This window comes from Hyla sarda, chromosome 2 (assembly GCF_029499605.1).
Source record: "Hyla sarda isolate aHylSar1 chromosome 2, aHylSar1.hap1, whole genome shotgun sequence".
In the NCBI taxonomy this organism is placed as follows: domain Eukaryota; kingdom Metazoa; phylum Chordata; class Amphibia; order Anura; family Hylidae; genus Hyla; species Hyla sarda.
The window spans coordinates 498715630-498859808 of record NC_079190.1 but is presented as its reverse complement, the minus strand read 5'-3'; the positions used below and the strand labels follow the sequence as shown (position 1 = coordinate 498859808).

The 144179-nt window shown below is 47.5% G+C and overlaps 1 protein-coding gene and 1 pseudogene across 5 annotated transcripts; one reads left to right on the top strand and one right to left on the bottom strand.

The window, feature by feature from the left end:
* Nucleotides 1-57867: 57867 nt before the first annotated feature.
* On the top strand, nt 57868-115957 carry LOC130358107 (uncharacterized). Of its 5 annotated transcripts, none has more exons than XM_056560926.1 (10): nt 57868-57997; nt 81096-81434; nt 85211-85402; nt 93039-93245; nt 97318-97347; nt 101360-101389; nt 102097-102205; nt 103691-103766; nt 107289-107408; nt 115035-115957. In XM_056560926.1, the coding sequence occupies exons 1-10, from the start codon at nt 57925-57927 to the stop codon at nt 115173-115175; spliced, it is 1317 nt and encodes a 438-aa protein (XP_056416901.1). In that variant the 5' UTR covers nt 57868-57924; the 3' UTR covers nt 115176-115957. The 5 variants fall into 5 exon arrangements, with proteins under 5 accessions (XP_056416901.1, XP_056416899.1, XP_056416903.1 ...); XM_056560924.1 differs by having other exon boundaries at nt 103688-103766; XM_056560928.1 differs by lacking the exon at nt 107289-107408.
* LOC130359940 (U2 spliceosomal RNA) lies at nt 99113-99228 on the bottom strand (annotated as a pseudogene).
* Nucleotides 115958-144179: the final 28222 nt, after the last annotated feature.

Sequence of the window (144179 nt, the reverse complement as noted above, 5' to 3'; positions counted from 1 at the left end):
TCCCAGCATGGGGAAGAGTGTGCTCCATGTTGGGAATAGTAGTACCCGCAGTTAAGGACAGATCACAGCATTAATCACTCCTGACACCCGCTGCGATCATCCTTCATCCCTAAGATGTGGAGCAAATTTCTACTGCGCTCGCATCTCTGCTCTGTACTCTGGCCGGCCACTCACCATTCATATTTCCCACTGAGAGCAGTGATTGGCTGCCACCATCCAGCCAATCCCCACTCTGGGCGGAAAATATGAATGAGTGATGTGAATTTCTATTCATATCACTGGCCGGCCCTGAGTATAGTGCAGAAATTTGAACGCTGTATAGAGCCACTCCGCATCTCTGCTATATTATGGACGATCGTATCGGGTGTCAGGAGTGACACCCAGGGCAATCTGTCTATTAGTACAGGAACTACTACTCCCATCATGGAACAGTGTGTTCCATGCTGGGAGTAGTAGTACTACCTAAAAATATTTAAAAAATATATATAAAAGAGTATAGTTTGTTTGTTTTTTGGTACCCAACAAATGTAAAAAAAAAAACATCAAAGGGTCCAAAAATGCTAATTCCACTCAAAGGCAAAAACGGCAGAAAAAAAACACCAAACACAGGAAAATACTGTGGTGTTTTTTCTAGTGTTTTTTTCTTGCATTTTTTGGGGCCAAGTAGAAACTTAGCCTCAGGCTGGAATTTGATTCAGGTTTTTCACACAAAATGCCCCATAAAAACGCCCATTCTGCCACACAGCGTTTTTTCAGTGAAAAAACGCTGCGGCCAGATGTTAGCTGCAAGTCAGTAGCAAATTAAAAAATGCCATATCCACTTGGCGTTTTTCAGTTTGGCATTTTTTAAATCCTTTTGACGTTTTTCAGCTTTTATTGGCTCCTTGGTAGTTTTTCAAAAACGACCTCTTGTTGAGACTTTAGCGCTTTTTTGGGGGAAAATCTTGGCGTCTTCCTTCCATAGGAAAACGCCATGTGGGTTTTAACTTTGGCATTTTTGCAGGCGGTTTTTTGTAGGGTACCTTTAAAAAAAAAATACAATAGTGATGGCAATTGTATTTAATGAAATTTATATTTTTTTTAATAACGACATTTTTATTCATTTTTAAAGAGGGATCAATTTGTGTTGGCGGGAGGGAACTAAAAATGTAGCTGACAATAATAAATATGTAGAATGGGGCCATTTAAATATAAAAATATTTGTTTTATTAATTTTGTTAAACTTTTTATTAGTAATGTATTTTAATAATGTGTTTAATAAAGTGTGTGTGTTTTAACTTTTTCACTTTTTTTATTTAATTTTTTTTATTTTTTAGGTAGTACTACTACTCCCAGCTTGGAAAAGACTGTTCCATGATGAGAGTAGTATTACATGTACTAATAGACAGATCGCCCTGAGTGTCACTTCAGACACCCAATGCGATCATCCTATCTATTGCAGAGATGGAGCGACTTTTTCCTGCCCTCCGCATCTCTGCTCCGTACTCTGGCTGGCAAGTGATGTGAATAGAAAATATGAATAAGTGATGTGAATTCTATTCACATAACTGGCCGGCCGGAGTATAATGCAGAGATGAGAGCGCATCTCTGCAATAAATAGGACGATCGTATCGGGTGTCAGGAGTGACACCTGCTGTGATCTGACCTTAGCAGTTCACATTTTCCACACTCTGTTCCATGCTGGGAGCTGTAGTACCTGCATTAATAGACAGATCATAATAGGTGCCAGAAGTGACACCCGGGTCCTCTGTCTATTAGTACAGATACTACAACTCCCAGCATGGAGCAAAGTGTGCTCCATGTTGGGAGCAGTAGTACCTGCAGTAAGGGACAGATCGCAGCAAGTGTCACTCCTGACACCTGTTGCGATCCTCTTGATGTGAATTTCGGGACTCAGCTGTGCTCACCACTACAGAGCCGGGAGAACAGCTGATGCTGAGCAGTAGATATATGTCGTATATCTACTGCCCAGCAAGAACTTACAGTGAGCCTGCAATGTGTATACAGTATACACATTGCTGGCTCACTTAAGCCCTTGCTGAGCTGTGTGCAATGGGTCAGCCCAGCAAGGAAAGAGTTAACTTACACTGCTGGACAGTGTAGGTTAACCCTTTGGGCGGTATACACTATATACAGCTATTTATAGATAGCTGTATATAGTGTATACAGAACACAAAGAAGTCCCCTTACCTCCCTCCAGTCTCGGCTGGGTCCCTGTAGCTCCGCCTCCTAGAGATGACGTATTAGGGGATGGAACTTCAGACAAGAGCCAGGCTGGTAAGTCTGAGACTCTGTTCACATTGTACATTTAGTAAAATGTGAACAGACACTTCTGCCAGTGTCTTCCCAGACAGGGAGACTCTAGCTGTTGCTAAACTACAACTCCCGGCATGGGAGTTGTAGTTTTGCAACAATTGGAGGCTCCCTGTTTAGGTTGACATTGCAAAAATGTATTAACCAATTTTTTGTGGTTTTTTTCTTCTCATTTCAAATCAGTGTATGCAGAGGATTACAGCGGATTCGGTGGATTACGGCGGATGAACCAGATTTTGGCTAATGAGGGCAGGTTTTTTTAATTTTTTTTTTTTAGTTTTTTTAAATAAAATAATTTTTCCAATGTGTCGTGTTTTTTTATTGAATTTTCAGGCTTAGTAGTGGAAGCCGTCTTGTTGACGGAATCCATTACTAAGCCAGGGCTTAGTGTTAGCCCCAAAACAAAAATACGGGGAACCTTATGCATTTTTTTTATAAATAAACAAAAAAACTAAAAATGCATACGGTTCCCGATATTTTTATTCTCACCCAGATACCAACCAAGCAGCAACAGCCTGATGTTACCAGAGTGGGCGAGGACCATTGTTTCTGGCCTCCCCAGCCAAAATAATGCCAGCCTGTTACTGCCTAGGCCCAAGAGCACCATTTTAGACACTCCGGACCTGTTGATACCGGCTCTTCCCAGCACTCCTGTGGCGGTGGGTGCCGCGGTAATAATTTAGGGTTAGCGCTAGCTGTTTATGGAACTAATGCTAAGCCCTGGCTTAGTAATGGATTCTATCAATAAGACGGCTTCCACTACTAAGGCTGAAAATTCCATTAAAAAAAAAACACGATGCATTGGAAAAATTATTTTATAAAAAAAAAACACTCCCCCACAGCCCTCGTTAGCCATTTAATTAAAAGAAAAAAATTGGTTAGTGCATTTCTGGCACCCTCCGCTGGGGAAAGTGTCCATAATGCAATGTTTTCCCAAACAGGGAGCCTCTAATTGGTGCAAAGCTACAACTCCTGTCTGGGAGGACACTGCCAGAAGAGTCTGTTCACATTATACAAAACGTACAATGTGAACAGAGCCTCACACCCTTACCAGCCTGGCTCCCATCTGTAGCTCTGCCCCCCAATGTCATCACTAGGGGGCAGAGCTACATGGACCCGACAGGGAGCGAGGGAGGTAAGTGGACCTCGTGTTCTGAATACAGTTTATACAGCTATCTATAGACAGCTGTATATTCTATATACGGCTCAACGGGGCTAAAGGAGCAGGAAGTCCTGTCAGTCTGGTGACGGGATTCCCAGCTCCGGTATTTTATACACGGGTATATTATACTATATGGCCGGGGGAGGTGAGTAGTGATGCTATAGTATAAATCATTCCTCATCTCCTTACACTCCGTCGACCAGGTGCTCTGCATCTGCATAGTGGTACCCTGAAGGCAGTGAGAAAACTGCTGCTGGTTTCCACACATCAGGAAAAACGCCAGAAAAAAATGCCAGAAAAACTACCAGGAAAACAGTAAAAACCCAGGAAAAAGCTGTGGCAGTTTTTCCTGGCATTTTTGCTGGTGGGGAAAAAACATCAGTGGAATCCTAGCCTAAAACTTATGTGCAATGGCTTACATTTTCTTTGCTACCACCACTTAGCGGGTAGAATATATGTATGTATATAAGAGCTAGGTCTACGCTATTTCCCACACAAGGTGAAATCAAAGTTTTTACCAAGGCAGCAGACTAGTGAGCCTGGGGAAAGTGTGAAGAACCATTAACGTTGTTTAAGTGATTATGGAGAGCTTAAGGGGGTTTTCAAGAAAGCTGAAAACCTTTCTTCCCTTTCCACCTCCCCTCCAGCTTTTTGCCATCTGAGCCCTATAAATTCATGCTGTTTGCAAGATGACAGGCTGAGATGGTGGTGCAGGTAATATGTTGCATGTGGTGGACAATGACCACATGATTTTGCTACAACATCATGTGGCTATTGGCTACCGCATAGGAGCTTGGTGTCACCCACATGCAAAGGCAGCATAGTACCTGCCCCACCACCTTAGCTCGGCCCCTTCAAATGGTAAGGAAGTTATTGAGCTGAGAAGAAACAAACCCAGAAGTGAGCCACTGGGGAGCGAGGAAAGTTAATACCTTTTTCAGGTTCCCGGATAACACCTTTAAGTGAGGTAGGATGATTGGGAAGTCTGCTTTGTCCATGTTGAGTTTTATTAAGCAGAAATACAGTAGCTGAGAGACACTCTGGAACTTTAAATAGTAGAGTATTAGTTAACGTCTAGGTCAGAGAAGTAAAAAAAAAAATAATAATAATCAATTGTAACAGGAACACTACCATCTAGTCTGTGTAAGCCTCTTCTACATCTTATCAAGGTGGTCTTTTGTCAGGGTTCCCCACATGTAGAACTTTTCAATGTTTTCTCTTGCTAGGCCCTTTTACATCTTTCCCCAGGTAGTCCACGTCTATGTATTTTCCCAAGTAGTCCACGTTCATGTCTTCCCCCAGGTGTCAACTGTTCGAAGAATAAAAAAAATAATATATGTTTTACATGTAATTTTTTTCAGGTTCAGTTATGGTAAAAAATGAGAAGAAGCTATCAGCAGCATTAGGGAAGAATGTGACTCTTCTGTGTCAGCTGATGTCCACCAAAGTAAATATTATCCAAATTACATGGCAGAAGGAATCTGGCAATTTTACTGGCACTGTGGCTACCCTCAGTAAGACTTATGGGCAGAAAATCCTTGGTTACTACTCAAATCGGGCAAAGCACTCTTCTGTAGATGTCCTCAGTGAGTCGGCAATCACAATCAGCCCGGTGACCCTGGAGGATGAGGGATGTTTTAAATGTATCTTCAATCTGTTTCCAATTGGTGCTTTCACTGGAACAACCTGCCTGGATGTTTATGGTAAGTACCCTAAGAAGTAAGATTATCTTAGATGCAACTTTTATCAACATTCCTTATTATTAAATGGGCACTCTCATTACACTGCTATTACACTCCTTATGGTAAATAAAAAACTATTTCTAATGTTCTTTGTTTAAAAAAAATGAAGTTTTATTTGTGTTCAAAAAAAGCTACCACTAGGTGTCTCCCTACTTGTCCAGAGCACATTTCCCATCATCTCTTCCACAGACTTTGGACTCCTGCTGGCCTGGCAGATGTCCAAAATCGGGAAATGCAGTCTGGAGATGAGAGGTGTGTGCAGCCTCAGCCAATCATAGCTCATCTTACACTGAACTGCTCTGGGCTGTGTGTAGCAGAGTGAGGGAGGAAGTTCTCCCCTGTATGGCTTCAGATTATGTCACGCCTGCTGAGGAATGCCCCTTCCCAGTCTGTGAATCTTATTGAGACTGAGCAGAAAATACAGAGCAATATCAAGGTAGAAAACTAACAAATAATGATAAAATTAAGGCAGGGGGTGGTTTATCATGATAGGAGGAGTGAACTGGGAGGATTATAACATTTATCAAGTTAATGAGAGAAGAACATTTTAGATCTAACTACCTTCTAAAATGCGACATGGTGAGAATTCATTGATGCTTCCAAGCTAGAATGTCTAAGAATTATCTTGATCTAAAAGATTTCCATATCTGGCAGAACACATACATTGTCCAAAAGTAAAGTTTATGTTACATTTACTGATGGTCAGGGCAATGAAAGTGGTCGATAATAAATTTAGGATGCCTCTGATGGTCTCCTAGAAAACTAGGGACCTTTCCAATTTGAACTCCTTGGCCAGAGTTAATGTTTGAAAGCAACGTGGTATAGATAACACTGGTTCACTACCATTCCACAGTGGCATGAGTTGACCCAGACAAGTGGTAAGGGATTGGGTGAAAGTTTTGTTTTTGTACATGTAGAACCTCTTTAAAGGGGTACTCCAGTGGAACACATTTTTTTAAATCAACTGGTGCCAGAAAGTTAAACAGATTTGTAAATTACTTCTATTAAAAAATCTTTACCCTTCCAGTACTTTTAAGCAGCTGTATGCTACAGAGGAAATTCTTTTCTTCTTGAATTTCTTCTTTGTCTTGTCCACAGTGCTCTCTGCTGACATTTGATGCCCATATCAGCACGAAGATGTGGGGGGTCAGCACTACTGATTCCAATTCAGATAGGCACAGCTGGAGGTCTGCGGTAGATACACTTGGCTACCAAGTAGTCCCCCATACAGCGGTGCTCTATCCCGTAGCAACAAAGACTTGTCAAATAGGCTCGCTCTCTGTACCTTCTACCTGCTGATGTTTGTGAATAAATGAAAATTGTACCTGCCTTGCGAAGTGCCATCTCATTCCTCTTTTCGAGCCCATAGGTTTGCTATGGGGATTTTCTCCTGCTCTGGACAGTTCCTGATACGGGCATTAGGTGTCAGCAGAGAGCACTGTGGACAAGACATAAAATAAATTCAAAAAGAAGAGAATTTCCTTTTTTAATAGAAGTAATTTACAAATCTGTTTAACTTTCTGGCCCAGTTAATAAAAAAAAAAAAAAAATGCTTTCCCCTGGAGTACACCTTTAAGTCCTTTAAGATGACAACCAATATGACTGCACTTTCTGTAATTTATTTTTTTAAACGGTCACTTCCACTAGAAAATTTTTATGTCTCTAAGCAACAGTTACATAACTACTTTACTTTGTGATATATTAATACTAGTGTTGCTCGCGAATATTCGCAATTCGAATTTTATTTGCGAATATCTCATAATCGAGAATTCGTGAATATTCGCGAATATAGCACTATATTACGAATATTCGTTTTTTTTTTGACAGTACACATCATAGTCATAATCCCTCTCTGCTTCCAGCTTGTGTGGTCTAAAGAATGCTCTAATACTACTGTGTGAGACCGCAGGGCGAATATTCGCATATGCGAATATTTGCGAATATTGATCCCTCCCTTCTGCTGCTTCTATCAAGTTACACTGGTATACTTGCTATAAAGTTAATAAATTTCCACATATGCAAATTTTTGCATATGCGCATTTTCGTGCATGAATATTACGAAAATGCGAATTTAGTGAATATATGACGAATATTCATCCATATATTCGCGAAATATCGTGAATTCAAATTTGGCCTATGCCGCTCAACACTAATTAATACATTGGGAATTTTAAGTTTTGAGTGGAAATTACTATTAAATGTAATTCAGTGTGAAACATTACCAGTCACACAAGGATGATTCAGCCTCTTCTGAGAACTTTGCAAAATACACAGGGCTATTCTGTTCCCATTGACTAAAGAAGAGAACACAAGCAAACATTTCACTCATTAGAATCATAAAAACTGTAAAAGTTCCAAATCTGTGGGTAACGTGCAATCAATTACCGTATTTTTCGCCCTAGAGGACGCACCGGCGTATAAGACGCACCCAATTTTTAGGGGCAAAATCTAAAAAAATTAAGATTTTGAACCCAATAGTGGTCTTCAACCTGCGGACCTCCAGATGTTGCAAAACTACAACTCCCAGCATGCCCAGACAGCCGTTGGCTGTCCGGGCATGCTGGGAGTTGTAGTTTTGCAACGTCTGGAGGTCTGCAGATTGAAGACCACTGCAGGAGGAGGTAATACTCACGTGTCCCCGCCGCTCCGGACCGTCACCGCTGCCCTGGATGTCGCTCCATCGCTGTCGCCGTGTCCCCGTCGCTCCGGAACGTCTCTGCTGCCGGCCGGGTATCCTCGCTCTCCGTCGCCACCATCACACCATTACACACGCTGACGCACGTACGCGACGACATGATGACGAGGAAGGAGAGCGCCGGCCATACAGGGGATCCCTGACTGCAGCCCTGTCAATCACTCATGGTGTCCATGACATGTTGATGACCACTGGACACTGCAGGACTGATATGTGTCCCATTAGGCAGGGAGACCCCTAGTGGCCAGTTTTTTTAATGGCTTTTTCAGTATGAAATACTGAAAATTTTATGATGAAAGCAATTGCAAAATATATTGTTTTTGCATGCTTTATAACATATCAAAAGTTATTGTATCTGACAGTGCCCATTTAAGAGTTGTAGAGGCCGGGCTGAGCTGCAACATCCACAACTTCTCCTTCCCCCACCCTCCCCTGCATGATTGATGCACATCCATGTTTGAAGCAAAACCTGTTTAGTAATTATCTTTATATAATATATCTCGTAGCAAAAACTTTCAGGCTTTTCTGCCTATCTCCAAGATCTGATTTGAGAAGCACCCATACACATAAGACGACTGGTCGATCCCATAGAAGTCGATGTATGGCCATCTTTATACTGGTAATTGGCCTGTGCTAATGCTATTAAAAGGTACATAGCGTTTTTTTTCCGAAAATAAGACCGGGTCTTATATTAATTTTAGTCACAAAAAACACACTAGGGCTTATTTTCAGGGTTGGGCTTATTTATTTACGGTATGTACCTTGAACAACATGGGGGGCTGTAGCAGTGTGGAGGATGCCGCACCCCCCATCTTCCACACTGCTACAGCCCCCCATCCTCCTACAGCCCCCCATCCTCCATACTCCTGCAGCCCCCTATCCTCCACACTCCTACAGCCCCCCATCCTCCCCTTCCCCCATCGTCCTCCACACTCCTACAGTGCCCCCCCCTGACCCCTCTGCCATAATAAACTAGGGTACACATTTCATCCCCCCGGCTCAATTACGGTAACTTGCCGCGGGACCAGCCAAAGGGGGGGGGGGTGGATAGTGGTCTGCGGGCATTACTGGCAGACGCAGTCCGGATCTGGACCGCGGTCTGCCAGTTGATTACCCCTGGCCTAGGTCTTATTTTTGGGGTAGGGCTTATATTGCAGCCCACCCTGATAATCCTGCTAGGGCTTACTTTCGGGGTAGGGTTTATTTTTGGGGAAACAGGGTAACTCTTAATACATTTAGCAAATTTTCTTTTTTTTATTTATTTTTTTAATAGAAGAAAAAATATCTGAACCAACATTGGACATTGAGATATTTGACTTCCCAAAGACAATGGAAAAACTACTTATCATCACCTGCGTTGGATCAGGGCTTCCAGCTCCCAACATCTCATGGAACCTTTCATTAGATCTTCAATGTAAACCTCAGACATTCGAGAGTGTGAATCCTGATGGGACAGTGACTGTCATCAGTAATATGACCCATCCAATGATTAAGACCAAAGAAAGGATAGAAGTGACTTGTGTCATACATCATCCGGCACTTAGAGCTGCAAAACATCTCTCTAAACTGGTTCCTCACACGGGTAAGTCCTTTCTACAATTTATAGATAACCTTGGGAAGAAGTTATGCTCACGTTAGAGCCCAGAGATGACAGCCAAGCATTATTGTACTGTCTTGGAGATACCATTGTCCTCAACAGTGGTGTCTAAGCACTTACTGGTTTGATGCATCAATTCATTGTTAACAGCAATGCAATTGTATGGTGCTTATGGGTTTCTATGGCAGATGGGGGCCATCAACCCCCCCCCCCCCCCCAGGTCTGTCATCTTAGTACTCCTAAATGTATTTACATTGTAAGGAAAAAATGCCTCTGTAGGGTCTGGGCACTAAGAGGAGTGTATTATTTTACAGGTGACCCACCTTCTAATGGAGACACATTAATAAATGGGCGTCATATTCGGTTCATGGTGATTATTCCTCTTGCAGTCGTATTGAGCATTCTGCTGATGATAATTATAATAAGTACAAGGTGAGTACATACACAATAGATATGTGGCCCGTTTATTTAATGTCTGCTATGATTTCGGTCGAAAAGGGGCCTAAACCAAAAAACATTGTTGTCACCCCCACTCATTCTAGAGCCATTATGTTTGACTTCCTAATTCTTATAGCTTTCTTAAAGGGGTACTTCGATCCTAGACATCTTATCCCCAACCAAAGAATTGGAGATAAGATGTCAGATCGCCGGGGTCCCGCTGCTGGGGACTGCAAGGGGCCTCAGTGGTCAGACCCCCCCCCCCTGTATTGCCCATCACTCTGTGCGTAATGACGGGCAATACAGGGGCCGTAGGATTGTTACGCCACAGCTCTGGCCCCTCGTGACATAACGGTCCACCCCCTCAATACAAGTCTATGGGAGGGGGCGTGGCGGTCATCACGCCCCCTCCCATAGACTTGCATTAAGGGGGCGGGTCATGATGTCACAAGGGGCGGAGCCATTACATCACAATGCTCCAGCCCCTGTATCGCTAATCCTTACGTACGGAGTGAGTCTGCTCTGTGCAGTAATGATAGCGGGGTGCCGCAGCCGAGATCCCGGGGATCCCCAGCAGCGGGACCCTGGTGATCTGACATCTTATCCCTATCCTTTGGATAGGGGATAAGATGTCTAGGGGCGGAGTAAACCAGTTTATGAAAGATGGATAGGCCCTGTCCAGCTTGGAAAGCCATAAATGTCACACAACTTATCCTTTGTTTATGATCCTGGGAAGAGCTAAAATAAACTATAGGAGCATCTCTCACTCTGAAGGACCTGTCCTGGTTTCTCCTTAGATTGGTAAGGGTCCCAACAGGTATAAACTTTATAATCAGCTTATTGTTGTGTTTGTTCTTCATTTGCTAATAAGGTGATTGGAAACAAAAAATCATGGCTTTGGTTACCTCGTATTTTCCAATCAAAAATGGGTAACATAAATATATTATTCTATCATGAAACACCAATCCAAAGGAGAAGCATTGTGTACAAAAACCTTTCCCCTATTCACAGGATAGGGGATAGTTTTTAAATCATGGGGGGTCTGACCACTGAGGCCCCTTGCAATCTCCTGTACAGGGCCCCTATGGGAGAACCATTCCACTATCTTTGGCTCTCCCATAGACATATATGGAGGGGGAATGTCGGCCACCACTTCATATGGGGGTCGACACACCTTGTTCCCGGGGGGATCGGGGAACTGGTACCCCGTACATTACATCATGATCTTAAATCCCCCACGATCTAAAACTTATCCCCTATCCTACAGGTGGAGTGCTTATCCTCCTACTTCAGATACCAACTTGTAAATTGCAACTCCTTTAAAAAAAAATGGGTGATGGTTGCCATTTATATTAGCTACGTTTGCATCAACTTTGCTTACATCTCAATAATAGATGTTCTTTGTTCCTTTTCTCAAATTAACCTTTTCCCTATTTTGTTTATATCCCTCACCCAGACAGTCAAGTCATTTCAAATGACTTATATCAAACCTAGTACAACAACCTAACCATGGAATATAGAATAAATGGTTTATAGGTCAGGAAGAAGATCTACCGTACATTCTCTAATTCCCTGGAGGTTCAGAAACATCATTGGAGTAGGACATACCCATCGCAGAGGAAATCAAGGCAATCCATCATCAAATAGGCATCTCCTGTCCAGTCAACAGATAAGAAGAATGGAACAGAGACTTGTTAGATAAGGTGCTCTATCGTCTTAACTTAGTTTTTGGAAAAATACCTGCTAAAATTCGAAAGATGAAGTGGACATTGTAACATCTGAAATAGGAGATTCCCAGAAAAAAAGAACAAGCAAAAAAATATTTTCTAATAGCGCATTCCCATCTTGTTCAGTGATGGCATGTGGATATGTTATAGGCTTCTGATCAGCAGGGTTATAACCTTAGGAACCCCCCTCAATTCTGAGAATAAAAAAGCCCCATCCCCTTCACTAGTCTTCACTGAAAAGCAGCTCTCCGGCCACCATTTAGGAAACTGCCATTATGTCAAAATTACCACGGGGAAAATTAGAGTGGATACAAAGCAACCTCTTCATTATCAGGATTCTCAGGATCAGTGTGTCCCATAAAGTGATGGAATATCCTAGAAATCAGTCAGGTCAAGAACATATTGGTTGTAGTGCAGATTGTTCTGAAGACCCCGTCATGAAATGCCACCCTTGCCATAAATCCGTTCATGAAATTACAAATCTGTAAGATTTGCCCTATCACATTTTAGTGGTATTTTTGTGAAATGGAAGTGTCCAGAAGTAAAAACATCACCACCACAACATCGTAGACCTCTAAAACCCATAAAAATTGCTGAAAAGGAAAAATAGCCTGTTCTGTTGCTTCGCGCACTACAGTTCCAGACTTCATAAGTGTTGTGCTGGAAGAGGTCCATGTGATGGGTTCCAATGGTGGAAAAGCTGCCTAGGATTACCGTACTCAATGCCAAGTGCTACTGGAGTGCTATAAAGTGTTCTACAAATTGCCTCCAAAGCATTCTCTGGCAGCCTGATGGACAAATATGCATTAGGAGGATATCCGGAAAATGGTGTCTACTAAAATGAATAGTGCCTAATTTAATATGTGATCAAGGAGGAATGATGATATAGAGTTCATAAGGTTTATCTCACCTTAACTCCATCTAACACCTTTGAAATAAAGTGGAATATAAATTATGAACCAGACATTATCACAGAGCGTCAGTGTCTAACCTCACAAATGCTCTCTTGGCTGAACAGGGATAAATTCCCCACAGAAACCTCCAAAATCTTCTGGAAAGCCTTCTCTATAGAGTGGAGGCTATAAAGTTGCAAGAAGGGGTTAACTTCACATTGTTAGATATACAGACATTAAATATTGTTCACATATCATATTCTATATAGTTTAAAGGGGTATTCCGGCTTCATACATCATATCCCCTGTGCAAAGGATAGGGGATAAGATGTATCATCCGCCGCTGGGACCCCCTGCGATCTCCGTGCAGCACCTGGCATTCTGTGCCGGACACTGCATCAGAGACAGGGATGTGATATCATGGCCACTCCCCCTGGTGACGTCACACCATGCGCCCTCCATTCATGTCTATGGGAGGGGGCGTGACGGTTGGGGGCTGCACTGAGATGCTGGGAGCTGCACTAAGATCGTGGAGGTCCCCAGCGGCCAGCGGTGGGAACCCCTGTGACCATTCATCATATCCCCTATCCTTTGGACAGGGGATAAGATGTATAAAGCTGGAATGCCCCTTTAATTTATTGTAACTCATAATGAAGAATCAACAATGGTGCCAAAAAGTCTCAATAAGGTTTTTATAACCAGTTTATTATCCAGGGTCAATTGTTAGAGTCAGAGACCTTCTGAGGCATTTAGGATGGACTGGAGAGGGGAGAGTTTAGAAAAGGGAAGGCCTGTTAGTAAAGAGTTACAATAGTGATCACAGTGATGTGTACTGTGAAAAAAAATAAAAAATAAAAACGAATATTCATAATTACGAATATATAGTGCTATATTCGCGAATAATCACGAATTCGCGAATATGCGATATTATCGAATAAAATTTGCATTGCGAATATTCGCGAGCAACAATAAGTAAGAGGTATAGAGCAGGGATGATGTCACAGCAAGAGGTATAAAGCAGGGGTGATGTCACAGAAAGAGGTATAGAGCAGGAATGATGTCACAGTAAGAGGTATAGAGCAGGAGTGATGTCACAGTAAGAGGTATAGGGCAGGGGTGATGTCACAGTAAGAGGTATAGAATAGGAGTGATGTCACAGTAAGAGGTATAGAGAAGGAGTGATGCCACAGTAAGAGGTATAGAGTAGGGGTGATGTCACAGTAAGAGATATAGAACAGGGGTGATGAAACAGTAAGAGGTATAGAGCAGGGATGATGTCACAGACAGAGGAATGGAACATGGGTGACGTCAGGGCAAGAGGTATAGAGCAGGAGTGATGTCACTGAAAGAGATATAGAGTAGCGGTGATGTCACAGGAAGAGGTATAGAGCAGGAGTGATGTTACAGTAAGAGGCATAGAGCAGGGGTGATGTCACAGGAAGAGGTATAGAGCAGGGGTGATGTCACAGCAAGAGGTATAGAGCAGGGGTGATGTCACAGAAAGAGGTATAGAGCAGGGGAGATGTCACAGGAAGAGGTATAGAGCAGGGGTGATGACACAGCTTTATACTTGTTCCTGTGACATCAGCATAGAGATCGTACTGGAAACCAAATCTACTGATAGTTTTTTCAATAGGAGATGCATAGAGAGAAAAGAGGAGAGGATCCTTGGGGAACCCCCAACAGTAAAAGGAGGAGAAGAAGTAGAGCCACAAAATGAGACACTGAAGGAGCAGTCAGAGAGGTAGGAAAAAAAAAACTAGTAGAGAGCAGAGTCCTTAAAGGGGTACTCCGGTGCTCCAGCATTCTGAACATTTCGTTCAGAACGCTCTGAGCCGGAGGCCGTGATTGCGAGATCACGGCCACGCCCCTCGCGATATCACACCACTCCCCCTCCATTAATGTCTACGGGAGGGGGTGTCGACCGACACGCCCCCTCCTATAGACATGAATGGAGGGGAGTGGCGTGACGAGGGGGTGGCTGTGATGTCACGACCTCTGCCACAGGGACCTGGCATTTGTTTAGGATGCAGTGGGAGATCGCTGGGGGCCCCAGCAGTGGGACCCCCACGATCAGACATCTTATTGCGGCATCCCGAACAGCTTACAAGACAGCCGGAGGATCTCTACCTGCCTCCATGCTGTCCGATCGCCGAATGGCTGCTCTGTGACTGAAATCCAGGCATGAGCAGTCAAGCTGCAGAATCATTGATCACTGGTTTCTTATGAGAAACCAGTGATCAATTTAAGAGATAAGTGTGTGCAGTGTTGTAGGTCCCTATGGGAGCTATAACATTGCAAAAATAAAGTGAGAAAAAAAAAGTGAATAAAGATCCTTTAACCCCTCCCCTAATAAAAGTTTGAATCACCCCCCTTTTCCCATAAAAAAAAAACAAAAAACAAAACAGTGTAAATAAAAATAAACATATGTGGTATTGCCGCATTCGGAAATGTCCGAATTATAAAAATATATCATTAATTAAACCACACGGTCAATGACGTATGCGCAAAAAATTCCAAAAGTCCAAAATAGTTTATATTTGGTCACTTTTTATATCATGAAATCAATAAGTCCGATCAATACAAAAATGGTACGGCTAAAAACTTCAGATCACGGCACAACAAATGAGCCCTCATACCGCCCCATACGCAGAAAATTAAAAAAGTTATAGGGGTCAGAAGATGACAATTTTAAACGTATACATTTTCCTGCAGGAAGTTATGATTTTTTTTCAGAAATACGACAAAATCCAACCTATATAAATAGGGTATCATTTTAATCGTATGGACCTACAGAATAAAGATAAAGTGTCATTTTTACCCAAAAAAATGCACTGTGTAGAAACAGAAGCCCCCAAAAGTTACAAAATGGCGTTTTTTTTTTTTCAATTTTGTTTCACAATGATTTTTTTTTCCGTTTCGCCATAGATTTTTGGGTAAAATGACTGATGTCATTACAAAGAAGAATTGGTGGTGCAAAAATTAAGCAATCATATAGATTTTTTGGTGCAAAATTTAAAGAGTTATAATTTTTTAAAGGTAAGGAGGAAAAAATGAAAGTGCAAAAACGGAAAAACGGCTGGTCCTTAAGGGGTTAAGGGTACTGTAAAGCATTTTTCTGCCCTCATCAGTGCATACCGCATACGTACATCTAAGTAGTGTACTATTTTATACCTGTTAATCTGTCAAGGGCCTACATACTGTGAAAGGACAGACAAAAGTATTCTCCTGGTGTTTTAAAAAAACACATAGTTTTTAGGCGTTTTGTAGCGCATTTTTCTTCCCTCATAAGTGCATACCACATACGTACATCTAAGTAGTGTATTATTTTGTAACTGTTAATCTGTAAAGGGCTTACATACTGTGAAAGGACAGACAAAAGTAATCACCGGCTGGTGTTTTACAAAAATACAGAGTTTTTAGGTGCATTGTAGCGCATTTTTCTGCCCTCATCAGTGCATACCGCATATATACATCTAAGTACTGTAATTTTTTTTACCTGTTAATCTGTCAAGGGCCTACATACTGTGAAAGTCCAGGCAAAAGTACTCATCGGCTGGTGTTGTACTCAGATACCTTTTTAAGTGTACTGTAGAGCATTTTTCTGCCCTCATCAGTGCATACAAAATACCTACATCTAAGTAGTGTACTATTTTGTTCCTGTTAATCTGTCAAGGGCCTAGATACTGTGAAAGGACAGCCAAAACCTGCTGCTGTGCTAGACAAATACTGTTATAAGCGTAGTGAAGCGTATTGTACTCCACTCATAAATGCACTAAGTATGTCAGGCAGAGAAGTGCCAGGACGTGCACAGAGGAGTGGCAGAGGCCTAAATCCTTCAGGCAGAGGTCGCAGCAGACTAGGGGCGAGTGGCAGCAGGAGTAGCAGCGAGAGGCCTGAGCTCCCGTTATCAGCCAGCGGTCGTGTCTCCACCAGCAACCCATCTGCCGTCGCAGATTGGTTAACACGCTCATCCACATCATCACAAGTGACATCTGACACCCCCAGTCAACAGTCGGTGGGTTCCTCAGACACAACCCTCACTTTGCATGGCCCGGGAGCAGTCCCTGTCCTCCCATTTCCTCTGTCCTATGCTGTTCCCTCTCCTACAGAAGTATCTTATGCTGTGGGTTAAGCTCCACTATTCACTGAGGACGATCTAATAGAAGACAGTGAGCAGCTACTGCCCAGCCAAGAAAAGGAGGAGACATCTGCCGCTAGGCAGCCAAGTAGTGATGAGGAGAGTGACGTGGGAGGCGGTGTTGCCAGGGTTCAGGGTCCTGAAGCAGACACTGTTGGGGAACCTGAGGAGGACATCAGTGACTTGCAGACACTTGTTGATCATGATGAAGCCGATCGCAATTGGGAGCCGGGTGCAGAAGGGGCTTCATCATCATCAGGAGAAGAGAGTTGCAGGTTGCCCGTGAGGCAGCAGCTGAGCCAGCAAGGCGGTAGCATGGTTGGCACTCAGCGTGGGGGCAAAATTCTGGAGCCAAACGTGCCTGGGGGAGACCACCTGCTTTGCAGCAGCCTACCTTCCTGGGAGGTAGTGGAACAGGGGTTCCTGGAGACGGCGCAAGTAGCAGTCAATTAGTGCGGACTGTTGGTGGGAAAATCAGCTACTCGGCAGTGGGGCAGTTTTTCATCAAGCATCCGGAGGAGGTTCACATAGCCACATGCAAGATATGTAGGCAGAAGGTGAAGTGTGGCCAGGGTCCCAATGTTGGCACCACGGCCCTGCGTCAACATATGCTGTGCCACCATAAAGCGGCCTGGAAGAACCATGGCTCCGATGTGGTGGTTCAGCCTGCTGCATCATTCAGTGGCCATCCGCTCCCTATTTCAGCCAGCCAAGGCTCCACCACCTCAGCCGAAGGGAGCTGTGTGTCATACCCATCTTCTGTTGCTCCAGATGCTCCTGCTCCTCCTACTTTTAGTCAGTCATTCCGCAAGAAATCCATTGGCGAAGCCATGTCCAAGAGAAAACAATATGTGCCCAATCATCCAACGTTGCAGAAGCTGAATGTATTCCTGTCCAAGTTGCTGGTGCTGCAGTCCCTCCCTTTTCAAGTGGTGGACTCTGCACCTTTCAGAGAACGGAACAATGAGAAGGAAACTTTGCATGCACTTCAGCCACTCTTACACCGCAAAGCACACTCTCCTTGAGCTGCACAGTCAGAAAGAATGCCCTGGAAGGGATAGAATAGGACTGGAGGGGCACATGACAGGGGAATTATGCAGCAGGGATAGGGTTAAATGGAGTTGAGCGGGAAGCTGTTAGAGGAAAGGGAGGAGTTAAGAAGGGGGGTATTAGGAAGGAATAGGAAGTTGCAGTTTTTTGTTCATGGGTCGCATGCTTTGTTGCGGGGTAGCGGGTTGTACGTGGGTGGGTCGCCGTTACCTGTGTGGGGCGCAGCTGAGGGATCTGGGGGGCAGGTGGCTCCGGGGGTGGCGCTGGGGGTGGCTTCTGGGGGTGGCGCGGGGGTTCAGCAGGTGGGGACTCCCCCGGTGGTAGCGGCTTCGGGGTCCGGTGGGGGGGTTCGTTTGGCGGATGCGGCTCGGGGGGAGGTTTATGTGTGCTTTGTTTTGTCTCTTTTGTTATATGGATGCGGTGGGGGAGGCGTACAGGGTGTACGGGGGTTCGGCGTGGCTTCGGTATGACGAACAATTTCGGCAGCGTATGGCGGTGCGTCCTGACCTGCGGTGGGACCATAAAGATATTGGGCTGTGGATGCGGCTGATGGCCGCTCCGCGCGGGGGGGGGGTGGCTTGTAGTCCTTTCGGGACGGCGCAGGGTCTGGGCGGTCGGCGGGGGCCGGTAAAGGAGTGTGTTGGCAATTCAATGAAGGGAATTGCAAGTTCGGCGCTGAGTGCCGATTTAAACACGAATGTTCGGGCTGCGGCATGGGAGGACACGGGCTGTCGCGCTGTTTCCGGCGGGGAAAAGGGAAACTGGGAGAGGTTGACGCGAAGAGGGGCGACCCCGGTGCAGGTGGGAAGGATGGCACCTTTCCTCGCCAGGTACCCAAATAGGGTTGCGGCGGAATTTTTGCGGTCTGGGTTTACGGAGGGTTTTCGTATCCCCTTCGGGGGAATGGAGCCGGGGAATGGGGCAGTTTGGAATCTGGTTTCGGCGTTGGCCCGCGCGGATTTAGTTGAGGAAAAGTTGTTGAAGGAGGTGCCGTTGGGTCGGATGGCTGGACCGTTTGAGTCGCCTCCGTTAATGGGCTTGCGGGTCTCCCCATTGGGTTTGGTCCCTAAGAAAGAACCCAACAAGTTTTGCCTTATTCATCACCTCTCCCATCCGGTTGGGGGGTCGGTGAATGACGGCATTGACCCGGCGCTTTGCGCTGTGTCTTACACCTCGTTTGATGCGGCGCTGGTGTGGGTCCGGAAGTACGGCAGGGGGGCATTGTTGGCTAAGACGGATATTGAGGCTGCGTTTCGTCTTTTGCCGATACAGCCGGACAGCTTTGCGTTGTTGGGGTGCTGTTTGGGGGGTCGGTTTTTTGTGGATTTGTGTTTACCTATGGGCTGCTCTGTTTCCTGTGCGTTTTTCGAGCACTTTAGTTCCTTTTTGGAGTGGGTGGTGCGGAGTGAGTCGGGTTTGGAGTCGGTTCTACATTACCTGGACGACTTCCTTTTTTTGGGCCCGGCTGGGTCTAGGGTATGTGCGATTTTGCTGCGGGAAATGGAGCGGGTGTCGGGTTGGTTTGGCGTCCCGTTGGCGCCTGAAAAGACGGAAGGCCCGTCTACGTCGGTAAAATTTTTGGGCATAGTGATTGACACTGTGGCCATGGAGTGTCGGCTGCCCGAGGATAAGCTGGGAGAACTGAAGGAGGCGGTGGGGAGGGCATGTCGGGTTCGCAAGTTGCAACTGCGGGAGGTCCAATCTTTGTTGGGCCGTCTCAATTTTGCGTGCCGGATCATGCCTATGGCAGGCGTCTCGCTGCGGCTATGGCGGGTGTTTCGCGGCCTAACCACTATGTGCGGCTGTCGGCTGGGTTGCGGGCGGATCTGGGGGTGTGGCAGGATTTTTTGAGTCGGTATAATGGCCGTTCGGTGGTGATGGGGAAGCCGGTGTCGAGTGTGGATTTGGACTTGTATACCGATGCGGCAGGGGGCTGCGGGTTTGGGGCTTTTCTTCAGGGTCAGTGGTGCGTGGGGGGCAATGGCCGGGTGAGTGGCAGGAGGCGGGGTTGACGAAAAATCTTGCATTCCTGGAGCTGTTCCCGATTGTGGTGGCGGTGTTTGTGTGGGGTGAGATGTTTCGCAATCGGAAGGTGTGTTTCCATTGTGATAACATGGGGGTGGTCTTGGCCATTAACAACCAGACGGCGAGTTCTCCGCCCGTGGTTACGTTGCTGCGGCATTTGGTGTTAAGGGTGATGGAACTTAATTCACAGGTGGTGGCGTTGCATGTACCGGGGGTGGATAATGCGGTGGCTGACGCTCTCTCTCGTCTACAGTGGGACCGTTTCCGGGAATTGGCGCCGGAGGCAGAGGTGACCGGCCTTCCGTGTCCGGAATGGCTGTGGCGTCTGGTTTAGAGGTGGCGCTTGGTTTGGTCGGCCGCTCAGTGTGCCAGGCCACTTGGTCTTCTTATCGGCGCTGGTGGTCAGACTGGGAGAAGCTGGTGGGGCAGTTGTCAATTGCGGGCGCCCCCGCAGAATGGGAGGCGGCCTTGTTGTTTTATGTTGGTAGGGCGTTTTGCGAAGGGGTGTCTCCGGCGGGAATTGGTCGACGAATGTCGGCCTTGGCATTTTGGTTTAAAGTTCGGGGTTTGCCGGATGTTTCTAAGTCGTTTTTCGTGCGACAGGCGTTGAGGGGGTTTCGCAAAGAGGCGGTGTCCAGGGATGTGAGGCGCCCAGTGACTTTTCCGCTTTTGTGTCAGTTGGGGGTGGCGTTGGGGGAGATATGTTTTTCGGATTATGAGTGTCGCTTGTTTCGGCTGGCGTTTGCGTTGGCTTTTTTGGGGCGTTTCGTATTTTGGAACTGGTGGCGCCTAGTAAGCGGCGTGTTGGGGGTTTACTTTTTTCCGATGTTAGTCTGGCTGATGGGGTGTTGCGATGTTTTTTGCGCCGTTCTACAACGGATCAGGTGGGTCGTGGGGTGACTGTGTGTTTGGCGGCTTTGCGGGGCTCGAATATTTGTCCGTTTTTTTGTTATGCCGCATTTTTGGAAGTCCGGATAGGGGTTGTGGGTCCTCTTTTGGTACATGCGGACGGGGGGGTTCTTGTCGCGTTTTCAATTTGTTGGGGTTTTTCGGAAATGTTTGGAGATGGTGGGTTGCGGTGCGAGGGAGTATAGCTCTCATTCATTCCGCATCGGGGCGGCCACCGAGGCGTCTCGGTGGGGCTTGGGGCCTGACGTCATTCGGCGGATCGGGAGGTGGGAGTCGGAGAGGTTTCAACTGTATGTCCGTCCTCATTTGGTGTGAGTGCTGTGTGTTTTGGGAGTGCGGTTGGTAGTTTGTTCTTGTTGCTTTTGTCTTTCAGGTGCCGGCCCGGGACTGATTTGGATTGTCGGCCACTCATATGTGGTGAGGGGTGGGGTGAGGGCCGGTGTTCGCCCAGCGGGCCACCAGTTGGGCTTGGAGAGATCGGCAGGACAGGTGCATTGGTTGGGAAAGGGGGGAATGAGGTGGGCGGAGCTGTTGGCCAGGGTTCAGTTCTTTGTCCATTTAGATAGGGCCCCCGATGTCCTGGTTATACACCTGGGAGGGAGTGATTTGGGTGTGCGGAGATCTTGCGATCTGATCAGGGACATCAAGCTGGACTTGCTCAGGTTGTGGTCGTCCTTTCCTGGCCTGATTATTGTGTGGTCCGAGATGGTGGCTAGGCGCAAGTGGAGGCAGGCTCGTTCGGTGGTGGCCTTAAATAGGGCTCGGATTAAGGTTAATAAAGTTGTTAGCAAATTCGTGGCCCGGAATGGGGGACTGGTGGTGCGCCATCGGGAATTGGAGGGGGGCCCTTTGGGGTTCATGGCGGAGGATGGGGTCCACCTCAATGTTTTGGGAATGGATCTATGGATTTTAGAGATTCGGGATGTAGTGGAAAGAGCCCTTAGTTTGTGGAGGAACGGTGACTAGTGAGGTGTCACTTGTCGCCGTTGTGGCGGTGGCAGGAGAGAGACCTGGAGGTACATGTGGATGGCATGGAGGTGATGGGATACAGTGTGGAGGTGGGCTGGGAGCGGTTCCCAGCCCGATAGAGAAATTCTTCAAGGGGACATGTGTCCCAGGATGGTCTGGGGGCCTCACAAAACGGTGCTCCTATGCAGGTGCTCACGGCTAGGAGTAAGGGAGGCCCCATTCTAGTTTGGGCTCGGTAACACTGCCTTCAGGTCCTCCTCCTCCTGTATTAGGGACATGTTAACTTATGTTAAATTATGTTTAAGGATGTTTATGCAATGTTTATGTATGATGTTCATACTATAGTTGCATTACAACGTTTTAATTGTGTTATTTAATAAAAGGGGCTGCTGTGGCCTTGTTACCACCAACATTGTGTCTGTCGTGTTAAGGTGAGGGGTTTTTATGGGGACAATGGGGTTGGTGGGAGGTAGGTTACAGCAGCTATAATATCCCCTAGTCATGGTATCCTCCAACATAGTCTGATGCCACATGTTGGAATTCCACCCTCCATATGTTGGACCAACTATACAAACAGAGAAAAGCCATCACTGATTTCTTGATGATCCAAGTGGAAAGGGGGACTCCCCTGTGTAACTTCCATGTGAACCAGTGGCAGCTCATACGTGACACCTGCCGTTTGCTCAGGCCCTTTGAGGTAGCCACAATATTAGTCAGTCGCCAGGATTACGGGATGAACAACGTCATTGCACTGCTTCATTTCCTACAACACGTGTTGTAAACGATGGCTGGTCAGGACACTGGAGACATGGTGCCTACATCTCACAGCCACATGAGCCCTGTGGAGACTGAACTGGAGGGGGAGGAGCACAGTGGAGCACAGTTTAGGTTTAGAAAAATGGGCAGTTTTTCTAGTCATCTGACATCAGAGAAGGAGCAGGAGCAGTCAGTGGAGCTAGAGGGTTATGAGGAAGGTGAGACAGAGGACCCAGACATACCGTGGCAGTATGCAGTGGAGATGGAGTCAGGGAGTCCCTGCGAGTCACTTGCACAAATGGCACGATGCATGCTCACTTGCTTGCGTAGTGACCGCCGAATTGTCATTATTCGGCAGCGGGATGACTTTTGGCTCTCCACCTTTTTGGACCCTCACTACTGCCACGCCTCTGTGCTCACCTTCCACTGCCATGGCTGCTGGGGAGGGGTGGGGTGGCCAGAGCAGTATGAGCTCCGTCAGCAGCAGCCTGAGTCTACAGTCACTGATGAGCACCTTTCTTCACCCGCATAGTGAAGCAAATCAGCAGCAACAGGTAGACCTGGAGCAGGAACTGAACCAGCAGGTGGTGGCATACCTTGAAATGCCCATGCCAACACACCTTGAAGATTCACTGGACTTCTTGGCACCCAAACTTGATTTGTGGCCGCAACTTGCAGAGTTTGCCCTAGAAAAGCTGTCCTGTCTGGCCAGTAGTGTGCCAAGGAAAACTCGTCTGTCCACAAAAAATGTGGAGAAACTGACCTTTGTGAAGATGAATCAGGCATGGACCAGCCAAGATTTCCACCCACCAATGCCTGATGCATAAGAGTAGATTGACCATGGTGCCACACCACACTTCACAAATATATATAGTGTCAAACAGATTTAAGCTGCTGCGCCCCAGTTACAAACATTCCTCTGCATGAGACCTTTTTTCACCCACCTTCGTCACCAGGTACTGGTATTGCCACCCACCGCACTACTCTGTCACCAGGTAACTTTTTGGACTCCTTATACTGCTGCTGCCACCTCCAGGCTGTCTCATTCTGCCACCATATGGTCTCCACATGCTTCTGCCAACTCCAGGCTGTGCCATTTAGCCACTATATGGTCTCCTCATCTGCCACTGTTACGCCGAGCGCTCCGGGTCCCCGCTCCTCCCCGGAGCGCTCGCAACATCCTCGCTACTGCAGCGCCCCGGTCAGATCTACTGACCGGGTGCGCTGCGATACCGCCCCCAGCCGGGATGCGATTCGCGATGCGGGTGGCGCCCGCTCGCGATGCGCACCCCGGCTCCCGTACCTGACTCGCTCTCCGTCGGTCCTGTCCCAGCGCGCGCGGCCCCGCTCCCTAGGGCGCGCGCGCGCCGGGTCTCTGCGATTTAAAGGGCCACTGCGCCACTGATTGGCGCAGTTGGCCTAATTAGTGTGTTCACCTGTGCACTCCCTATGTATACCTCACTTCCCCTGCACTCCCTCGCCGGATCTTGTTGCCATTGTGCCAGTGAAAGCGTTTCCTTGTGTGTTCCTAGCCTGTGTTCCAGACCTCCTGCCGTTGCCCCTGACTACGATCCTTGCTGCCTGCCCCGACCTTCTGCTACGTCCGACCTTGCTCTTGTCTACTCCCTTGTACCGCGCCTATCTTCAGCAGTCAGAGAGGTTGAGCCGTTGCTAGTGGATACGACCTGGTTACTACCGCCGCTGCAAGACCATCCCGCTTTGCGGCGGGCTCTGGTGAATACCAGTAGTAACTTAGAACCGGTCCACTAGCACGGTCCACGCCAATCCCTCTCTGGCACAGAGGATCCACCTCCTGCCAGCCGAACCGTGACAGTAGATCCGGCCATGGATCCCGCTGAAGTTCCACTGCCAGTTGTCGCCGACCTCACCACGGTGGTCGCCCAGCAGTCGCAACAGATAGCGCAACAAGGCCACCAGCTGTCTCAACTGACCGTGATGCTACAGCAGCTACTACCACAGCTTCAGCAATCATCTCCTCCGCCAGCTCCTGCACCTCCTCCGCAGCGAGTGGCCGCTTCCGGCCTACGACTATCCTTGCCGGATAAATTTGATGGGGACTCTAAGTTTTGCCGTGGCTTTCTTTCACAATGTTCCCTGCACTTGGAGATGATGTCGGACCAGTTTCCTACTGAAAGGTCTAAGGTGGCTTTCGTAGTCAGCCTTCTGTCTGGGAAAGCTCTGTCATGGGCCACACCGCTCTGGGACCGCAATGACCCCGTCACTGCCTCTGTACACTCCTTCTTCTCGGAAATTCGAAGTGTCTTTGAGGAACCTGCCCGAGCCTCTTCTGCTGAGACTGCCCTGCTGAACCTGGTCCAGGGTAATTCTTCCGTTGGCGAGTACGCCATCCAATTCCGTACTCTTGCTTCCGAATTATCCTGGAATAATGAGGCCCTCTGTGCGACCTTTAAAAAAGGCCTATCCAGCAACATTAAAGATGTTCTGGCCGCACGAGAAATTCCTGCTAACCTGCATGAACTCATTCATCTAGCCACTCGCATTGACATGCGTTTTTCCGAAAGGCGTCAGGAGCTCCGCCAGGATATGGACTTTGTTCGCACGAGGCGTTTTTTCTCCCCGGCTCCTCTCTCCTCTGGTCCTCTGCAATCCGTTCCTGTGCCTCCCGCCGTGGAGGCTATGCAAGTTGACCGGTCTCGCTTGACACCTCAAGAGAGGACACGACGCCGCATGGAGAATCTTTGCCTGTACTGTGCCGGTACCGAACACTTCCTGAAGGATTGTCCTATCCGTCCTCCCCGCCTGGAAAGACGTACGCTGACTCCGCACAAAGGTGAGACAGTTCTTGATGTCAACTCTGCTTCTCCACGCCTTACTGTGCCTGTGCGGATATCTGCCTCCACCTTCTCCTTCTCTACTATGGCCTTCTTGGATTCCGGATCTGCAGGAAATTTTATTTTGGCCTCTCTCATCAACAGGTTCAACATCCCGGTGACCAGTCTCGCCAGACCCCTCTACATCAATTGTGTTAACAATGAAAGATTGGACTGTACCGTGCGTTACCGCACGGAGCCCCTCCTAATGTGCATCGGACCTCATCACGAAAAAATTGAGTTTTTGGTCCTCTCCAATTGCACTTCCGAAATTCTCCTTGGACTACCGTGGCTTCAACGCCATTCCCCAACCCTTGATTGGTCCACAGGAGAGATCAAGAGTTGGGGTACTTCTTGTTTCAAGGACTGTCTTAAACCGGTTCCCAGTACTCCCTGCCGTGACCCTGTGGTTCCCCCTGTAACCGGTCTCCCTAAGGCTTATATGGACTATGCTGACGTATTTTGCAAAAAGCAAGCTGAGACTTTACCTCCTCACAGGCCTTATGACTGTCCTATTGACCTCCTCCCGGGCACTACTCCACCCCGGGGCAGAATTTATCCTCTGTCCGCCCCAGAGACTCTTGCTATGTCTGAATACATCCAGGAAAATTTAAAAAAGGGGTTTATCCGCAAATCCTCCTCTCCTGCCGGAGCTGGATTTTTCTTTGTGTCCAAAAAAGATGGCTCCCTACGTCCTTGCATTGATTACCGCGGACTTAATAAAATCACGGTAAAGAAACGCTACCCCCTACCTCTTATCTCAGAACTCTTTGATCGCCTTCAAGGTGCCCACATCTTTACCAAACTGGACTTAAGAGGTGCTTATAATCTCATCCGCATCAGGAGGGGGACGAATGGAAAACTGCATTTAACACCAGAGATGGACACTTTGAGTATCTGGTCATGCCCTTTGGCCAATGCAACGCCCCTGCCGTCTTCCAAGACTTTGTTAATGAAATTTTTCGTGATCTCTTATATTCCTGTGTTGTTGTGTATCTGGACGATATTCTGATTTTTTCTGCCAACTTAGAAGAACACCGCCAGCATGTCCGCATGGTTCTTCAGAGACTTCGAGACAATCAACTTTATGCCAAAATGGAGAAATGTCTGTTTGAATGTCAATCTCTTCCTTTCCTAGGATACTTGGTCTCTGGCCAGGTACTACAAATGGACCCAGATAAACTCTCTGCCGTCTTAGATTGGCCACGCCCCTCCGGACTCCGTGCTATCCAACGTTTTTTGGGGTTCGCCAATTATTACAGACAATTTATTCCACATTTTTCCACTATTGTGGCTCCTATCGTGGCTTTAACCAAGAAGAATGCCAATCCTAAGTCCTGGTCTCCCCAAGCGGAAGACGCATTTAAACGGCTCAAGTCTGCCTTTTCTTCTGCTCCCGTGCTCTCCAGACCTGACCCATCTAAACCCTTCCTATTGGAGGTTGATGCCTCCTCAGTGGGAGCTGGAGCGGTCCTTCTACAAAAAAATTCTTCCGGGCATGCTGTTACTTGTGTTTTTTTTTTCTAGGACCTTCTCTCCGGCGGAGAGGAACTACTCCATCGGGGATCGAGAACTACTGGCCATTAAATTGGCACTTGAGGAATGGAGGCATCTGCTGGAGGGATCAAAATTTCCAGTTATCATTTACACCGATCACAAGAATCTCTCCTATCTCCAGTCTGCCCAACGGCTGAATCCTCGCCAGGCCAGGTGGTCGTTGTTCTTTGCCCGTTTTAACTTTGAAATTCATTTTCGCCCTGCCGACAAGAACATTAGGGCCGATGCTCTCTCTCGTTCCTCGGATGCCTCGGAAGTAGAGGTCTCTCCGCAACACATCATTCCTCCTGACTGTCTGATCTCCACTTCTCCAGCCTCCATCAGGCAAACTCCTCCAGGGAAGACCTTCGTTTCTCCATGCCAACGTCTTGGGATTCTCAAATGGGGTCACTCCTCCCACCTCGCAGGCCATGCGGGCATCAAAAAGTCCTTGCAACTCATCTCTCGTTTCTATTGGTGGCCGACTCTGGAGACGGATGTTGTTGATTTTGTGCGGGCCTGTACTGTCTGTGCCCGGGATAAGACTCCTCGCCAGAAGCCTGCTGGTCTCCTTCATCCTCTGCCTGTCCCCGAACAGCCTTGGTCTCTGATTGGTATGGACTTTATTACAGACCTACCCCCATCCCGTGGCAACACTGTTGTTTGGGTGGTCGTTGATCGATTTTCCAAGATGGCACATTTTATTCCTCTTCCTGGTCTTCCTTCAGCGCCTCAGTTGGCAAAACAATTTTTTGTACACATTTTTCGTCTTCACGGTTTGCCCACGCAGATCGTCTCGGATAGAGGCGTCCAATTCGTGTCAAAATTCTGGAGGGCTCTCTGTAAACAACTCAAGATTAAATTAAACTTCTCTTCTGCTTATCATCCTCAATCCAATGGGCAAGTAGAAAGAATTAACCAGGTCCTGGGTGACCATTGTCACGATGCCGGCTGGCAAGAGGTGGATCCTCTGTGCCAGAGAGGGATTGGCGAGGACCGCGCTAGTGGACCGGTTCTAAGCCACTACAGGTTTTCACCAGAGCCCGCCGCAAAGCGGGATGGTCTTGCTGCGGCGGTAGTGACCAGGTCGTATCCACTAGCAACGGCTCACCTCTCTGACTGCTGAAGATACTGAAGATAGGCGAGGTACAAGGGAGTAGGCAGAAGCAAGGTCGGACGTAGCAGAAGGTCGAGGCAGGCAGCAAGGATCGTAGTCAGGGGCAACGGCAGGAGGTCAGGAACACGGGCTAGGAACAGACAAGGGAACGCTTTCACTAGGCACTAAGGCAACAAGATCCGGCAAGGGAGTGCAGGGGAAGTGAGGTAATATAGGGAAGTACACAGGTGATCACACTAATTGGTAATTGGGAAGATTGGGCCAGGCACCAACATTGGTGCACTGGCCCTTTAAATTGCAGAGACCCGGCGCGCGCGCGCCCTAGGGAGCGGGGCCGCGCGCGCCGGGACAGGACCGACGGAGAGCGAGTCAGGTACGGGGACCGGGGTGCGCATCGCGAGCGGGCGCCACCCGCATCGCGAATCGCATCCCGGCTGGAGGCGGTACCGCAGCGCACCCGGTCAGTGGATCTGACCGGGGCGCTGCAGCAACGAGGATGAGGCGAGCGCTCCGGGGAGGAACGGGGACCCGGAGCGCTCGGCGTAACAGTACCCCCCCCCTTGGGTCTCCCCCTCTTCTTGGGGCCAAAGAACCTGAGGGAAAAAAAGTCAATTTTTCCGTGATGAGGTCCGATGCACATTAGGAGGGGTTCTGTGCGGAAACGCATGAGACAGTCCAATCTTTTATTGTTAATACAATAGATGTAGAGGGGTCTGGCGAGACTGGTCACAGGGACGTAGAACCTGTTGATAAGAGAGGCCAAAAAAAATTTTCCTGCAGATCCGGAATCCAAGGAGACCAAAGTAGAGAAGGAGAAGGTAGAGGCAGATATCCGCACAGGCACAGTAAGGCGTGGAGAAGCAGAGTTGACATTAAGAACTGTGTCACCTTTGTGCGGAGTCAGCGTACGTCTTTCCAGGCGGGGAGGACGGATAGGACAATCCTTCAGGAAGTGTTCGGTACCGGCATAGTACAGGCAAAGATTCTCCATGCGGCGTCGTGTCCTCTCTTGAGGTGTCAAGCGAGACCGGTCAACTTGCATAGCCTCCGCGGCGGGAAGCACAGGAACGGATTGCAGAGGACCAGAGGAGAGAGGAGCCGGGGAGAAAAAACGCTTCGTGCGAACAAAGTCCATATCCAGGCGGAGCTCCAGACGCCATTCGGAAGAACGCATGTCAATGCGAGTGGCAAGATGAATGAGTTCATGTAGGTCAGCAGGAGTCTCTCGTGCGGCCAGAACATCTTTAATGTTGCTGGATAGGCCTTTTTTAAAGGTCGCGCAGAGAACCTCACTATTCCAGGACAACTCGTAAGCAAGAGCACGGAACTGAATGGCGTACTCGCCAATGGAAGAAACACCCTGTTCCAGGTTCAGCAGGGCAATCTCGGCAGAAGAAGCTCGGGCAGGCTCCTCGAAGACACCACGGACCTCAGCGAAGAAGGACTGGACTGTGGCTGTGGCAGAATCATTGCGGTCCCCATCAAACTTGTCCGGCAGGGACAAGCAGGGGTTAAGAACGGCCGGTTGCTGCGGAGGAGTTGCAGGAGCCGGCGGAGGAGATGGTTGTTGCAGCTGTAGCTGTGACTGAAGTTGCTGTATCTGCGGCAGCAGCTGCTGTGACTGAAGTTGCTGTATCTGCGGCAGCAGCTGCTGTAACTGTGACTGAAGACGCTGTGTCTCGGAGATCAAGTATGCCAGCTGTTGATCTCGTTGGGCGATCTTTACGCCAAATTTGTCCGGCAGGGACAAGCAGGGGTTAGGAACGGCCGGTTGCTGCGGAGGAGTTGCAGGAGCCGGCGGAGGAGATGGTAGTTGCAGCTGTAGCTGTTGCTGTATCTGCAGCTGCTGTATCTGTGACTGAATACGCAGTGCCTCGGAGGTCAAGTATGCCAGCTGTTGATCTCGTTGGGCGATCTTTAGGGCTAGCTGGGCGACCAGTGTAGGATCTTCAGCGGGATCCATGGCCGGATCTACTGTCACGATGCCGGCTGGCAAGAGGTGGATCCTCTGTGCCAGAGAGGGATTGGCGAGGACCGCGCTAGTGGACCGGTTCTAAGCCACTACAGGTTTTCACCAGAGCCCGCCGCAAAGCGGGATGGTCTTGCTGCGGCGGTAGTGACCAGGTCGTATCCACTAGCAACGGCTCACCTCTCTGACTGCTGAAGATACTGAAGATAGGCGAGGTACAAGGGAGTAGGCAGAAGCAAGGTCGGACGTAGCAGAAGGTCGAGGCAGGCAGCAAGGATCGTAGTCAGGGGCAACGGCAGGAGGTCAGGAACACGGGCTAGGAACAGACAAGGGAACGCTTTCACTAGGCACTAAGGCAACAAGATCCGGCAAGGGAGTGCAGGGGAAGTGAGGTAATATAGGGAAGTACACAGGTGATCACACTAATTGGTAATTGGGAAGATTGGGCCAGGCACCAACATTGGTGCACTGGCCCTTTAAATTGCAGAGACCCGGCGCGCGCGCGCCCTAGGGAGCGGGGCCGCGCGCGCCGGGACAGGACCGACGGAGAGCGAGTCAGGTACGGGGACCGGGGTGCGCATCGCGAGCGGGCGCCACCCGCATCGCGAATCGCATCCCGGCTGGAGGCGGTACCGCAGCGCACCCGGTCAGTGGATCTGACCGGGGCGCTGCAGCAACGAGGATGAGGCGAGCGCTCCGGGGAGGAACGGGGACCCGGAGCGCTCGGCGTAACAACCATTTACGGCATTTTGTTTCCTCCCGCCAGGATGACTGGGCAGATCTTCTACCATGGGCCGAATTCTCGTACAACTTCAGAGTCTCTGAATCTTCTGCTAAATCCCCATTTTTCGTGGTGTACGGCCGTCACCCTCTTCCCCCCCTCCCTTTTCCCTTGCCCTCTGGTTTGCCCGCTGTGGATGAAGTGACTCGTGATCTTTCCACCATATGGAAAGAGACCCAAAATTCTCTTTTACAGGCTTCATCTCGCATGAAAAGGTTTGCCGATAAGAAAAGAAGAGCTCCCCCCATTTTTGCTCCCGGAGACAAGGTATGGCTCTCCGCTAAATATGTCCGCTTTCGTGTCCCCAGTTACAAACTGGGACCACGCTATCTTGGTCCTTTCAAAGTCTTGTGCCAGATTAATCCTGTCTCTTACAAACTTCTTCTTCCTCCTTCTCTTCGTATTCCCAATGCCTTTCATGTCTCTCCTTAAACCACTCATCATCAACCGTTTCTCTCCCAAACTTGTTTCTCCCACTCCTGTTTCCGGTTCTTCTGACATCTTCTCCGTGAAGGAGATACTGGCCTCCAAGACGGTCAGAGGGAAAAAAAAATTTTTGGTTGATTGGGAGGGCTGTGGTCCTGAAGAGAGATCCTGGGAACCTGAGGACAACATCCTAGACAAAAGTCTGGTCCTCAGGTTCTCAGGCTCCAAGAAGAGGGGGAGACCCAAGGGGGGGGTACTGTTACGCCGAGCGCTCCGGGTCCACGCTCCTCCCCGGAGCGCTCGCAACATCCTCGCTACTGCAGCGCCCCGGTCAGATCTACTGACCGGGTGCGCTGCGATACCGCCCCCAGCCAGGATGCGATTCGCGATGCGGGTGGCGCCCGCTCGCGATGCGCACCCTGGCTCCCGTACCTGACTCGCTCTCCATCGGTCCTTATCCGGCGCGCGCGGCCCCGCTCCCTAGGGCGCGCGCGCGCCGGGTCTCTGCGATTTAAAGGGCCACTGCGCCACTGATTGGCGCAGTTGGCCTAATTAGTGTGTTCACCTGTGCACTCCCTATGTATACCTCACTTCCCCTGCACTCCCTCGCCGGATCTTGTTGCCATTGTGCCAGTGAAAGCGTTTCCTTGTGTGTTCCTAGCCTGTGTTCCAGACCTCCTGCCGTTGCCCCTGACTACGATCCTTGCTGCCTGCCCCGACCTTCTGCTACGTCCGACCTTGCTCTTGTCTACTCCGTTGTACCGCGCTTTTCTTCAGCAGTCAGAGAGGTTGAGCCGTTGCTAGTGGATACGACCTGGTTACTACCGCCGCTGCAAGACCATCCCGCTTTGCGGCGGGCTCTGGTGAATACCAGTAGTAACTTAGAACCGGTCCACTAGCACGGTCCACGCCAATCCCTCTCTGGCACAGAGGATCCACCTCCTGCCAGCCGAACCGTGACAGCCACCAACTCCAGGCTGTGCCATACATCCACTATATGTTCTACTCATGCTGCTGCCAACTCCAGGCTGTGCCATTCAGCCCCTGTATGGTTTACTGATGCTGCTGGGCATGGGACATTACCTAAAGAAATTTTATGGTAGCAGTAGCTATCATAAATCTTCAATTTAAATTTGAAAATTCATATTTTAATCTTAGAGTTTGTGAAGCTCTATTGTCTCCTCCTGCTGCCGCCGGCTCCAGGCTGTGTCATTCAGCCACTATATGGTTTACTGATGCTGCTGGGCCTGGGATATTACCTAAAAAAATTCATGGTAGCACTAGCTATCATAAATCTTCAATTTAGATTTAAAAAATTCATATTTTAAACTTAGGGATTGTGAGGCCCTATGGTCTCCTCATGCTGCAGCTAACTCCAGGCTGTTTCATTCAGCCACTATATGGTCTCCTCTTGCTGCCACCAATTCCAGGCTGTGTCATTCTGCCAGATTATGGTCTCCTCATGCTGCTGCAACCTCTAGGCTCTGTCATTATGCCGCCATGTGACTCCTTGTTAGATTGGGTTTTGTGGTCATACAGTACTAATTCAAAGTAAACACCGTGACATTAAACTTGGGAATCGAATATTAATTTTAAATTTAAAAAATCGATGTAATCTTTTCAAGACTGATGCCCTATGGTTGTCAACATCATATTACCTGTGGAATTATCACAAGAATCCAATGAAACAGCTTGGAGCGATAACAATGAACCATAACTGATTAAATGAAACATTCACATTCAGGGGGACGCTGAGAGGCTGGGGCTGGAGATGGTATCTCACCTGGCGGAGAACCGCCAGCTCGATTTTAAGATGCAAGTATGAGCTTTTTCACTGCAGCCACTTCTAGCTTTATGCGCCCACTTATCCAATGGCAAAGAAGCTGAATGTGCTCCTGTGCAAGTTGCTGGTACTGCAGTCCATCCCTTTTCAAATGGATACTCAGTATGGGGGTGTGCTGAGAGGCAGGGGCTGGAACATGTGGTAGCTTGCCTCACCGCAGACCATCAGCTCGATGCTTACCAGAATGGATAATCAAAAAATTCTAGAAAATTCTAATTAAATTAAATAAAAATTACATTAAAAAATCTGCCATCTCCAGACGCTTTGCGGCAGTGATTCTAATGGTGATGCCTGTAATCTGCATGTCATACTGAATAACAGTATTATTTCACTAACACAGCACACTCCGCATGCAAGGTAGGACAAGGCAAAGGGTTCTACACCCCTATTGAGCCTCTCTATAGGCCAGAAATAGCCATTTTTAATAGTGATTCGCTGCAAATAAATTTGGACTGAACCAAATTTTTCGGAAAATTCGGTGAATCAGCCAAATTGAATTTTCCAAAAATTCGCTCATCTCTAATCAATACCCTTCTCTCTCCAATTTATGAATTTCGTGATTTTCATAAAATTCTTTCATATGTGTGTTACCCCATTTAGGTGTAAACTCAAAATTCCCTTTTATCCCCAATATTCTTCTAATTTTTTTCCACCAAATATCCAGTGATTGTATGCTCCACTCTTTTCTAAACTCTTTCCCCCCCCCCAATCTCCCACTCTCTAACACTGTCCAAATATCTTTACCTTTTATTCCCTTTTCTTTAAGAATCTACATCAAATATTCACTTTCTTGTGCAATGTAAGTTAATTGTGTTATAACATAAAAATAATACAAATTGGCAACCCCCAGATCCCCTCTCTCTAATGGCTGATTTAATTAACAACTCTTAAGCTGAACTTTTTTTTCACACCATATGAATTCACTTATCTTCCTATCTTTCTCCTCAAAGAATTTTTGATCCAGATTGGGGTCACCCTAAAATAATGCAACACCATTGGTAAGAATACCATCTTTACCAAGGCAATCTTATCGGCCATATACAGGCCCAATTTGCTCCATATCTGACACTTATTTACACGTTTTTCCTTTAATGGGGAAATGTTCACATTTTCAAATTCTTGAGTATGCCCTAAGTCCTTAAGAGGTAAAAAAAAAATCTTAATCCTTCCAGTATTTATTAGCAGCTTTATACCACAAAGGAAGTTCAGAAGTTCTTTTCTTTTTGAATTTCTTTTCTGTCTGTCCACAGTGCTCTCTGCTGACACCTCTGTCCATGTCAGGAACTGTCCAGAGCAACATAGGTTTGCTATGGGGATTTTCTCTTGCTCTGGACAGTTCCTGACACAGACAGAGGTGTCAGCAGAGAGTACTTCCTGCGGAACACAGCAGCTGTTGGGTGTGTCTGATTTCCAGGGCTTTCCAGAGAGAGAGGATTGACGCAGATTTTCCTACAGCCTTTTTCTCAGCAGGGTGGCAGCCTCCTTGGGAGAACCTCCTGCTATGGAGCCCCAGACTTCCACCCTTCGAACTAGGCCGGAGGAGGGTGGGAGTGAGAGAGCTACGGCCGATTCTCAGTAATGTGGAGCCCACTCCCCTGTCCGTCGCTGGAAACCGCAAGGCGTCCGGTAAGAAAATTACAGTTATGTCTTCGGGGGCTGCTGTTATGGAACCCCAGCAATGGAGGGTGAAGGGACCCAGGGAGTCGCTTGCCACGTTTGGTTCCCGCATGCAGGCAAAGCTGGTGGAATATGAGCAGCTGGGAAAGAAGCTGGAAGTGTTAAGGGAAGATCAGAAGTTTGCCCTCTACCAGACAGATAACTCTGCCAAGGCTATGAGGGCTAAGTTTGCTGCCAGGGTGTGTGAACTGAAGGCAGAGGAGCAGGAGGTGGTGAGAGCCCGAATGCAGAATGTAGAGGGAACGGGCATGTTTAAGGAAAAGTTTAAAAATAACGACCGCTATAAAACCATGCAGACCCCTGTGAAGGAGGAAGAGGATAGTCAAGGGGAGGAAGAATGCCTGTTTGATACAGAGGAGAAGATGGAGGAAGGTGATGAGGGAGATGGCGGCAGTGAAGGTGATGGGAGTGAGGGGGATGTGTGTGATACCCCGTGTACCCCTAAGACCTCTGTCACCCCAAGTGCAGAATATATTAACCCTGCTCAAGTCGCCTTACCAACCACCTCAGAGGAAAGTGACAGCAGTGATGGCGGTAACAGCAGCCTGGTCGGTGGCTGGCTCCTGAGGGCCATAATGATGCAGGAGTCACCCACCCGTCTGGAAAATTTCAGTTTTGGCCAGGACCTGGGCCCTGAGGAGAATAAAAGGAAGAAAAAGAAGAAGAAAAAGGCTGGGAAGCAAGTGAAGTTTGTCTTCTCCCCTTTCAAGCAGTCTGGGCCACCTAAAAAGTTGGTTCAGGCTGCTGTGCCCCCCACCCTGCCAGATCCCGCTTCTTCTATGGAACGGGACCAGCATGGGGGGTATAGTGCTGCATCCAACATGGCCGCGGGTGCCACAGTCACAGGTCTTGCAGGTAGGGAAGAGCAGGACGGGCTAATAGTGGGCAATAGTTATGCGGCAGTGTGCAAGGGGAGCGGTTCCCCGAGTATTGTGGGCAATGTGTGATGGGAGGAGTGGTAGTGGTTTAGATGGGAGGAGTGGTAGTGGTGTAGATGGGAGGAGTGGTAGTGGTGCAGATGGGAGGAGTGGTAGTGGTGCAGATGGGAGGAGTGGTAGCGGTGCAGATGGGAGGAGTGGTAGTGGTGCAGATGGGAGGAGTGGTAGTGGTGTAGATGGGAGGAGTGGTAGTGGTGTAGATGGAAGGAGTGGTAGTGGTGTAGATGGGAGGAGTGGTAGTGGTGTGAATGGGTGGAGTCGTAGTGGAGTGAAAGGGAGGAGTGGTAGTGGAGTGAATGGGAGGAGTGATATTGGAGTGAATGGGAGGAGTGGTAGTGGTGTGAATGAGAGGAGTGGTAGTTGTGCAGATGGGAGGAGTGGTTGTGGCTTTTGTGGCAGTACAGGTGGCCTAGGCAGGGACATAGGGACGGTGTCTGGTCCGGCTGCCCCCCCCCCCCCCGGTCGCCAGGAGTTATGCAAGTGTGGTGGCTGGGGGTTCAGTGGGATCTTTACCTCCTGCATCTGGTGACGGTCAGTTGCAACGGCGCCTCCTGGAGGCACTGAAGAGAGGAGAAAGGACGCTCCAGGTAGAGGGAAAGGAGATGGACCTGTCTTTTTGGATGGAGAGACATGGTCTGGGAGCGTTCCGAGAGAGGAATGGGCAGACCCTATGGTCCCTCCAGACACCCGGGCAGGAGGTAGGTCGGAGGAATGTGGCCCGTCTGGTCTGGAAAGGCAAAGATGCGTGTCCCCAAAGGGGCAAGGTGGTGGAGCTTCTTTTCCAGATGGGTTTCAGGGCTAGGGACATCTTTGCCCTGATTCACCCCTTCGGCTCCTCCGAGTTTGACGTCAGCTTTGTTAGGCCGGAGGGACTAGATCTCTTTTGGTCTAATTATGAGCTGATGAAAAACGAGCCCGGATGGCGAGATTTCGCTGTAAAAGCGGTATCTCGCCAGAGTATGGTAAAGAAAGTGACCGATTTGACCCGTAATGAGTCGCTTTCTTGTTATGAGATTATGACCTGGTTGGGCAGGTACGGGGAGGTGACGGATGTCCCCCGGAAGAACTTTGATGAGCACAATATATGGTCAGGGTCCTGGACGTTTTCCGTTTTCTGGACGAGGAGATGGGGAGACTGCGTAGGGAAGAAGGTCCAGATGCTCCTTCCTCCAGTCATGCCTCTGAATCCGAAACTGTGGATGAGGAGGAGGAGGAGGGGCAGACAGTAAATGGTGGCCAGAAAAAGAAGAGGAGGAAGAAGGGTAAGAGTAAGGTGGCGCCATCCTCCTCTTCAGTTGTAGCCTCAGACCATAGAAGGAACAACTCAGTCTCCAACCCGCTGATCGTCCTTTCAAATCGGTATGAGGCCCTCGGGGATACTACCTCCCCTCCTCCTCTTGAGGGTCAGGAGGCAGTGCGGCCTCCAGGAGGTGCCGAGCCTCCTTCCTCTGGGACAGTTTCCTCAGGGGTGGAGGTAACACCAGATGCCGGAGGTAAAGATCCTGGGATGGATATGTCTCTGAGCCTAAAAAGGGGTAAAGGGTCTTCCTCTGATTCAGATGGGGGTGGAGGGAAGGAGAGGAAGAAGGTTTAAGGGGTGAGGCCATCTAACTCAATCACCCAGGATGGCGGCACTCACCCCACTGACGCTGGCATCTATTTACTGCGCCAGCATAAAGTTGGATACGGCTAGATTCGCAGCCTTTGATTTTCTCGGCCGTGTTGAAGCCGACATTTTCTTTTTACAAGAGACCAGGTTGTCAGATCTAGCCTCTCTGGTAAAAGCCAGAAGAGAGTGGAGGCGCGGTCCCTCCCACTGGTCTCTTGCGGCTGAGCCGTATAGTGGGGTGGCGGTCCTTTTTACAGCTCCAGTTGAATGTAGACGGGTTATTGAGTTAGAAATGGGGAGGTGCCTGATCTTAGATGTCCTCATGAAGGGACAAGAGCTCCGGCTCATTAACATCTACGCCCCGCAAACTAAGCGGGGCCGTAAAGATGTCTTTATAAGGATTAAGCCATTTCTTTTTACGAGTCGGCAGGTGATCTTTGGAGGGGACTTCAATAATGTCACGAGGTCCCAAGATAGGAGAGGCTCCAATGGTCCGCTGACTTGCGATAGTGTGGCGTTGATTAGCATAGCTAGAGAAGCTCGCCTGGAGGATGCCCACATCCGGAGACCCTCGGGCCACGCGGGTTTCACCTATCATCAAGGTAGTCGCAGGTCTAGGATAGATAGGTTTTATTTAAAGGAAGAAGCCGTCTCTTCCGCAGTGTCCATGGTTGAGGTGGAATTCTCCGATCACTGTATGATTTTGTTTTCCCTGAATGTTTCAGAGACCCCCCGGTTGGGTAAAGGTTACTGGAAGCTGAATTCATCCCTCCTGGAGGAAGCGGAGGTGAGACAGTCCTAGGGGGTTTATCTATGGTGAATAGTGTTGCTCGCGAATATTCGCAATGCGAATTTTATTCACGAATATCGCATATTCGCGAATTCGTGAATATTCGCGAATATAGCGCTATATATTCGTAATTACGAATATTTTTTTTTTTTTCCACAGTACACATCACAGTGATCATCCCTCTCGGCTTCCAGCTTGTGTGGTGTAAAGAAGGCTCTAATACTACAGTGTGAGACTGGTGTGCAAATTTTTGCTTATGTTGATTTTTGTAGATGCTAATTTTCGCATATGTTAATTTTCGCATACGCAAATTTTCGCGTATGCGAAAATAAAACGGGAATATTACGAACATGCGAATATTCGCAAATATATGACGAATATTCGTCCATATATTCGCGAATTCGAATATGGCCTATGCCGCTCAACACTAATAGTGAACCCTGTGGTGTTCTTAACAAACACCTTCTTGAAAGCCAACATTGCAAACCTCTGGTCAGAGAGGGCTCCTCCATGGGTACTCTCCTGCAGGGAATGGTTTCGGCCTTTCTTCCAGGAATGGGAGAGAGGAGGGCAAGTGAAGGACCTCCGTATGCCACACGGATATCTTCCGGCTTATGCTACCCCGACTCTGAAGGCGATACGTCGGTGGGGTCTGGGAGTGTGGGAGATCAGCAACCAGTCAAGGCAGTTCCTTGACAAACGGGTTCTGTTGGCCCACTTCCAGAAGCCTCTGGTGCTCAGGGACTGCCCAGGTCGGGATCTGAGGGTGGGGTTGTACCTTTTAAACATGAAAAGGATCCCCCAGAAGTTTTGGCACTTGGCTTGGCGCTGCTTTCAGGGGAAGCTATATGTAAAGGACAATTTGAAGTGTAGGAGCTCTGATGACCGGGGATGTCCCCGAGAAGAGTGCGGGGACACGCTGGAAAGCATGGACCACTTCCTGCTTCATTGTCCGTTTAATATAGGGGTCTACAACCGGGTGGGCGCTTCCATTGGCTGGAGTCACCTTGCTGGCCTTACCTATCCGGAGTGGGCTTATGGGGCATAAGGACACTGGGTGGCCGAGACTGGGGCACTTTATTTGTAGTTAGCTTAGTGGTTAGGTACTACACGTGGAATGCACAGTGTCTAGTATCTACACAGCGGAAAGTCCTCTCTGAGGTGGAGGTCTGTAGAAACATCACCAGTGACCTCGGGAAGATCAGGTCTTTGGAGTATGGCAGTCTTGGTACCAGCAGGGCTTCTCTCCTGTGGAGAGGTTTTTCATTTGATGTGCCCTAGGTACTAGACCTCTTGGGTAGAGTACCCCTGTTTCTGGTTATGGATAGCAATATAGGGACAGAGAGAGGGTGAGTGCAGGGTCAGTTTGTTGAAGGGATAACAGTAGGGTGAGTCGAAGGGAAAAGTTAGTGGAGAGAGTTTAAAAAAGTAACATCAGGATTGCCATCCTTCTTCCTGGTGGTTGGCTATGCATGTACACCCTAGTCTTTTTTTTTTTTTCAGAATATGTATTGCCTAAAGGGCTTACAGGCGACCGAACTTGGGCCTAAGGTGGGTTGTATTGTTTTGTGTTTATATATGATGTTATGTTGTGTTGTGAAGTTGTATTTGTATAGTTGGTTTGGGTATAGATTAGGTTGGGTGGGGGAACTGGTGGGTTGGTGGATGTTTGGAGGGGCTGGCATGGGTCAGTTATGGACTGGACTGGATATCTATGGACTATGGACTCTGACCCATGTCAAGGTGGGTGGTTGTGTGGGTGATGGGTTAGTCTAGTGTAGGATGTCATGTGTTTTGTAGATGTATAGTTTGGTTTTTGGTGTATATGGTTTATGTATATATTTGTATTTTGGTTATGTATTTGTATTTTTATATTTGTATTGTATATAGTATTATATAATATGGATTGGTTATTTCATTTTATTAGGGGATGGGGATAGGCAGTCGGATCAGATTTAGTTAGCATTTTTTTATTACTTTAACTTAATAATGGTTATATTATGGTAGTGTAGATAAAAAAAAGGTATGTGTATTTATATATATGTATATTGTTACGCCGAGCGCTCCGGGTCCCCGCTCCTCCCCGGAGCGCTCACGGCGTCTCTCTCCCTGCAGCGCCCCGGTCAGTCCCGCTGACCGGGAGCGCTGCTCTGACATGGCCGTCGGGGATGCGATTCGCACAGCGGGACGCATCCCATGTCACTTACCCGTCCCGGTCCCCTGCTGTCATGTGCTGGCGCGCGCGGCTCCGCTCTCTAGGGCGCGCGCGCGCCAGCTCTCTGAGACTTAAAGGGCCAGTGCACCAATGATTGGTGCCTGGCCCAATTAGCTTAATTGGCTTCGATCTGCTCCCAGACTATATCTGCTCACTGCCCCTGCACTCCCTGGCCGGATCTTGTTGCCTTGTGCCAGTGAAAGCGTTTAGTGTTGTCCAAAGCCTGTGTTACCTGAACTCCTGCTATCCATCTTGACTACGAACCTTGCCGCCTGCCCCGACCTTCTGCTACGTCTGACCTTGCCTCTGCCTAGTCCTTCTGTCCCACGCCTTCTCAGCAGTCAGCGAGGTTGAGCCGTTGCTAGTGGATACGACCTGGTTGCTACTGCCGCAGCAAGACCATCCCGCTTTGCGGCGGGCTCTGGTGAACACCAGTAGCCTCTTAGAACCGGTCCACCAGCACGGTCCACGCCAATCCCTCGCTGACACAGTGGATCCACAACCTGTAAGCCGAATCGTGACAGTAGATCCGGCCATGGATCCCGCTGAGGTGCCGCTGCCAAGTCTCGCTGACCTTCCCACGGTGGTCGCTCAGCAATCGCAGCAGATTGCCCAACAAGGACAGCAGCTGTCGCAGTTGACCGCCATGTTACAGCAACTTCTGCCTCTGCTACAGCAGCAACCATCTCCTCCGCCAGCTCCTGCACCTCCTCCGCAGCGAGTGGCCGCTCCTAGCCTCCGCTTGTCCCTGCCGGACAAATTTGATGGGGACTCTAGACTCTGCCGTGGATTTCTGTCTCAGTGTTCCCTGCATATGGAGATGTTGTCGGACTTGTTTCCTACAGAACGGTCTAAGGTGGCGTTCGTAGTGAGCCTTCTTTCAGGAAAGGCCTTGTCTTGGGCCACACCGCTCTGGGACCGCAATGATCCTGCCACAGCCACAGTCCAGTCCTTCTTCGCTGAGGTCCGTAGTGTCTTCGAGGAGCCAGCCCGAGCTTCTTCTGCCGAGACTGCCCTACTGAACCTGGTCCAGGGTAATTCTTCAGTGGGCGAGTACGCCATCCAATTTCGTACTCTTGCTTCCGAATTATCATGGAATAACGAGGCTCTCTGCGCGACCTTTAAAAAAGGCCTATCCAGTCGCATCAAGGATGTGCTGGCCGCACGAGAGATTCCTGCCAACCTGCAAGAACTTATCCATTTGGCCACCCGCATTGACATGCGTTTTTCTGAGAGACATCAAGAGCTCCGCCAGGAAAAAGACTTAGATCTCTGGGCACCTCTCCCACAGTCTCCGTTGCAATCTACGCCTGGGCCTCCCGCCGAGGAGGCCATGCAAGTGGATCGGTCTCGTCTGACCCAGGAAGAGAGGAATCGCCGTAGGGAAGAAAATCTTTGTCTGTACTGTGCCAGTACCGAGCATTTCTTGGTGGATTGCCCTATTCGTCCTCCACGTCTGGGAAACGCACGCACGCACCCAGCTCTCGTGGGTGTGGCTTCTCTTGGTTCAAAGTCTGCTTCTCCACGTCTCACGGTGCCCGTGCGGATTTCTCCTTCAGCCAACTCCTCCCTCTCAGCCGTGGCCTGCTTGGACTCTGGTGCCTCTGGGAATTTTATTCTGGATTCTTTGGTGAATAAATTCCGCATCCCGGTGACCCGTCTCGTCAAGCCGCTCTACATTTCCGCAGTCAACGGAGTCAGATTGGATTGCACCGTGCGTTACCGCACAGAACCCCTCCTGATGTGTATTGGACCCCATCACGAAGTGATTGAGTTCTTCGTCCTTCCCAACTGTACCTCTGAGGTCCTCCTCGGTCTGCCTTGGCTCCGGCTTCATTCTCCCACCCTTGACTGGACCACCGGGGAGATCAAGAATTGGGGCCCTGCTTTCCACAAGAAATGCCTCTCCCTCCCTCCCAGTCCCGTCAGGCAAGCCTCAGTGCCTCCTCATGGCCCCCGTCCTGGTGTCATCCTGCCCCGTGCCAAGCTTCACCCTCTGCCCTCCCTCCCCATTCCCACTCCTGTTGTACGGCCTGCCTTTGAGGAAACCCTTCAATCATTCCCTGTGTCCTCATCCCTTGGGAAGCAGTTACCGCACAAAGAAAGGGGGAGACCTAAGGGGGGGGGGGTACTGTTACGCCGAGCGCTCCGGGTCCCCGCTCCTCCCCGGAGCGCTCACGGCGTCTCTCTCCCTGCAGCGCCCCGGTCAGTCCCGCTGACCGGGAGCGCTGCTCTGACATGGCCGTCGGGGATGCGATTCGCACAGCGGGACGCGCCCGCTCGCGAATCGCATCCCATGTCACTTACCCGTCCCGGTCCCCTGCTGTCATGTGCTGGCGCGCGCGGCTCCGCTCTCTAGGGCGCGCGCGCGCCAGCTCTCTGAGACTTAAAGGGCCAGTGCACCAATGATTGGTGCCTGGCCCAATTAGCTTAATTGGCTTCCATCTGCTCCCAGACTATATCTGCTCACTGCCCCTGCACTCCCCGGCCGGATCTTGTTGCCTTGTGCCAGTGAAAGCGTTTAGTGTTGTCCAAAGCCTGTGTTACCTGAACTCCTGCTATCCATCTTGACTACGAACCTTGCCGCCTGCCCCGACCTTCTGCTACGTCTGACCTTGCCTCTGCCTAGTCCTTCTGTCCCACGCCTTCTCAGCAGTCAGCGAGGTTGAGCCGTTGCTAGTGGATACGACCTGGTTGCTACTGCCGCAGCAAGACCATCCCGCTTTGCGGCGGGCTCTGGTGAACACCAGTAGCCTCTTAGAACCGGTCCACCAGCACGGTCCACGCCAATCCCTCGCTGACACAGTGGATCCACAACCTGTAAGCCGAATCGTGACATATATGTATATATATATATATATATATATATATATATATATACATAGATGCAGTGGCGTTGCTAGGGTTGGTGTCACCCGGTGCGGTAGAAAATTGTGTCACCCCATACCTCCCCCCTCCCCCCAGTAAGTTTTTAGCCTGTTGTGACAGACACCACTGTTGTAGCGCATTGTGAGAAATTCCAGTATAATAATCAGATATACCAGTTGCCACAGAATAGGAAAGTGTTAAAGAAGTTTTCACCATTTAAATATACAGCTCCCAGAATTACTTAAAGGGGTACTCCACTGGAAAACATTTACTTTTATATCAACTGGTGCCAGAAAGTTAAACAGATTTTTAAATTACTTCTATTTAAAATCTTAATACTTACAGTACTTATAATCTGGTGTATGCTCCACAGGAAGTTGTGTAGTTTTTTCCAATTTGACCACAGTGCTATTTGCTGACACCTCTGTCCACGTCAGGAACTGTCCAGAGCAGGATAGGTTTGCTATGGGGATTTGCTCCTACTATGGACAGTTCTTGACATGGACAGAGGTGTCAGCACAGAGCACTGTGGTCAGACAGAAAAGAAATTAAAAAAGAAAATAACTTCCTGTGAATCGCTTATACAGCAGCTAATAAGTACTGGAAGGATTAAGATTTTTAAATAGAAGTAATTTACAAATCTGTTTAACTTTGTAGCACCAGTTGATTAAAAAAAAATGTTTTCCAGTAGAGTACCCCTTTGAGCAGTGGTGAGGTTATGCTGGGAGTTGTAGTTTCACTGACCATAACTGTAGAACTGACAAGCGACTACAGCTCTGATAGGACATAGAGAGGAGAATGTACAATGATATCAGTGACTACAGGTGACTTCTTCTCTATAGTGAGGAGAATACACAATGGTATCAGTGACTACAGGTGAAGTCTTCTCTATAGTGAGGAGAATACACAATGATATCAGTGATTACAGGTGACGTCTTCTCTATAGTGAGGAGAATACACAATGATATCAGTGACTACAGGTGACGTCTTCTCTATAGTGAGGAGAATACACAATGATATCAGTGATTACAGGTGACGTCTTCTCTATAGTGAGGAGAATGTACAATGATATCAGTGACTACAGGTGACGTCTTCTCTATAGTGAGGAGAATGTACAATGATATCAGTGATTACAGGTGACGTCTTCTCTATAGTGAGGAGAATGTACAATGATATCAGTGATTACAGGTGACGTCTTCTCTATAGAGAGGAGAATACACAATGATATCAATGACTACAGGTGACGTCTTCTCTATAGTGAGGAGAATACACAATGATATCAGTGACTACAGGTGACGTCTTCTCTATAGTGAGGAGAATACACAATGATATCAGTGACTACAGGTGACGTCTTCTCTATAGTGAGGAGAATACACAATGATATCAGTGACTACAGGTGACGTCTTCTCTATAGTGAGGAGAATACACAATGATATCAGTGACTACAGGTGACGTCTTCTCTATAGTGAGGAGAATGTACAATGGTATCGGTGACTACAGGTGACGTCTTCTCTATAGTCTTCCCTTATCTAATTCAGATGGTACATACCGCCGGGTCCAGCTAAAACTTCTGTCTGTAGAATGTGACGCCCAGACGTCTCCTCACTATGTCAGCGCATTCTCCTCCTCTATATGAAAACAAGTATTATTATAAACCTGCCAGACACTGTATCCTCTAAATATAATACTACTATACACTATACTCTTTGATTATAAACCTTCCATACACCGTACCCACTGAATATAATAATACCACACAATGTACATTCTGAATATAATACCATCACATACTGTACCCTCTGAATATAAATCTGCCACATACTGTACCCCTGAATATAATACTATCACATACTGTACCCTCTGAATATAATACCAACACATACTGTACACTCTGAATATATTACTACCACCCACTGCACCCTCTGAATATAATACTTAGAGATGAGCAAACTACAGTAAATTCAACTCGTCACAAACTTCTCGGCTCGGTAGTTGATGGCTTTTCCTGCATAAATTAGTTCAGCTTTCAGGTGCTCCCGTGGGCTGGAAAAGGTGGATATTGTCCTAGGAGAATCTTTCCTATGAATGTATCCACCTTTTCCAGCCCACGGGAGCACCTGAAGGCTGAACTAATTTACGCAGGATAAGTCATCAACTGCTGAGCCGAGAAGTTCGTGACGAATCGAATTTACTGTAAGTTCGCTCATCTCTAATAATACTACCACAAACTGCGCCCTCTGAATATAATACTACCACCCACTGTGCCCTCTGAATATAATACTACCACAAACTGTGCCCTCTGAATATAACGTTGCCATACAGTGCACCCTCTGAATATAATACCACAACCGCAGAAACACCCCTCAACATCCGTTAGCTGATGCTATTACCATGGGAGGGGGGTATTGGTGGTGTTGCTAGTGGATGATCGGGGTGCTACTACTGGGGGGGGGGGTGTTGCTGAAGGATGATGAGGGTGCTACTGGCCATCCCCCCTGGCAGTATCACCCTCATCATCCATCGTCAGGATCTTCTTCCTGGCAGGAGCACCGCCATCATCCACCATCAGGATCTGCTGATGGAGGTGCTGCTGCTGGGGAGGGGGGGGGGGTAGTTGCTGGCGGATGATGAGGGTGCTACTGCCAGGGGGGAGCATTAGGTAGGCAGCAGTTCCCCCACATTAGGTAGGTAGCAGTTTCCCCACATTAGGTAGCATCTTTTCCCCACATTAGGCAGCATAGATTCCCCACATTTGGTACCAGTTTCCCCACATTAGGTAGGTACCAGTTACCCCACATTAGGTAGCAATTTCCCCACATTAGGTAGCACAGATTCCCCACATTAGGTAGCAGTTTCCCCACATTCGGTAGCACAGATTCCCCACATTAGCTAGCATAGACTCCCCACATTAGGTAGCATAGACTCCGCACATTAGGTAGCATAGACTCCGCACATTAGGTAGCATAGACTCCGCACATTAGGTAGCATAGACTCCGCACATTAGGTAGCATAGACTCCCCACATTAGGTAGCATAGACTCCCCACATTAGGTAGCATAGACTCCCCACATTAGGCCGCAGGTTCCCTTGCAGGTTCCCCACAATGCGTCAAAGTCTCCCCACACACACACACACACACACAAAAAAAAAAACACATACAACACAGAGAGACACACACACAAACACACAGTCAGAGAGACACACACTCACAGACAGACACACAGAGTCACACACAGAGTCACACACACACACAGAGTCACACACACACACACACAGAGTCACACAAACACACAGTCACACACACACACACAGAGTCACACACACAAACATAGATACAGACAGACACACTCACCCATCCAGCGCAGCGATCCTTCTCACCGGGCGCAATGCGAGTGACGTAACTGACGTCCCCCTGCGCGGCCATGCGGTGTGACGTCAGGCCGGCGCAGACGTGGGAGCGGAGGCCGGGCACAGTACTGGTGAAGGTGAGGGGGGGGGGGGCGTGATGACGGACGGGCGCACTGAAAGGGGGGGGGGGGGTTGCTAACGGACGGGTGCACCGCACACACAGCACAGGCGGGGGGGGGGTGCTGACGGATGGGAGGCCGGTCGGGCACATAGGGGGGTGTCAGTGTAGCTGGGGAGGGGGTGTGGGTGCTGCGAAGCGTCTTGGTGTCACCCCATTAGGTTGGTGTCACCTGGTGCGGGCCGCACCCCCCGCACCCGGGTCGCACCCCCCGCACCCGGGTCGCAACGCCACTGCATAGATGTGTATATGTGTGTGGGGAAAAAATTTAATAAACAAATTAATAAAAAAAAGAGGGGGTGTTAGTTGTGAATGTAATGTGCGGTTGAGTTTTTACCAAGTCTGGTTGTTTTTAGTTTAAAGCTAAGTAAAGCTATTTTTATGTTTATGTAAAGAATGCGTGGGTATATGTGTGTGTGTGTGATAGTATTTTTGATAATTTATATGTAGGTATTGTTACGCCGAGCGCTCCGGGTCCCCGCTCCTCCCCGGAGCGCTCGCAGCGTTCACCTTGTCGCAGCGCCCCGGTCAGACCCGCTGACCGGGAGCGCTGCATTAATGTCACCGGCGGGGATGCGACCCGCGAAGCGTGATGCGCCCGCTCGCGGTTCACATTCCAGTCTCCATACCTGTCCTGTCCTCCGTCGGTTCAGTCCCGGCGCTCGCGGCCCCACTCCCTAGGGCGCGCGCGCGCTGGCTCTCTGCGATTTAAAGGGCCAGTGCGCCTCTGATTGGTGCCTGGCCCAATTAGTGAATTCACCTGTGTCCATGTCTATATTACCTCACTTCCCCTTCCCAGCATCGCCAGATCTTGTTGCCCTTGTGCCAGTGAAAACGTTCCTTGTATGTCCCAAGCCAGTGTTCCAGACCCTCTGCCGTTGCTCCTGACTACGATCCTTGCTGCCTGCCCTGACTTTCTGCTATGTCCGACCTTGCTCTTGCCTAATCCCTTGTACCGCGCCTATCTCAGCCTTCAGTTGGGGTTGAGTCGCTATCGGGTGGAACAACCTGGGGGTTACCTGCCGCTGCAAGTCCATCCCGCTTTGCGGCGGGCTCTGGTGAAAACCAGTAACCCCTTAGACTCCGTTCCCCTGGTACGGCCCACGTCATCACCCCACTGACACAGAGGATCCACCACCAGTATCCTCACAGTATCCGGATCCTGACAGGTATAATTTATGTGTTTTGTTAGATTAGCTAAGCTGGGCTGGCTGGTTAGGCAGGTTTTGTTGTGTTGTGTCTTGTTATTGCTAGTTAAGCCTGTTTTTCTGTTTTGTTAAGTTTTATATATTTGTAATAAAAAGTGTGTCAGCAGAGAGCACTGTGTACAGACAGAAAAGAAATTCAAAAAGAAAATAATTTCCTCTGTAGTATACAGCAGCTGATAACTACTGGAAGGATTAAGATTTTTTAATAGAAGTAATTTACAAATTTGTTTAACTTTCTGGCCCCAGTTGACTTAATAAGACTTAAAAAAAAAAAAGTTTTCCTCCGGAGTACCCCTTTAACCCCTTAACGACGCAGGGCGTATATTTAAGTCCTGCGCCGGCTCCCGCGATAATCATATCGCATCATATCGCGTCGGTCCCGGCGCTAATCAACGGCCGGGACCCGCGGCTAATACCACACATCGCCGATCGCGGCGATGTGCGGTATTAACCCTTTAGAAGCGGCGGTCAAAGACGCTTTGACCGCCGCTTCTAAAGTGAAACTGAAAGTGACCCGGCTGCTCAGTCGGGCTGTTTGGGACCGCCGCGGTGAAATCGCGGCGTCCCGAACAGCTGACCGGACACCGGGAGGGCCCTTACCTGCCTCCCCGGTGTCCGATCGGCGAATGACTGCTCCGTGCCTGAGATCCAGGCAGGAGCAGTCAAGCGCCGATAACACTGATCACAGGCGTGTTAATACACGCCTGTGATCAACATAGGAGATCAGTGTGTGCAGTGTTATAGGTCCCTATGGGACCTATAACACTGCAAAAAAAATGTAAAAAAAAAAGTGTTAATAAAGGTCATTTAACCCCTTCCCTAATAAAAGTTTGAATCACCCCCCTTTTCCCATAAAAAAAAAATAAAACAGTGTAAAAAAAAAAAAATAAACATATGTGGTATCGCCGCGTGCATAAATGTCCGAACTATAAAAATATATCATTAATTAAGCCGTACGGTCAATGGCGTATGCGCAAAAAAATTCCAAAGTCCAAAAAAGCGTATATTGGTCACTTTTTATACCATTAAAAAATGAATAAAGTCCGATCAAAACAAAAATCATACCGATAAAAAGTTCAGATCACGGCGCAAAAAATGAGTCCTCATACCGCCCCGTACGTGGAAAAATAAAAAAGTTATAGGGGTCAGAAGATGACAGTTTCAAACGTATAAATTTTCCTGCATGTAGTTATGATTTTTTCCAGAAGTGCGACAAAATCAAACCTATATATGGACCTACACGTATGGACGTATGGACCTACAGAATAATGATAAGGTGTAATTTTTACCGAAATATGCACTGCGTAGAAACGGAAGCCCCCAAAAGTTACAAAATGGCGTTTTTTTTTCGATTTTGTAGCAGAATGATTTTTTTTCCGTTTCGCCGTGCATTTTTGGGTAAAATGACTAATGTCATTGCAAAGTAGAATTGGCGACGCAAAAAATTAGCCATAATATGGATTTTTAGGTGGAAAATTGAGAGGGTTATGATTTTTAAAAGGTAAGGAGGAAAAAACAAAAGTGCAAAAACATGGTATGACTAAGAGCGCTTGTAGCGCTTGAAACGCGTAACCCTTGTGTTCCTGCATTTGTCTACCAATAAATTGGATTTTATTTGCAACTGAGTTGGACTCCATCCTCCATTTTCTATATTCTCTGCGGCATTGTCCAGCGCCAGGAGTCCGTGCTCCATCTGTCCGGGCGGGGTGAGCTGGTTGGACTGTCTTTTGTTTCCTACTCATCAATTTTAGCATCCTCCTCTATTTCTTCACTTCCTCAATCTCTTGTTTCCCAAATACCATATTACCCTGATCGTCCAATATTCCTTTAATATGCCTGGTCTCCCTTTGATTTCTCACAATCCCAGCTAACCATTTACTCAATTTACCTGTTTCTGTAAATTTTCTTTTTTTACCCCAAAATAGGAGTCTATGCTGCACTTTTTCCCTCAGGAATTTTTAACATTTTTCCTGGTTTCCTCTAACTTTTCTCTTCCACTAGGATCTCTTGCTTTATTGTATCCTTGTTCGGCCTCCGTCACTAACTTGATCAGGGTCCTCTATTTTACCTTTGCTTTTTTTCCTAACTCTACTTATGTTTCTGTACGGGCAACCCCTTAGAAAAGCTTTCAGAGTGTTGCATACAGTAAACAAACTGTCCGTATTTTGATTAGTTTGCTAAAATTCCATTCTGCCACCTCTTCTATCTCCAGCCAGTGATGGTGAATGTTAAAGGGGTATTCCAGGAATTTTTTTATTTGACTATGCTACAGGGGCTGTACAGTTAGTGAAGTTCCTAATATAGTGTCTGTTCCTGTGTGTGACGGTTTTCTCACAATTCTTCTGTGATTTTTCACCCCAATATTTATTTTTACCAGCATAAAAAATGACTATTGTCTCAGATTTTTCCCAGCTTGCAATGTGGCCGAGACCTGATTCACTAGTCAGCTGATCACAGGGAGCCTGTCTGCTTCAATGGGTGGAGCGATCGCTTGGTGGGAGAGAGATCAATCTGCAACTAATGCAACAGCTGTAGGCACCCTGATTGAAAACCACAGGTCTTTTGAATGGATGCAGCTCATTTATGTTTCAATGGGTGGGGTGGCTGATGTGTGGGAGGGAGGAAAATGGAATTATGGGATTTGTAGTAAAAAAAAAAAAGAAAAATCTAAAATCAAACAGGAAATACCAGTTCACAAAAAGATAGCCATAGTGTTATGATAATCTCACAACATAGCCATTTAGCCTCAAGACAAGCGCAGATTCTTCCTAAGAAAGTCCATTACTGTCTGCCAGGTATGTACTAAAATCACCTATGGTGGAGAACCCCTTTAAAATTCCTACCTTGGTTCTTTTTTATCCCACTATGCTGAACCCTGAAGCCCACAATTGAATGATCTGATACTACCCCGGGGACATTCTGAATTTTATTAACTTTAGCAAGTGCACTATCATTTGTAAGCACCATGTCTGTTCTAGAGTTGCATGCTGGGAGTTGTAGTTTTGAAACATCTGGAGGTCCGCAGGTTGAAGACATTTTTTTTTTCAGGCAGATGTCTAAGAACAACCTTAAAGGGGTACTCCGGTGTAAAACTATTTTTTATTTTTATTTTTTTAAATCAACTGGTGCCAGAAAGTTAAAAATATTTTTAAATTACTTCTATTAAAAATCTTAATCCTTCTAGTACTTATCAGCTGCAGTATACTACAGAGGAAGTTGTGTAGTTATTTTCAGTCTGACCACAGTGCTCTCTGCTGACACCTCTGTCCATGTCAGGTACTATCCAGAGCAGAAGCAAATCCCCATAGCAACCCTGTCCTGCTCTGGACAGTTCTTGACATGGACAGAGGTATCAACAAAGAGCACTGTGGCCAGACTGGAAGGAACAACTCAACTTCCTCTGGAGCATACAGCAGCTGATAAGTACTGGAAGGATTAAGATTTTTAAATAGAAGTCATTTACAAATCTGTTTAACTTTCTGACACCAGGTGATTTAAAAAAAAAAAAGAAATATCCACCGGGTGCTTTCACACTACGATTGTTGTGTACGGTTGCTGGATCCGGTTGGGAGGGGCGAAAACCGGCTGCTCCAGTATCTTAGCCGGATCCTGCCCGGACCCCATTCATTTCAGTGAGCTGACCGGAGTCAAAAACTGACTCCAGTTGTCTCATTTTTCTCCGAATACGGTTTTCTGACCGGACCTAGAACTGTGGAACTACACGGTTTTAGGTCCGGTCAGAAAACTGTATATGGGGCAAAAATGAGACAATCGGAGTCAGCGTTTGACTCTGGCCGGCTCATTGAAATGAATGGGGTTCGGGCAGGATCCGGCTGGGATACGGGAGCGGCCGGTTTTTGTCCCTCCGAACCGGATCGAGAAACCGTACACAACACTCGTAGTGTGAAAGCACCCTTAAATTAAAAATATACAGGTATACTTCTTATACTGGGTAAATCACGGGTAACAAAAATAAAAACGGGTAAATCACGACAGACAAAAATATGAAATGACACATTTCGAGAAGCCGATGTCTATACAATCCTATAATAACTATAAAAATAGATGGTGTAAAGCAGGTCGGTCTACGGTGTGATGATGCCATCTATTGGTGGGCTGCCATTATGACATGACTGGAGATAGCCCTAACCATAGCTTGAGGTTTTGGGACATTTCTCATCTATAGAACAAATTTGAAAAACTTCAATTCAATTCTCTGTTATAAAAATAGACCAACTACCAGGTTTTCATACAATGGTCGTCCTGGAACCAAATAAAAGTACAAGTAGTGAGTTCCAAACCAAATTTTGAATTGAGGCACTATGTAAAGCCAGCGAGTAAAGGTGCACCCCCCCCCCCCCCCCCAACACACACTGATGGCTAAAATAAAGGGGCATGACTCAGCGCATCTGCAGCATATTTGACGCTGCAGATGCGCTGCCGGCAGTCACAGAGCGGTGGCGGAGCGAGCTCCCTGTACTTTTGTGTGTGAGCTCATACCGGCAGATTTTCTGCTGGCAGTCACAAGCCTCAGCAGGGAGTTCGCTCTGCAGTCGACTGCTGGCAGCGCATCCGCAGCATCAAATATGCTGCAGATGCGCTGTGTGTAACCATACCCATAAGCCATCTTACAAGCCTGCCCATGCTGATCCCATCACAGAGCCCACACAGCCAATTTAGGTTCTAAAAATGCAGCAAAAGTACAACAAAAACGGAAATGAACACAGCCAACATCCGGTATGGCAGCATGGCCTCCAGATGTGTTTCCACTTTCACCAGAAATCTTGACAGGAACCCCCATGACAGATTCCATAATGTTTGATGAGAAGAATAGAGCTAGGTCTATGGGACCAGAGAAACCTTCAGACTTGACATTGTAAGGCTATGTTCACACGGCAGAAATTCCCTGTGGAATTCCACATTGGGATTCCCCAGCAGCAGAGTCCCATTGAATTCAATGGGATTCTGCTACGCTGGTCACATAACAGAATTTCCGCGGCGGGAACATGAAATTCCGGTGTCCGCAAAAAGAATGGACATATCCATTGTTTCTGCAGACTCCGCACGGAAATGCATTGCCGTCTATGAGACGGCGCATTCCCGAGCTGTCCTAATGCCGGCATTTCAACAAAATCTCCATGTGGACATTCTGCAGACTGCGGGCGCCCGCAGTCTGCAGAATGTCCACACGGATATTTTCCGTGCAGACATTCTGACATTTTAACCCCCTGCAGTCAATAGTGACCTTTATTGAACTGTATTCAATATTGACAATGCTCTGTGAGCTAAACAGCCTGGACTGTAGACTGATACATTGTAGCAAATTTGGGTAGCTACTGATGTGCTGAGCTCACAGAGCATTGTCTAGACTCGATACAATTGTATCACTTCTCAGCTGAGAGCAGGATTAGCTATGTACATTGTATCAGTCTAGGGTCCAGGCTGTTTAGCTTACAGAGCATTGTCTAGACTGGATACAATTGTATCACTTCTCAGCTGAGAGCAGGACTAGTTATGTACAATGTATCAGTCTGGAGTCCAGGCTGTTTAGCTCACAGAGCATTGTCTACACTGGATACAATTGTAACCAATTCTTAGCTGAGAGCATAAGTATAAGTTGACTGCTTGTAAATGAGTTAGACTGTTCTCATTCGCAGACAGCAAACCAATATTTTAACTCCTTGGGGACAGAGGGCGTATGCATACGCCCTCGCGTCCCGTCACTTAAGGATGGAGAGTGTATCCATATGCACTCCGCATTTCCGATCCCCGCCGCTCGCCGGGCTGGGATTGGACCGGGATGACTGCTGATATCTATAAGCAGGCATCCTGTGGCAATGCCTAGGGGGGTCCTGAGACCCCCCCCCATGTCAGCGATCGTAGCAGATTGTTGGTCAATTCAGACCAGCGATTTGCCCGCGATCCGGGCTAATCGGGTCACTGGTGACCCGATCTCCCAGAAAGTAAGCATGATCGGAGCTGTCAGAGACAGCTCCGACCAGCCTAAAGGATAGGAGCGAGGTGGCAGTGCCACCTCCTCCTATCCCCTGCCATTGGTCGGAGGGGCAGGAGGCAGGAGGGGGCAGGGGGGGGTTGTAGTTCATTTCCCCTCGCTATGCCAACCAAACGAAGTCGGGGCAGAGCAGGGGGGAACACGTGCGGCGAGGGGGGAGCATGGTCCGGCTTACCCGGACCGGTGGAGGCATCCTGGACCAGCGGCGGTGGCGAGGGCATTGACAGCAGTTGGAGCAGCCGGAAAGTGCGACTGAGAAGGCTGCAGTGAAGATCACGGTAAGTGATCTTCTCTGTGGCCTTTTAAAAGCTGCAAAACTACAACTCCCAGCATGCCCACACAGCCAAAGTCTGCCTGGGCATGCTGGGAGTTGTAGTTTTGCAACATCTGGAGGGTCAGAGTTTGGAGACCACTGTATAGTGGTCTCTAAACTGTGGTCCTCCAGATGTTGCAAAACTACAACTTTCAGCATGCACTGACTGTCTGGCCATGCTGGGAGTTGTAATTTTGCAACATCTGAAGTGGCACAGTTTGGAGACTAGTGTTGCTCGCGAATATTCGCAATTCGAATATTATTCGCGAATATCGCATATTCGCGAATTTCGCGAATTTCGCGAATATAGCGCTATATATTCGTAATTACGAATTTTCATTTTTTTATTTTTATTTTTTTTTTTTTCACAGTACACATAACAGTGATCATCCCTCTCTGCTTCCAGCTTGTGTGGTGTAAAGAAGGCTCTAATACTACTGTGTGAGACTGGCGTGCGAAAATTCGCATATGCGAAAATTAGTGTATGCTAATTTTCACATATGCAAATTTTCGAGTATGCGAATTTCCTATATGTTAATTTTCACATATGATAATTTTCGCATACGCGAAATTTCGCATATGCGAAAATAAAACGAAAATATAACGAATATGCGAATATTCGCGAATATATGACGAATATTCGTGCATATATTCGCGAATATTCGCGAATTGGAATATGGCCTATGCCGCTCAACACTATTGGAGACCACTATAAGGTGGTCTCCAAACTTTAGCCCTCCAGATGTTGCAAAACTACAACTCCCAGCATGTCCAGACAGTCAGGGATGCTAGTTGTGTAGTTCTACAATATCTGGCCCTTCATATGTTGCAGAACTACAACTCCCAGCATGCCTGGACAGTCTGGGCATGCTTGGAGTTGTAGTTTTGCAACATCTGGAGGGCCACAGTTTGGAGACCACTACTTAGCAGCCTCCAAACTGTTCTTACCCAGTTATTGCATAACTACAACTCCTAGCATGCCCAGACTGTCCAGGCATGCTGGGAGTTGTAGTTCTGCAACATATGAAGGGCCAGATTTTGCAGAACTACACACCCAGCATCCCTGACTGTCTGGCCATGCTGGGAATTGTAGTTTTGCAACAGCTGTAGGCACACTGATTGGGAAACACTGAGCTAGAGTCTGTTTCCTAACTCAGTCTTTCCAACCTATGTGCCTCCAGCTGTTGCAAAACTACAACTCCCAGAATGCTCTGACAGACCTTACATGCTGGGAGTTGTAGTTTTGCAACAGCTGGAGGCACATTGGTTGGAATCACTGAGCTAGAGTCTGTTTACCAGTGTGCCTACAGCTGTTTTAAAACTACAACTCCCAGCATGTACGGTCTCAGTGCATTCTTGGAGTTGTCATTTTGCCACAGCTGAAGGTTTGGGGCGCACGCCCCGTGTGAATGTACAGGGTACATTCACACGGGTGGTGGTTTACAGTGGGTTTCCTTCTACAAGTTTGAGCTGCGGCAAATTTTCCGCCACAGCTCAAACTCCCAGCGGAAAACTTACTGTGAACCCCCGCCTGTGTGAATGTACCTTAAAAACACTCCACTAACAAATAATAAATAGTAAAACACTACATATACACCCCCTTACACATCCCCCCCCCAATAAAAATGAAAAACATCTCATACGGCAGTGTTTCCTAAACAGAGCCTCCAGCTGTTGCAAAACCACAACTCCCAGTATTGCCGGACAGCCATAGACTGTCCTGGCAGGCTGGGAGTCTTGCAATAGCTGGAGGCACCCTGTTTGGGAATCACTGCTGTAGGGTTTTACTGTAGGTAACCGGGTCTGCCCCTATTGCAAATTCCTTATTCAGGCCTCAAATGCGCATGGCGCTCTCTCACTTCAGAGCCCTGTCGTATTTCAAGGCAACAGTTTAGGGCCACATATGGGGTATCTCCGTACTCGGGAGAAATTGCACTACTAATTTTGGGGGGCATTTTCTCCCATTACCTTTTGTAAAAATGGTAAATTTGGGGGGAAAAACTGCACTTTAGTGAAAATTTTTTTTTTCATTTACACATCCGACTTTAACGAAAAGTCGTCAAACACCTGTTGCGTGTTAAGGCTCATTGGACCCCTTGTTACGTGCCTTGAGGGGTGTCGTTTCCAAAATGGTATGCCATGTGTTTTTATTTTGCTGTTCTGGCACCATAGGGGCTTCCTAAATGTGACATGCCCCCCAAAAATAATTTCAGAAAAATTCACTCTCCAAAATCCGACTGTCGCTCCTTCCCTTCTGAGCCCTCTACTGCGCCCGCCGAACACTTGACATATGAGGTATTTCCTTACTCGAGAGAAATTGGGTTACACATTTTGTGGGGCTTTTTCTCCTATTACCCCTTGTAAAAATTCAAAAACTGGGTCTACAATAACATGCAAGTGTAAAAAATGAAGATATTGAATCTTCTCCTTTACTTTGCTGCTATTCCTGTGAAACACCTAAAGGGTTAACAAACTTTCTGAATGTCATTTTGAATACTTTGAGGGGTGCAGTTTTTATAATGGGGTCATTTGTGGGGTATTTCTAATATGAAGACCCTTCAAATCCACTTCAAAACTGAACTGGTCCCTTAAAAATTATGATTTTGAAAATTTTGTGAAAAATTGGAAAATTGCTTCTGAACTTTGAAGCCCTCTGGTGTCTTCCAAAAGTAAAAATATGTAAATTTTATGATGCAAATATAAAGTAGACATATTGTATTTGTGAATCAATATATCATTTATTTGGAATGTCTGTTTTCCTTACAAGCAGAGAGCATCAAAGTTAGAAAAATGCTAAATTTTAGATTTTTTCATAAAATTTTTGAATTTTTCACCAAGAAATTATGAAAGTATCGACAAAATTTACCACTAACATAAAGTAGAATATGTCACGAAAAAACAATCTCGGAATCAGAATGAAAAGTAAAAGCATCCCAGAGTTATTAATGCTTAAAGTGACAGTGGTCAGAATTGCAAAAAATGCTCCCGTCCCTAGGGTTATAATGGGCCCCGTCCCCAAGGAGTTAAAACAGCGAGGAATTGAAACATAAAATATAATAGACTTTTATTATTATTTTATATTATTAATTTATATTATTATTTTATATTATTATTTTATTTATATTATTATTTTATTATTATTTTATATTATTATTATTTTATTATTATTATACTTCTCATTTATACAGAGATATTTTTATATGCTATTGATAAAATAGCAAAAGATAAATAAAAATGGCGCAATTTTGTCACTCTGCGCCGGTGCAGGGAATGATAAATTCCCCTTAAGGGTCTATTCACACGTACAGTATTCGGCGCAGATTTGATGCGCAGGATTTCAAGCTGTGTTCGGTTTACATTGAAATCTGCAGCAGAAAATCTGCAGCAGAAAATCCTTGCGCGTCAAATCTGCGCAGAATACTGTACGTGTAAATAGGCCATAAATGTTAAGAAAAAATAAAAATAAAAAACAAGGCAAAACAAATGCTTAAAAAGAAGATAAAGGTAACTTTTATTGTGTGAAGATAAAAGGTTATGGACTCTCAGCCGCGCCGTGTCAGCAGCAGCAGCGCTTTCCTACTATCTGCTACATGCAAACTCTCCGACGTCATTTACGTCATATGAATTAGGGGGGAGGTCCATTGTTTTATGGATAAATGTTACTGGTTTTTAAATTTTTTTTTATACAAAAATTCTGACATTGCTGCATGGACGGCTATCTGATCTGATCTGTGCTTTTTTTCAATTTTTTTTTATTTTTAGTGTACTGCGCCTTTAAATCTAAAGTGAAACTAGGTAAAGTTTCCCGCCAAGAAGAATGAAAGAGAATGAAGCAGTTACAGATCTCAGCTCTTACAAGAATCGCTATTATTGGAATAGTGTTTTCCCACATACATCTCGGTAAGTACAATTAACCCTATGTATGCCCGGGATGATCGTGCGTTATTCTTCACCCCCACCCCCCCACCCCCAATAAGGGTTAATTCACCAGCTGCAGATATCCATGAGCTTGGACAGTGGTCTACAACCTGCGGACCTCCAGATGTTGCAAAACTACAACACCCAGCATGCCCGGACAGCCAACGGCTGTCCGGGCATGCTGGGAGTTGTAGTTTTGCAACGTCAGGAGGTCCGCAGGTTGTAGACCACTGTTAGAGGAAGTTGTACTCACCTGTCCCCGCCGCTCCGGAACGTCACCGCTAAAGATGAGCGAACTTACAGTAAATTCGATTCGTCACGAACTTCTCGGCTCAGCAGTTGATGACTTATCCTGCGTAAATTAGTTCAGCCTTCTGGTGCTCCGGTGGGCTGGAAAAGGTGGATACAGTCCTAGGAGACTCTTTCCTAGGAATGTATCCATCTTTTCCAGTCCACCGGAGCACCTGAAGGCTGAACTAATTTACGCAGGATAAGTCATCAACTGCCGAGCCGAGAAGTTGGTGACGAATCGAATTTACTGTAAGTTCGCTCATCTCTAGTCACCGCTGCTCTGGATGTCGCCGTCCATCGCTGTTGCCGTGTCCCCGTGGTGTCCCCGACGCTCCGGAAAGGCCTCTGCTTCCCCGCCATCCTCGCTCTCCATTGCCGCCATCACGTCGCTCCGCACGCCGCTCCTATTGGATGACGGGACGGCGTGCGCAGCGACGTGATGACGACGATGGAGAGCGCCGACGATGCGGAGGATCCCGAAGAGGACGCGCCAGAGCCCCGAGGACAGGTAAGTGATCGTCAGCGGACCACACGGGACACCGTAAACGGCTATCCGGTGGCAGCTGAAGCAGTCTGCGCTGCCGGATAGCCGTTTACGCGATGGCCCCGACATACGAAAGCATCGTATGTTGAAATGATCGTAGGTCGGGGGGGGGGGGGGGGGGGGGTCACTGTACAAACTTCCATATATTTATTTAAGAAAACTGATTTGCACGAAAGCACTGTTAACCCATTACTGCCCTGCTAGCAATAAATGAGAGGTTCCCGCTTGTGTGGAAAAGACTCAAAATACACAATTTTTTTTTGTAGCTCACAGGCAATGGAGGACTGACAACACTCAGGGCCCCCGACCAAATAAAACAAGGGTCCCCTGCCAGACTTCACCCCTTGCCCCACCTTTGCCCTGCCCCTTTTCCTGGCCAAATCACTCCTCATGTCACATGAGGGTGTGGCTTATTGTGGGTGTGGCTTGTGGGTGTGGCTTATTGTGGGTGTGGTTTGTCACAGGGTAGGTTTTTTCAGATTTTTCGCTAAGGACCTTACACTGAGGACAATACAGAGGGAGGGGATCGCCCACAAGCTCCATTAAAATTTATGTTCAGCATAGATAATTATTTTAATCCATACCTACATAATAACGACCCCAGAAATAGACCCCTCCAAAATACAGACCCCAGAATCAGACCTCATCATAGTTCAGACCCCAGAAATAGACCCCATCATAATAAAGACCCCAGTATCACCCCCCCCCCCCCCCTCCCCCAGCATAATACAGAGTCCAGTATCATACCCTTGCATGATACATACCCCAGACAGGCAACCCCACCCCCACCCCATGTATATAGGTAGAACCCCTACTATATATATATATATATATATATATATAGAACCCCCCCCATGTATAAACATCCCCTTCAACCCTATGTATAAAGACAGACTCCAACTCCCCTTGCCCTACCCCAAGTATATAGGCAGACCTGCAACCATCCTCCCCATGTATGTAGGCAGACCCCATCCCCCCTTACCACCCCAAGTATATAGGTAGACTCGAAGCCCCACCATATTTATAAAGAAGGGCCTAAAGTGTATAGGCAGACCTCCAACCCCTCTTTACCAACCTTTATGTGTATTCAGACCCCCCCCCATATGTATAGTCAGACCCCTACCCCCTATGTATATATATATATATATATATATATATATATATATATATATATATGTGTATATATATATATATTGGGTCCAATACGACCAGCTGGTCAGTCGGCTTCTGCCCACAATTTTTGAAATCCATAAAGATATAATTAAATAAGCAGCAGTCTGTGAGGAAGCAGTTCTCCACCACTGAGGCTTAGAAAAGTAGATGGCTGATGCTATCAGTCCATGTTGGGACTAATGTGTGGTAATGGACCCTAGCCATTAGATTAGACCACATGGTTCCTGAGTACTCTGTTGAGTCTTCAAAAAGGTGAAGCCCACTTTAGCTTTGTGTTTTCCTTATGATCTTACAAGCCTCCCCCTATCTTTCTTAGTAGTTACAGCAGCCTCTCCTCTCAGTAGTGACAGCAGCCTCTCCTCTCAGTAGTGACAGCAGCCTCTCCTCTCAGTAGTGACAGCAGCCTCTCCTCTCAGTAGTGACAGCATCTCTCCTCTCAGTAGTGACAGCAGCCTCTCCTCTCAGTAGTGACAGCATCTCTCCTCTCAGTAGTGACAGCATCTCTCCTCTCTGTAGTGACAGCAGCCTCTCCTCTCAGTAGTGACAGCAGCCTCTCCTCTCAGTAGTGACAGCATCTCTCCTCTCAGTGGTGAGAGCAGACTCTCCTCTCAGTAGTGACAGCAGCCTCTCCTCTCAGTAGTGACAGCAGCCTCTCCTCTCAGTAGTGACAGCGGCCTCTCCTCTCAGTAGTGACAGCGGCCTCTCCTCTCAGTAGTGACAGCGGCCTCTCCTCTCAGTAGTGACAGCGGCCTCTCCTCTCAGTAGTGACAGCAGCCTCTCCTCTCAGTAGTGACAGCAGCCTCTCCTCTCAGTAGTGACAGCAGCCTCTCCTCTCAGTAGTGACAGCAGCCTCTCCTCTCAGTAGCGACAGCATCTCTCCTCTCAGTAGTGACAGCAGCCTCTCCTCTCAGTAGTGACAGCAGCCTCTCCTCTCAGTAGTGACAGCAGCCTCTTCTCTCAGTAGTGACAGCAGCCTCTCCTCTCAATAGTGACAGCAGCCTCTCCTCTCAGTAGTGACAGCAGCCTCTCCTCTCAGTAGTGACAGCAGCCTCTCCTCTCAGTAGTGACAGCAGCCTCTCCTCTCAGTAGTGACAGCAGCCTCTCCTCTCAGTAGTGACAGCAGCCTCTCCTCTCAGTAGTGACAGCAGCCTCTCCTCTCAGTAGTGACAGCAGCCTCTCCTCTCAGTAGTGACAGCAGCCTCTCCTCTCAGTAGTGACAGCATCTCTCCTCTCAGTAGTGACAGCAGCCTCTCCTCTCAGTAGTGACAGCATCTCTCCTCTCAGTAGTGACAGCATCTCTCCTCTCTGTAGTGACAGCAGCCTCTCCTCTCAGTAGTGACAGCAGCCTCTCCTCTCAGTAGTGACAGCATCTCTCCTCTCAGTGGTGACAGCAGCCTCTCCTCTCAGTAGTGACAGCAGCCTCTCCTCTCAGTAGTGACAGCAGCCTCTCCTCTCAGTAGTGACAGCGGCCTCTCCTCTCAGTAGTGACAGCGGCCTCTCCTCTCAGTAGTGACAGCGGCCTCTCCTCTCAGTAGTGACAGCAGCCTCTCCTCTCAGTAGTGACAGCAGCCTCTCCTCTCAGTAGTGACAGCAGCCTCTCCTCTCAGTAGTGACAGCAGCCTCTCCTCTCAGTAGTGACAGCAGCCTCTCCTCTCAGTAGCGACAGCATCTCTCCTCTCAGTAGTGACAGCAGCCTCTCCTCTCAGTAGTGACAGCAGCCTCTCCTCTCAGTAGTGACAGCAGCCTCTTCTCTCAGTAGTGACAGCAGCCTCTCCTCTCAATAGTGACAGCAGCCTCTCCTCTCAGTAGTGACAGCAGCCTCTCCTCTCAGTAGTGACAGCAGCCTCTCCTCTCAGTAGTGACAGCAGCCTCTCCTCTCAGTAGTGACAGCAGCCTCTCCTCTCAGTAGTGACAGCAGCCTCTCCTCTCAGTAGTTACAACAGCCTCTCCTATCAGTAGTGAGAGCAGACCTTCTCAGTAGTTACAACAGCCTCTCCTCTCAGTAGTTACAGCAGCCTCTCCTCTCAGTAGTGACAGCAGCCTCTCCTCTCAGTAGTGACAGCAGACTCTCCTCTCAGTAGTGACAGCAGCCTCTCCTCTCAGTAGTGACAGCAGCCTCTCCTCTCAGTAGTGACAGCATCTCTCCTCTCTGTAGTGACAGCAGCCTCTCCTCTCAGTAGTGACAGCATCTCTCCTCTCAGTAGTGACAGCAGCCTCTCCTCTCAGTAGTGACAGCAGCCTCTCCTCTCAGTAGTTACAGCAGCCTCTCCTCTCAGTAGTGACAGCAGCCTCTCCTCTCAGTAGTGACAGCAGACTCTCCTCTCAGTAGTGACAGCAGCCTCTCCTCTCAGTAGTGACAGCAGCCTCTCCTCTCAGTAGTGACAGCATCTCTCCTCTCTGTAGTGACAGCAGCCTCTCCTCTCAGTAGTGACAGCAGCCTCTCCTCTCAGTAGTGAGAGCAGACTCTCCTCTCAGTAGTGACAGCAGCCTCTCCTCTCAGTAGTGACAGCATCTCTCCTCTCAGTAGTGACAGCAGCCTCTCCTCTCAGTAGTGACAGCAGCCTCTCCTCTCAGTAGTGACAGCAGCCTCTCCTCTCAGTAGTGACAGCATCTCTCCTCTCTGTAGTGACAGCAGCCTCTCCTCTGAGTAGTGACAGCAGCCTCTCCTCTCAGTAGTGACAGCAGCCTCTCCTCTCAGTAGTGACAGCAGCCTCTCCTCTCAGTAGTGACAGCAGCCTCTCCTCTCAGTAGTGACAGCAGCCTCTCCTCTCAGTAGTGACAGCAGCCTCTCCTCTCAGTAGTGACAGCATCTCTCCTCTCAGTAGTGACAGCAGCCTCTCCTCTCAGTAGTGAAAGCATCTCTCCTCTCAGTAGTGACAGCATCTCTCCTCTCTGTAGTGACAGCAGCCTCTCCTCTCAGTAGTGACAGCAGCCTCTCCTCTCAGTAGTGACAGCATCTCTCCTCTCAGTGGTGACAGCAGCCTCTCCTCTCAGTAGTGACAGCAGCCTCTCCTCTCAGTAGTGACAGCAGCCTCTCCTCTCAGTAGTGACAGCGGCCTCTCCTCTCAGTAGTGACAGCGGCCTCTCCTCTCAGTAGTGACAGCGGCCTCTCCTCTCAGTAGTGACAGCATCTCTCCTCTCAGTAGTGACAGCAGCCTCTCCTCTCAGTAGTGACAGCAGCCTCTCCTCTCAGTAGTGACAGCAGCCTCTCCTCTCAGTAGTGACAGCAGCCTCTCCTCTCAGTAGCGACAGCATCTCTCCTCTCAGTAGTGACAGCAGCCTCTCCTCTCAGTAGTGACAGCAGCCTCTCCTCTCAGTAGTGACAGCAGCCTCTTCTCTCAGTAGTGACAGCAGCCTCTCCTCTCAATAGTGACAGCAGCCTCTCCTCTCAGTAGTGACAGCAGCCTCTCCTCTCAGTAGTGACAGCAGCCTCTCCTCTCAGTAGTGACAGCAGCCTCTCCTCTCAGTAGTGACAGCAGCCTCTCCTCTCAGTAGTGACAGCAGCCTCTCCTCTCAGTAGTTACAACAGCCTCTCCTATCAGTAGTGAGAGCAGACCTTCTCAGTAGTTACAACAGCCTCTCCTCTCAGTAGTTACAGCAGCCTCTCCTCTCAGTAGTGACAGCAGCCTCTCCTCTCAGTAGTGACAGCAGACTCTCCTCTCAGTAGTGACAGCAGCCTCTCCTCTCAGTAGTGACAGCAGCCTCTCCTCTCAGTAGTGACAGCATCTCTCCTCTCTGTAGTGACAGCAGCCTCTTCTCTCAGTAGTGACAGCATCTCTCCTCTCAGTAGTGACAGCAGCCTCTCCTCTCAGTAGTGACAGCAGCCTCTCCTCTCAGTAGTTACAGCAGCCTCTCCTCTCAGTAGTGACAGCAGCCTCTCCTCTCAGTAGTGACAGCAGACTCTCCTCTCAGTAGTGACAGCAGCCTCTCCTCTCAGTAGTGACAGCAGCCTCTCCTCTCAGTAGTGACAGCATCTCTCCTCTCTGTAGTGACAGCAGCCTCTCCTCTCAGTAGTGACAGCAGCCTCTCCTCTCAGTAGTGAGAGCAGACTCTCCTCTCAGTAGTGACAGCAGCCTCTCCTCTCAGTAGTGACAGCATCTCTCCTCTCAGTAGTGACAGCAGCCTCTCCTCTCAGTAGTGACAGCAGCCTCTCCTCTCAGTAGTGACAGCAGCCTCTCCTCTCAGTAGTGACAGCATCTCTCCTCTCTGTAGTGACAGCAGCCTCTCCTCTCAGTAGTGACAGCAGCCTCTCCTCTCAGTAGTGACAGCATCTCTCCTCTCAGTAGTGACAGCAGCCTCTCCTCTCAGTAGTGACAGCAGCCTCTCCTCTCAGTAGTGACAGCAGCCTCTCCTCTCAGTAGTGACAGCGGCCTCTCCTCTCAGTAGTGACAGCGGCCTCTCCTCTCAGTAGTTACATCATCTCTCCTCTCAGTAGTGACAGCAGCCTCTCCTCTCAGTAGTGACAGCAGCCTCTCCTCTCAGTAGTGACAGCATATCTCCTCTCAGTAGTGACAGCAGCCTCTCCTCTCAGTAGTTACAGCAGACTCTCCTCTCAGTAGTGACAGCAGCCTCTCCTCTCAGTAGTGACAGCAGCCTCTCCTCTCAGTAGTGACAGCAGCCTCTCCTCTCAGTAGTGACAGCAGCCTCTCCTCTCAGTAGCGACAGCATCTCTCCTCTCAGTAGTGACAGCAGCCTCTCCTCTCAGTAGTGACAGCAGCCTCTCCTCTCAGTAGTGACAGCAGCCTCTCCTCTCAGTAGTGACAGCAGCCTCTCCTCTCAATAGTGACAGCAGCCTCTCCTCTCAGTAGTGACAGCAGCCTCTCCTCTCAGTAGTGACAGCAGCCTCTCCTCTCAGTAGTGACAGCAGCCTCTCCTCTCAGTAGTGACAGCAGCCTCTCCTCTCAGTAGTTACAACAGCCTCTCCTATCAGTAGTGAGAGCAGACCTTCTCAGTAGTTACAACAGCCTCTCCTCTCAGTAGTTACAGCAGCCTCTCCTCTCAGTAGTGACAGCAGCCTCTCCTCTCAGTAGTGACAGCAGACTCTCCTCTCAGTAGTGACAGCAGCCTCTCCTCTCAGTAGTGACAGCAGCCTCTCCTCTCAGTAGTGACAGCAGCCTCTCCTCTCAGTAGTGACAGCAGCCTCTCCTCTCAGTAGTGACAGCAGCCTCTCCTCTCAGTAGTGAGAGCAGACTCTCCTCTCAGTAGTGACAGCATCTCTCCTCTCAGTAGTGACAGCATCTCTCCTCTCAGTAGTGACAGCAGCCTCTCCTCTCAGTAGTGACAGCATCTCTCCTCTCAGTAGTGACAGCATCTCTCCTCTCTGTAGTGACAGCAGCCTCTCCTCTCAGTAGTGACAGCAGCCTCTCCTCTCAGTAGTGACAGCAGCCTCTCCTCTCAGTAGTGACAGCAGCCTCTCCTCTCAGTAGTGACAGCAGCCTCTCCTCTCAGTAGTGACAGCAGCCTCTCCTCTCAGTAGCGACAGCATCTCTCCTCTCAGTAGTGACAGCAGCCTCTCCTCTCAGTAGTGACAGCAGCCTCTCCTCTCAGTAGTGACAGCAGCCTCTTCTCTCAGTAGTGACAGCAGCCTCTCCTCTCAATAGTGACAGCAGCCTCTCCTCTCAGTAGTGACAGCAGCCTCTCCTCTCAGTAGTGACAGCAGCCTCTCCTCTCAGTAGTGACAGCAGCCTCTCCTCTCAGTAGTGACAGCAGCCTCTCCTCTCAGTAGTGACAGCAGCCTCTCCTCTCAGTAGTTACAACAGCCTCTCCTATCAGTAGTGAGAGCAGACCTTCTCAGTAGTTACAACAGCCTCTCCTCTCAGTAGTTACAGCAGCCTCTCCTCTCAGTAGTGACAGCAGCCTCTCCTCTCAGTAGTGACAGCAGACTCTCCTCTCAGTAGTGACAGCAGCCTCTCCTCTCAGTAGTGACAGCAGCCTCTCCTCTCAGTAGTGACAGCATCTCTCCTCTCTGTAGTGACAGCAGCCTCTCCTCTCAGTAGTGACAGCATCTCTCCTCTCAGTAGTGACAGCAGCCTCTCCTCTCAGTAGTGACAGCAGCCTCTCCTCTCAGTAGTTACAGCAGCCTCTCCTCTCAGTAGTGACAGCAGCCTCTCCTCTCAGTAGTGACAGCAGACTCTCCTCTCAGTAGTGACAGCAGCCTCTCCTCTCAGTAGTGACAGCAGCCTCTCCTCTCAGTAGTGACAGCATCTCTCCTCTCTGTAGTGACAGCAGCCTCTCCTCTCAGTAGTGACAGCAGCCTCTCCTCTCAGTAGTGAGAGCAGACTCTCCTCTCAGTAGTGACAGCAGCCTCTCCTCTCAGTAGTGACAGCATCTCTCCTCTCAGTAGTGACAGCAGCCTCTCCTCTCAGTAGTGACAGCAGCCTCTCCTCTCAGTAGTGACAGCAGCCTCTCCTCTCAGTAGTGACAGCATCTCTCCTCTCTGTAGTGAAAGCAGCCTCTCCTCTGAGTAGTGACAGCAGCCTCTCCTCTCAGTAGTGACAGCAGCCTCTCCTCTCAGTAGTGACAGCAGCCTCTCCTCTCAGTAGTGACAGCAGCCTCTCCTCTCAGTAGTGACAGCAGCCTCTCCTCTCAGTAGTGACAGCAGCCTCTCCTCTCAGTAGTGACAGCATCTCTCCTCTCAGTAGTGACAGCAGCCTCTCCTCTCAGTAGTGACAGCATCTCTCCTCTCAGTAGTGACAGCATCTCTCCTCTCTGTAGTGACAGCAGCCTCTCCTCTCAGTAGTGACAGCAGCCTCTCCTCTCAGTAGTGACAGCATCTCTCCTCTCAGTGGTGACAGCAGCCTCTCCTCTCAGTAGTGACAGCAGCCTCTCCTCTCAGTAGTGACAGCAGCCTCTCCTCTCAGTAGTGACAGCGGCCTCTCCTCTCAGTAGTGACAGCGGCCTCTCCTCTCAGTAGTGACAGCGGCCTCTCCTCTCAGTAGTGACAGCATCTCTCCTCTCAGTAGTGACAGCAGCCTCTCCTCTCAGTAGTGACAGCAGCCTCTCCTCTCAGTAGTGACAGCAGCCTCTCCTCTCAGTAGTGACAGCAGCCTCTCCTCTCAGTAGCGACAGCATCTCTCCTCTCAGTAGTGACAGCAGCCTCTCCTCTCAGTAGTGACAGCAGCCTCTCCTCTCAGTAGTGACAGCAGCCTCTTCTCTCAGTAGTGACAGCAGCCTCTCCTCTCAATAGTGACAGCAGCCTCTCCTCTCAGTAGTGACAGCAGCCTCTCCTCTCAGTAGTGACAGCAGCCTCTCCTCTCAGTAGTGACAGCAGCCTCTCCTCTCAGTAGTGACAGCAGCCTCTCCTCTCAGTAGTGACAGCAGCCTCTCCTCTCAGTAGTTACAACAGCCTCTCCTATCAGTAGTGAGAGCAGACCTTCTCAGTAGTTACAACAGCCTCTCCTCTCAGTAGTTACAGCAGCCTCTCCTCTCAGTAGTGACAGCAGCCTCTCCTCTCAGTAGTGACAGCAGACTCTCCTCTCAGTAGTGACAGCAGCCTCTCCTCTCAGTAGTGACAGCAGCCTCTCCTCTCAGTAGTGACAGCATCTCTCCTCTCTGTAGTGACAGCAGCCTCTTCTCTCAGTAGTGACAGCATCTCTCCTCTCAGTAGTGACAGCAGCCTCTCCTCTCAGTAGTGACAGCAGCCTCTCCTCTCAGTAGTTACAGCAGCCTCTCCTCTCAGTAGTGACAGCAGCCTCTCCTCTCAGTAGTGACAGCAGACTCTCCTCTCAGTAGTGACAGCAGCCTCTCCTCTCAGTAGTGACAGCAGCCTCTCCTCTCAGTAGTGACAGCATCTCTCCTCTCTGTAGTGACAGCAGCCTCTCCTCTCAGTAGTGACAGCAGCCTCTCCTCTCAGTAGTGAGAGCAGACTCTCCTCTCAGTAGTGACAGCAGCCTCTCCTCTCAGTAGTGACAGCATCTCTCCTCTCAGTAGTGACAGCAGCCTCTCCTCTCAGTAGTGACAGCAGCCTCTCCTCTCAGTAGTGACAGCAGCCTCTCCTCTCAGTAGTGACAGCATCTCTCCTCTCTGTAGTGACAGCAGCCTCTCCTCTCAGTAGTGACAGCAGCCTCTCCTCTCAGTAGTGACAGCATCTCTCCTCTCAGTAGTGACAGCAGCCTCTCCTCTCAGTAGTGACAGCAGCCTCTCCTCTCAGTAGTGACAGCAGCCTCTCCTCTCAGTAGTGACAGCGGCCTCTCCTCTCAGTAGTGACAGCGGCCTCTCCTCTCAGTAGTTACATCATCTCTCCTCTCAGTAGTGACAGCAGCCTCTCCTCTCAGTAGTGACAGCAGCCTCTCCTCTCAGTAGTGACAGCATATCTCCTCTCAGTAGTGACAGCAGCCTCTCCTCTCAGTAGTTACAGCAGACTCTCCTCTCAGTAGTGACAGCAGCCTCTCCTCTCAGTAGTGACAGCAGCCTCTCCTCTCAGTAGTGACAGCAGCCTCTCCTCTCAGTAGTGACAGCAGCCTCTCCTCTCAGTAGCGACAGCATCTCTCCTCTCAGTAGTGACAGCAGCCTCTCCTCTCAGTAGTGACAGCAGCCTCTCCTCTCAGTAGTGACAGCAGCCTCTCCTCTCAGTAGTGACAGCAGCCTCTCCTCTCAATAGTGACAGCAGCCTCTCCTCTCAGTAGTGACAGCAGCCTCTCCTCTCAGTAGTGACAGCAGCCTCTCCTCTCAGTAGTGACAGCAGCCTCTCCTCTCAGTAGTGACAGCAGCCTCTCCTCTCAGTAGTTACAACAGCCTCTCCTATCAGTAGTGAGAGCAGACCTTCTCAGTAGTTACAACAGCCTCTCCTCTCAGTAGTTACAGCAGCCTCTCCTCTCAGTAGTGACAGCAGCCTCTCCTCTCAGTAGTGACAGCAGACTCTCCTCTCAGTAGTGACAGCAGCCTCTCCTCTCAGTAGTGACAGCAGCCTCTCCTCTCAGTAGTGACAGCAGCCTCTCCTCTCAGTAGTGACAGCAGCCTCTCCTCTCAGTAGTGACAGCAGCCTCTCCTCTCAGTAGTGAGAGCAGACTCTCCTCTCAGTAGTGACAGCATCTCTCCTCTCAGTAGTGACAGCATCTCTCCTCTCAGTAGTGACAGCAGCCTCTCCTCTCAGTAGTGACAGCATCTCTCCTCTCAGTAGTGACAGCATCTCTCCTCTCTGTAGTGACAGCAGCCTCTCCTCTCAGTAGTGACAGCAGCCTCTCCTCTCAGTAGTGACAGCATCTCTCCTCTCAGTAGTGACAGCAGCCTCTCCTCTCAGTAGTGACAGCAGCCTCTCCTCTCAGTAGTGACAGCAGCCTCTCCTCTCAGTAGTGACAGCGGCCTCTCCTCTCAGTAGTGACAGCGGCCTCTCCTCTCAGTAGTGACAGCGGCCTCTCCTCTCAGTAGTGACAGCATCTCTCCTCTCAGTAGTGACAGCAGCCTCTCCTCTCAGTAGTGACAGCAGCCTCTCCTCTCAGTAGTGACAGCAGCCTCTCCTCTCAGTAGTGACAGCAGCCTCTCCTCTCAGTAGCGACAGCATCTCTCCTCTCAGTAGTGACAGCAGCCTCTCCTCTCAGTAGTGACAGCAGCCTCTCCTCTCAGTAGTGACAGCAGCCTCTTCTCTCAGTAGTGACAGCAGCCTCTCCTCTCAATAGTGACAGCAGCCTCTCCTCTCAGTAGTGACAGCAGCCTCTCCTCTCAGTAGTGACAACAGCCTCTCCTCTCAGTAGTGACAGCAGCCTCTCCTCTCAGTAGTGACAGCAGCCTCTCCTCTCAGTAGTGACAGCAGCCTCTCCTCTCAGTAGTTACAACAGCCTCTCCTATCAGTAGTGAGAGCAGACCTTCTCAGTAGTTACAACAGCCTCTCCTCTCAGTAGTTACAGCAGCCTCTCCTCTCAGTAGTGACAGCAGCCTCTCCTCTCAGTAGTGACAGCAGACTCTCCTCTCAGTAGTGACAGCAGCCTCTCCTCTCAGTAGTGACAGCAGCCTCTCCTCTCAGTAGTGACAGCATCTCTCCTCTCTGTAGTGACAGCAGCCTCTCCTCTCAGTAGTGACAGCATCTCTCCTCTCAGTAGTGACAGCAGCCTCTCCTCTCAGTAGTGACAGCATCTCTCCTCTCTGTAGTGACAGCAGCCTCTCCTCTCAGTAGTGACAGCAGCCTCTCCTCTCAGTAGTGAGAGCAGACTCTCCTCTCAGTAGTGACAGCAGCCTCTCCTCTCAGTAGTGACAGCATCTCTCCTCTCAGTAGTGACAGCAGCCTCTCCTCTCAGTAGTGACAGCAGCCTCTCCTCTCAGTAGTGACAGCAGCCTCTCCTCTCAGTAGTGACAGCATATCTCCTCTCTGTAGTGACAGCAGCCTCTCCTCTCAGTAGTGACAGCAGCCTCTCCTCTCAGTAGTGACAGCATCTCTCCTCTCAGTAGTGACAGCAGCCTCTCCTCTCAGTAGTGACAGCAGCCTCTCCTCTCAGTAGTGACAGCAGCCTCTCCTCTCAGTAGTGACAGCGGCCTCTCCTCTCAGTAGTGACAGCGGCCTCTCCTCTCAGTAGTTACATCATCTCTCCTCTCAGTAGTGACAGCAGCCTCTCCTCTCAGTAGTGACAGCAGCCTCTCCTCTCAGTAGTGACAGCATATCTCCTCTCAGTAGTGACAGCAGCCTCTCCTCTCAGTAGTTACAGCAGACTCTCCTCTCAGTAGTGACAGCAGCCTCTCCTCTCAGTAGTGACAGCAGCCTCTCCTCTCAGTAGTGACAGCAGCCTCTCCTCTCAGTAGTGACAGCAGCCTCTCCTCTCAGTAGCGACAGCATCTCTCCTCTCAGTAGTGACAGCAGCCTCTCCTCTCAGTAGTGACAGCAGCCTCTCCTCTCAGTAGTGACAGCAGCCTCTCCTCTCAGTAGTGACAGCAGCCTCTCCTCTCAGTAGTGACAGCAGCCTCTCCTCTCAATAGTGACAGCAGCCTCTCCTCTCAGTAGTGACAGCAGCCTCTCCTCTCAGTAGTGACAGCAGCCTCTCCTCTCAGTAGTGACAGCAGCCTCTCCTCTCAGTAGTGACAGCAGCCTCTCCTCTCAGTAGTTACAACAGCCTCTCCTATCAGTAGTGAGAGCAGACCTTCTCAGTAGTTACAACAGCCTCTCCTCTCAGTAGTTACAGCAGCCTCTCCTCTCAGTAGTGACAGCAGCCTCTCCTCTCAGTAGTGACAGCAGACTCTCCTCTCAGTAGTGACAACAGCCTCTCCTCTCAGTAGTGACAGCAGCCTCTCCTCTCAGTAGTGACAGCAGCCTCTCCTCTCAGTAGTGACAGCAGCCTCTCCTCTCAGTAGTGACAGCAGCCTCTCCTCTCAGTAGTGAGAGCAGACTCTCCTCTCAGTAGTGACAGCATCTTTCCTCTCAGTAGTGACAGCATCTCTCCTCTCAGTAGGGACAGCAGCCTCTCCTCTCAGTAGTGACAGCATCTCTCCTCTCAGTAGTGACAGCATCTCTCCTCTCTGTATTGACAGCAGCCTCTCCTCTCAGTAGTGACAGCAGCCTCTCCTCTCAGTAGTGACAGCATCTCTCCTCTCAGTAGTGACAGCAGCCTCTCCTCTCAGTAGTGACAGCAGCCTCTCCTCTCAGTAGTGACAGCAGCCTCTCCTCTCAGTAGTGACAGCGGCCTCTCCTCTCAGTAGTGACAGCGGCCTCTCCTCTCAGTAGTGACAGCATCTCTCCTCTCAGTAGTGACAGCAGCCTCTCCTCTCAGTAGTTACAGCAGACTCTCCTCTCAGTAGTGACAGCAGCCTCTCCTCTCAGTAGTGACAGCAGCCTCTCCTCTCAGTAGTGACAGCAGCCTCTCCTCTCAGTAGCGACAGCATCTCTCCTCTCAGTAGCGACAGCATCTCTCCTCTCAGTAGTGACAGCAGCCTCTCCTCTCAGTAGTGACAGCAGCCTCACCTCTCAGTAGTGACAGCAGCCTCTCCTCTCAGTAGTGACAGCAGCCTCTCCTCTCAATAGTGACAGCAGCCTCTCCTCTCAGTAGTGACAGCAGCCTCTCCTCTCAGTAGTGACAGCAGCCTCTCCTCTCAGTAGTGACAGCAGCCTCTCCTCTCAGTAGTGACAGCAGCCTCTCCTCTCAGTAGTGACAGCAGCCTCTCCTCTCAGTAGTTACAACAGCCTCTCCTATCAGTAGTGAGAGCAGACCTTCTCAGTAGTTACAACAGCCTCTCCTCTCAGTAGTTACAGCAGCCTCTCCTCTCAGTAGTGACAGCAGCCTCTCCTCTCAGTAGTGACAGCAGACTCTCCTCTCAGTAGTGACAACAGCCTCTCCTCTCAGTAGTGACAGCAGCCTCTCCTCTCAGTAGTGACAGCATCTCTCCTCTCTGTAGTGACAGCAGCCTCTCCTCTCAGTAGTGACAGCATCTCTCCTCTCAGTAGTGACAGCAGCCTCTCCTCTCAGTAGTGACAGCATCTCTCCTCTCTGTAGTGACAGCAGCCTCTCCTCTCAGTAGTGACAGCAGCCTCTCCTCTCAGTAGTGAGAGCAGCCTCTCCTCTCAGTAGTGACAGCAGCCTCTCCTCTCAGTAGTGACAGCATCTCTCCTCTCAGTAGTGACAGCAGCCTCTCCTCTCAGTAGTGACAGCAGCCTCTCCTCTCAGTAGTGACAGCAGCCTCTCCTCTCAGTAGTGACAGCATCTCTCCTCTCTGTAGTGACAGCAGCCTCTCCTCTCAGTAGTGACAGCAGCCTCTCCTCTCAGTAGTGACAGCATCTCTCCTCTCAGTAGTGACAGCAGCCTCTCCTCTCAGTAGTGACAGCAGCCTCTCCTCTCAGTAGTGACAGCAGCCTCTCCTCTCAGTAGTGACAGCAGCCTCTCCTCTCAGTAGTGACAGCAGCCTCTCCTCTCAGTAGTGACAGCAGCCTCTCCTCTCAGTAGTGACAGCATCTCTCCTCTCAGTAGTGACAGCAGCCTCTCCTCTCAGTAGTGACAGCATCTCTCCTCTCAGTAGTGACAGCATCTCTCCTCTCTGTAGTGACAGCAGCCTCTCCTCTCAGTAGTGACAGCAGCCTCTCCTCTCAGTAGTGACAGCATCTCTCCTCTCAGTAGTGACAGCAGCCTCTCCTCTCAGTAGTGACAGCAGCCTCTCCTCTCAGTAGTGACAGCAGCCTCTCCTCTCAGTAGTGACAGCGGCCTCTCCTCTCAGTAGTGACAGCGGCCTCTCCTCTCAGTAGTGACAGCGGCCTCTCCTCTCAGTAGTGACAGCATCTCTCCTCTCAGTAGTGACAGCAGCCTCTCCTCTCAGTAGTGACAGCAGCCTCTCCTCTCAGTAGTGACAGCAGCCTCTCCTCTCAGTAGTGACAGCAGCCTCTCCTCTCAGTAGCGACAGCATCTCTCCTCTCAGTAGTGACAGCAGCCTCTCCTCTCAGTAGTGACAGCAGCCTCTCCTCTCAGTAGTGACAGCAGCATCTTCTCTCAGTAGTGACAGCAGCCTCTCCTCTCAATAGTGACAGCAGCCTCTCCTCTCAGTAGTGACAGCAGCCTCTCCTCTCAGTAGTGACAGCAGCCTCTCCTCTCAGTAGTGACAGCAGCCTCTCCTCTCAGTAGTGACAGCAGCCTCTCCTCTCAGTAGTGACAGCAGCCTCTCCTCTCAGTAGTTACAACAGCCTCTCCTATCAGTAGTGAGAGCAGACCTTCTCAGTAGTGACAGCAGCCTCTCCTCTCAGTAGTTCCAGCAGCCTCTCCTCTCAGTAGTGACAGCAGCCTCTCCTCTCAGTAGTGACAGCAGACTCTCCTCTCAGTAGTGACAGCAGCCTCTCCTCTCAGTAGTGACAGCAGCCTCTCCTCTCAGTAGTGACAGCATCTCTCCTCTCTGTAGTGACAGCAGCCTCTCCTCTCAGTAGTGACAGCATCTCTCCTCTCAGTAGTGACAGCAGCCTCTCCTCTCAGTAGTGACAGCAGCCTCTCCTCTCAGTAGTTACAGCAGCCTCTCCTCTCAGTAGTGACAGCAGCCTCTCCTCTCAGTAGTGACAGCAGACTCTCCTCTCAGTAGTGACAGCAGCCTCTCCTCTCAGTAGTGACAGCAGCCTCTCCTCTCAGTAGTGACAGCATCTCTCCTCTCTGTAGTGACAGCAGCCTCTCCTCTCAGTAGTGACAGCAGCCTCTCCTCTCAGTAGTGAGAGCAGACTCTCCTCTCAGTAGTGACAGCAGCCTCTCCTCTCAGTAGTGACAGCATCTCTCCTCTCAGTAGTGACAGCAGCCTCTCCTCTCAGTAGTGACAGCAGCCTCTCCTCTCAGTAGTGACAGCAGCCTCTCCTCTCAGTAGTGACAGCATCTCTCCTCTCTGTAGTGACAGCAGCCTCTCCTCTCAGTAGTGACAGCAGCCTCTCCTCTCAGTAGTGACAGCATCTCTCCTCTCAGTAGTGACAGCAGCCTCTCCTCTCAGTAGTGACAGCAGCCTCTCCTCTCAGTAGTGACAGCAGCCTCTCCTCTCAGTAGTGACAGCGGCCTCTCCTCTCAGTAGTGACAGCGGCCTCTCCTCTCAGTAGTTACATCATCTCTCCTCTCAGTAGTGACAGCAGCCTCTCCTCTCAGTAGTGACAGCAGCCTCTCCTCTCAGTAGTGACAGCATATCTCCTCTCAGTAGTGACAGCAGCCTCTCCTCTCAGTAGTTACAGCAGACTCTCCTCTCAGTAGTGACAGCAGCCTCTCCTCTCAGTAGTGACAGCAGCCTCTCCTCTCAGTAGTGACAGCAGCCTCTCCTCTCAGTAGTGAAAGCAGCCTCTCCTCTCAGTAGCGACAGCATCTCTCCTCTCAGTAGTGACAGCAGCCTCTCCTCTCAGTAGTGACAGCAGCCTCTCCTCTCAGTAGTGACAGCAGCCTCTCCTCTCAGTAGTGACAGCAGCCTCTCCTCTCAGTAGTGACAGCAGCCTCTCCTCTCAATAGTGACAGCAGCCTCTCCTCTCAGTAGTGACAGCAGCCTCTCCTCTCAGTAGTGACAGCAGCCTCTCCTCTCAGTAAAGACAGCAGCCTCTCCTCTCAGTAGTGACAGCAGCCTCTCCTCTCAGTAGTTACAACAGCCTCTCCTATCAGTAGTGAGAGCAGACCTTCTCAGTAGTTACAACAGCCTCTCCTCTCAGTAGTTACAGCAGCCTCTCCTCTCAGTAGTGACAGCAGCCTCTCCTCTCAGTAGTGACAGCAGACTCTCCTCTCAGTAGTGACAGCAGCCTCTCCTCTCAGTAGTGACAGCAGCCTCTCCTCTCAGTAGTGACAGCAGCCTCTCCTCTCAGTAGTGACAGCAGCCTCTCCTCTCAGTAGTGACAGCAGCCTCTCCTCTCAGTAGTGAGAGCAGACTCTCCTCTCAGTAGTGACAGCATCTCTCCTCTCAGTAGTGACAGCATCTCTCCTCTCAGTAGTGACAGCAGCCTCTCCTCTCAGTAGTGACAGCATCTCTCCTCTCAGTAGTGACAGCATCTCTCCTCTCTGTAGTGACAGCAGCCTCTCCTCTCAGTAGTGACAGCAGCCTCTCCTCTCAGTAGTGACAGCATCTCTCCTCTCAGTAGTGACAGCAGCCTCTCCTCTCAGTAGTGACAGCAGCCTCTCCTCTCAGTAGTGACAGCAGCCTCTCCTCTCAGTAGTGACAGCGGCCTCTCCTCTCAGTAGCGACAGCATCTCTCCTCTCAGTAGTGACAGCAGCCTCTCCTCTCAGTAGTGACAGCAGCCTCTCCTCTCAGTAGTGACAGCAGCCTCTTCTCTCAGTAGTGACAGCAGCCTCTCCTCTCAATAGTGACAGCAGCCTCTCCTCTCAGTAGTGACAGCAGCCTCTCCTCTCAGTAGTGACAGCAGACTTTCCTCTCAGTAGTGAGAGCAGACCTTCTCAGTAGTTACAACAGCCTCTCCTCTCAGTAGTTACAGCAGCCTCTCCTCTCAGTAGTGACAGCAGCCTCTCCTCTCAGTAGTGACAGCAGACTCTCCTCTCAGTAGTGACAGCAGCCTCTCCTCTCAGTAGTGACAGCAGCCTCTCCTCTCAGTAGTGACAGCATCTCTCCTCTCTGTAGTGACAGCAGCCTCTCCTCTCAGTAGTGACAGCATCTCTCCTCTCAGTAGTGACAGCAGCCTCTCCTCTCAGTAGTGACAGCATCTCTCCTCTCTGTAGTGACAGCAGCCTCTCCTCTCAGTAGTGACAGCAGCCTCTCCTCTCAGTAGTGAGAGCAGACTCTCCTCTCAGTAGAGACAGCAGCCTCTCCTCTCAGTAGTGACAGCATCTCTCCTCTCAGTAGTGACAGCAGCCTCTCCTCTCAGTAGTGACAGCAGCCTCTCCTCTCAGTAGTGACAGCAGCCTCTCCTCTCAGTAGTGACAGCATATCTCCTCTCTGTAGTGACAGCAGCCTCTCCTCTCAGTAGTGACAGCAGCCTCTCCTCTCAGTAGTGACAGCATCTCTCCTCTCAGTAGTGACAGCAGCCTCTCCTCTCAGTAGTGACAGCAGCCTCTCCTCTCAGTAGTGACAGCAGCCTCTCCTCTCAGTAGTGACAGCGGCCTCTCCTCTCAGTAGTGACAGCGGCCTCTCCTCTCAGTAGTTACATCATCTCTCCTCTCAGTAGTGACAGCAGCCTCTCCTCTCAGTAGTGACAGCAGCCTCTCCTCTCAGTAGTGACAGCATATCTCCTCTCAGTAGTGACAGCAGCCTCTCCTCTCAGTAGTTACAGCAGACTCTCCTCTCAGTAGTGACAGCAGCCTCTCCTCTCAGTAGTGACAGCAGCCTCTCCTCTCAGTAGTGACAGCAGCCTCTCCTCTCAGTAGTGACAGCAGCCTCTCCTCTCAGTAGCGACAGCATCTCTCCTCTCAGTAGTGACAGCAGCCTCTCCTCTCAGTAGTGACAGCAGCCTCTCCTCTCAGTAGTGACAGCAGCCTCTCCTCTCAGTAGTGACAGCAGCCTCTCCTCTCAGTAGTGACAGCAGCCTCTCCTCTCAATAGTGACAGCAGCCTCTCCTCTCAGTAGTGACAGCAGCCTCTCCTCTCAGTAGTGACAGCAGCCTCTCCTCTCAGTAGTGACAGCAGCCTCTCCTCTCAGTAGTGACAGCAGCCTCTCCTCTCAGTAGTTACAACAGCCTCTCCTATCAGTAGTGAGAGCAGACCTTCTCAGTAGTTACAACAGCCTCTCCTCTCAGTAGTTACAGCAGCCTCTCCTCTCAGTAGTGACAGCAGCCTCTCCTCTCAGTAGTGACAGCAGACTCTCCTCTCAGTAGTGACAGCAGCCTCTCCTCTCAGTAGTGACAGCAGCCTCTCCTCTCAGTAGTGACAGCAGCCTCTCCTCTCAGTAGTGACAGCAGCCTCTCCTCTCAGTAGTGACAGCAGCCTCTCCTCTCAGTAGTGAGAGCAGACTCTCCTCTCAGTAGTGACAGCATCTTTCCTCTCAGTAGTGACAGCATCTCTCCTCTCAGTAGGGACAGCAGCCTCTCCTCTCAGTAGTGACAGCATCTCTCCTCTCAGTAGTGACAGCATCTCTCCTCTCTGTAGTGACAGCAGCCTCTCCTCTCAGTAGTGACAGCAGCCTCTCCTCTCAGTAGTGACAGCATCTCTCCTCTCAGTAGTGACAGCAGCCTCTCCTCTCAGTAGTGACAGCAGCCTCTCCTCTCAGTAGTGACAGCAGCCTCTCCTCTCAGTAGTGACAGCGGCCTCTCCTCTCAGTAGTGACAGCGGCCTCTCCTCTCAGTAGTGACAGCATCTCTCCTCTCAGTAGTGACAGCAGCCTCTCCTCTCAGTAGTTACAGCAGACTCTCCTCTCAGTAGTGACAGCAGCCTCTCCTCTCAGTAGTGACAGCAGCCTCTCCTCTCAGTAGTGACAGCAGCCTCTCCTCTCAGTAGCGACAGCATCTCTCCTCTCAGTAGCGACAGCATCTCTCCTCTCAGTAGTGACAGCAGCCTCTCCTCTCAGTAGTGACAGCAGCCTCTCCTCTCAGTAGTGACAGCAGCCTCTCCTCTCAGTAGTGACAGCAGCCTCTCCTCTCAATAGTGACAGCAGCCTCTCCTCTCAGTAGTGACAGCAGCCTCTCCTCTCAGTAGTGACAGCAGCCTCTCCTCTCAGTAGTGACAGCAGCCTCTCCTCTCAGTAGTGACAGCAGCCTCTCCTCTCAGTAGTGACAGCAGCCTCTCCTCTCAGTAGTTACAACAGCCTCTCCTATCAGTAGTGAGAGCAGACCTTCTCAGTAGTTACAACAGCCTCTCCTCTCAGTAGTTACAGCAGCCTCTCCTCTCAGTAGTGACAGCAGCCTCTCCTCTCAGTAGTGACAGCAGACTCTCCTCTCAGTAGTGACAGCAGCCTCTCCTCTCAGTAGTGACAGCAGCCTCTCCTCTCAGTAGTGACAGCATCTCTCCTCTCTGTAGTGACAGCAGCCTCTCCTCTCAGTAGTGACAGCATCTCTCCTCTCAGTAGTGACAGCAGCCTCTCCTCTCAGTAGTGACAGCATCTCTCCTCTCTGTAGTGACAGCAGCCTCTCCTCTCAGTAGTGACAGCAGCCTCTCCTCTCAGTAGTGAGAGCAGCCTCTCCTCTCAGTAGTGACAGCAGCCTCTCCTCTCAGTAGTGACAGCATCTCTCCTCTCAGTAGTGACAGCAGCCTCTCCTCTCAGTAGTGACAGCAGCCTCTCCTCTCAGTAGTGACAGCAGCCTCTCCTCTCAGTAGTGACAGCATCTCTCCTCTCTGTAGTGACAGCAGCCTCTCCTCTCAGTAGTGACAGCAGCCTCTCCTCTCAGTAGTGACAGCATCTCTCCTCTCAGTAGTGACAGCAGCCTCTCCTCTCAGTAGTGACAGCAGCCTCTCCTCTCAGTAGTGACAGCAGCCTCTCCTCTCAGTAGTGACAGCGGCCTCTCCTCTCAGTAGTGACAGCGGCCTCTCCTCTCAGTAGTTACATCATCTCTCCTCTCAGTAGTGACAGCAGCCTCTCCTCTCAGTAGTGACAGCAGCCTCTCCTCTCAGTAGTGACAGCATATCTCCTCTCAGTAGTGACAGCAGCCTCTCCTCTCAGTAGTTACAGCAGCCTCTCCTCTCAGTAGTGACAGCAGCCTCTCCTCTCAGTAGTGACAGCAGCCTCTCCTCTCAGTAGTGACAGCAGCCTCTCCTCTCAGTAGTGACAGCAGCCTCTCCTCTCAGTAGTGACAGCATCTCTCCTCTCAGTAGTGACAGCAGCCTCTCCTCTCAGTAGTGACAGCAGCCTCTCCTCTCAGTAGTGACAGCAGCCTCTCCTCTCAGTAGTGACAGCATCTCTCCTCTCTGTAGTGACAGCAGCCTCTCCTCTCAGTAGTGACAGCAGCCTCTCCTCTCAGTAGTGACAGCATCTCTCCTCTCAGTAGTGACAGCAGCCTCTCCTCTCAGTAGTGACAGCAGCCTCTCCTCTCAGTAGTGACAGCAGCCTCTCCTCTCAGTAGTGACAGCGGCCTCTCCTCTCAGTAGTGACAGCGGCCTCTCCTCTCAGTAGTTACATCATCTCTCCTCTCAGTAGTGACAGCAGCCTCTCCTCTCAGTAGTGACAGCAGCCTCTCCTCTCAGTAGTGACAGCATATCTCCTCTCAGTAGTGACAGCAGCCTCTCCTCTCAGTAGTTACAGCAGCCTCTCCTCTCAGTAGTGACAGCAGCCTCTCCTCTCAGTAGTGACAGCAGCCTCTCCTCTCAGTAGTGACAGCAGCCTCTCCTCTCAATAGTGACAGCAGCCTCTCCTCTCAGTAGTGACAGCAGCCTCTCCTCTCAGTAGTGACAGCAGCCTCTCCTCTCAGTAGTGACAGCAGCCTCTCCTCTCAGTAGTGACAGCAGCCTCTCCTCTCAGTAGTTACAACAGCCTCTCCTATCAGTAGTGAGAGCAGACCTTCTCAGTAGTTACAACAGCCTCTCCTCTCAGTAGTTACAGCAGCCTCTCCTCTCAGTAGTGACAGCAGCCTCTCCTCTCAGTAGTGACAGCAGACTCTCCTCTCAGTAGTGACAGCAGCCTCTCCTCTCAGTAGTGACAGCAGCCTCTCCTCTCAGTAGTGACAGCAGCCTCTCCCCTCAGGAGTTACAGCAGACTCTCCTCTCAGTAGTGACAGCAGCCTCTCCTCTCAGTAGTGACAGCAGCCTCTCCTCTCAGTAGTGACAGCAGACTCTCCTCTCAGTAGTTACAGCATCTCTCCTCTACTGAGGGAAATCGTTCTGTGGCTATTGTGGGGAGAGTGCGGTGACTACTGAGGGGAGCAGCTTCTGTGACTACTAAGGGGAGAGGCTGCTGTAACTACTGAGGAGGGGCTGCTGTCTATACTGGGAAAGTTACGGCTAGGCATATAAGATCATAAGAATAGTACTCAGGAACCATGTGGTATAATCTGGAGCTGGGGTCCACTACCTCGCATAAGTCACAACATGGACTGGTAGCATAAAGCGTGAAACCTTTCTGCCTCAGTGGTGAAGATCTGCTTCCTCAAAGACTGTCCAAATGTAAGAACCTTTCCCAAAGACACAGCCCAAAATCTTATGGAAAGTTTTCCCAAAGTGGAAGTGTCTTCATGACGCCAGGGCACCGTTAACCTACACCGTCCGAGGTGGGGACAGCTTCTCCTGTGCAAGGCACGGACAATAAACACACTAATGGCAGGTAACAGATAACTGTCTGGAGCTGGAGCAGAGGGTAGAAGGGATGCAGTGTATCCCAGGGAAGCCCTGTGGCCTTGCTGGAGATAAGAGGTTTTCTTCAGGCTTCCCTAGATCACTTCACACTTCTGACTCCACACTGCAACTTACATTGAGCTCTGCACACTGCTCTTGGACTAGGCCAACACTAACTGAATACTGAATGGCTCCTCCCCCCCCCCCCATAAACTATATACAGGGCAATTTGAGGGTTCCCATCGGGTAACGAGGGTCACATGGGTACTCTGCATCATACCTCCTCACAGATATCCTGAACATTCCTTAAATGTACAATGCAACACTATATACATTAACAGAACAAATATTACAATAAATATCAAAGCCTCACCTAAGCAGCAGGGCCTAGGTCAGACACCTGAAGCAATGTTTACCTGACAGGACGAACTCCAGTACTGGGACACCACCGAAGTTCTCTATTCTTGTATTTTCATAGTTGTCCTATCCATAACCCTGATGTTGAAAATTACTTTTTGTTTTTAGGAGTAGAGGCTCAGGCATATTGTACGGGAACAAGGAATGGAGGTAACGCGACTCTGACGTGTACGATCCCGTCTCATATAGATTTGGATATTGTACAAGTCACCTGGCAAAAGAGAACAGGAAATTCTTATGACACTATGGTGACAAACAGTAGAAGGTTCGGGGTTAAAACGTCCAAACCCTATGAGAACCGGATCATAGTTCTACCAACCAAAGACCCAAAGACGTCGTCCATCACCATTTCACAGCTGGAAAAAGAGGATGATACCTGTTTTACAGCAATTTTCAACATATATCCTGATGGATCCCTGAAAGGAGAAGTTTTCCTGCAAAAACTTAGTAAGTGGAACACAAACTAAAGATAGAGGAAGAATAATTAAAGGGGTACTCCGCTGCCCTGCTTCCGGAACTTCGCTCACCAACATCCGGAAGTTTATTGTTCCGAACGCTGTGTGCGGGCTTCCGTGTTCAGGGCCGCCCCTCGTGACGTCACGCCCGCCCTCTCAACGAAAGTCTATGGGAAGGGGGCGCGACGGCCCATAGACTTTCGTTGAGGGGGCAGGCATGACGTCATGAGGGGCGGCCCTGAACACGGAAGCCCGCACACAGCGTTCAGAACAATAAACTTCCGGACGCTGATGAGCGGAGCTCTGGAAGCAGGGCAGCGGAGTACCCCTTTAAGAGAATAAATGTAATCTATTAACAACTGAGGGCACTCCATACTCCATTCCCTAACATGTACATCAAGATGTTAAGGAATGGAGTATGGAGTGCCCTCAGGAGCAGGGCCCGCCAATACACAGCTTTTTACTTTAGCCTATACCTGTCTGCAATGTTCAGGGATGAAGAAAACGCTGATCTCGGTAATTCAACCACTAAGATTGGGGCTTTATGGTGATTTTGGTTGAGTCACAATGTGTGGATCGTACTGCGTCACAGTAATGGTGTCGCACTGTAACTCAAAATTGATAGCGCCTATCCTGGTAGTCTCAAGAAATCTATCAGAGAATTGAGGTTATGACCACTTAAAGGGGTACTCCGCCCCTAGCCCCTTAAGGACCACGGGTTTTTCCATTTTTGCACTTTCGTTTTTTTCTCCTCACCTTTTAAAAATCATAACCCTTTCAATTTTGCACCTAATAATCCATATTATGGCTTATTTTTTGTACCACCAATTCTACTTTGCAGTGACATTAGTCATTTTACCCAAAAATCTACGGTATAAAACGGGAAAAAAATCATTGTGCGACAAAATTGAAGAAAAAACGTCATTTTGTAACTTTTGGGGGCTTCTGTTTCTACGCAGTACATTTTTCCGTAAAAATGACACCTTATCTTTATTCTGTAGGTCCATACGATTAAAATGATTCCCTACTTATATAGGTTTGATTTTGTCGCACTTCTGGAAAACATCATAACTTCATGCAGGAAAATTTATATGTTTAAAATTTTCATCTTCTGACCCCTATAACTTTTTTATTTTTCTGCATATGGGGCGGTATCAAGGGGCTCATTTTTTGCACCGAGATCTGAAGATTTTATTGCTACCATTGTTGTATTGATCAGACTTTTTGATCGCTTTTTATAAATTTTTTCATGAAACAGAAAGTGTCCAAAAATACGCTATTTTGGACTTAGGATTTTTTTTGCGCATACGTCATTATCTGTGCGGTTTAATTAATGATATTTTTTTATAGTTCGGACATTTACGCACATGGCAATACCATATATGTTTATATTTATTTATGTTTACATGTTTTTTTAATGGGAAAAGGGGGGTGATTTGGACTTTTATTAGGGAAGGGGTTAAATTACATTTATTAACTTTTTTTTACACTTTTTTGCAGTGTTATAGCTCCCATAGGGAGCTATAACACTGCCCACACTGATTGCCAGCACTGTTCACTGCAAAGACATAGCTTTGCATTGATCAGTGTTATCGGCGGTCAATTGCTCAAGCCTGGATCTCAGGCTTGGAGCAATCAATTGCCGATTGGACGCGCCGGAGGAAGGTAAGTGACCCTCCACTCGCGTCCTAGTTGATCGGGACACCGCGTTTTCACTGCGGTGGTTCCGATCAGCCCCTCTAAGCAGCCGGGAAACTTTTACTTTCGTTTTAGACGCGGCGTTCAAAGTTTAAAGGGTTAATAGCGCTCAGCACCGCGATCGCTACCGCGCGTTATTAGCCCCGGGTCCTGGCTTCAGTTACATGCTGGGACCGACCCGATATGACATGACTGCATGACTCCACGTTATATCGCAGGAGCCGGCCACGGATGTAAATACACGTCCATGGTCATTAAGGGACTAGACATCTTATCCCCTATCCAAAGCATAGGGGATAAAATGTCTGGTCGTGGGGGTCCTGCCGCTGGGGACCCAGGCATCGGTTGCTGCACCCAGGACATCCGATGCACACAGCAAACTTTGATCCGTGCCGGATGACTGGCGATGCGGGGCGGAGGTTGGATGTCATGGTCTCGCCCCGCTTGTCACGGCCATGCCCCCTCAATGCAAGTCTATTAGATTTGTTTAGAGTGTTGGCTGTAGCGCCGGAGGCTCGTGACATCACGACCGCGCCCCCTCAATGCAAGTCTATGGGAGGGGGCGTGACAGCCATCACGCCCCCTCCCATAGACTTGCATTGAGGGGGTGCGGCCGTAATGTCATGAGCCTCCGGCGCTACACCCGACACTCTAAATGAATGCCGGGTGCAGCAGGGAGATTGCGGGGGTCCCCAGTGGCGGGACCCCCATGGTCAGACATCTTATCCCCTATCCTTTGGATAGGGGATAAGATGTCTAGGGGAGGAGTACTCCTTTAAGGGTAACACAACCCAATTGACTAACTTTAGGTGCAACATAGCACAATCGCTATAATGCGATATGGCAATCTTTGGTCGCATTGCCTAAATTGCCATGTTATCCCAGCCTTCGCTGCCTCCATCAGTAGTTTCCATGGTATCCTTGCCATCAGAAGTTAGGAGGAGCCCCTTTTCACCTCATTGCCCTTGACCTACAATGGGATCCAAGGCTTTCCAGGTGATAAATATACCAGCAAGAAGTCTACTGAAGGCCCAGTTGTCTACCATGTTACTTCTTTAGTTATGCCTTTCGATTGGACGACAGTCACAATGCAATATACTGCAATACAAAAGTTTTGCAGTGTATTGTGCTACACGGTGAACTCTAAAAAATAATTTCATCTATTTATTGTTGCGTTGAGAAAGGGATAAAAGGGACATTTCAAAGGGATGCTACCGCTAATATTTGCCAACAGTAAGCAAGATCTTCTCCTAGCATTTTGCATCATTTTTTTCCCATTGCATGGTCGGTAAGTCTTCTTAAAGGGGTACTCCACTGGTAAAAAATTTTTTTTAATTAACTGGTGCCAGAAAGTTAAACAGATTTGTAAATTACTTCTATTTAAAACATCTTAATCCTTCCAGTATTTATCAGTTGCTATATGCTCCAGAGGAAAGTCTTTTCTTTTTTAATCTCCTTTCTATCTGACCACAGTGCTCTCTGCTGACACCTCTGTCCATGTCAGGAACTGTCCAGAGCGAGGAAAGATTTGCTATGGGGATTTCTGTCCTAAAATGGACAGAGGTGTCAGCAGAGAGCACTGTGGTCAGACAGAAAGGAAATTCAAAAAGAAAAGACCTTCCTCTGGAGCATACAGCAGATGATAAGTACTGGAAGGATTAAGATTTTTAAATAGAAGGAATTTACATATCTGTTTAACTTTCTGGCACCAGTCGATTAAAAAAAAAAAAAAAAAATGTTTTCCAGTGGAGTCCCCCTTTGAAGGGGTACTTCGCTGCTCAGCGTCATAGCCCCCTCCCCTCATGATGTCATGCCCCACCCCCTCAATGCAAGTCTATGGGAGGGGGCGTGACAGCCGTCACGCCCCCTCCCATAGACTTGCATTGAGTGGGCGGGGCGTAACATTATGAGGGGGCGGGGCTATGCCATCACAAGCTACCAGCTCCAGTGTTCGGAACAGTTTGTTCCAAACGCTGAGCAGTGGAGTACTCCTTTAAGAAAACATATTACCTCTTTAGTGAACCGAAATTATGTCATGATCTTTATTTTCTTTCATTTTTTGTCAACTAGGTGAAGTCAGGGAAGTCATCTGTAAGAGTACAGCAGACATGAGTATAACGTTAGACCCTGCAATGATAAAAACCCAACTCTCAGACCTGAGTGGATCCACCATTCAGATAGGAAGATGGCTCAATAATGCCATATCTCCAGTGTGTAACTTCATGCTACTAGAGAAGGCAAGAAGAAAGAGAAGTGTTCAAGGTGAGAGGAATACAATGTAATGTGAAAGTTTATGGTGTATATGAACCTCTACCCATTTCCAGGATGAAGACTTTATACGCTGTACTTTGGTTCCAATCAGGGTCGGACTGGGAACAAAAATAGGTCCGGGTGTGGTAGCTTGGGGGGGTGTAGGGAATGGGGAGTGTAGCTGTGCAGGTAATAAAGGGTGTTTGTTAACCCTTGCTATTCGTGACGCCAGGGTGTGGGCTCCTCAATAAAGCTTTTCCTACCGCCGCCCTTCCCAGGAACGATAGGGAGGTAGATCATACTGAGTTTAAGTAGATAGTGATAATGGATTGTCCACAACCGGAAAGCTTCTGTAAATAGCGTTAACTTTACTGAAGATTTTCTGTACACTTCATCAACATAACAGTCTCTCATCAATACAGCTTCCTTTTGGAGATTGACAATGGTTGGGACTTTAGCTTTAAGAGTCTCTAGACTATTGCACTGCTCCACTGGATTTGGAGAATTAGTTGCGGTCCAGTAGTCAGGCTAGTATTAGCAGGAATTAGTGTAAGACTCACGATTTTTGGTTCTGCTGAGGCCGTAGGTTTTGAGGCCTAACGTGTCGTTGAAAGTTGCGTAGCACACCGTCCTGTTAGTCCAGCATCCACGAGAGCAGCAACCCAAGAGAGCGATAATTGGACGCAGCTCCCTTATATGGGCAGGGGCTGGACTAAAGCTAATTGGTCCATACGGATGTCAATCACCATTACATAGAATGCTGGGCAACACGTGACCCAAGGACCTCCTAAGGTCCTGCAACATACCATAGAGGTTACTAGCTTGGTCAAATGACCGAAGGTCCTGCGACACTGAACAAGGTAAGTACTATACATTCTATATAATATAGATAAAATTACTAATATATACATTTATTAATATACAAGTTAAACGTATGGAGAGGCGACTAGGGGCTGTCCCACCTGAGGAACCCTACCTGAACATAGTTACTCTGATTTTTGGGACCTCTACACTAGGTATTGGATGCAATACGGTACCGGGACACCACACGGGCATTTTACAGTAAGCAGACCATTTTTAGCCATGGGTGTGGCTAAGTCGAGACGGGGACAAAAAAGGGGAGATGTTAATCATAGTTGGGTAAAGGAAAATAGTGGAACAAGGAGACAAAAATAGAGAAAAAAGACAAGTAGAAGAGCTTCCTCTATAGGTGTCTATGTCAATAGCTATGGAAATGTAGTGGTTATCATGGGCGGCCTCAGCTCGGTGCATTTCCTACTATTGATGCCTCCCCCATTCCTTATGGTTTACCATACACCTGAATAACATATTGATACAGTATAAAAGAAACCTAAAGAATATTTAAATAAGGTCTCCAAAGAACACCAAGCTATAGATAAGTAACACTGCCTAGTCACTAAACCGGGCAATGATGTTGGATTCGGTGCAGCTCAATGAAAAGAAATAGTCACATACGCTAATATATGCATCAATTCTTATTTATATATGATTCATCCAAAACTCATGAATCCAACATAGAATATTCACCCAAAGTGTGACAACAAGTCCGCAAGGTGTAGATAAGAGATATTAATGGCGACCGGTTTTTCAAGTGCACCTGCACCAGCGTTCTCTCGTCCGGCCATCTCCAGATGGCCGGATGAGAGAACGCTGGTGCAGGTGCACTGGAAAAACCGGACCCCATTGATATCTCTTATCTATATCTTGTGGACTTGTTGTCACACTTTGGGTGAATATTCTAAGTTGGATTCATGTACAGTGATTCCTCAACATACGATGGTAATTCGTTCCAAATGAACCATCGTTACTTGAATCCTTCGTATGTTGAGGGATCCGTGCAAGAGTAATATAGAAAGTTATACTCACGTGTCCCCCGCCTCTCCGGACCGCCACCGCCACCCTGGATCGTCGCTGTCATCACGTCCCCGGGTATCCTTGTTGCTCCTGACCGTCACCCCTGCCCTGGATCGTCGCTGTCATCACGTCCCCGGGTGTCCCCGTTGCTCCGGACCGTCACCCCTGCCCTGGATCGTCGCTGTCATCACGTCCCCGGGTGTCCTCATTGCTCTGGACCGTCACCCCTGCCCTGGATCATCGCTGTCATCACGTCCCCGGGTGTCCTTGTTGCTCCGGACCATCACGCCTGCCCTGGATCGTCGCTGTCATCATGTCCCCGGGTGTCCTCGTTGCTCCGGACCGTCACCCCTGCCCTGGATCATCGCTGTCATCACGTCCCCGGGTGTCCTCGTTGCTCCGGACCGTCACCCCTGCCCTGGATCATCGCTGTCATCACGTCCCCGGGTGTCCTCGTTGCTCCGGACCGTCACCCCTGCCCTGGATCGTCGCTGTCATCACGTCCCCGGGTGTCCTCATTGCTCCGGACCGTCACCCCTGCCCTGGATCATCGCTGTCATCACGTCCCCGGGTGTCCTTGTTGCTCCGGACCATCACCCCTGCCCTGGATCGTCGCTGTCATCACGTCCCCGGGTGTCCTCGTTGCTCCGGACCATCATCCCTGCCCTGGATCATTGCTGTCATCACGTCCCCGGGTGTTCTCGTTGCTCCGGACCGTCACCCCTGCCCTGGATCATCGCTGTCATCACGTCCCCGGGTGTCCTCGTTGCTCCGGACCGTCACCCCTGCCCTGGATCGTCGCTGTCATCACGTCCCCGGGTGTCCTTGTTGCTCCGGACCGTCACCCCTGCCCTGGATCGTCGCTGTCATCACGTCCCCGGGTGTCCTCGTTGCTCCGGACCGTCACCCCTGCCCTGCATCGTCGCTGTCATCACGTCCCCGGGTGTCCTCGTTGCTCTGGACCGCCACCCCTGCCCTGGATCGTCGCTGTCATCACGTCCCCGGGTGTCCTCTTTGCTCCGGACCGTCACCCCTGCCCTGGATCGTCGCTCTCCAGCGCCGTCATCGTGTCACTGTGCACGCCGCTCCTATTGGATGACGGGACGACGACAAAGGAGAGTGACGGGCATGCAGCGGAGCATGAAGAGGACAGTCCGGAGCGGTGGGGACAGGGGAGTGACACTCACCGGGACACACGGGGCACATTAAACGTCAGCAACTGAAACAGTCTGCGCTGCTGTATAGCCGTTTATGCGATGGCCCCGACATACAAAAGCATTGTATGTTGATGCTGCCTTCAACATGCGATGGCCTCTGAGAGTCCATCGTATGTTGAAATTATCGTATATCGGGGCCATCGTAGGTCGGGGGGGGGGGTCACTGTACTTTGGATGAATCCTATATAAAGAAGAATTGATGTGTATATTAGCGTATGTGACTATTTCTTTTTATTGAGAGTATACTGGGATTGGAGCACACAGCCACTACGCTTTCCACCCTGATACCACTTATCCCGTATTTTCTATTGAAAGACGTATTCGGTACAACTGACTCCCCTTAGGTTTGGTTCAGGCACCAAGTTTGGAATTGGGGAGCATACACCAGGTACCCTGGCCAGGTATTCCGTTCAATAATGACAAGTGGGCAGGCATGGTGGTCAGTGCACCATATCAAACATGATATTTGGGGCATTTCAGAAACTTTGACATATCTCTATGACATGTGAAATGATTTAAAAGACCTTTAATATATATAAATGTTTCATACTGTTTTCTTAAAGTGCACCCGTCAGATCCAAAAAAATATAAATAAATGTTTTAACCCCTTAAGGACCAGGCCATTTTACACCTTAGGACCAGAGTGTTTTTTGCACATCTGACCACTGTCACTTTAAACATTAATAACTCTGGAATGCTTTTAGTTATCATTCTGATTCCGAGATGGTTTTTTTGTGACATATTCTACTTTAACATAGTGGTAAAATTTTGTGGTAACTTGCATCCTTTCTTGGTGAAAAATCCCAAAATGTTATGAAAAATGTGATAATGTTGCATTTTTTTTAACTTTGAAGCTCTCTTTTTATTCACATATACAATATGTCTACTTTATGTTTGCATCATAAAATTGACGTGTTTTTACTTTTGGAAGATACCAGAGGGCTTCAAAGTTCAGCAGCAGTTTTCCAATTTTTGACAAAATTTTCAAACTCAGTATTTTTCAGGGACCAGTTTAGGTTTGAAGTGGATTTGAAGGGTCTTCATATTAGAAATACCCCAGAAATGACCGCATTTTAAAAACTGCACCCCCCAAAGTATTCAAAATGACATTCAGTCAGCGTTTTAACCCTTTAGGTGTTTCACAGGAATAGCAGCAAAGTGAAGGAGAAAATTCACAATCTTCATTTTTTACACTCACATGTTCTTGTAGACCCAATTTTTGAATTTTTACAAGGGGTAAAAGGAGAAAATGTATACTTATATTTGTAGCCCAATTTCTCTCGAGTAAGGACATACCTCATATGTCTATGTAAAGTGTTCGGTGGGCGCAGTAGAGGGCTCAGAAGCGAAGGAGCGACAAGGGGATTTTGGAGAGAACATTTTTCTGAAATGGTTTTTGTTGCATTTAGGAAGCCCCTATGGTGCCAGAACAGCAAAAAAAATACCCCACAGGTGTTTCACGACTTTTGCATATGTAAAAAAAAAAAAAAAAGCCTTTCACTAAAATGTGTGTTTCCCCCCAAATTTCACATTTTTGAAAGGGTTAATAGCAGAAAATACCCCCCAAAATTTCTAACCCCATCTCTTCTGAGTATGGAGGTACCCCATGAGTTGACCCCATGAGGTACCCCATGAGTTCACTACGGGCGAACTACAATGCTCAGACGAGAAGGAGTCATATTTGGCTTTTTGAGAGCAAATTTTGCTCGGGGGCATGTCGTATTTAGGAAGCCCCTGTGGTGCCAGAACAGCAAAAAAAAAAACACATGGCATACCATTTTGGAAACTAGACCCCTTGAGGAACGTAACAAGGAATAAAGTGAGCCTTAATACCCCACAGGGGTTTCACGACTTTTGCATATGTAAAAAAAAAAAAGGGAAATGGGGTCACAAAAATTCCGAAAAGTGGTCACATGTGGGGTTTTGTTATTTTTGCGTTTGTCAAAACCGCTGTAACCATCAGCCAGCCCTGTGCAAATCACCTCAAATGTACATGTTGCACTCTCCCTTCTGGGCCTTGTTGTGCGCTCCCAGAGCACTTTGCGCCCACATATGGGGTATCTCCGTAGTCAGGAAAAATTGCATTACAAATTTTGGGGGGCTTTTTTCCCTTTTACCTCTTGTCAAAATGAAAAGTATAGGGCAACACCAGCATGTTAGTGTAAAAAATTTATTTTTCTACACAAACATGCTGGTGTAGACCCCAACTTCACCTTTTCATAAGGGGTGAAAGGAGAAAAAGACCCCCAAGATTTGTTAGGCAATTTCTCCCGAGTACGGCGGTACCCCATATGTGGCCCTTAACTGTTGCTTTGAAATACGACAGGGCTCCAAAGTAAGAGAGCTCCATGCGCATTTGAGGCCTGAATTAGGGATTTGCATAGGGGTGGACATAGGGGTATTCTACGCCAGTGATTTCCAAACAGGGAGCCTCCAGCTGTTGCGAAACTCCCAGCATGCTTGGACAGTCAACGGCTGTCCGGCAATACTGGGAGTTGTTGTTTTGCAACAGCTGGAGGCTCCATTTGGAAACAGTGGCGTACCAGACGTTTTTAATTTTTATTGGGGAGGGGGGCTGTGTAGGGGTATGTGTATATGTAGTGTTTTTTACTTTTTATTTTATTTTGTGTTAGTGTAGTGTAGTGTTTTTACGGTACAGTCACACGGGCCGAGGTTCACAGCGAGTTTCCCGCTGCGAGTTTGAGCTGCTGCGCAAAATTTGCTGCATCGCAAACTTGCAGCCTGATACTCACTGTAAGCCCCCTGCCCATGTGAATGTACCCTGTACATTCACAGGGGGGGGGGGGGGACCTCCAGCTGTTGCAAAACTACAACTCCCAGCATGCACGGTCTATCAGTGCATGCTGGTAGTTATAGTTTTGCAACAGCTGGAGGCACACGGGTTGGGAAACACTGAGTTAGGAAACAGACAATGTTTCCCAACCAGTGTGTCTCCAGTTGTTGCAAAACCACAACTCCCAAACATTCTCAGGCATGCTGGAAGTAGTAGTTCGGCAACATCTTTAGGGCCAGATGTTGCCGAACTACAACTCCCAGCATGCTTGGAGTTGTAGTTTTGCAACATCTGGAGGACTACAGTTTACTGACCACTAATACAGTGGTTCCCAATCTGTGCCCTTCCAGATGTTGCAAAACTACAACTCCCAGTATGCCAAAACTGTCCAGGCATGCTGAGAGTTGTAGTTCTGCAACATCTGACGGGCCAGATGTTACAGAACTACAACTCCCAGCATGCCTGGACAGTAAGGGCATGTTGAGGATGTGTAGTTTTGCAACATCTGGAAGGGCACAGTGGTCTCCAAACTGTGGACCTCCAGATGTTGCAAAACTGCAACTCCCAGCATGCCCAGATGCCAAGGGCTGTCTGGGCATGCTGGGAGTTGTAGTGTAAGGGGACCAGATGGAGCAGTCCAGATCGCTTTACGGCGGTCTGGACTGCTGCAATGGTCCCGCAACGTCGTCGAAGATCCACTCACCTGTCGCCACCGCCGCCAGGATCCGGGTCTTCAGGGACGAGGTAAGTACCGGGGCCAGGCCCCAGCACTCCCCCGTCCCCCGCCGCATCCTCCGGTCTTCCTCCGATTATCTCCTGACTTCCAGGGGCCGGGCAGGGCGAGAGGAAGTAACCGCCGCCCCCGCCCCCCTGCGATTGGTCGGTTAACTAACCGAGGAATCACAGGGGATAGGAGGAGGTGGCCGGCTTGCCACCTCACTCCTATACTTCAGCATGGTCATGGCTGTCTTTGACAACCGGGATCATGCAAAATTACCGGGTGGTCGGGTCCCAGAGACCCGATTAGCCCGGTAACGCTGCAGATCGCAGGGGCGATTTCCCTCGCGATTTGCGACGATGGCCGACATGGGGGGCCTACATGGCCCCCTCGGCGTTTGCCCTGGATGCGCTTCCGATCTCTGCCCGGCGTGCGGCAGAGACCGGAGAAACACCAGGACGTCCGGGGACGTCCTTGGTCCATAAAGCCCAGGGTGTGGGGACGTCCCCGGACGTCCTGTGTCCTTAAGGGGTTAATATATCACTCAGTACCTAATCCTGACCATGTACATCTAATTTTTATGTGTCTAGCACCTTTATTTATTTTTTTATTACACTTTTAATTTAGCTCACTAGTCTGAATTACTCTCAAAGGGAGGGGGCGTGGCCTCACTGTTCAGGTCTCCGCCCCCTCCCTCAGTATGTTGTCTGCTCACATCTCCCCTAGCATTAGCAAAACTACAACTCCCAGCATGTCCTCACTGACAGTAGCAGGATACAAGCTGACAGGGGAGGATTTTTCCTCCAGCTCTGAGCCCTGCGCTCACAGCTGTCAATCAAGGAAGAGTGTCCATGATGCATGGACACATAAGGACTAGAATGTGTCCAAGCAGGCAGGGGGGGACAGTTGTTTGACTGGCTTTTTCAGTATGAAATTCTGAAAATTTTCTAATGAAAGCAATTACAAAACCTATTGGCTATACATGCTTTACAACATATCAAAGGTTGTTGTATCTGACAGCGCCCATTTAATGATTTGATGCAGATAAGGATGAAGTATTCACCGTTGAGTGTAACGCATCTGGAAAACAGAAAGCTAAGATAACCTGGCCTGATGAAGGACGAGCCGTAAGTAAAGAAGAGAAGGTGAACATAACTGGGGATCTCATCACAGTCACAAGTACGCAGCACCACTCCCTGGCAACATTTCCCGAAGGAAAGACAATAAGGTGTACTATATCATACAGCCAAGGTAGGTACTGAGCGGGGGCTTGTGTCCAATAATGGATAAAGGAATTATCAATGGAAAAAAAAAATCATTCATGTTCAAACAAGGCAGGTGTATGTAAAAGTTTTGGTCTATGCACACGTACAGTATTCTGCGCAGATTTGATGCGCAGGATTTGAAGCTGCGTTCAATCATTCAGTTTACATTGAAATCTGCAGCAGAAAATCCTGCGCATCAAATCTGCGCCGAATACTTTACGTGTGAATAAACCCTAAAGGGGCACATTGTTACTGAACAACAGGATAGGGAAGAAGTGCCTGATCACGGAGGGTCCAATTGCTGGCACCCACGTGAAATTTTGCCAGGTGCCCTGACTGGTCGACATGTCCCTTCCATCCATCCTGTAGCTAGGGGATAAGTTGTTCCGGAAGCGCAGTGTAGCCGGCGGTATTGCACGGCTCCCCGCCACTCTGGGCTTCTAGCGCTTCGTCCGCAAGATCCCGAGCGGGCAAGGAAATGTCGACGTGGAACTTCATATGGACCTGTTACCTGGAGCAACAGTTCCTGCCGCAATTGTGTATGGATATGACTCTATTTTTTTCTTGTACGGTGCTCATATCCACTTACCTATTGTGTGATGCAATATCTTGGAGACCTGAGTCTAGAAGCCTAATCATTTAGGGGACTGGGTTCCATAACGTATCTGTTGGACCTATGAGTATTGGTTTTAGTGGTCTGGTGGATTGATATTGTTTATGGTCTCTCCTGAAGACACTATGTCATTATGGTAGAAACGCGTCGGCAGCCATACTTATAGTTATTGATGACCATGAAAATCACAGCAATAAAACAGTAACAGATTCATTCATTCATGCTGGGAGTTGTAGTTTTGCAACATCTGGAGGTCCGCAGATTGAAGACCACTCCATAGGAGGTAATACTCACGTGTCCTCGCCGCTCCGGACCCGTCACCGCTGCCCTGGATGTCGCTCCATCGCTGTCGCCGTGTCCCCGTCGCTCCGGAACGGCTCTGCTGCCGGCCGGGTATCCTCGCTCTCCGTTGCCGTCATCACGTCGTTACGCACGCCGACGCACGTACGCGACGACGTGATGACGAGGAAGGAGAGCGCCGGCCATACAGGGGATCCCTGAACGGAGAAGACACCGAGGAGGCAGGTAAGGTCCCTCCCGGTGTCCTGTAAGCACTAACCCGGCTATTCAGTCGGGCTGTTCGGGACCGCCGCGGTGAAATCGACTGAACAGCCGGGTTAGTGTCACTTTCCCTTCAGACGCGGCGGTCAGCTTTGATCGCCGCATCTGAAGGGTTAATACAGGGCATCACCGCGATCGGTGATGTCCTGTATTAGCCGCGGGTCCCGGCCGTTGATGGCCGCAGGGACCGCCGCGATAGGGGTGTATTCGCCGTATAAGACGCACCGACTTTTTCCCCCCCCGTTTTGGGGAAGAAAAAGTGCATCTTACACGGCGAAAAATACGGTATTTGTTTTTTTGGCTAGAGCTTGGAGTGATATTCCGACCTCTTGCGGGTCAATATACAACTAATCAGCAATCAATATTTTCTTTATTCAAACATCAAGACAGGAATATACACTTGGGGTATTTCCATTATTTTTTTTTATATGTTTCTGGTATATTTCACATTATATATATATATATATCAAAGGCTGATTTGTGAGTCGCTCACCCCGTGCACGCCCACCTCGCCACCTGTGCCGTAGACCGGCCGGTACCGCCTCCGGCTACTCCCTTGTAGAAAAAAGACAAGGTCCGGCACTAGGTTGCAGGTAAAAACTTCTTGTTCCTTTATTTGAAGATTCTGCAGTACAGGGTAAAAAGTCTGACGCGTTTCGCTAAAGAGCTTAATCAGTCTACGATTAAGCTCTTTAGCGAAATGCGTCAGACTTTCTACCCTGTACTGCAGAATCTTCAAATAAAGGAACAAGAAGTTTTTACCTGCAACCTAGTGCCGGACCTTGTCTTTTTTCTATATATATATATTTTTTTATACATATGCTTTTGTTGTGAAAAAAGTTGTTAGTCTGTGTCTGTGTGGGGGTGGACCCCGCCTGACTTGCACAGGTGTTTTCACCTGGCAGGGGGGGGTTGAGCCCTTCCCTATATAGACCGGACAGATCTGATGAGAATTCCGTACGACTAAGGCAGCTACATCCGCTGAAACGCGTCACTCTTTGGTCCGTGTGATCTGTGAACCTTGCCTGTCTTGAAGTTTGAATAAACAGCGTTCTTATCCGTGACTGCGGTGCTGGATTCCATTCTTGCTTCATCTACAGTCATATGTGTAGTCCACACGTCTTCCGTGCATGCATGACCCGGGTGGTGAGCTGGAACTCATTTATTGCTTACATCACCAAGTGCTGGGTCGTGTTCCTGCAAGCGCTAGCTGTGATGGGAAGAGGAAGTACCAGATGTCATGACTGCTTGTAGGCTGCAGGCATAAAGCAGGCTGCGGCCTACAAACACAAGTGACAGCGCTCCCTGTTACTGGTACTGTGCCACCATGCTGAGCGCTGAAGATTGAGTGTCTAAGATCTTCTTCTTCAAAGTTGACAGAGGAAGAAGATCCTGGATGCTGAGATCAACGTGACGTCACAGTATGAACAGGAGACAGCTTGGGGGCACAGTCACAAGTGCGACCTCTGTGACCCCAATTGTTTTGTCACTGTCCCTGTTGATTGGCTGTTTCGCAGTGCTGCCAGGTCCACATCTATGTTGTTTACAGGGCTGGAAGCAGTTGTCCCCTTTCACTGCCTAGTGGTCGTGCCTGGTAACTGCAGCTCATATCCCTGCTCACAATATAGATGCAGCTGTGGCCGCCCTGCAGAACATCTGATCGGTGCGGGTGTCAGTAGTCGGTCGTTCTGCCAGTCAGCTGTTGATGTCCTATACCGAGAAGAGGCCATCGTTAACTTGGGTATGTTCAATGGGGAAAAGTATTACCCATTCTTACAAGTTACAGTACAGTGATCCCTCAACTTACAATGGCCTCAACATACAATAGTTTCAACATACAATGGTCTTTTCTGGACCATCGTAACTTGAAACCAGACTCAACATACAATGGTACAGACAGTCCAGATCTGTGAAACGTGTCAATGGCCGGAAGAACTGACCAATCAGAATGGACATTTTACTGGTAAATTACCTGTATTACTGAAGTACATGCACTGAATGGCTGCCTGGGAGCGCCCCCTAGAGTACAGGGAGGAACTACAAGTTCTGTACTACTCCTTACCTGGGCCAGGGCCAAGTAAGGGAGGCTCCATTTGGGACGTGTGTTCTGTACAGGACCCTGAAGCAGCTCCTATCCTCTACATAGACCATTGTTTCCCAACCAGGGTGCCTCCAGTTGTTGCAAAACTACAACTTCCAGCATGCCCGGACAGCCAACGGCTGTCCGGGCATGCTGGAAGTTGTAGTTTTGCAACAGCTGGAGGCACCCTGGTTGGGAAACACTGACACAGATAGTGATTTACAGCTCCCAGCAGCTCTTTCTTTCTTTTATATGTAAGGACTTGCTTTATCTATATTAGTTATCTACTTATTTTTCTTTAATCCTCACTAGAGATGAGCGAACTTACAGTGAATTCGATTCGTCACGAACTTCTCGGCTCGGCAGTTGATGACTTTTCCTGCATAAATGAGTTCAGCTTTCCGGTGCTCCGGTGGGCTGGAAAAGGTGGATACAGTCCTAGGAGACTCTTTCCTAGGACTGTATCCACCTTTTCCAGCCCACCGGAGCACCTGAAGGCTGAACTAATTTACGCAGGAAAAGTCATCAACTGCCGAGCCGAGAAGTTCGTGACGAATCGAATTTACTGTAAGTTCGCTCATCTCTAATCCTCACCTTTTCCTATTTTTGGATGACATTTTGGTGGCTTCAGAACCAATTACCAGGTTTCCATAGAGTTATGGTCTCTACATACAATGGTTTCAACATACAATGGCCGTCCCAGAACCAATTAATATTGTAACTTGAGGGACCACTGTGTATATATATATATATATATATATATCCTTATCACTTACAATAATGTATTTCTTTCCTTTACTGTAGATGATGGGTCTACCAGTGCACAACATAGCGGTAAGTGACGTTTTAGTTTCACTTGTATGTGGTTGGATCATTGAGACTGTTATGAGGGTTCTGGGACTATAATAAGGTTTCTATGTCTGTCACTGTTGTACAGGTCTTGTGGCTGTCACTGATATGGTGGCCGTCACTGTTATTGTGATACTATGGCTGTCACTAATATAGGGGTCCTTTGATTGTCGCAAACAATGAGGACCCATTGGCTGCTACTGCTATGAGAGTCCTGTGGTGTTATTCTGAGGGCTCGTTCACACTACAGAAATCGAAGACAGAATCTGCAAGGAGTTATCTGCCTTGCGTAACACTCCCATTGGCTTAAGTGGACTTTCCTCTGCTGTGTTCACATTCCAGAGTCGAGATTTTTTTTTTGAGTTAGCTTTCATTTAAAAAGTCAATGCCTTAGCACATGACTGGGAATGTACGCCAAGCAAGAGTTCCCTCCAGAAGAAGAATGATCTGTAGACAGATGTCTAGACAGTCTTGTTCTAAGAATGTTTATTGAAGTGAGACAATGGCCCTCATTTACTAAGAAAATCGGGTTGTAAGTCTATGTTGCTTTTTTCCCCTGGTATTTATTATTATGTCGCATCCTGTTTGTCGCACGTGGGTTTTGTTGGTTTTGGTTTCCAACTCCTCTGAGCTGTCGGGAAAAAATCCTCAACAATTCAACAAATTCGGGTTGGAAACCTTTATAAATACGTGGGAAAGCTCAGAAATGTCGGGTTACGCCCCTTTTTCGGGTTTGGGAGAATCCACATCGGGTCCGTCGGGAAAAAATGTCGCATCGTGTTGCAGACTGGCGCACGATGTCTGCGACATGGCGCAGACAAAGATGCGACAAAAAACCCTGACAAAAGAGGTCGGGTTTAGAATAGTAAATGAGGGCGATTGACTTTAAGGGAAAGCTACAGAACCATTAAAAGGCGTTGTGAGAGTGCTGCTTTGCATATCCTTTTTCCCAGAATTCCCAGAGAAACATGAATGGCTTATAAGTCTCCACACATCTTCCTGACACTTTCCACAATGAGAATTATTACCCCTTTTGGGCCTGAGAAATTTTAAGTTACAACTCAGTCCCATTTACACACATGGCCACACTATGTCCATATGGAGTGGGAGATAGGCAACAGCAGAAATTCTAAGAGCCGAGGCAAGTGCTCTCTATTGCCAAAAATCGCAAGAAAAAGTGCAAACGTCTCACACTAAAAAAAATGTGCACAAAGGATGCGGTCTATCGCTAAACCCTAACAAGGCCCCCCCAACAAACCTACCCTTCACCTCCAGGCCAAAAGGCACCTGCAAGGATCCAGGTGCAATGCCACTTTTCGACAAAGCTACTTAGGGGCCACAAATGTACCTGGCTTCAACCTAGGCGTTAACCAAGGTATCAGCCAAGGAGCCGTATACTGATGGCATCTTGACCGAAGCCAAGATGCCCAGGGGTTGCAGGGAGGTGAGGAACCAAATGGCCATACACACCTTCCCTAGACCGCCAGGAGTAAAATAATAAGTAAGTGGATGAGTGCCGATATACTGAGCCATCCGGTCATCCGGCCGGATCTATAAAAATTTCCCTGATCCTAGCCAGAAGGCCGGGATACCAAGGGTGAGTGCCAAAGGTGAAGAGTATATGGTGCAGTGCGTTCACTCAGTGATCTATAACACCCAGTGAGTTTCAGCACCTCAGGGTCACCACTCCCTGAGGCACCAAAGTACCTCGGCTCTAGACCCTCCCAGTCTCATGGCGAGAACCGGAGGAAACAGGTCACATCAGGGCAGCCATTGAGCTGGTTTCATGGCACCAGCCCCTTATCAGGACTACCTGATAAGAACAGATACTACACTTGATCTTAACCAAAAGGTATTGAAAGAGCTTTATTTGTCATTCAGTTGTGCTGTTGTAGATGAGGAGGTTCCTGGCCAGCCATATAGCATCCTTAAAACAGTTCATAAGGCGCCAGGCCTCCTGGATGGACTCCACATTGTGAAACCCAAGGAAAAAGTCCATAAAGCACCGAATGGTATGATAGGTTGTTCCTGGGTACTGAGTCTCTAAGTTCCAGTTCCAAGGCATTCAACAGACCAGCGTTCAGCAAAGGGGCACTGCCTAAAGACATGCATAGATGTTTCTTCCACATAGGGGCACCTGGGGCAGTACCTGGTTTTGCACAGGCAGCGGGCATGCATGAATGATCTCAGAGATAATCCCTCCCTGAATGCCTGAATGGCCATCCACGATGGCCATCCAAGTCCTTCTGTCCATTGGTTAGCCTTGCAAAGGCTTCATTGTCCCAAACAGTCTCTACAGTGACCAAGTCCTCTGATGAGCTGGTAAACAGTCTTAGGCTTCCACAAGTCGGGCTTGAGTTCCTCCAGTTGGTGTTCCCATATGAACCGGACGACATCCCCATAGAACCATGGAGTGTGCCAGTTGTAAGGGGTGGAGCTGTCCAACTTGTCCCGGCCGATTCTATTCCAGTGGGGCAGGAGAAACAGGCGGGATGTGGGCCTGCCAGCGGAGCCTTTCTTTTTGACCAAAGTCCTCTGCACGCTGACACATGCAAAAGAAGCCCACAGCAGAGTGGGGATATCGGGGACTCCCATGCTTGCTGGGCTCCTTGTACATAACAGTCCGTTTAACTCTGTCCATTTTGCCCCAGATGAAGCGAAACACGGTCCGGGTGATGGCCCTGCTAACAGTGTCTGGGGGGGGGGGGGGGTCAGGCCTGCACTCTGCAAGTTAAGACAAGTGCCGACAGACTTGCCCTCAATCTTAGGCTACTGCTTCTCGGCCTTTTGGCTATCACCTGGAACTAAAGGTTAGTGTGAGCACAAAGGTCTGGTGAGAACCCACCGTAATACACCCCACTGCATAAGCAACTGCAAGGTAAAGTGTGGTGTCTGGGGTGTTGCAATGGTGTAGCAGGGTCTGGTGGTATTAACCCTGTGGGGCAAGGTGTTATTAACCCCTGACTAGTCGTGATGCCAGGATGTGGTTGTTTTCTGTATAAGGCCCTGCCGACAACCAACCCAGAAACGGCAGGCAATAAAGGAATGTCCACAGCAGGAATTATGAGATAACTGGAACTTTTACTTAAAGGGGTTCTCCGGTGCTTACACATCTTATCCCCTATACAAAGGATAGGGGATAAGATGCCTGATCGCTGGAGTCCCGCCACTGGGGACCCCCGGGATCTTGCACGTGGCACCCCGTTTGTAATCAGTCCCCTGAGCGTGTTCGCTCCGGGTCTGATTACCGACGACCACAAGGCCGACGACCACAAGGCCGACGACCACGGGGTGCAGCGTGCAAGATCCCGGGGGGTCCCCAGCGGCGGGATTCCGCGATCAGGCATCTTATCCCCTATTCTTTGGATAGGGGATAAGATGTGTAAGCACCGGAGAACCCCTTTAAACTTCTTATGAAACAGTCTTTACAATTATGCAGTTTCTCTACAGGCAACTGGGATGCAAGATACCTCGCAGGCTTGCTGGGACTTCTAGTATTGAGATTTATGCAGGCCACTGTGCTAATTGTATTCTTGAGTTGAGTAGTAGTCACTACTGCAGGTTCTTTAGGCTTTGGCCTAGATGAGATGAATTTAGATAGTACAGGTATTTTGCTTGGCTGAAATCCAGGAGATAAGAAAGCGAATTTAGAGACTAAAGCCCCCTTTATACTAAGGAGGCTGGACTAAAGGCCATTGGTTGCAAAGCCTGTAGGTCCTGTACCCAAGGAACTCTGGGTACATCACATGACAGTAGTTCACGTGACCCAGGAAGGTCCTATACATTTGTACAACTTTATGTACAAATGTACAAAGAACAATATGCACAGTACATTTACAATAAATTTATATAAGGTGAGCAAGGGGTGAGCCCTGCAGGAGAGCCCTATGGACTGCAGGGACTCTTCCTGAGGGGACTTAGGAAGGGTACAGGACCACCACAGAAGTATTACATATCCTCTTCACATATAATAATGACTCTCTTTCCTTAATTGCAGATCATGAGTCTGCCAGTCTACATGGTGAAGGTAAGTGGAAAATTTGGTAAGAATTATCTATAAAATGGCCCATCCTCCTCTGATGCTGTAGGTGCCCCTGGGTTATTATACATTGCATGATGTGATGTCGGACACTTAAAACAGAGTAACAGACAGTGAAAATAATATAGGCAGATATATTGCACAGTAATAGGGCCTCCTTTAGAATCCATACACAGTGCGTCTCTTGTGGCCTACACAGTAATAGTGCTTAATTTAGGCCCCTTTAGGCCTGACACAGGAACCTACATGCTAAAAGGCCTAATTTTGTCAGGACAAGAGTTTCCTTGTGTTTCAGAGGTGGTGCTTAGGGGGTTCTCCTCAGGCATAGGCCATCAATATGAGACTGGTGAGGGGCCACTTCCAGCACTCTTGGAAATCAAGTGTGCCATGCGGCCTCTTCAATGTTTATTGCTGTTCTTCCTGTACTATTAGTAGCAGCACAATGTAATGATGACGTGGCGCCCCCTGCTGCATTTGGCAGCTGACATCGTGTGTATCTGGGCCTACAGTGGTCTGTTGCCTATGATAATGAATGGAGAGTTAGCCTTATGGTTAAAGCAGCTCGGCCTCCTCAATGAACCCAAAATGGTGGTGTACATGGAGCCTAACTCAAGCTACCTGTGTACTTGTAACCATGTATTTTGCTCCGTTCTATTAGGTTATAATTATTATTATTATTTGTCTTTATTTCTTAGAGCTCCGTCATGAGGGAAGTCTAGACGTCACCATCACCAGAATTATACTTCCTTCCATATCGCTACTCTGTGTGGTCATCGCTGCTGTGTGTTACTACTTCTTATTACGGTAAGTTACACCTATAAAGTACAGTAAGTTTAATGTTGCTCTGTTAGTCTCTTCTTTTATACAGTTTCCCAATGTGCGGGGGCAGTGCAGCCGAGTGTGAGGAGGTTCAGCAGAGGTGGGAGCCCCTGACCCTCACCTCCAGCATCTCCTGTGAAGCCTGTTAAATACATTTCAGGGAAAACCCTGTCCACATCCACATTTGTGGGTTCTCCTTACAGGAATCTTCTTGTCCTTTGTAATAATTTAGGAAAGGTTAAAATTGTGTTGGGGGAAAGCGTGCAGGTCAGTGCTGGAATTAATTGGGTAGGTTTAGGAAAGGGTCACAATGGCAATTGGGTAGAGGGGTTGGAGTTGGAACAGTACATCTGCACAGTGGCATTGGTTTGTGACTAGTGGGGAAGTATTTATTATCTCACTCTCTCTGAAATATGATCTCGGGGTGTGAGGACGAGATATGAGGAGGAGATATGAGAACGGAATATGAGGACGGGATAGGAGGACGGGATAGGAGGACGGGATAGGAGGACGGGATAGGAGGACGGGATAGGAGGACGGGATAGGAGGACAGGATAGGAGGACGGGATAGGAGGACGGGATAGGAGGACGGGATAGGAGGACGGGATAGGAGGACGGGATACGAGGACGGGATACGAGGACGGGATACGAGGACGGGATACGAGGACGGGATACGAGGACGAGATACGAGGACGGGATACGAGGACGAGATATGAGGAGGAGATATGAGAACGGAATATTAGGACGGGATATGAGGACGGGATACGAGGACGGGATATGAGGACGGGATACGAGGACGGGATATGAGGATGGGATATGAGGAAATTATATGAGTTTGGGATATGAGTACAGGATACGAGGACGGAATATGAGGAAATTATATGAGGTTGGTATATGAGGACAGGATATGAGGACGGGATATGAGGAAATGATATGAGGTTGGGATATGAGGATGGGATATGAGGATGGAATACAAGGAAAGGATATGAGGACGGGATATGAGCACAGGATATGAGAACAAGGTTGGGATATGAGGTCAGGGTACGAGGATGGGATATAAGGTCGGCATATGAAGACGGGATATGAGACAGGATATTAAGTCAGGATATGAGGTCAGGATATGAGGACAGGATATGAGGACGGGATATGGGGTCAAGAACAGTGTTGTTGCTTTTCCTCTCCCACAAGGTTTAGGTAAGAAGACCAGGGAATGCTGGGTACTCTGCTATAATAGTATAAATAGTATCGCCCTTCTCCAGGGTTCCGATTCCCAAATACAATGATGTAAGGGGGGATCCTGGTTCATCTCATGCAAATGTGAGTATCCTTTGGATGTTTCCGGAGTCCTTCAGTATCAAACACCAACATTCGCAGGAGGGGACCCTGGATTTTCCTCCCCCTTACATCCTTCTGAAACTTTAAATTGTTAAACCCTTTTGTCTGTGATTACATTTTTTTGTTTTCTAGCAGGAAAAAGCCTTATTCCCCAAAGAAAAATGACAAAGCCGAGAAGGGTTTACTAACCCCAGGGAAACATCTTGCTTCTGTAAGTTTTTTTTGCTTAGTTTTTAAGAGACACAAGTGTTAAAAAAAATGTTAGAATCACTGAAGAAGTTTTATCAAAACCTGTGCAGGGCAAAAGTTGACCTGTTGCCCATAGCAACCAATCGGATCGCTTCTTTCTTTTTCTTGAGGATCAGGAATAATTCAGGAGCCTTGGAAAGCTGTGGCCTGTTTTGGGAGTTCCTGCTCTGTGGCCTGGTCTTATCAGAATTGGGGCCCCTTACACAGCTCAAGGCCTTTGTAAAATACCCCCCAATGGTGTGCCCCTGAGTCTGCCCCAGGGCCTGCTCACTATCTTCCCTATTGTCTATGGAAAAAAATTACTTTAAAACACAGGACAAGAAAAACAAGAGCCTATTAGTTCAATGAGGAATGAAGGAGAAATATTATTACCATACATAATACCACCATACTATTACTAACCAAATCCTGTATACTGAGATCAATATTACCAGTATTCAGGAGAAATAGTATCACTATACATATTACCATCATAGTGTTACTGATCAAATCCTGTATACTGAGACCAATATTACCAATAATACCAGTATACAAGGAGGAATATTATCACCATACATATTACCATCATACTGTTACTGATCAAATCCTGTATACTGAGACCAATATTGCCAATAATACTAGTATACAAGGAGGAATATTATCACCCTACATATTACCATCATACTGTTACTGACCAAATCCTGTATACTGAGACCAATATTACCAATAATACCAGTATATAAGGAGGAATATTATCACCCTACATATTACCATCATACTGTTACTGACCAAATCCTGTATGCTGATACCAATATTACCAATAATTCCAGTATACAAGGAGGAATATTATCACCGTACATATTACTATCATACTGTTACTGACCCAGTATAGTTACATTTACTGACTCACATCTGTTTTTATTAGTTTCACTACAGTTACTCGAGAGGAGGCATTCATTGTGTACTAGTGTAGTCCAAAGGAGCTGTGATTTTAATTTATGTGTCTAATAATTACTGTGGTGAATTTTAATAAACAGTCCAATAAAGGTAAAGTTTTAAAATTGAGGGGATATAAGGACATTCGTGCCCTCCGGGCACAATCTGTTGTTTAGTGTTTGGGCAATTTTTTTGGGTTGGTTACCTAGTTCTACAGCAGACCGTATAAGTGATTACAGTGCAGTTACATTTACTGACTCACAAGAGGCGTCTTCTTGGAGTTGTTTTCTTTCCTTCTCTTCTCTATCTGGCTCAGACCGTCATGAAGTCTTCTTCCTATCATGGCTCATCTCAACAAATTCTGCCAGTAGGTTGGTAGTAGGTAAGGCCCCCAATAGATAGTGCCTCCAGGTAGTTAATGCCCCCAGTAGATAGTGTAGCCCAGGTAGGTATTCCCCCAATAAATAATTCTACTCCTTTAGGAAATGCCCCCAGTAGGTAGTGTCCTCAGTAGGTAGTGCCTCCAGTATTTAGTGCCGCCAGGTGGGTAATGCCCCCTGTAAATAGTGCCACCAGGTAGTTCATGCCCCCAAGTAGGTTATGCCCCCCTGTAGGTTGTGACCCCAATAGATAGTTCCCCCATGTAGGTAGTGCCCCCTATATGTCCTCTAAAAAAAAATAGAAAAAAAATCCCTCTCACCCTTCTACTGATTCTGCACTCAGGCCGGGCTCTCGGGATCCTCTTAATAAGTCCAGAACTTCTCTGGCAGGCTGCGTGATGGAAAGACGTGATCTCATGGCCTGCAATGTAAGTCTACGCTCCTGTACGTACATTACACACACTATTTGCGTACTGTACATACAAAAGCAGGAGACCGCTGTTTAAACAGCGTTCTTCTGCTTCTGTGCCCCGGGCCCCTTACTCGGGTACTGGCTGCTCCTTCCTAATGGCGGCCCTGCCTGGTCTTGGGGTCCATGCTCTATGGCCTGGTGTTGGGATTCATGCTCTATGGCCTGGTGTTGGGATTCATGCTCTGTGGCCTGGTGTTGGGATTCATGCCCTGTGGCCTGGTGTTGGGATTCATGCTCTGTGGCCTGGTGTTGGGATTCATGCTCTGTGGCCTGGTGTTGGGATTCATGCTCTGTTGCCTGGTGTTGGGGTTCATGCTCTGATGCCTGGCTTTGAGGTTCATGCTCTTTGGCTTGGTCTGGGGGTCAATGCTCTGTGGCCTGGTATTGGGGTCCATGCTCTGTGGTCTGTTCTTTGGTTTCATGCTCTCTGTACACCCGATTCTCTTGGGGGGGGGGGGGGGCGCATGGACAGGGAGGGCACTGGGAGAAGGGGAGATGGTGTTGTGTGGGAGTTTGTTTTGGGTGCTGAGCTCCTGTATCCTCTACGCTAAGCAGCAGCTTTTCCTGCATGCGGGGGTCATATGATGTTATGAAGTCACATGATCCTTGCAGTGCAGGAAAAGCTGCTATTCAGCAGAAGAGAGGAGCACATTAAGTCCCCTGCAGGAATTCTAACCTCCAATTCTGGGGTCCAGTGTCCCAGGTTTGGAAGAGAGACTTGTTTAAAATAAAATAAAAAATGCAATGACTTCATATTTATTTCTCTTTAATCCGCAACTTGTTAAGCAGAAAGGAGCTGTGGGCCTCCTCTCTGGCCCTGGCCCTCAGCCAGTGCCTGAGTGCCAAACCTGTCAGTCAGCCCATGGTTTAGATGGGTAGGTAGATAGTGCAGGTAGGTAGGTAGTGAAGGTGTGCAGGAAGGTAGGTAGATAGATAGTTTAGACAGATAGGTAGGTATGTAGGTAGGTAGAAAGATAGTGCAGGTATGTAGGTAGGTAGAAAGATAGTGCAGGTATGTAGGTAGGTAGGTAGATATTGCAGGCAACTAGGTAGGTTTATAGTGCAGGAAGGTAGGTATGTAGGTAGTGTAGGCAGATAGGTAGATATGTAGATAGGTAGGTAGGTACATAGAGCAGGCAGGTAGGTAGGTAGGACGGTAGGTACATAGTAAAAGCAGGCAGGCAATCCTCAACCCCGTTTCCTTAAATAAAAATCCCCTCTGTGCTCCTCCATTCAGCTGGATCCTGTAAAGAAAACATATATCACACAGAACACATTTTTTTTTTTTTTACCATGGGACTCTATGTATGATGTTTGCTAATATGTGGCCTCCGTAATAGATACGCTTATATTTCGGGGACACCCTGAATCGGATGTATCGGATAAACATTACTGACTCAGTGTGAACCCAAAGCCGAGTATGTGATGAGTATAGGGTTAAATTAGTGTCTGGTGCCAGCTAAACAATATAGGTGTTTAATACACACATACAGTTAAATCCTAATACAGTGGTCTTCAACCTGCGGACCTCCAGATGTTGCAAAACTACAACTCCCAGCAAATGAAAGATGGCACCTTAATCCCAATAATATATATATATATATATATATATATATATATATATATATATATATATATACATATATACACACGTTTATATAGTCACATGTACTGTATGTGGTATATACAAATAAAAGTTATTATGATTGGTTCTTAGAATAATGTTGGGACTCCAGGAACTGAGATAAAGCAAAGAAAAGAAACTGAGAAAAAGAGAAAAGAAAAGATTCAGAAGAATACACAAGATTCGGGTTATATTCTCGCTCACACAGATGAGGTATATAATCTCCGTATTCATGTCCGTACATTATATTTCTTTACACCGGGTCAGAGATTTATAGTTATCATGATGCAAAATGTAATTTTACCCAAAAACTGACTGAACAGTATAGTGTGGACTGAGGACTAAGGCCTCCCATGATGTCTCCTGTTCTCTATATGAAGGACAGTATAAGATGTATGAATGATGTCCGCAGCTCAGGGGCGCACTGACAGGTCGGGCACTGCCCGGGGGCTAAGGGGGGCTAAGGGGGGCCCACCCATGGCAGGACCTGCTGCTTCACAAGATCAGGGAGCATACAAGCTGGATATGCAGTATACAGAGTAGACCAAATATATATTATATACAGACTTATTATATATTATATACAGAGCTATTATATATTACATACAGACCTATTATATATTATATACAGACTTATTATATATTATATACAGACTTATTATATATTATATACAGACCTATTCTATATTATATACAGACCTATTATATATTATATACAGACCTATTATATATTATATACAGACCTATTATATATTATATACAGACCTATTATATATTATATACAGATCTATTACCGTATATACTCGAGTATAAGCCGACCCGAGTATAAGCCGAGACCCCTAATTTCAACCCAAAATCCCAGGAAAAGTTATTGACTCGAGTATAAGCCTAGGGTGGGAAATACCTCATCCCCCCCTGTCATCATCCAGACCCGTCATTAACATCCTCATCATCCCCTTGTCATCATCCCACACATCCCCCCTTCATCATCCCCTTGTCATCATCCCACACATCCCCTTATCTTCCCACACATCCCCCCTTCATCATCCCCTTGTCATCATCCCACACATCCCCTTATCATCCCACACATCCCCCCTTCATCATCCCCTTGTAATCATCCCACACCCCCCCCTTCATCATCCCCACCCCCCTTCATCATCCCCACACCCCCCCCCCCCCCCTTCATCATCCTCTTCTCATCATTCGCCCTCAGTGGTCTTCAACCTGCGGACCTCCAGAGGTTTCAAAACTACAACTCCCAGCAAGCCCGGGCAGCCATCGGCTGTCCGGGCTTGCTGGGAGTTGTAGTTTTGAAACCTCCGGAGGTCCGCAGGTTGAAGACCACTGCGGCCTTCAACCTGCGGACCTCCAGAGGTTTCAAAACTACAACTCCCAGCAAGCCCGGGCAGCCATCGGCTGTCCGGGCTTGCTGGGAGTTGTAGTTTTGAAACCTCCGGAGGTCCGCAGGTTGAAGACCACTGCGGCCTTCAACATCATCCAGCCCCCTCTCACCCCCTTTAGTTCTGAGTACTCACCTCCGCTCGGCGCTGGTCCGGTCCTGCAGGGCTGTCCGGTAAGGAGGTGGTCCGGTGAGGAGGTGGTCCGGGCTGCTATCTTCACCGGGGGCGCCTCTTCTCCGCGCTTCCGGCCCGGAATAGAGCCGTTGCCTTGACAACGACGCATCTGCGTCGTTGTCAAGGCAACATGACTATTCTGAGGCCGGGCCCGAAGCGCTTAGAAGAGGCCTCCCCGGTGAAGATAGCAGCCCGGACCACCTCCTCACCGGACCACCTCCTTACCGGACAGCCCTGCAGGACCGGACCAGCGCCGAGCGGAGGTGAGTACTCAGAACTAAAGGGGGTGAGAGGGGGCTGGATGATGTTGAAGGCCGCAGTGGTCTTCAACCTGCGGACCTCCGGAGGTTTCAAAACTACAACTCCCAGCAAGCCCGGACAGCCGATGGCTGCCCTGGCTTGCTGGGAGTTGTAGTTTTGAAACCTCTGGAAGTCCGCAGGTTGAAGACCACTGCGGGTGGGGGAGTTCACTCGAGTATAAGCCGAGGGGGGTGTTTTCAGCACGAAAAATCGTGCTGAAAAACTCGGCTTATACTCGAGTATATACGGTATATATTATATACAGATCTATTATATAATAGGTCTGTATATAATATATAATAGATCTGTATATAATATATATTATATACAGACCTATTATATATTATATACAGACCTATTATATATTATATGCAGACCTATTATATATTATATACAGATCTATTATATATTATATACAGACTTATTATATATTATATACAGACCTATTATATATTATATACAGACCTATTATATATTATATACAGACCTATTATATATTATATACAGACATATTATATACAGATCTATTATATATTATATACAGACCTATTCTATATTATATACAGACCTATTCTATATTATATACAGACCTATTATATATTATATACAGACCTATTATATATTATATACAGACTTATTATATATTATATACAGACCTATTCTATATTATATACAGACCTATTATATATTATATACAGACCTATTATATATTATATACAGACTTATTATATATTATATACAGACCTATTCTATATTATATACAGACCTATTATATATTATATACAGACTTATTATATATTATATACAGACCTATTATATATTATATACAGACTTATTATATATTATATACAGACCTATTATATATTATATACAGATCTATTATATATTATATACAGACCTATTATATATTATATACAGACCTATTATATATTATATACAGACATATTATATACAGATCTATTATATATTATATACAGACCTATTCTATATTATATACAGACCTATTCTATATTATATACAGACCTATTATATATTATATACAGACTTATTATATATTATATACAGACCTATTATATATTATATACAGACCTATTATATATTATATACAGATCTATTATATATTATATACAGATCTATTATATATTATATACAGACCTATTATATATTATATACAGACATATTATATACAGACCTATTATATATTATATACAGACCTATTATATATTATATACAGACCTATTTTATATTATATACAGACCTATTATATATTATATACAGACCTATTATATATTATATACAGACCTATTATATATTATATACAGACCTATTATATTATATACAGACCTATTATATGTTATATACAGATCTATTATATATTATATACAGACCTATCATATATTATATACAGATCTATTATATATTATATACAGACCTATCATATATTATATACAGACCTATCATATATTATATACAGACCTATTATATATTATATACAGATCTATTATATATTATATACAGACCTATTATATATTATACACAGACCTATTATATATTATATACAGACCTATTATATATTATATACAATATACAGACCTATTCTATATTATATACAGACCTATTATATATTATATACAGATCTATTATATATTATATACAGACCTATTATATATTATATACAGACCTAATATATATTATATACAGACCTATTATATATTATATACAGACCTATTATATATTATATACACACCTATCATATATTATATACAGATCTATTATATATTATATACAGACCTATCATATATTTTATACAGACCTATTATATATTATATACAGACCTATTATTTATTATATGCAGACCTATTATATATTATATACAGACCTATCATATATTATATACAGACCTATCATATATTATATACAGACCTATTATATATTATATACAGACCTATTATATATTCTATACAGATCTATTATATATTATATACAGACCTATTATATACAGACCTATTATATATTATATACAGAAAACATATTATATACAGATCTATTATATATATATTATATACAGACCTATTATATATTATATACAGACCTATTATATATTATATACAGATCTATTATATATTATATACAGATCTATTATATATTATATACAGACCTTTTATATATTATATACAGACCTATTATATATTATATACAGATCTATTATATATTATATACAGACCTATTATATATTATATACAGACCTATTATATATTATATACAGACATATTATATACAGACCTATTATATATTATATACAGACCTATTATATATTATATACAGACCTATTTTATATTATATACAGACCTATTTTATATTATATACAGACCTATTATATATTATATACAGATCTATTATATATTATATACAGACCTATTATATATTATATACAGATCTATTATATATTATATACAGATCTATTATATATTATATACAGATCTATTATATATTATATACAGACCTATTATATATTATATACAGATCTATTATATATTCTATACAGATCTAGTATATATTATATACAGATCTATTATATATTATATACAGACCTATTATATATTATATACAGACCTATTATATATTATATACAGACCTATCATATATTATATACAGACCTATTATATATTATATACAGATCTATTATATAATATATACAGACCTATTATATACAGACCTATTATATATTATATACAGACCAATTATATATTATATACAGACCTATCATATATTATATACAGATCTATTATATATTATATACAGACCTATTATATATTATATACAGATCTATTATATATTATATACAGATCTATTATATATTATATACAGATCTATTATATATTATATACAGACCTATTATATATTATATACAGATCTATTATATATTCTATACAGATCTAGTATATATTATATACAGATCTATTATATATTATATACAGATCTAGTATATATTATATACAGATCACTTATATATTATATACAGACCTATTATATATTATATACAGACCTATTATATATTATATACAGATCTATTATATATTATATACAGATCTATTATATATTATATACAGATCTATTATATATTCTATACAGACCTTTTATATATTATATACAGATCTATTATATATTCTATACAGATCTAGTATATATTATATACAGACCTATTATATATTATATACAGACCTATTATATATTATATACAGATCTATTATATATTATATACAGATCTATTATATATTATATACAGATCTATTGTATATTCTATACAGACCTATTATATATTATATACAGATCTATTATATATTATATACAGACCTATTATATACAGACCTATTATATATTATATACAGATCTATTGTATATTCTATACAGACCTATTGTATATTATATACAGATCTATTGTATATTATATACAGACCTATTATGCTGCTCTCCCCAGGAGCAGCGCATTATGCCTTCTACATATATCTCTATGGGGGAGCTGACATATATGGAAGGGATGTGACACGCTGCTCCTAGGGAGAGCCGGGCCTCTGTACAGGAGATTGCAGGGGGCCCCAGTGGTCGGACCCCCGCAATCTCAAACTTATCCCCTATCCTGCGGAGAGGGGATACGTTTTTCTTCATGAGACTTGTCCTTTAAGCCTCACTGCACAGGAAGAAGAAGACAGAGTGAAGTAAGGGGTGCCTGCATTCACTATTCTGCTGTTACACCATTCCCTATCCTACAGTCACCTCCAGATCTGCATTCACTATTCTGATTTACACTATTCCTTAACCTACAGTCACCTCCAGAGCTGCATTCACTATTCTGATTTACACTATTCCTTAACCTACAGTCACCTCCAGAGCTGCACTCACTATTCTGCTTTTACATCTTGTCTGATATTCCAGTCACCTCCAGAGCTGTACTCACTATTCTGCTCTTGCATCATACCTTGTACTCTAGTCATCTCCAGAGCTGCATTGGCTGTCTGAGGGTGATAGCAGTGTGAAGGCTGGAGGCTGTCAACACCGACGTACAGTGTAGCCTGTACTCACTGCTTTTCTGCTTACACTTACAGCCTGTACTCACTGCTGTGCTGACTACACTTACAGCCTGTACTCACTGCTTTTCTGCCTACACTTACAGCCTGTACTCACTGCTGTGCTGACTACACTTACAGCCTGTACTCACTGCTTTTCTGCCTACACTTACAGCCTGTACTCACTGCTGTGCTGACTACACTTACAGCCTGTACTCACTGCTGTGCTGACTACACTTACAGCCTGTACTCACTGCTGTGCTGACTACACTTACAGCCTGTACTCACTGCTGTGCTGACTACACTTACAGCCTGTACTCACTGCTGTGCTGACTACACTTACAGCCTGTACTCACCGCTGTGCTGCCTACACTTACAGCCTGCACTCACTGCTGTGCTGCCTACACTTACAGCCTGTATTCACTGCTGTGCTGCCTACACTTACAGCCAGTACTGACTGCTGTGCTGATTACACTTACAGCCTCTACTTACTGCTGTGCTGCCTACACTTACAGCCTGTACTTACTGCTGTGCTGCCTACACTTACAGCCTGTACTCACTGCTGTGCTGCCTACACTTACAGCCTGTACTCACTGCTGTGCTGACTACACTTACAGCCTGTACTCACTGCTGTGCTGCCTACACTTACAGCCTGTACTCACTGCTGTGCTGCCTACACTTACAGCCTGTACTCACTGCTGTGCTGACTACACTTACAGCCTGTACTCACTGCTGTGCTGCCTAAACTTACAGCCAGTACTGACTGCTGTGCTGATTACACTTACAGCCTGTACTTACTGCTGTGCTTCCTACACTTACAGCCTGTACTCACTGCTGTGCTGACTACACTTACAGCCTGTACTCACTGCTGTGCTGACTACACTTACAGCCTGTACTCACTGCTGTGCTGACTACACTTACAGCCTGTACTCACTGCTGTGCTGCCTACACTTACTGGAGGGGTTGAGGAGTCAGCGCAGCCAAGCTTCAGGTATTGGAGGAAGCCTTTCTCTCTAGTACCTGCCCCCTGGTTGTGCAGACTCCCCCTCGCCCATAAGTGTACATCAGGCAGGCAGCGCCAGCATTGCGACTCCCTTCTGGAAGTCAAGTACTGGAGCAATAATGTTATCCCAATAGGAGCATTGGTGGCCACATTCCTGTCACTGTGAGATCTCAGCATGTACAGGCTGCCAAAGAGTGATAGGAGTGTGATTGAAGGAACCAAACTCCTATCACCCTCAGCAGACTGTACTGGAGGAGAAATATATTATATTGTATGTGGGCGGGGTGTCTATAAAGGGTGGGCACACAGGGGCCCCATAGTCTTCTATTGCCTGGGGGCCCCATGAGGTGTCAGTCCACCCCTACCACAGCTACTACTTCTCCTATAAAATGTGTCCATACAACGGGACTATAGCATCTAGAATAATCTTTACTTTAGCACAAGATTTTGGCCCTAAGCTTCCTCGATATTAAAGGGGTACTCCGCCCCTAGACATCTTATCTCCTATCCAAAGGATTGGGGATAAGATGTCTGATCGCGGTAGTTCTGCCGCTGGGGACTCCTGCAAACTCGTCTGCGGCACCCCAGACATCCGGTGCATGGAGCAAACATCGCTCTGTGCCGGATGACTGGCGATGCGGGGTGGAGGCTTGTGATTTCATGGTCACGCCCCGCTCGTAACATCACGGCCACGCCCCCCTCAATGCAAGTCTATGGGAGGGGGCGTGGCGGCCGCCACGCCCCCTCCCATAGTCTTGCATTGAGGGGGCGTGGCCATGACATCACGAGCAGGCATGACCATGACGCCTCCAGCGCTGCACCTGACGCTCTAAGAGTATTTCAAAAGAGTCACTTGTACGGGTCATCATCATTATCACCTTTTCTGTTTTCTAAACAGATAAAACAAAGATCTGACATGAAACAAAGAAAAAGTCCAAGTAAGAAGATAAAAAACAGCAAAAAGGAACTATTTCATGATGGACGAGCTGCAGGACCGCAGGAAGGAGAGGAACTAGACGGGATAGGGCACTTACGCTAAATCCGCTGGTTTACTGCACTATACAGGGGTCAGATATCCCAGGTCCCCCTACACATTTTTTGCTCGCCGATTCCGAAAAAAGGGGCATGGCTCATATTTAGGTGTATTCTGCACCATATTTTTAATGTTGATTCATCACTTTTTGGTGCACCTAGGTGTCACATTTACAAGAGGTGTAAACAGAGCCCCTTGACATGTAATTTTTTAAATTTCTTTTTAAGCATACCTGTCATATCAAAGAAAAAATATTGCTTCTATATAGTGCTCAGTAAGCCATGCAGATTATTTACATGTGTTTTTTATGTGTTTAGTTTCTGTATTGTCTTACAAATCCCTCTGTTCTGCTGCTTACTCATTTTGAAATCTACTGCTCAGGAAAGGGCGTGTCTGAGGCAAACTCTGAGCCCGTCCTCAATCACCATGCATTCACTTCCTCTTAGAGTCTGCTGTGCTGTGCTGGGTCTCTTCATCCAATCACTGCAGGCTGCTCTGTAACCCCTTCCTCTCTGTTTTCATATTGCAGTCTGATAGAACAGGAGTGAGCACAGAAGAGTGCTAGTCCTGCCCTCACTTCCCGGACTTTGTCACAGTCTGTGCTTCAGCAGGGACAAAGATGATGTTGCAGCCTGAAAGGATTATGTTCTGGATGGTATGGGGACCCCTAGTGGTCTCTTTTATAAGCCATGATTTCTATAAAAAAATAAAAAATATTAAAGATACTGTATTAGAGCTGTTAATGTTTTGCCAAGATTTTTGACAGTGCCTATTTAAGGTTCATAAACTCAAACTCTCCTTGTCAATGTTTATTTTTAATAAAATAATTAATTGATATGAAATAAATATAAAGTTTTTTTAAATATTTATTTTCTTGCTCCTTTTTCCTCTCTTAACATTGCGAATAGTTGCACTGGTGGATGGTGACTATCAGGCACAACATGGTGCTCCCTTACATGCTAGGACTGCTTAAAGGGGTACTCCACTGCACCAGGGTTCGGATCATTTTGTTCCGAACGCTGGGTGCCACGCCCCCTTCCATAGACTTGCATTGAGGGGGCGTGGCATTGCATCACAATGGGCATGGCCATGACGTCACGACCCCACCCCAGCCAGCACCCAGCATTCAGAACAAAATTATCCGAACGCTGGGGCAGTGGAGTATACCCCTTTACCTGTTGAATGGTAAAAAGCTTTAGAGGGAACAAGGTCACCTGAACTGATCACTATTCCGGCGATATTCATCTTTTCCTTTATATGCAAATCAGGAGCTTGGTGTATAGGGGGGGCATTCCCAAGCCCCTGTGCACGGTGACTAGTGCTTCCTCCCCCTGTGCAGAGCCTCCAATGCTGCAGAATGGAGCTCAACTCTGGAGCATTATGCCCCTACTCCGCATGCACAGCCAGCCACAGGAGACATGAAGTGAAATTACACCGCAGAGTAGAGGTGTTATGCTGCAGAGTGGAGCTCCATTCTCAGCATAGGAGGCTCAGCACAGGGGAAGGAAACACTTCCTATGAAAATTGAAGACAAACGCCCTTCATGCACCACACTACTGATTAGCATATCAAGAAAAGGAAGAATACTGCAGGAACGGAGGCACTGATTAGGGAACAGTAAATATCATTGTCATCAGTGTCACCCACTATACAAGTCTGTACCAATAGGTTAGTGCAGATGATACTGATGACAGATTCCTTTTAAAGCATGCCAGTCATGAAGGATGGAACAGAAAAGTTAAAGAGGTACTCCACCCCCAGACATCTTATCCCCTATGCAAAGGATAGGGGATAAGATGTCTGATCACGGGGATCCCGCTGCTAGGGACCCCCGCAATCTCCCTGCTGCACCCGGCATTTGTTTAGAGCGTCAAAGTTAGCTCTGTGCACTGGATGTTTGGGGTGCCGCAGCCGAGATCGCGGGGGTCCCCAGTGGCGGGACCCCCACGATCAGACATCCTATCCCCTATCCTTTGTAATTTTCCCACAGAGCACTTTATATCCACATATGGGGTAATCTAATTTTTCATGTCCAACTTTAGCGGAAATTTGTCAAACACCTGTGTGGTGTAAAGACTCACTGTACCCCTTGTTACGTTCCTTGAGGGGTGTTGTTTCTCAAATAGTATGCCATATGGGGCTTTTTTTTTTCTTTTTGCTGTTCTGGCACCATAGGGGCTTCCTAAATGCGACATGCCCCCCAAAAATAATTTCAGCAAAATTTGCTTTCAAAAAGCCAAATGTGGCTCCTATTCTGAGCATTGTAGTGCGCCAGCAGAGCACTTTACGGTTATGTCTATTTTCCTTACAAGCAGGGAGCTTCAAAGTTAGAAAAATGTTAAAAAAAAAAAAAAAAGGAAAAGAAATTAATCCGTGGAAAAGAGAAAAGAAAACCAGGGCAACTCACCAAATACGTAAACTTCAAGCTTCTTTATTGATCCATGAAGGGTATAAACAGTGCAAGACACGGGTGGACAAAAAACAGGGGGACGTTCGTTCCGAACGAACGTCCCCCTGTTTTTTGTCCACCCGTGTCTTGCACTCTTGCATTGTGCCAGGGTGCCTGCTGAATGATTTCAGCAGGCATCTGGCTCCGGTCCCCAACCGGCTAGCGGTGGGGACCGGATTTCCCACGGGCGTATGGATACGCCCTCGGTCCTTAAGGACTCGGAATTCAGGGCGTATCCATACGCCCTGCGTCCTGAAGAGGTTAAGGACCAGAGCATTTCTTGCACATCTGACCACTGTCAATTTAAGCATTAATAACTCTGGAATACTTTTACTTATGAATTTGATTCCCAGATTGTTTTTTCGTGACATATTCTACTTTAATCGAGTGGTAAATTTTCGTTGATAATTGCATCATTTCTTGGTGAAAAATGTATTTCTTTTCAATAGTAGAAAGAACAAACTCGGCACTGCTTCCTTAATTGTTAGCACCTGACATCCAATGCCTCTGCTGGCTCAACCACGTCTGATGGTGCTCACTGGTAATAGCAAAGTCCAATGCAAACAATCCGTGGAAAAGAGAAAAGAAAACCAGGGCAACTCACCAAATACGTAAACTTCAAGCTTCTTTATTGATCCATGAAGGGTATAAACAGTGCAAGACACGGGTGGACAAAAAACAGGGGGACGTTCGTTCGGAACATGCGATTTTCTCCAATACCGGGCTGATCGGGTCTCTGGTGACCCGATCACCCGGAAAAAAGGGCTTATCGGAGTTGTCAGCAACAACCCCGATCAGTCTAAAGGATTGGAGTGAGATCGCAAAGCTGCGATCTACTTCTATCCCCTGCCATTACTCAGAACGGAGTTCTGACCAATGGCAGCGCAGGACAGGGGGTTGCCATGGCAACCCCCCGTTCTGCCCACCCCTGGATGTCGAGGGGCTCTGGGAAGAAGATGGAGGCCGTACCTGCAGGAGAAGATGCCTGGGGACCTGGGATCTTCGCTGGAGCCTGCAGGATCCTGATCAGGTAGGGAATCGACAGTGGGGAGGGGGATGGGGGTAATTGAAAGTGAAAGTAAATCGATCTTTACTGTGGCAACCACTAGGGGGGGCAAACTGCATCTCCCAGCATGCCCAGACAGCCAAAGGCTGTTACAGTGGTGCCCAAACAGTAGCCCTCCAGATGTTGCCAAACTACAACTCTCAGCATGCCTCGACTGCCCAGGAATGCTGGGAGTTGTAGTTCTGTAACATCTGTCCCTTCAGATTTAGCAATTTTCATGACATTTTTGAAAATTGCTGCTCTACTTTGAAGCCCTCTAATTTTTTCAAAAAGCAAAAGTATGTCCATTTTATGATGCCAACATAAAGTGGACATATTGTATTTGTGAAGAAAAATAAAATTTATTTGGAATATCCATTTTCCTTACAATTAGAGAGCTTCAAAGTTAGAAAAATGCTAAATTTTCAAAATTTTCATGAAATTTGGGGATTTTTCACCAAAAAAGGATGCAATTAACGCCGAAAATTTACCACCAAAATAAAGTAGTATATGTCATGAAAAAAACACCTCAGAATCAGAATATTCGGTAAAAGCGTCTTCGCGTTATTAATTTGTAAAGTGACGGTGGTCAGAATTGCGAAAAAGGGCTCAGTCCTTAAGGTGAAAAAGGGCTGCGTCCTTAAGGGGTTAAGGTGAAAATGGGCTTGGTCCTTAAGGGGTTAAAGGCTGATACAAAAGAAAAAACACAACAAGCAGTGAACTGAGCAAAGCTGTGCTGGGGCAGACCTGTATGATAGCATTACAGCAGAGCGCTTTACTCACATCTCCAGGGATTAATTGCAAACACCGTATACCTACAGGTTGTAACATAGCAGCGGGTAATAAAGCTTGTGCAATTTAAACGCATAAGCCTTATAAAGACACTGTACATTTATGTTCCTGGTTCAATTAAACATGTCTTATATCTTCCTGGTTGTTCAATGGCAGCACACTAAAAAAAGTGTGCTTTTGACAGGGATCAGCAATGTGACAACATTATTTGTGAATATTATTGGTTTCAGCAAACATCGGTTACATCTTCCTGTTTAGGACAGAGCATCGCTTTAACAAGGGGGTGCATTTGACAGAGATTAATACACCTGTTAATACATTATTCATGAATATTATCGGTTTCAGTAAACACCAGTTACATATGTCTGTTTTGGACATAGCAGCGCCTTAACAAAGGCATCCAATTGACAGGGATTAGTCCTGTGAAAATATTTCTCATGAATGTTATTGGTTTCAACAAACACAGGTTACATCTTGTACAATAGCACATTTGACAGGAATTTGCCCTGTGAACACATTTTTAGTGAATATTGTTGGTTTTATCAACCAAAATCTTTAAAGGGTACCTCTCATCCAAAAAAACTTTTGATATATTATAGATTAATGTATGCAGAATAACTTCACAATTGCATGTTATTAAAAAATATGCTTCTTTCTATTTAATTTTCCACTTTGAAGAAATGACCACTAGGGGTCTCCCTACCAGTCCTGGCAGCAAGCATTTCAGACTCATGCTGGAGTCCTAAACACTACGAGCTGCCAGTCTGCTTTGTTCACAAAGGAGAACACTCAGAGCTGCCAGCCTGCTTTGTTCACAGCCTGTTTGGCTGTGAACAAAGCAGGCTGGCAGCTCTGAGAGTTTAGGACTCCAGCATGAGTCAGAAATGCTTGCTGACAGGACTGATCGGGAAAAATACAATAGAAAGAAGCATATTTTTCATTAACATGCTATTGGAAAGTTATTCAACATTCATTAATCTAAAATATATCAAAAGTTTATTTGATGAGAGGTCCCCTTTAACAATACCTAATGTCTGGTCAAGGAATTGTTGGTCCTAGATGCTCTGTTTCCTCATTTCTGTCTTTGCTCCCCCACCTACTGCTAAGCAGATGGATAGTACGAGCCACGAGGAGGAGTTGTGTCACAGTCAGTCTTTGGAGAGTGTTGCTGAGGTGGTGGAGGGGGATGCAGTAGCCGAGCATAGCCTTAGTGGGACTGGTAGTGGTAGGTGTGTTGGGGATAGTGTAAGGCATCATGGTGGATGTGCTGAGGAGAAACAAGGAGGCCACGATCACACATCAGAAGATTTTACTGAGAGGAATGGTGGGAATAATGAAGAGGAGGATGTCAGCTACCTCCAGCTCCACTGCGCTCCCCGCCGGCTCCAGGCTACTGTATACAGCTGTCATAATTCATAATCCCCGCCGCCGGGAGACGAGAGCTCAGATTGGTCAATAGCTATTCACTAATCAGAGTTCCCATCTCCCGGCAGTGGGGATTATGAATTATGACAGCTGTATACAGCAGCCTGGAGCTGGCGGGGAGTGCAGTGGAGCCGCATGTGCCGCCGGGTTTTTAAGTTAATAAATGCGGATCCCAGCGGGTCTCAGGCGAATGATCTGCTGTAATCTGCCCCCAGCCCCTGGACTATAACTCCCATCATGGACGGAGTATGTTCATGGATGGAGTAGTAGTCCTAAAATTCCCAAAAGAGTCCCACAGCTGGGGGATGTTCAAGTGCCATCCCTCAGCATTGCGGTACTACAACTACTACCATCATGGGACAGACTCTGTCCCATGTTGGGAGTAGTAGTCCAAGGGCAGAGGGACAGATCGAAAGGGGGTCTCACTCCGGAAACCACCTGTGACTTTTACTGCTCTGCCCCTAGTGATGACGTTTTTAGGGGGCAGAATCTACAAAGTCCAGGCCTGACTGTGTCCTCATTATGCGTTTTGCATTATGGCAACAGAGCCTTTCTGCCAGTGTGTTCCCAAACAGGGAGACTTCAGCTGTTGTTTAAATACAGCCCCCCATGATGGGAGTTGTAGTTTAGCAACAATTGGAGGCTCCCTGCTTAGGAACACACTGCATTATGTGCACTCTCCCCAGGGGAAAGCACAAAAATTGTACTAACCCATTTTTCGTGTTTTTCTATTCTTCTCATTTCAGATACGTGAATGCGAAGGACTACGTCAGATTTGGTGGATTGCGACGATGAATAGTTTTTTTTTATTTCAATAAAAGGGTTAACAAGGGATGTGGGGGAGTGTTTTTTTAAATACATTTTTTTTTCAATGTGTCGTGTTTTTTATAATTGAATTTTTAGGCTTAGTAGTGGAAGACGTCTTGTAGACAGAATCCATTGCCGGGGCTTAGCATTAGCCTCAAAAGCAGCTAGCGCTAACCCCCAATTATCACCCTGGTACCCACCACCACAGGGGTGCCGGAAAGAGCAGGTACCAACAGGCCCGGGGCATCAAATATGGTGCTCCTGGGCCTAGGCGGTAACAGGCTGGCATTATTTAGGCTGGTGAGGGCCAGTAACAATGGTCCTCGCCCACCCTGGTAACGTCAGGCTGTTGCTGCTTCGTTGGTATCTGGCTGACTCTGAAAATATGGGGAAGCCTATGCGTTTTATATATATATATATATATATATATATATATATATATATATTTATATATATATATATATATATATTTATATATATATATATATATATATATATATATATATATATATAAAATACGTGTGTGGTTCACCATATTTTCAGTATTAGCCAACTAACCAAACAGCCTGACGTTACCAGGGTGGGCGAAGACTATTGTTACTGGCCCTCACCAGCCTAAATAACACCAGCCTGTTACTGCCTAGGCTCAGGAGCGCCATTTTTGACGTTCCAGGCATGTTGGTACTGGCTCTTCCCGGCACCCCTGTGGTGGTGGGTACCGGGGTAACAATTGGGGGTTAACGCTAGCGGTTTTTGGGGTTAACGCTAATGGGTTCCGTTTACAAGACGGCTTCCACTACTAAGCCTAAAAAATCTATAAACACCTGTATATACAGGATAGCACACAAAGACTTAACCCAAAACAGCAGCATGGCTTAAAGCTTTCCTTGCTGGGCTCCTGTATAGTATACATGGGTACACTATGCACCCCTGTATACTATACAGCCAGCGGAGGTAAGTGGTGATGCTCTGCACCCTGTATATGCTGCACATCACTCCTTACCTCCTTACACTTTGTGGACCGGGCGCTCTGCATCCGACCCATGGAGTGGTGAAAAAATTGCCACAGGATACAAAAATGACTGCTTCTACACACCAGCAAAAACTGGCAAAAGAAAAACTGCCAAAACGCAGGAAAATCTGTGACAGTTTTACTGGCGTTTTTGCTGGTGGACAAAAAACCTCAATAAAATCCTGACCTCAAAGCAATAGAACAAAATCCCTGTGTCCACTTTTCCTGTGAGGTGCAGCTCAGGTGTACAAGTAGAACTGTGTGGAAATTTAGAACTTCGCACAAAATCTATCATGTGGCTTGTACAAGTATGGTAAATTTGGTGCAATTGCACCTTTAGACCAACCAAAACGATCTACCAAAAACATCTACCTACACCAACATTGATGAATGTCCCCCATAGGCTCTATGTAGACATAGAGTAATGTAACTCCTTTAGGATTATTGTTGGTACTGTATTATTTGCAATATTTGCAATTACATTAGGTTTTCAGTAGATGGTGCACAAGCAGATGAACTGAGCAGTAACTAATGCTGGGAAAGGAGGAGTTTTGTGGACATGTGCTTGTAGCCATCATAGATTTTTCAGTCCAGCAGAGGAAGCAGAGAAAAAGGACACAGAGAGGCATCCTGTGAGAAATAGTGGTTCAAAGAGTGTCTGTAGCAGCTGAGAAGAATCTTCTAGCATGTCCAACAAGGAAAGCCTCTGCGACCAGTAAAGGGAATTTAAATCTGGAGTGACCTGATTACAGCCAAGAGTGAGCTTGAAACCCTTCCCTACCCCACAATAGGGCACGCTGAACTCTATTGCCAATAAAAGACCTTAAGATCCAGTTGCACACATTTTGAGAGTTTCAGGTTACTCCAAGCAACACTGTGGAGCAGGATTTTGAATGGACACCATCTACCCAATGTGCACCAACTGAAGGTCCCCAATGGTGGACACCCCCCAAAACCCTGTTACAGTTTCATGTAAAAAAAAAATGTATCTGTCTGTCTGCAACCATCACTAGGGGTAGCTGAGGAGCTTACTACATGCTGGTTTACTAGTAAGTTTAATGCAAAAACAATCAATAATTTTCTTTACAGTTCTTTCAAGGGATGACTGCAGTTAACCAGAATTTTAATCTTTCAACTTTTTGGCTATGTAGGCGATTCGGATTCTGTATCAGACTTTAGTTTTGGTTTTTAAGGAGTTAAATGTTTTTTTTCACATAGTTTATCGGAAACACCCAACACCAATGTTACTAATTCCCCACAATAGGACACTGAACTTTTTGTTCTGCCTTTTTGACAACTTCTGCTCTCGGGTTGTAAAGATTAGCTCTGACAATGATCGGAAGTATTGGCTGCTGTCGCTTAGGACTTCCCTGTTATTTAGGACTTTTTATTGAGATAACAGCATAATCGCGTAACCGTCACTTGTCAAAACTGTATTGGAAGTCCCAGCCACAATCTCTTCTAGTCTATAAATTTATTTTCCACGTTTTTCTTGGCAAATATGACTAAATGGATTCTCAGATATTCTGCCAAGGATTTGATTAGCACCCCCTCCCCACCCCCCTCTCCACAGTGATTTTTTTCTTTTACTTTATACTCAGTTCAGATATAGCAGAATAGACCCAGCAGGTAGGAATATTTGAATTTAAAGGGGTACTTCGCTGCCCTGCTTCCAGAGCTCCGTTCCCCAGCATCCGGAAGTTTATGGTTCCAAATGCTGTGTGCGGGCTTCCTTGTTCAGTGCCGCCCCTTGTGACATCATGCTCGCCCCCTTGTGATGCCACGCCCGCCCCCTCAATGAAAGTCTATGGGAAGGGGGCGCGACGGCCGTCGCGCCCCCTTCCCATAGACTTTTGTTGAGGGGGCGGGCGTGACATCACAAGGGGGCGGGCGGGACATCACGAGGGGCGGCCCTGAACACGGAGGCCCGCACAAAGCGTTCGGAAGAATGAACTTCCGGACGCTGGGGAGCGGAGCTCCGGAAGCGGAGTACCCCTTTAACCCCTTAAGGACATAGGGCGTATCCATACGCCCCTGTTTCCAAGTCCTTAAGGACCGAGGGCGTATGGATACGCCCTGAGCATTTCCGGCCCCAGCCGCTAGCCGGAGGGGAGCCGGGGCCGGATGCCTGCTGAAATCGTTCAGCAGGCATCCCGGCATATCGCCCAGGGGGGTCATTATGTCCCCCCATGTCGGCGATTGCCGCAGATCGCTGGACAATTCAGTCCAGCGATCTGCGGCGGATTCCGGGTCAATCGGGTCTCCAGTGACCCGATGACCCGGAACTACTGGCTGATCGGGGCCGTCAGAGACGGCCCCGAACAGCCAGAGTCTGCAGGGGTGAGGTGGCACTGGTGCCACCTCACGATCGCCCTGATTCGTCGGCCGGATTCCCGGCCGACCAATCAGGGCGCCTGCTGCGGGTGTCACTCCCGCAACCCGCTCCGCCCCTCTTCCGGAGGACGTGAGCGGGTGCGGGAAGACGACCCCCGGTGCTGGGGACCCCGATCCCCAGCGTCCCTGTTGGGATCGGGTCCCCAGGAGCGACGGTGGCGGCGAGGGACTGACCTGTGCGGCGGCATCGTGGAGCAGCAGCAGGAGGTGAGTGACAGCCTCCTGCTGTTGCTTAGCAACAGCTCCCGGCATGCTGGGAGCTGTAGTTATGCAACAGCAGGAGGCAGACCACCACAACTCCCAGCATGCCCTTATCGGCATGCTGGGACTTGTAGTTTTGCAACAGCTGGAGGCACATTCTTTCTATGGAAAAGTGTACCTTCAGCTGTTGTATAACTACAACTCGCAGCTTGCACAATCAGCTAAAGTGCATGCTGGGAGTTGTAGTGGTGCATCTGGTGGTTGCATAACTACAACTCCCAGCATGCCCGTTGGCTGTCGGTGACTGCTGAGAGTTGTAGTTTTGCAACAGCTGAAGGCACACTGAGTTAAGTAGCAAACCAGTGTGTCTCCAGCTGTTGCATAACTACAATCCCCAGCATCCCCAGCCAATGTAGTATGCCTCCGGCTGTTGCATAACTACAAGACCCAGCATGCCCTTCCGCTGTCTGTACATGCTGGGGGTTGTAGCTTTTGCAACAGCTGAAGGCACACTGGTTGCAAAACACTGAGTTTGTTACCAAACTCGGTGTTTCACAACCTGTGTGTCTCCAGCTGTGGCAAAACTACAACTCCCAGCATGCACTGATAGACCGTACATGCTGGGAGTTGTAGTTTTGCAACAGCTGGATGTCCCCCCCCCCCCCCCCCCCCCCAATGTGAACATACAGGGTACACTCACATGGGCGGAGGATTACAGTAAGTATCCGGCTGCAAGTTTGAGCTGCGGCAAATTTTCTGCCGCTGCTCAAACTGCCAGCGAGAAACTACTGTGAACCCCCGCCCGTGTGACTGTACCCTAAAAACACTACACTACACTAACACAAAATAAAATAAAAAGTAAAAAACACTACATATACACATACCCCTACACAGCCCCCCTCCCCAATAAAAATGAAAAACGTCTGGTACGCCACTGTTTCCAAAACGGAGCCTCCAGCGGTTGCAAAACTACAACTCCCAGCATCCACTGATAGACCGTACATGCTGGGAGTTGTAGTTTTGCAACAGCTGGATGTTTCCCCCCCCCCCCCAATGTGAACGTACAGGGTACACTCACATGGGCGGAGGATTACAGTAAGTATCCGGCTGCAAGTTTGAGCTGCGGCAAATTTTCTGCTGCAGCTCAAGCTGCCAGCGAGAAACTACTGTGAACCCCCCGCCCGTGTGTCTGTACCCTAAAAACACTACACTACACTAACACAAAATAAAAAGTAAAAACACTACATATACACATACCCCTACACAGCCCCCCTCCCCAATAAAAATGAAAAACGTCTGGTACGCCACTGTTTTCAGAACTGAGCCTCCAGCTGTTGCAAAACAACTACTCCCAGTATTGCCAGATAGCCACTGACTGTCTAGGCATGCTGGGAGTTTTACAACAGCTGGAGGCACCCTGTTTGGGAATTACTGGCGTAGAATACCCCTATGTCCACCCCTATGCAAGTCCCTAATTTAGGCCTCAAATGCACATGGCGCTCTCACTTTGGAGCCCTGTCGTATTTCAAGGCAACAGTTTAGGGTCACATATGGGGTATCGCCGTACTCGGGAGAAATTGGGCTTCAAATTTTGGGGGGGATTTTCTGCTATTACCCTTTTTAAAAATGTTAAATTTTTGGGAAAACAAGCATTTTAGATAAAAAAAAAATTTTTTTTTACATATACAAAAGTCATGAAACACCTGTGGGGTATAAAGGTTCACTTAACCCCTTGTTACGTTCCCCGAGGGGTCTAGTTTCCAAAATGGTATGCCATGTGTTTTTTATTTTTACTGTTCTGGCACCATAGGGGCTTCCTAAATGCGGCATGCCCCCAGAGCAAAATTTGCTTTCAAAAAGCCAAATGTGACTCCTTCTCTTCTGAGACCTGTAGTGCGCCAGCAGAGAACTTTTCATCCCCATATGGGGTGTTTTCTGAATCGGGAGAAATTGGGCTTCAAATTTTGGGGGGTATTTTCTGCTATTACCCTTTTTAAAAATGTTAAAATTTTGGGAAACCAGGCATATTAGGTAAAAAAAAAAAAAAAATTTTACATATGCAAAAGTCGTGAAACACATGTAGGGTATTAAGGTTCACATTACCCCTTGTTACGTTCCCCGAGGGGTCTAGTTTCCAAAATGGTATGCAATGTGATTTTTTTTTGCTGTTCTGGCACCATAGGGGCTTCCTAAATGCGGCATGCCCCCAGAGCAAAATTTGCTTTCAAAAAGCCAAATGTGACTCCTTCTCTTCTGAGACCTGTAGTGCGCCAGCAGAGCAATTTTCACCCCCATATGGGGTGTTTTCTGAATCGAGAGAAATTGGGTTTCAAATTTTGGGGGGTATTTTCTGCTATTACCCTTTTTAAAAATGTAAAATTTTGGGGAAACCAAGCATTTTAGGTAAAAAAAAATATATATTTTTTTTACATATGCAAAAGTCGTGAAACATCTGTAGGGTATTAAGGTTCACTTTACCACTTGTTACGTTCCCTGAGGGGTCTAGTTTCCAAAATGGTATGCCATGTTTGTTTTTTTGCTGTCCTGGCACCATAGGGGCTTCCTAAAGGTGACATGCCCCCCAAAAACCATTTGTCGCTCCTTCCCTTCTGAGCCCTCTACTGCGCCCGCCGAACAATTAACATAGACATATGAGGTATGTGCTCGAGAGAAATTGGGTTTCAAATATAAGTAAAAATTTTCTCCTTTTTATCCCTTGCAAAAATTCAAAAATTGGGTCTACAAGAACATGCGAATGTAAAAAATGAAGATTTTGAATTTTCTCCTTCACTTTGCTGCTATTCCTGTGAAACACCTAAAGGGTTAATACACTTACTGAATATCATTTTGAATACTTTGGGGGGTGCAGTTTTTATAATGGGGTCTTTTATGGGGTATTTCTAATATGAAGACCCTTCAAATCCACTTCAAACCTGAACTGGTCCATGAAAAATAGCTAGTTTGAAAATTTTGTGAAAAATTGTAAAATTGCTGCTGAACTTTGAAGCCCTCTGGTGTCTTCCAAAAGTAAAAACTCATAAATGTTATGATGCAAACATAAAGTAGACATATTGTATATGTGAACCCAAAAAAAATTTATTTTGAATATCAATTTTCCTTAGAAGCAGAGAGCTTCAAAGTTAGAAAAATGCTAAATTTTCATTTTTTTCATCAAATTTTGGGATTTTTCACCAAGAAAGGATGCAAGATACCTCAAAATTTTACCACTAAGTTAAAGCAGAATATGTCACGAAAAAACAATCTCGGAATCAGATTGATAACTAAAAGCATTCCAGAGTTATTAATGTTTAAAGTGACAGTGGTCAGAATTGCAAAAAATGCTCTGGTCCTTAAGGTGAAAAAGGGCTCGGTCCTTAAGGGGTTAAAGGGGTACTCTGCCCCTGAAATCTTATTCCCTATCCGAAGGATAGGGAATAAGATGTCTGATCGCGGGGGTCTCCCTTCTGCACCTGGTGTTCGTTTAGAGTGTCGGGTGCAGCGCCGGAGGCCCATTGACTTGCATTTAGGGGGCATGACCGTGATGTCACAAGCATCTGCCCTGCATCGCCAGTCATCCGGCACGGAGCGAAGTTCTCTCCATGCACCGGATGTCTGGGGTGCTGCAGCCGAGATCTTGGGGATCCCCTGCGGCAGGACCCCCACAATCACCCCCACAATCTTATCCCCTTTTCTTTGGATAGGGGATAAGATGCCCAAGGGCGGAGTACCCTTTTAAACCAACAGTGTAAACGGGTACAAACATGGCAGACAGAACATACAGCTCCAAATTCTGGGTACCTCCAGTCATTCCCTTGAAAAAGCTGCAGAAAAAAATCGTCAACAATTTATGAATTGTACCCACCATTAAATCAGTATGCAGTAAGCTCCCCAGCTCCCCCTAGTGGTGGCTGCAGACAGACAGATTTTACATGAGGTTTCATTTTACCACTTTACAGGGGTTATCCAGGATTAGAAAAATGTATGGGGTGAAATTGAACAAAAACAAAATAAACCCACGGACACTAGCTGATACAAATATGTAAATTTTTTGTTACTTAATTTTTTATTTCAAATATAAGAAACTGGAATATTTTAAACTTTTATTAGGGAAGATTTTTTCTTAGATTTAATTTTTTTTAACCTTTTCTAGTCCTGCCGGATAATTTTCTACAAAAGTCGCAATGCACAATACCAATGTATCTCTGTTTTCTATGTAGATTGCAATTCTGTTATATCCAGTGACCCACAGGTGACGTCTTCTCTGATCAAAGTTATTCACTTTCCTTTTGCGTCTCCATCTGGCCCAGACCGTCATAACCATTTCTTCCATCCACAACTCATCTCTGTAGAACCTGCCAGACAAAGATCTTAGGCTCTGCACTTTTCCTGTATCCTGGCTCCGTTTTCCCGACCTATAGGGTGCCAAACATTAATAATAAAATGGTGTCAGGCAGAGCAGTAGATAGGTCCCGACATTAGGTAGATAGGTTGTTCCAGATGGTAGTTTTCCCCATTAGGTAGGTGCCCCCCAGTATGTAGTTTCCTTTAGTAAGTAGATAGTTCCCCCAGTACGCTGGTGTCCCCTGCAGGTAGTTTCCCTAGTATGTAGTTTTCTGCAGTAGGTAGCTTGCCCCCTAGTAGGTAGTTTCTCCCCACAGTATACAGTTTGCCCCCTTCTAGGTAGGAACCCCTGAAGGTAGTTTGCCCCCTCATGGTAGGTCCCTCCTACGTTTGCCAGATTCAGGCTGACACATTTAAACTGTCTAGTTTTGACCAGTTATGGGGGAAATTTATCAATATTTACTCATGTATTTCTTTTTTTAGTTATTTTTTCCTTACTTCATATTCACATGCGTCATATTTATCAACTGGTCGCAGCATGTTGATAAATTTGTCGCACATAAGCAAACTTTTTTTTTTGGGATAGTGGCTTTTTCTGCTCCATGGTTGACCTGGAGGACATTTGGTGGTGTTTTTCATGTGATGCAACTTTTTTGTGACTTCGGCACATGATAAATCTCTGACCACTGCAAGTTCAATATTACTTTTTGCTTTGGTAAGCACATTTTCCTTTTTTTTTTTTAGCTTAGCCAGCTTGAAAATAAAAAGTCACAGAAAAAAAAGAGGAGTCACACATGCCACTTTTTTTTGCTAAAATTATAAGCAAAAAAAAGGCACTAAAAGCATTGATAAATGTCCCCCTATCAGTTGGCGCAATTATGCCACGTATTGTAGCCCATTAAAGGGGTTATCTAACATAAGGTGACTTTAGTAATTTTATTAAGTGTCATACAGTAATGGACATGCTTACCATGGATCTTTGCTTGTGTTGGTGGTCATGGATCTTTGCTTGTGTTGTGTTCTGCATCATGCTGCTTGTTTTTGGCAACTGGCTACTTACTGTTTCTGTGGCCTCCCTCAGACTAAAATCCCCAGGATCCTTTTTATCAAGGTGGGAGGTGACTTATTTCCCTCCCACACATCAGTCTCCCTACCCATTGCAGCACAGCCACGCTCCCTTTGATCACATGACTTGCCCAACATCACCTGACACACAAGCTGAGGATCTGTGTGATGATGAATGCTGTCACATGTGGGACAGTAACGTCATTAGAGGGCTGAATTTACACACAACAGACGGAGCAGCCAAGCCCCCTTTCAGCACCTTGTGATGCATTTTGTCGGGCAGCATAGCAAGCTGGGAAAGGTCCGAGACAACACTAATTTTATAGGCTGTAGAAAATGAAATTCCGGGGAAAAGAAGGACAAAGAAATTTGACACCAGCCTCCACCGTTATCCACCGTAAGGTGATTTTAGTATGTACCTGCCAGACAGTAATGGACATGCTTAAGAAAGATCTGTGCTTGTCTTTGAGCTAAATACTATGTTGTAAAATTTACATAATAATGCTGATGCTATTTTTTTGTGAACTGGCTATTTCCTGTTGGAGTTCCCTCCCTCCAACTACCAGTCCCAGGATTCCTTGTTTGTAAGTGTGAGGTCCCTTTTCTCCCTCCCACACATCAGCCACCCCACGCACTGAAACACACCTGAGCTCCCTTCCATTCAATAAACTAGTGTTTTCAGACCAGGGTGCCTCCAGCTTTTGCTAAACTGCAATTCTCTGCAGGTTGATCTCTCTCCCACCCAGCAGTCACTCCACCCATGGAAGCTCAAACACGCTCCCTTTCATCACTGACTGATGATGTAATGTATCGGGCCGAACAACTACCTGGGAATACCAGAGACAACACTCATTTTGTATGTTGCTGAAAATAAACATTGGGGTGAAAATCACATAGGAATTGTGAGACCACCATCGAACACAGGTACAGACACTATATTTTGAACCACACTAACTTTGCAGCCCTTGTAGAATAGTCAAATAAAAAAAAAATGGAATACCCCTTTAACCACTTAAAGGGGTACTCTACCCCTAGACATCTTATCCCCTATCCAAAGGGGCGGGCCGTGATATCACGAGGGGTGGAGCCGTGACGTAACGATGCTCCGGCCCCTGTATTGCTCGTCATTACATGCAGAGCGAACTCGCTCTGTGCTGTAATGATAGCGCGGTGTTGCAGCGGGACTGCGGCGATCTGACATCTTATCCCCTATCCTTTGAATAGGGGATAATATGTCTAGGGGCGGAGTACCCCTTTAAGTTCCAAGGACGTACGCATACATCCGTGGGAATTTCGGTCCCCACCGCACGTCGGGCGGGGACCGGACTGGGGTGACTGCTGATATTGATCAGCAGGCACCCCGTGCAAATGCCTAGGGGGGGTCACACCAGTGATCTGCCGCGATTTGGGTTATATGTGTGTCCCGCTGACCCGGAGATACATGGTGATCGGGGGTGTAGGATTCACCCCCAATCGCCTACTGTATCTATGGGGAGGTTGCGATTTCGTCTCCCCCCCCCCCCCCCCCCCCCCGGCCAATAGCAGCCGGCAGGGGAGGGGTTAATGACCTCTTCTAGCCACTCTGACGGCTCACTGAGTTCATTCAGTGGGCAGAGCTGCAAGAAGGAGCCAGGGACCCACCCTCTGCTGTGATCGTAGCCCCTCAGGAGAGAAGATCCCCCTTGGAGCAGGGACAGAATACAGAAAAGTTTTTTTTAAAATTCCCCTCCCCGACCCCCTAATAGGTCCCCAAGGGTCCACCACGGTTTTTTCAGCGTGATCCGGGCCCTATTAGGGGTTCAGGGTGTGATTTTTAATTACACACCGTTATAGATAAAGTTAACACAAAGCACACACTGCATACCCCCCCACACACACACACACACACAATCAGGAATCCGGATTTACATTTTTTCAGTGACAGTTTTGTCAATCTGATGGTGGAGCAGACGAATCTGTACGCCCAGCAGTTCGTCGCCCACCATCCAGATTCCGTTTTGGCCAGGCCCAATGAATGGAGCGCCATTGATGCAGCAGAGATGAGGACATTTTGGGGCCTCATGCTGCATATGGGCCTGGTCAAAAAGCCCAGTGCCAGACAGTACTGCACCGGGGACATCCTCTACCAAACCCCGCTGTACAGTATGGTCATGACACGGAGGCGGTTCGAGGCCATTCGGAGATGCCTCCATTACACTGATAATGCAGCATGTCCACCCCGGAGTGATCCCGCCTATGACCGGCTTTACAAAGTGAGGCCGGTCATAGATCACTTTGGGGCCAAATTTTTGGAGGCCTACGTACTTCTCAGGGAGCTCTTGGTAGATGAGTCTCTTATCAGTTTTAAGGGGAGACTCATATTCCGCCAGTATATTCCCTCAAAGCAGGCGTGAAGCTCTGCAAACTTTGTTAGAGTACCTCCGGGTACAGTTACAAGTAGTGATGTCGCGAACATAACATTTTCCGTTCGCAAACGGCGAACGCGAATTTCCGCAAATGTTCGCGAACGTGCGAACCGGGTGTACCGCCATTGACTTCAATAGGCAGGCAGATTTTAAAACCCACAGGGACTCTTTCTGGCCACAATAGTGATGGAAAAGTTGTTTCAAGGGGACTAATACCTGGACTGCGGCGTGCCGGAGGGGGATCCATAGCAAAACTCCCACGGAAAATTACATAGTTGATGCAGAGTCTGGTTTTAATCCATAAAGGGCATAAATCACCTAACATTCCTAAATTGTTTGGAATAACGTTCGTTAAAACATCAGGTATGATGTTATATCGATCAGGTAGTGTAAGGGTTACGCCCGCTTCGCAGTGACAGACCAAACTCCCCGTTTAACGCACCACAAACAACCGCAAACAGTCCATTTGCACAACCGCAAACTCCCCATTTGCACAAGGTTGGATACCAAGCTAGCCATGTCCCGTTCCTTGTCCTCACTGATGTCATTGAAGGTCTCTTCCTCCACCCAGCCATGTACAACACCAAGGGTCCCCAAAAGGTGACAACAAGCCCCCTGGGACACCTGCTGTGTTTGGTCTTCCACCTCCGCAAAGCCACCTTCCTCTGACTTCTCTTCTTCAGACTCCTCTCTCTGCGTTGCCTCTCTCTGCATTAATATAAGGTGTGTTAAGTAGTACTATTCCTATCAGTTTAATCCCTGTTACGTCCCCTATCAGGTGACGTGTATATGGCATTGATTTTAGGAACCGGGAGATGGAAAAAGATGCTTTTTTGGTCCACCTACTTCTAATTTGGGGCACTGCGCGTGCAATCTAATGTGCCACCAGATAGGAGCGGTGTGTTGAGTAGTTCTATTCTTATCAGTTTAATCCCTGTTACGTCCATCAGGGGATGTGTATATGGCTTTCGCTTCATCTGGGGCAAAATGGACAGAGTTAAGAGGACTGTGATGTATAAGGAGCCCCGCAAGGGTGGGAAAGGAATCCCCGATATCCCCACTCTGCTGAGGGCCTCCTTTGCATGTGTCAGCGTGCAGCGAACTCTTGTTGAAAAGACTGGCTCAGCAGGCAGGTCAGCGGACAGGTCAGCGGCTCAGCGGGTATGGTACCCACTCCTTTCGGATTGGGGCTGCAACCGAGGCTTCGAGAGCGGGCCTGTCAGTGGATGCAATACAGCGTATTTGGCGCAGGAGGTCTGGTTGTTATGCGGGGTATGTTCGCCCAGAATTGTTGCTTTAATGTTTTTACTTTTTCAGATTCTCCGAGAGCCAATGTTTATTTCTTGGGTCACTCTTACTTCCATCGGGCGGCTCAGAGAGCGGATTGTCGGCCTGGCGGTCGATCTTTGGGCTAAAGGGACATTGTGACTCACTGGAGAGGTATTCTGGGCATGCGGTGGCCTAGGGTATAGACAGAGGCGGTGGACATCTCAAGGTTAACTCCTACTAGTGTGATTTTGGTGGTTTATGTTGGGGGAATGACCTTTGTCATTCCCGGGTTCCCGACCTCATAACACTAATGAAGGCTGATGTGGAGAGAATGTAAGTTTTCTTTACAGAACTGGTGCTGGTGTGGTCGGAGATTGTTCCGAGGGTTTCGTGGCAGGGGGCCCGCAATGCTGATGCCATCGAGTGATCTCGCCGGCTGGTGAACTCGAGGATGGAAAGGTTTGTGCACTCGAAAGGTGGTGTGGTTGTTCGCCACCGGGAGCTCGAAGGGGACAACAGGCGTTTTATGATCCCGGACGGGGTCCACCTGAATGATACTGGCCTGGACATATTTTTATCGGGCCTTCAGGATGGCCTAGAACAGGCACTTTTCCTCCTTAGTGGTGGTCGGAGCACCGTGTAGGTGTATATGGGCTCCTCGGTGGCCTGGTAAGAGAGGAGTTGGAGGAAAAGGTACCGAGGGCACATATGCCCGACAGGAGTCTGGCGGTCACCATACCGCCTTGGTAAGAGTTTCTGGTTTATGTTGAGGTAAAAGCTGATGTTAAATGTTAACTGCCATGCAGTTTTATATGGTTATGTTGTTTACATAAAATAAATTTGAGCTATGACCACTACCCAGCCCAGTTAAAATGGAGAATTGAGTCTGTCGTTTTTGGAAGGAAAGGGGGAGAGGACTCTTGGTATAAAAGGGGAAGTGTGTTCTATGCAGTGAAATGTACACTACTGTTACACCAGATATGAGTTGCCCTGGTGTGACACTGTGCACTGGCAGGCCCTGAAACGCACACGTGTGAAGGAAACTGACTGCTATTATATTACAGTCAAAATTATATATTTTTTAAAAATGCAAGCTATTGTGACACCAGATAGGAGTGGTGTGTTAAGTAGTTCTATTCTTATCAGTTGAATCCCTGTTACGTCCCCTATCAGGGGACATGTATATGGCATCGATTTTAGGAACCGGGAGATGGAAAAAGATGCTTGGTTGGACCTCCTACTTCAAATTTGGGGCACTGCGTGTCCAATCTAATGTGCCACCAGATAGGAATAGTACTACTTAACACACCACTCCTATCAGTTTAATCCCTGTTATGTGCCTTTTTTTCAGTTTGGTTTTTGAAGCCACAGTGCAGCACCAGAGGCCAGAAAAATTAGACATGTACACATGCGTGAAAAATTAGGTATTGTTGCAGCCACTGCTGTAGCAGCGGCCAGAAAAATTGATGTTTGTTTCCCAGGCAGAAAGTGCCATAAAACATTGTGGCCTGAACCTCAGTTGGTGGCGGATAAGTCACGCAAGTCATCCGGCATTCAGAGGTAAAATACAGCAGCATGTGGACCATTTTTAGCCCAAGGCAGCTCATCTCATCAGGCCTTTTTTAGTATAATGTATCGCCCAGTGTCAGTCCCTTCGGGATCCATCCCTCATTCATCTTAAGAAAGGTGAGGTAATCCAGACTTTTTTGACCAAGGCGACTCCTCTTCTCAGTGACAATACCTCCTGCTGCACTGAAGGTCCTTTCTGACAGGACACTTGAAGCGGGACAGGCCAGAAGTTCTATCGCAAATTGGGATAGCTCAGGCCACAGGTCAAGCCGGCACACCCAGTAGTCAAGGGGTTCATCGCTCCTCAGAGTGTCGATATCTGCGGCTAAGGCCAGGTAGTCTGCTACCTGTCGTCAAGTGGTTCTCTGAGGGTGGACCCCGAAGGGCTGTGGCGATGCGTAGGACTTAAAAAGCTCTGCATGTCCTCCATCTACAACACGTCTGTACAGCATCCTGTCCTTGCCGGTGTGTTCATGGGAGGAGGAGGAGGATTACTTTAACCTCTTCCCCTGTTAGATCCCTGTTGTGCTGTGACATGACCCTTATACGCTGTGTATAGCATACTTCTTAATTTATTTTTGACCTGCTGCATCCTTTCCGCCTTTCTGTAATGCGGTAACATGTCAGGCACTTTATGTTTATACCGGGGGTCTAGTAGCGTGGACACCTAGTACAGGTCATTCTCCTGCAGCTTTTTTATACGAGGGTCCCTCAACAGGCACGACAGCATGAAAGACCCCATTTGCGCAAGGTTGGATGCCGATCTACTCATGTCCTGTTCCTCGTCCTCAGTGATCTCAGGTATCATCTTCTTCCCCCCAGCCATGTACAACACCACGGGAACCAGATAGGTGACAAGGAGCACCCTGGGATGCCTGTTGTGGTTGGTCTTCCTCCTCCTCCTCCTCCTCCTCCTCAAAGCCACTTTGACACTTCATTATGTTGCCCCCCCCCCTTCCCGACACTTCCCCCACATTAGGTGCAGTATAGTTCCACAACATTAGGTGCAGTATAGTCCCCAACATTAGGTGCAGTATAATCCCCCACATTAGGTGCAGTATAGTTCCCCTACATTAGGTGCAGTACAGTTCCCCCCATTAGGTGCAGTATAGTTCCCCCTCATTAGGTGTAGTATAGTTCCCCCACATTAGGTTGGCAGTATAGTTCCCTCCCGCATTAGGTTGTAGTTCCCACACATTAGGTGCAGTGCAGTTCCCCCACATTAGGTGCAGTACAGTTCCCCCACAGTATGTGCGGTACAGTTCCCCCACATTAGGTGCAGTATATTTCCCCACATTCTGTGCAGTATAGTTCCCACCACATTAGGTGCAGTAGTTCCCCCACATTTGGTGCAGTAGTTCCCCCACATTAGGTGCAGTATAGTTCCCCACATTAGGTGCAGTATAGTCCCCCACATTAGGTGCAGTATAGTTCCCTACATTAGGTGCAGTATAGGTCCCCCACATTAGGTGCAGTATAGTTCCCCCACATTAGGTGCAGTATAGTTTCCCCACATTAGGTGCAGTATAGTTCCCCACATTAGGTGCAGTATAGTCCCCCACATTAGGTGCAGTATAGCTCCCCACATTAGGTGCAATATAATCCCCCACATTAGGTGCAGTATAGTTCCCCACATTAGGTGCAGTATAGCTCTCCACATTAGGTGCAGTATAGCTCCCCACATTAGGTGCAGTATAGCTCCCCCACATTAGGTACAGTATAGTTCCCCACATTAGGTGCAGTACAGTTCCCCCACATTTGGTACAGTATAGCTCCCAACATTAGGTGCAGTACAGTTCCCCTATATTAGGTGCAGTATAGTTCCCCCACATTAGGTGCAGTATAGTTCCCTCACATTAGGTGCAGTATAGTTCCCCCACATTAGGTGCAGTATAGTTCCCCCACATTAGGTGCAGTATAGTTCCCCCATATTATGTGCAGTATAGTTCCCCCACATTAGGTGCAGTATAGTCCCCCCACATTAGGTGCAGTATTGTTCCCCCACATTAGGTGCAGTATAGTCCCCTACATTACATGCAGTATAGTTACCCCACATTAGGTACAGTATAGCTCTCCACATTAGGTGCAGTACAGTTCTCCCACATCAGGTGCAGTATAGTTCCCCCACATTAGGTACAGTATGTTTCCCCACATTAGGTACAGTATAGCTCCCCACATTAGGTGCAGTAAAGTTCCCCCACATTAGGTACAGTATAGTTCCCCCACATTAGGTGCAGTATAGCTCCCCCACATTAGGTGCAGTATAGCTCCCCCACATTAGTTGCAGTATAGCTCCTCCACATTAGGTGCAGTATAGTTCCCCCACATTAGGTGCAGTATGTTCCCCCACAGAGATACATCCTGCAGCCATATACAGTGTATGGCTGGAGGCTGTATGTCTGTGCACTGCCCCACTTCAGTGTTCCGACCACCGCTCCTCCGGTCCAGGGACCCCGGGGACCAGGATCATGATCTACTGCTATGGCCTATGGTTAACGTGGGGGCCGCCGCAGAGAGGTAACCGCCAGGAGACCCTTGTGTCCTGCAAAGATTTTTCAGGACACAGGGATGTTCCGAGTGTGACAGGGGCCCCCTGCGGGCCCGAGGCCCGGAGCAGGCGCTCCATAGCGCCAATTATGATCCGGCCCTGCCTCCTCTGACTCCTCTTCCTCACAATCCTCTTCCAGCATTGCCGCAGGTCCAGCAAGCGATGCTGATAAGGCTGTTTCTGGTGGTGATGGTGACCACAACTCTTCCTCTTCACGCTCATCTATGGCCTGATCCAGCATTCTTCGCAGGGCAGGCTCCAGTAAGAAAACAAATGGTATGATGTCGCTGAGGGTGCCTTTAGTGCGAATGACTAGGTTTGTCACCTCCTCAAAAGGACGCATGAGCCTACAGGCATTGCGCATGAGCGTCCAGTAACGTGAAAAAAAAAAATTCCCAGCTCCGCAGATGATGTCCTAACACCCCGGTCATACAAATACTCGTTAACGGCTTTTTCATGTTGTAGCAGGCGGTCGAACGTTAGGAGTGCTGAATTCCAACGTGTCGGGCTGTCGCAAATCAAGCGCCTCACTGGCATGTTGTTCCACCGCTGGATATCTGAAAAGTGCCCCCATGGCCATGTAGGAACGCCTGAAATGGCCACACACCTTCCTGGCCTGCTTCAGGACGTTCTGTAAGCCTGGGTACATATGCACAAAGCGTTGTACGATCAGATTACACACATGTGCTATGCACGGCACATGTGTCAACTTGCCCAAATTCAATGTCGCCAACAAATTTGTTCCGTTGTCACAAACCACCTTGCCGATCTCCAGTTAATGTGGAGTCAACCACTGATCCACCTGTGCGTTCAGGGCAGACAGGAGTGCTGGTCCGGTATGACTCTCAGCTTTCAGGCAAGGCAACCCCAAGACGGCGTGACACTGCCGTATCCGGGATGTGAAATAGCACCTGGTGAGCTGGGGGGTGCCGGTGATGTGGAGCAAGACGCAGCAGTGGAAGAGGACTCAGCCGAGGATGTTATGGAAGAGGATGGAGTAGGAGGAGTAGAGGAAGTGGCAGCAGGCTCAGACTCCCCCAGCTTGTATGATAAAAGTTGGCGGGCTAATTGTTCCGACAAGCCAGCTGTCAGACGCCGGGCAAGGGGGTGACTTTGGCTTCTTACGCTCAAACAGGTCCTTGACAGACACCTGACTGTGGGCAGATGAGCAGGAACTGCTCAAGGCAAGAGACGGAGAGTCGGATGGTTGAGAGGGGGCAAGGAGGGCAGCAGTGGTTGACCTGGCTGAAGATGCTGGACCAGGAGGAGGATGGGGGCTTTGACTTTGTGTGCTGCTTGTACTCATGTGTTGATCCCATAGGCGTTTGTGATGTGAGATCATGTGCCTTCGCAAAGCAGTTGTGCCTAGGTGGGTGATGGACTTCCCATGACTCAGTTTCTTTTGGCACAGGTTGCAAATTGCCTCGCTGTTGTCAGAGGCAGACACACACAAAAAATGCCACACTGCTGAGCTCTGCGATGATGGCATTCTGGTGGTGGCAACAGCATGCGTTGATTGGCGTGCTGTCTGGCAGACCCCGGGTGCCGATGCTGTGTGACTGTGCCACTAGCTCCTTGAGACGACCTCCCCCTGATTCCATCTCGTCTCTTCCTCCTCTCTGTCTCCCCATCTGAACTTTCCCCTCTTCTTCTCTTCTAGCGGGCACCCACGTGACATCCACGGACGCATCGTCATCATCAACCGCTTCACTTTTATCTGACAACTCAGCAAAGGAAGCAACTGCGGGTACAACATCATCATCATCACACCGTACGTCCATGTGTGTAATGCTGCCTGACTGAGACATATCCCTGTTATCTACATCCTCTGGCAATAATGGTTGTGTATCACTCATGTCTTCAAACTGATGTGTAAATAACTCCTCTGACAGATAAAGTGAAGCGGCTGTGGTACTAGTGTTGGTGGTGGCGGCAGGCGGGCAAGTGGTAACTTGAGAGGTGCCCGAAGCTAAGCTAGAGGAGGAGAAGGACGGTGCGTCAAGGTTTGGAGCGGAAGCTGTAGAAGATTGGATGTCCTGTGTTAGCCAGTCAACTATGTCCTCAGAACTTTTCAAGTTCAGGGTAGGTGGCCTCTGAACAATGGCCATTATTCTAGGGCCAAAGGGAATCACAGGATCACGACCACGACGGCCCCTGCGGGGTGGCCTGCCTCTGCCTGTCATTTTTTTCCCGATTACTAGTACTATGCGTGCAAGCTACTGTGACAACAGATATGAGTGGCACTGTGCACTGGCAGAAGTTGGCAGAGTAGACGCTGTAGGCCCGACACATGCTTGCAGACAACTAACTGCTATTCAATCTATTACAGTCCCAAATTTTTTTTTTTTTTAAATGTACAGTACTGTTACACCAGAGATGAGTTGCACTGGTGTGACACTGTGCCCTGGCAGGCCCTGAAACACACACGTGTGAAGGAAATTGACTGCTATTATATTACAGTCAAAAAGTTTTTTTGTTTTTTTTTTAATGCAAGCTATTGTGACACCAGATATGAATGGTGGCACTGGGCAAGTGGGCACAGTATACGCTGTGAGCCTGACACACACCTGGCACGCAGGCAACTGCAATTAGATTACACAGGAGAAAAAAAAAAGAAGCAGACTGATGTTCTAGCCCTAAAAAGGGCTTTTTTGGGTGCTGTCCTTACAGCAGAGATCAAATGAGTCCTTCAGGACTTTAGTGGACACTGAATACTGTAGTTGATTGAAAGAATAAAAGTTTTCCACCGGCGTACCCCTTTTAACCAATGGTTCCCAACCAGGGTGCCTCCAGCTGTTGCAAAACACACGTGTGAAGGAAACTGACTGCTATTATATTACAGTCAAAAAAGTTTTTTTTTTTTTTTTTAAATGCAAACTATTGTGACACCAGATATGAGTGGTGGCAATGGGCAAGTGGGCACAATATACGCTGTGAGCCTGACACACACGCTGCCAGGCAGACAACTGCAATTAGATAACACAGTGGGGGAAAATGCAGACTGATGTTCTAGCCCTAAAAAGGGCTTTTTGGGGTGCTGTCCTTACAGCAGAGATCAAATGAGTCCTTCAGGACTGTAGTGGACACTGAATACACTAGCCTAGCTATCCATTTCCTTATTAAATCAGCAGCAGCTACACTGTCCCTCCTCTCACTAAGAATGCAGCTTCAGAATGAATCTAAAATGGAGTCTGTCCAGGAGGTGGGAGGATCTGGGAGGGAGGGTCTGCTGCTGATTGGCTGGAATGTGTCTGCTGACTGTGAGGTATAGGGTCAAAGTTTACTCAATGATGACGAATAGGGGGCGGATCGAACATCGCATATGTTCGCCCGCCGCGGCGAACGCGAACAAGCTATGTTCGCCGGGAACTATTCACCGGCGAACTGTTCGGGTCATCTCTACTTACAAGTTTAGCGTGTATGAGGGATGAGATTCCTGTATTGAACCCCCAGAATGTCCCCCCACTCTGGGTGTTAGCAGGAAAATCGTTTTGGACCTTGTGCACCCATTGCTGGATAAGGGTTACCACATGTACGTGGACAACTTTTATACCAGCATCCCTCTGTTCACATCCCTTGCCGCCAGATCCACGTCCGCTTGTGGGACCGTGCAGAAGAACCAGAGAGGCCTCCCTCTAAATTTGATCCAGACACCTATGCCCAAGGGTGAGTCCCGTGCCCTGACCCATGATAACCTGTTGTTGGTGAAGTATAAGGATAAGAGGGATGTCCTTATGCTGACCACTATTCATGGTAATGGCAGCTCACCTGTCCCTGTGCGAGGTACCGCGGGACCGGTCCTCAAGCCCGATTGTATTCTGGACTACAATCGGTATATGGGGGAGTCGATCTCTCTGATCAAATCCTCAAGCCATATAACGCCATGCGGAAAAGACGGGTATGGTACAAAAAAGTTGCGGTCTGCTTGGTTCAGGTTGCCATGTACAACTCTTTTGTACTGTCCCAGAACGCTGGCAACACAGGGACATTCCTCCAGTTCCAAGAGAAAGTACTAAGGGCCCCGACCGTGAAAGATCAGGCCGGAGCTCCCAGGGAACTGAAGTAATAGGTGCCAGGATCGTCCCAGGCCAGCACTTTCCAGGTGAAGTCCCCCACACGGGTAAGAAAGGACGAACCCAGAAAAGATGCAGAGTGTGTTACAGGAGGGGGATTCGGAAGGACACCACCTATCAATGTGACACTTGCCCCGATCATCCGGGCCTCTGCATTAAGGATTGCTTCAGGGAGTATCACACTTCCATGCAGTACTAAATTTTCCCTTTTTATTTTAATTTCCCATAATTTGACCCCAATGTACCAAGTCAGAGTACATTCCAAGTTTTAACCCCATAAAACAACTAAATTGCCCCCAAATCTCTTTTATAAAAAAAAAAACCTGATAAGACCTCTGGGGGTATTTTTTAAAAAAAATGGGTCATGGGTCACTGAGTCACTATCATCGGGGACTTTTTATGCCTCAAATGCGCAGCGCAGCGCTCTCTCTCCACCTTAGCGGGGTGCGCATTTGAGGCAACAGGTTAGGGACAGCCACACACATCGCATAGGGTTTGGGGTGGCATATTTTTTAGTTTTGGCTATGCTCTGGGTCATCATTCTGGGAACATATCCTGTTTTATTATTTTACTTTCCACTGTACACCATTTTAGTTATTTAGTGTACCCCAGTTATTTACCCCATGTAATGCCCCTTGTGGGGGGGTCCCGCTGTTCTGGCTCCATAGGCAGCTGTACAGAAGCTCAAGGCCCCTGACTGCGCTCCTGCTCCTCCGAGAACGGTGTGCACCCGCAGAGCTGCTGACGTCCAGAAATTAGGTATTTCCTTACTCCAAAGAAATCTATCTACAAATTTGCAATGACATTTTCTTGTTTTACCACTTGTGAACATGAAAAATTTGGGGTAACCCCAGCATTTTAGTGTAAAAAAATTAATTTTTTCCTTTTCGCATCCCACTATAATGAACATTTCTCAAACACCTGTGGGGTGTTAAGGCTCACTGTACTGCTTGTTACGTTCCTTGAGGGGTGTAGTTTCCAAAATAGTATGCTATGTGGGTTTTTTCTTGCTGTTCTGGCACCATAGGGGCTTCCAAAATGCGACAAGCCCCCCCCCCCCCCCCATTTCAGCAACATTTTCAAATGTGACTCCTTCTCCTCTGAGTATTGTAGTGCGCCCGCAGTGCACTTGACGTCCACACATGGGGTATTTTCATACTCAGAAGAGAGGGGGTTACAAATTTTGGGGGGTATTTTCATTTTCTCCTATTACCCCTTGTAAAAATGTAAAATTTGGGGGGAAAAACAGCATTTTAGTAAAAAAAAAAAATAATAATAATTTACACATCCAAAGTCGTCAAACACCTGTGGGGTGTTAAAGGGGTAATCCGGTGAAAAACTTTCTTATTTTTTTTAAATCGACCGGTGTCAGAAAGTCAAACAGATTTGTAAATTACTTCTATTAAAACATCTTAATCCTTCCTGTACTTATTAGCTGCTGAATACTACAGCTGGAATACTTTTCTTTTTGAAACACAGAGCTGTCTGCTGACATCTCTGTCCATTTTAGGAAGTGGCAGGGCAGCATATGTTTGCTATGGGGATTTTCTCCTAGTACTGGACAGTACCTAAAATGGACATAGATGTCAGCAGAGAGCACTGTGCTCGTGATGTC

What these genes read in the sequence shown, in the direction of transcription:
- LOC130358107 (XM_056560924.1), top strand. Translation starts at nt 57,925, where the DNA reads ATGAAGCAGTTACAGATCTCAGCTCTTACAAGAATCGCTATTATTGGA. An exon ending in AGTTTTCCTGCAAAAACTTA is followed by an intron (nt 81,435 to 85,210) that starts GTAAGTGGAACA and finishes TTTGTCAACTAG; the next exon opens with GTGAAGTCAGGGAAGTCATC. An exon ending in TGCCAGTCTACATGGTGAAG is followed by an intron (nt 101,390 to 102,096) that starts GTAAGTGGAAAA and finishes TTTATTTCTTAG; the next exon opens with AGCTCCGTCATGAGGGAAGT.